The 144179-nt window shown below is 41.8% G+C and overlaps 2 protein-coding genes and 1 pseudogene across 3 annotated transcripts in view; 1 reads left to right on the top strand and 2 right to left on the bottom strand.

Moving 5' to 3' along the window:
* MAOB (monoamine oxidase B) overlaps window positions 1-24252 on the top strand; it is a 104636-nt gene extending 80384 nt beyond the window's left edge. The window contains exons 6-15 of the mRNA XM_082446553.1: window positions 1381-1522; window positions 2753-2902; window positions 3900-4059; window positions 9912-10008; window positions 11041-11094; window positions 13771-13828; window positions 16347-16444; window positions 21480-21591; window positions 22158-22220; window positions 23257-24252. Coding sequence (XP_082302679.1) covers window positions 1381-1522; window positions 2753-2902; window positions 3900-4059; window positions 9912-10008; window positions 11041-11094; window positions 13771-13828; window positions 16347-16444; window positions 21480-21591; window positions 22158-22220; window positions 23257-23409 — 1087 coding nt within the window. The 3' untranslated portion in view covers window positions 23410-24252. The remainder of the gene's footprint in view (window positions 1-1380; window positions 1523-2752; window positions 2903-3899; window positions 4060-9911; window positions 10009-11040; window positions 11095-13770; window positions 13829-16346; window positions 16445-21479; window positions 21592-22157; window positions 22221-23256) is intronic.
* Window positions 24253-46355: 22103 nt separating this feature from the next.
* Window positions 46356-118501, bottom strand: MAOA (monoamine oxidase A). Its single transcript, XM_082446460.1, has 15 exons — window positions 117197-118501; window positions 99865-99959; window positions 90015-90152; window positions 71086-71190; window positions 70304-70395; window positions 63790-63931; window positions 60333-60482; window positions 59740-59899; window positions 58766-58862; window positions 55287-55340; window positions 51062-51119; window positions 49459-49556; window positions 47225-47336; window positions 46957-47019; window positions 46356-46770 (listed from the first exon to the last, which is right to left on the bottom strand). Exons 1-15 carry the CDS (start codon window positions 118443-118445, stop codon window positions 46624-46626), a joined length of 2760 nt encoding a protein of 919 aa, XP_082302586.1. The 5' UTR covers window positions 118446-118501; the 3' UTR covers window positions 46356-46623.
* Window positions 118502-126668: 8167 nt separating this feature from the next.
* LOC309652588 (large ribosomal subunit protein eL14 pseudogene) lies at window positions 126669-127404 on the bottom strand (annotated as a pseudogene). Its single transcript has one exon. The product of its transcript is annotated as a large ribosomal subunit protein eL14 pseudogene (transcript).
* Between the last annotated feature and the right edge of the window lie 16775 nt (window positions 127405-144179).

Below are 144179 nucleotides of genomic sequence, written 5' to 3'. Positions count from 1 at the left end.
AGCAAAAGTTCGTCTATCTATACTCTGTTAATCACTTTTTCCCCTCATCCATTCTTTGAGCTGGTCTTCCATTAGACAGTAAAATAACTGAATAGATAACTGTGACTAATTCTGTACTTGGTACAGCACCTAGCATATCCTTTGAGCATTATGGATCATTTAAAAATAATGTTTAGGGAGTTTCCTGGTGGCCTAGTGGTTAGGATTCCAGGCTTTCACTGCCGTGGCCCGGGTTTAATCCGGTTGGGGAACTGAGATCCCGCAAGCTGTGTGGCATGGCCAAAATAAAGAAAGAAAGAAAAGAAAAGTAATGTTTAATTGACATTTCTCATCAACCATGTATTCATTCAGTCATCTAACAAGTAATTTATTAAGTACTTACTATGTGCCAGTCACTATTTTATTAAAGAGGACACGATGGTGAGCAAGAAAGTTAAGATCCCTGTTTCACTGATTGATATTCTAGTGGGGGAGACAGCAATAAAAAATAATAAACCAATAATTAAGATAATTTAAGACAGTGAAAATAGTTTTAAAGCTACCACACTATGGTAAAATGATAGAGAATGCCAGGGTGCTGGGAATATAGAAGCTGGTGCTCATTTTTATAGACGTATAAGAGTTCATCTTTCTGAGGGGACATTAGAATAAGTAGAGAACGTACAGGATGAGATAGGAAAGGTAAGCATGGGCTGGATCACTTAGGACTTTGGAGGCCATGGTAAAAGATCTGAATCTTATTCTGGTTTTGATAGGATGCCACTGGAAAGTTTTAAGCGAGGGAATGACATGACTTGATTTACACTATAGAAAGAGCACCACGGAGGGGAGGGCAATAAAAAGCTTTTGGCTTCAAGTGTGGTAAATAGATATTCAGTGAGGACAAGTGGAACGAGAGAGACCAGTCTGGAGGAAATAATTCTAATCATCCCGGCAAGAGATGATGCCAATTTGGTGGTAATGAAGGTGGAGTGATGTGGTGAGAGACAACAGGACTTCCTGATGGATTGGATGGTGGGAGAGTGATGGAAAGAGAGAAATTAAGGTTGATTTCTGGAGTGTTGGCCTTAGCAAGTGGGTGAATGGTGATGCCTTTTACTGAGATGGGGATGCCTAGGAGAGTAGCAAGTGATGACAGCATAGCATATGGAATACACGCTGATTCTGAGCTAGGTCTTTTGATTAAGGGGAAAATATGTCTCCTATTCCCCAAATCTCTGATGTCATGTTTTATAATATTAGATTCTAGTGACAATTTTCTGCAACTTGCTAAATTGTGCTCCACTTAGCCAAGTAAGTTTACTGCTTGAATAATTTCCAGAGACTGAAGAAGATGCTCCCCTGCATTTGCCAGCTTTGCTCTTGTTTCTTCCTGAGCAGGTCTTCGAAGCAGCTTGCTACTCTCTTTGTGAACCTGTGTGTCACCGCAGAGACCCATGAGGTCTCCGCTCTCTGGTTCCTGTGGTATGTGAAGCAGTGTGGGGGCAGTGCCAGGATCATGTCAACAACCAATGGAGGGCAGGTACCCATTCATACCCCGACCGTTCAAACAGAAAACCACCACTGCCTAAATGAAAGATTGGCATCATCCTTCAATCATGAAAGGTTGGAGCAGGAGGCAGGCTTGTGGCTTTTAGAGCTTAATCATAGCAGCTCAAAGTGACTTTTGAAAGGGACAGTCTGTTGTTAGGTACCCAGTGTGACAACCCAGTGGCCAATGTCATTTTAAAATTAGGCTTGTCTCCTTTTTTATGTACTTTTGCAACTTTCCATTTGGATATACATCCGATGATTATTTGATAAGTTTGTAAGAGACCAGCTGATGAACATCACTTGAGTACTTCTTGGAAAGCTGAACAAAAAAAGTCAGAAACGTATTTTCAGTTTAAAACACACGCACCACATGGAATTCATTCATTCATTCATTCAGTGCCTATTTCCTGAGCCCCAGCCTTGTATAATGCGCTATGCTGGGCACAGTAGGAAATGGATTAGAGTTCTTAGATAATCTCCTCGACAGTCATTTTCCTTTCCTTCCCTTCCTCTTCCTGCCCCCTCCTCCGCCTCGTCACCCTCTTTCTTCTCCTTCTCCCCCTCCCTTCTCTTTCCCCTTCTCTGTGACCTTCTTCCTAGACCTATTTGAAATAGTCTTTTTAAAAATTAACTGAACTGAAAATTTAGGAGAAGACAGTCAGCGCAACTGTGTGCGCAATCACGCAGAACATTTGGAAGCTTTTGCAGGTGGGTGCAGTGAGGTGAAATGGCCTCAGTGGCCACAGAAACAGCAGGTACCTGACCCAGGGTGAGACAGACAGACTGCAACAGAGAGTAAGCTGGCCTGGGGATGGGTGGGCCAGCAAGATTCTGAGACTGAGTAACAAGGAGACAGGAAACAGGCCTAGGTGTGCTCAGGCAAGTGGTGGCCCAGCAACTCAACCAAAGGATGCAGGTAGGACACAGGGCAGGGGTCTCAGCCAGGCAGGTGGGACATGGGAGTCAGGCTGAGGATGTCCAGCTGAGTTTGGAGCCTGGGAGTCCATCAGAACATAGCCTGGAAGGCTCGAAAACTTGTAATTTTGTTGAAAGCCAGCAATCATTGGTTAGAAAACAATGGTGAAAGACACTACCCGCAACGGCCGCGTGAAATTGTATACCTCACACAGTAAAGATATGTGAGGAAAACTAGCAACTTAGCAATTTATATCCATTCCTATATTTCCTACCCACCTCTTGGGTCCTTTTTTCTTTCCAGGAGAGGAAATTTGTGGGTGGATCTGGTCAAGTGAGTGAGCGGATAATGGACCTCCTTGGGGACCGAGTGAAGCTGGAGAGGCCTGTGATCCACGTTGACCAGACAGGAGAAAACGTCCTTGTGGAGACCCTAAACCACGAGGTGTACGAGGTAACCAAGAGCCTTAAACCAGGGAGAAGAGACCAGAGTCCCATAGATAACCAGAGCTTAAGTAAAGCCAAGAATATTCTAGACTTCGTAGACAATGCCTTTGCCAAAAGCGAAAAAGCTACCTCTATCTGAAAGAAAGGAGAACAGAACCATAATATTTGGGGGTGAGGGGGGAGATTTACAAAACACGTATTATCAACCCTCTGTATTGGGCTCCTACATAATTAGAAAATCAAAGAAAATATTTATTTGATAAATATCAAGTGCCTCGTATGTGCCAGGCATTATTCTAGGAGTTGGGAACATAGCGGTGAACAAAACAGATAAAATTGTCTGCCTTCATGTGGCTTACATTCTAGTAAAGGAGAAAAGTTGTAATCAGGTATATAGTTAAAATATAGACTATGCCAAATAGTAATGAGTACTGTGGAAAAAACCAAGCAGGGAAGGGGGAGAGAGTGTGCCAGAAGGTGAGGTGGGACGATTGGTCATGCAATTTTCAATAAGGTCATCAAAGAAGACCTCACTCAGAAGGTGATGTTTGAGCACAGAACCCAAGGAGATGAGGGATTGAGCCAGGTGGTTCTCTGGGGAATAGTTTTTCAGGTAGACTGAAACAGCCAGTGCAAAGGCCCTGAGGTAAGAGCAAGCCTGGCATGTTAAAGTAACAGCAAGGTAGTCAAAATGGTGGAATTAAGAGGATTGAAGGGAAGAGTAACAGAAGATGAGATCAGAGATGTGACAAGGGTTCCTTTCATGTATGACCTTGAAAGTGACTGTAAGGAACTTAGCTTTGACTCCAAGTGTGATGGGAAGTCATTGGAGGTTTTGAGCTAGGGAGCAACAAGAGCTCATTTTGATTCTAACAAGTTTGATTCTTCTAGTTTCTCTTTTAAGGAGAGATTGAGTGGGGGACGAGGGTAAATGAGGGAGAAACATTAGAAAAAGAGCAAAAACAACCCACCAGCAATGTTTAACCATGCCGTTTTTCTTCCAGGCTAAGTATGTGGTTAGCGCTATTCCTCCTGTTCTGGGCATGAAGATTCATTTCAATCCCCCTCTGCCAATGATGAGAAACCAGCTGATCACTCGTGTGCCTTTGGGTTCAGTCATCAAGTGCATAGTTTATTATAAAGAGCCCTTCTGGAGGAATAAGGGTGAGTACTTTTCTTTGCTTCAAAGGTCCAAGAAACTTGGTGCAAAGTCACGCATTTGCGTGTAACTGTTTTTCTTAGAATTCGGACGTAAAACGTTCATCCAGTTTCTAAGGTCAGTTCCATCGAGTAAAGTACATTGGCACACACTCATGCAATTAAGTTCCCTTAGAATATGATCAACTCTTTTCATAATTCAGTATAAAGTTTACTAATCCTTTCACAAAATCTTGTGAAAATCGGTTATTAACATTTTCTGCTACAGGTTTTTAAAGTATGAGTTTATAGAGCCGTTCACAACGGTGGGGATTCTGAAAATTTCCAGGCAATTTCTCACTAGTGTCAAGATTCTACTATATGAAATTAAATTCATTTATGCATTCATATATATTCCATAAGTGTGTGGCTCTACTGGATAGAACATTACAGGGATGCCCACTAAAGTACTAGATTCTGCAACGATGGAAATGTTCCAGAGCGGCTCTGTCCAGGACAGCAGCCGCTATAGCCACGTGTGTGGGTATCAAACACTTGAAATGTAGCTAGTGAGACTGAGGACCTGAATTTTTCAATTTTATTTCATTTTAATTGCTTTAAAGTCAAATATAAAAAGCCACACATGGCTATTTCATTTTAATAGCTTTACATTCCAATGTAAAAAAGCCACGCATGGCTACTGTATTGGACAGCACAATGCTAGAGTCTTATCACATCGACTCTCATCACAGCTCCTTTTCTTCCAAGAGGACTCCACGTAAGAACTGTCCGTACCTGGGACTGAGGGCAAAGGGAAGGATGGACTGAAATGAGGAGCTAGATTGCAGAAGGGAGAGGAAGGATGTGCTGGAGGCAAAGGGGGAAAAGTTTCATATTCTTACCTTAGGACGGTTCTTCCTGTATCTACCCCTTTCCACCACATTGCAGCCTCCTGATTCTCCCCCTTTGCAGGAAATTCTGTTTAGGACTGTTATTGGATTGGTGCATCAGTTGAACAAGTAATCTATCACAAAGGACGGTGCAGTGACCCACCATGGAGAGCTTGCTGGTGCTAAGCTGCTTCGTCTTGTGGTCCAGGCCACCCGTTTTAGACAGCTGGTTGCTGGCAAGTGGATAAGGTTTAGGCCCGTGGAATGGAGATTTTTTTTTCCTCTTAATGACTCAGAAGGCCTTTATTTATGGAGAGAATCTCTAGCTTTCCATTCCTGTCTGCAGACCTTTATCTTAGGTCTGCAGTGTGCCAGGCAAGTTCATTGTTAGGTACTAGTATCAAAAAGAAAACCCAAGATGCAAACTATTATATATAGAATGAGTAAACAACAAGGTCCTACTGTATAGCACAGGGAACTATATTCAGTATTCCGTGACAGACCATAATGGAAAAGAATATGAAAAAGAATAGATATATATGTATAACTGAATCACTGTGCTGTATGGCAGAAATTAACCCAACATTGTAAATCAACTACACTTCAATAAAATAAATTAAAAAAAAAAAAGAAAACCCAAGTTCTTCATCCTCAGGAAGAGGCTGGGTCTGACTCGGTCCTTATTGGTAATGAGCCTTGAGTTACACTTTAAAAAATGACTGTAGACATGAGAGCCTCTTCAAAGCATTTTCAGTTTCTTTTGAGAAATTGAATGTGTTTCCTCAGCCAACCACTACTGAGCACCTATTGTATGACAAGCGCTGTGCTAGGCATTGGGAATTCAAAGGCATGTTTCCTTGCCCAGAAAATCCAGACTTGGGAGGAAGCCAGTCTTGTAAACTGATAATTGCATTACAATGTATTGAGTTCACTGTTGGTGTTACCTAGCCTATTATAGAAACACAGGGGAGGGCTCCAAGACTCACATCCAATATCATTCCTGTTACATCGATAAGCAATTCAATAATAATACTTTGAAGGATTCTATAAGGGAATGAAATCTGAGGAAGTTAACTCTTGTAAGAAGGTCTTTGCTTTGCGTCAGACTTTCAACGCCATCCCTAAAGGCACTGTGATTAATGAGTAATACAAAAGCACAGGGAAAAAAAAAAAAAAGCACAGGGAATATGAGTTAACCAGATTCAAAGGGGGTGATTTTTGCAGCCCCAAACAGCCTAGCACAGTGACTGGCACATATGAGGCACTCAGCAATCAATCGATCGTTCAAGATTACTGTTTGTTTGTTTTATAAGTGCAGCGTGGTTTGGACTATTAAAGACAAGGTAACTTTTTGCCTTTTGATACAGGTAGCCCTAGCCAGTTCTTGCTGGCTTGTAGAATGATTGTCCCAGGAAATGCTTTCCAGTTTCTTAAGTGTGTAATATCTTTGTGAGTTTACAAGGAGGGGCCCCCTCTTCTTTGCTGGTCTCCCACCAAATCATCCTAAGCTCAGCCTCCCTCACCATCAGCACCCTGCCCTCCCGGGGTCCCTGCAGGGGCGGGGGGTGCATCACAGCCACCTTAGCTTTGCCTCCCATCCCCACTTACCTGGAGAGAGCAGGCTCTTGCCAAAGCCTTATATCTTTCAGTCTAAGGCTTTTGCTCGCTTTTGCTCATCTGCACCATTTCTATTTTCCCTTAAATCTAAATGATTTCACCTGAAGTTTAAAATAACAGAAGCAGTACCTGCTTTAAAAAAAAAATTACAGAAGTGAACTTATTCACGATAAAACTTTCAAAAAATAAAAGTGTATGAAAAATGTCCCTCTCCAATTGCCCCTCCCCTTAGGGAACCACTGTTAAAAATGTAGGTTGTTTATCCTTAGAGATTTATTGTAGGCACAGGTAATATTTTCAATATATTGTACCTATATATTGAAATGTATGTATACTTTAAATGTGTATTAAAGAATATGCATAACATTTATATGCAAATATAATTTTAAATAAATGTTATATACTTTCCCCAAACCATTTTTTTAAAAAAAACATAATACACATTATACTGAAATTTGCTCTTTCCTATTAATGGTATGCCACAGACATTTCTCCACATCAGTGCATTTAAATCTACCTCATTTCAACAGCTGAATAAACAGTATTTCATTGTATGGCTCTATCAAAATGTACCCGATAGGTATGCTGATGATAGGCATTTCGATTGCTTCCAAGGTTTTGCTATTATACGTTATGCTACAATAAACAGCTTCCTTCATATTGCTCTGAAGATTTGAATAGGAGCATTTCCTTTTGATAAATTTGTAAAAGTGCAGTTACGAAGTCAATTGACTTGGGTAGACCAGCTAATAATATTTTTAACTTTCTGCCAATCAGTAGGGGAAAATGTCCCATTTATCTATAATTTGTAAGTTTCATCATTAATAAGGCTTCAGGGCTGTGTGAAATCATTTTGTAGATTATCTATTTATCCTGTGCTTATTAATTTTTTTTCTGTATGTGTTGCAAATATTTTCTCCCAGTGTACCAGTTTTTAAAAATTTTTTTATGATGGTTTCATTCTCCTATGAAATATATCTACATTCGGCTTTTCTGGACCGACAATTCTTTTCCACTGATTTTTGTCACTGGGTTCCAAATATTTTTTATAGCCCTATATATAAAAAATTAAACATCAGCTACCACTGAATATATTTATTCCTAAATTATGTACATGGACCACTGGAAAAAAGTGTATTGTTTTTATTATAAAATATACAAGAGTAGTCATTTTTGAAAACCTGGAATTGAAAAATAAGAATTTCTAATATCTTTCTCCACTATCCAGATGTGCAATCTAGGTGTGCACACCCCACTTTGGAGAACACAGATTTATATTCTCTAATCCTTTGGCAGCACTGTACTATCTTAATCCCCGTGGCTTTATAATATGTTTGATATCTGGTAGGATATTCTCTCTTCATTATTTTTCCTGTAATTTTGTCCTTGGTAAATGTCAGTTATTCTTCCAGATGAATGTGATGGTCTTTTCAGAACTCCTCCTTCCACACTTCACACTCAAAAAGCTTCTCCTGAATTATTTTATTCTGAATAGTCCTCTTTGTTACCTCCCGTAGGTACAATATCTTCTCTTTTCTCCTTGAGAATGTTACTTGCCACTTTGGGGGAAATTTCTTCTACTCTTTGTCTTTTTTTCCTGAGAGTTCCTTTTTGTTTGTTAGTTTGTTTCTGCTTTTGTCTTTGCTTCTTTTGTTAAAGAATTTTGTTCAATGTCTACATGTCCTTGAATGGCCCTTCCTTTTTAAGAGTGAGGCTGAACCAAGCTAACTGGAAGTCCCATGTGCATGGGCAGAGCTCTTGAGCTTTCTACCTACAAATGATAGAACTGCTACTGATGCCACATGGTTTGTTCTGGCATGAACAGGACTCTTCCCTCTGCCCCCTTGTTCCTTCACTTCTGCCCAGTGCACATGCATGGTGCAGAGGCCAACTTTGTGCTCTGAAGGACGTGTCCAAGGAGCCCCTCCACCCAGAAAGCAGGGCCTCTACCCCAGCCAGCCTGGTGTCCTGCATGATCCCTCTGTCCGGTCCAGCAGAACCCCAAGTGACCCGTGTGCCCTTGCTCTTTTCTCTTATCACATCCTGTCCTCTTTCTTGTCTTCTTATAACAAGGTGATTCCTTAACTATTTCTGTTGTATTCTTAAATCTTCTTAAATTCTTTGACAAACTTTAAGCATTTCTCCTCCCCCTATTTCAGTTTTTCTCAATGTTTTCCTTAGCCCCAGTACACCTGAGGGGCATGCAAGTCCCTCTCAATCCAGTGGCTGACTAGGACATTGATTCTCATGGATGCAAAGTGGGGAGAGTCGTGGGGAGAGAGAGAGAGAGAGAAGCAAGTGCAGGTCAAAAAGCCTACAGGTGTGTCTGCTCCCACACAGGTCGGGACAGTGCATACCCTCCAAGTTATTTCTCTGTTCTTTTTTCCAAATTTTGAAACCCACTCATTGGATTTTCTATACAACATTAGTTCCCAGGTCTTCCACCATGATTTTGTCCGAACAACCTCAATTTGCAAGTAAATGATGGGGCAGGAGGAGTGGTACACTGTAGTAGGATCTTATTATAACATTTCAGATTCTGCCCTGACATTTTCACCATTGCTCTGTTGTATTCTTTTGTTGAAATTACATATATTTTGTTCAGGAGGGGAACGAGAGAAGCACTTTTGTGCAGAATGAGCTGAAATTGTTTTCCAAGTTGTTCCGGAGGTCCTGTTTGCAATGAGGGTTTGGGACTCTGTGCGTTTTATTTTATTATTATTTTTTCGATATCCAGCAAAGATATCTTTTTTCTTTTTATTTATTTATTTTTATTGGAGTATAGTTGCTTTACAATGGTGTGTTAGTTTCTGCTGTACAACAAAGTGAATCAGCTATGTGTATACATATATCCCCTCCCTTTTAAGGAGGAGGGTGGAAAAGTGGAGGGATTTTGTGCATTTTAGTCATCTGTGTCCTCTCTGCCCTGTCTCTAGATAATCAAGAACTAGTTAGCATTGAATAAGTGGCTCCTCGTAAAAGGTGAATGTTCAGTCCCTTCTCTTTTACAGCAATAGACTAGCGTTTCTTTAACACATCTTTGGTTTTATCTGATTTCCTGTGAAAGAGGAAAGAGGGGCACACGTATTAACAGCAAGGAAGACAAGATTTCATTAAATGTTGGCCTGGATTAATTCATAATATCACGTTGCTTCTTTGCAGAGAGGGGCTTACCGTTTGAGTTTTTCACCAAATGTTGGCTCCTTAGCCTTCCCTTTGACATCAGCTTGGTTTGACTTTGTATATTTAGGGTATGATATCTTATTTTCAGCCTTTGGGCTTCTCAAGTTGAAAAATGTGTGCTTCATTGTAACTGCTAAGGGTAGCTTGATAGGGTGATGAATGCCTTTTTCCATTTTGCTCTTCTCCAAGATTACTGTGGAAGCATGATTATCGAAGGAGAGGAGGCTCCAGTTGCCTACACGTTGGATGATACCAAACCTGATGGCAGCTATGCCGCCATAATAGGGTAAGGCATGCTTATGGTGGTGTGATGATCTCCCATGTTGACGACGTATTCCTATACTGTTAATAAATATGCCCCAAACTTTGTTCAATAATTTTTTTCCCAACGTCACTCTTCTCCAAATTCAGCAGTAGGAAAAATCTTATTGCTTTTTAAAAAATAATGTCTCCAAACAAATTAATATTTAGAAAGGAATTAGAATACCAATAACATTTGAAAATTTGTTATACTAGTTTTCTGCTTCATGTTTAACACTGGGGGTTGATATATTCTGGTAACCTATCTTTTGTGAAAACATGATAGGAAGATTTGACTTAAGGTGTTTCACTAAGAGGGCTTCTTGTGGAGGCTGTGTAGGCATCCATGGTATTTACATGGGATGCTGAGATTTTCCAGGTGCCACTAGAGAAGATCCAAGACCAGCCCAGTTCTCAGCTTGGCAGGGAAGAGCAGCACAGATGGGGGTGTCACGGGTGGTGGTTACCTGGAGCAGCCAAAATTGAGATGGGTCTTAGGATCTGTATGAGTTTATTTCAGAGAGCCAAGGGTCAAAACAGGGAGATCAAAGCTAGTTGGTAAGTTGAAGGCAATCGTAGGGCTAGAAATGGAGGCGGATTCTAAAAGGCTGGGCACTAGGGAGATACCATCTCGAAGACAGAACCAAAGAGAAAGGGCTGGATGAAAATGGAAAGTCTCAGACACATCTTAGATAGACCTTTGAGACCCAGGGCATATTCCTATTGAACGTCAGCCTTGCAGGGGGAGATGGGTCAGTCATGGTATTATCCCAGGCAAAAATTATGGCCAGTCATCTGTTTTGATCCCTTGAATCCCTAAAACTGGAAGGTGCCTTTTAGTGTCAGGAATGTAACTGGGAAATAGTTAAAACATGGAACATAAAATTATATAGTGTATGATTTGTTTCTTCTGGTTCACTTTTAACTTGTACACTAGGCACATGTGTAGCTATGGAAATGAGGCCAGGATGAAAGCAGCCATTGATTTCCCCTCCTTTTTCTTGTTTGTATGTTTTAGATTTATTCTTGCCCACAAAGCCAGAAAACTGACCCGTCTTACCAAAGAGGAAAGGTAGGGGAAAAAAAGTACCTCTTCTTTCTTCTCTCCCTCTCTCTCTCCCTCCCTCACTCCTCCCTTATTTCCTCTGCCCCTCTCTCCCTTCATGCCCCCCTCTGTACTCCATCTCCCTTTCTTTCCTCCTTCTTTCCTTCTTTCTACCCACTTTCAACTTTGCTTAACTTTTAAACTTAAAGACTGCTTAATACTATGTGTATTCCCAACACAACATGTCTGTTATGTTCATTATGAGGGTCTTGTATAAAGGCACAATGCTGATAACTGAAGAACCAAGCATTCGAAATAATATTTATTGAGTTTATCGTACATAAGATACCATGCAAGGAGCTATGGAGGATACAAAAATGGATATAGCCCAGGAGCTGAAATTTTACTTGGGGAGGAGATAACCAGGTAGACAAATGACCGCATTGCAGGGCAGTCTGCAGTATATCCTGCATGAATGATGCATAACTATTACAGATTATAGGTACAGAAGGACTAGTTTCTCTGGAGGTGGCAATTTCTTTCAGCGATTAGTATTCACCACTACCAATTATTTATTCCCACACCACCACTGATAACATATTTACCAACTAAGAGCCCCTGAATTACGTTATGGCACATTCCTAACCCTCACAACCCTGCACCCTCCCCCCCACCGTTAGCATGCTGCTTTATGACTATCGCCATCACTGTGCTTGGCCAGGGCTATGGAAGTCTGACTGACCCACTCACTAAAAAAATGTCCCCACTAGAATATTAACATCCACGAAGGTAGGAAGTTTTGTCTGGTGGGTTCACTGCTGGATCTCCAGTGCCTAGAACAGTGCCTGGGACAGATCTTTTCCCAATTTGTCTTTTGATCATATTTATGGCTTATCCATTTTATACTATAATAAAAGTTTAACTTTTTATAAAGTTAGGTTGATCAGTTTTTAAAATCATTGCTTCCAAATGGTCTATCATGCATAGAAAAGACTTTCCCATTCCAAGGTTATGTTTTAAATTACCCATTTTCCATTACTTTTCTGGTTTCATCTATTATGTGTAAATCTTTGATCCTTCTGAAATATATTTTGGTGTAAGAAGTCACATAGGAGTCCAACTTTGTTTCTTTCATGGGTAGCCATTTGTCCCAGTGCCATTTTATTGAATAATCTTTTTGTCATGGCTTTAGAATACCCACCTTTATGATTCTAAATTCCCTTATGTATTTGATTCTATTCCTGAATTTAATTTTCTTTACTCTGTCTGACTGTTCCTCTGCTTGTGCCAAACTAGTCCATTTATGTAAAAACAAATTAGAAAGAAACAAAGAAGGAAAAAAATGAGAGAGAGAGAGAGATGGTGGAGGGGGAGAAAGAAGGAAGGAGGGATGGAAGAGAGGGAAGAAGGGCGGGGAAATTAGGCATTTTCATATACTTTTGTTTGTAGAAAGAGCTCCTGGGTTTAAAATAATAATAGGGATTTCCCTGGTGGTGCAGTGGTTAAGAATCCGCCTGCCAAAGCAGGGGGCACGGGTTTGAGCCCTGGTCCGGGAAGATCCCACATGCCGCGGAGCAACTAAGCCCGTGAGCCACAACTACTGAAGCCCGCGCGCCGCAACTACTGAAGCACGCACGCCGCAACTACTGAAGCCCGCGCGCCTAGAGCTCGTGCTCCACAACAAGAGAAGCTACCGCAATGAGAAGCCTGCGCACAGCAACAAAGACCCAATGCAGCCAAAAGTAAATAAGTAATTTTAAAAAAATACACTTAAAAAAAATAAAAAATAAAAAAAAATAATAATACTTTTGAAATCATTAGCCTAACTCTAAATCACCTGTAAGATCCCCTTTAACAATACTATTCTATAAAAATCAGAATGGAAATAAGTCTAATCTCATACCTTAACTGACTAATTATAACTTTTGGCTTACATCCAATTCCCCCATAAGACTAAATTTCTTAAGAGCTACCATTTATTGAGCGTTTATTACGTATGTACCAGTTATTGAGCTGGGAACTTTATATGCTCTATATCAGTGGTTCTCAAACATAATCACCTGGAAGGTTTGTGAAAACACAGTTGCCACCACTGCTGTTTCTGAGTTAGAAGGTCTGGGATGAGGTCTGAGAATTTGCATTTCTAACAAGTTCCCGGGTGATGCAGCCGCTGTTGCTGGTCCTGAGACCACATTGTTTTACCATCATTAGTGAAAAAAATCAGGTGAGTTTGTTGATAAAACTAAAGGTCAGAGAGTTTAAGTAACCTGCTCAAGACCTCATAGCATGGAAGAGGCAGAAGCAGAATTCGAAGCTTTTCCTGCTCCACTTTGCCCATTTCCTCTTAGTGGGATGGGGAGAGAAAGGAAGGTGAGCAAGAATCAAGTCTCAGTCCTCCCAGAATCTCCAGTGCTTAGGAAGTTGACAGCAGGTACACAATGTTTTCTTGAATGAATGAACAAATTGCTGTGTGCCCCCAGTGATGCAGGCAATGCGTCACTTCCTTTTCTTTAAAACCATTTGTGACCTCACAGATTTAAGATATTGGAACTAGAACAAGGTGCCTTGTTTTGAAAAATTGAAATGAAATGTCAAGTGGAAGCAATAGCTCAGAATCTTTTTGAATGATGGGAATCATAGGTACATCTTTGACTTTTTCTGCCTTCTTCATTTTCACTTATTTTTCCCCCTCTCTTCCCATAGGTTGAAGAAACTTTGTGACCTCTATGCAAAAGTTCTGGGCTCACAAGAAGCTTTGCACGTAAGGCTTCCCAACCCTTCCCTAAGGGAGAGAGATCTTGCTTTGTTGTCAGGGGGCTAGCAGGGATGGGCTTGTGCAAGTAGGGCTCTAGAGCTCATGTTTTCCCTGATCTATTCTCAGAGGAGTCTGCACCAGAGTTGGTAAACTTATGAGTTGTCCCAGAGAGTATAGGCCCTGGCTGTGCTAGTGGCAGCTTAGGGACCCTGCAACACTGATGTGTTTTAGGTGGGCTACCCTTGTCCCTGAGTTCAGAGCTCTTCCTGTAGCAGGGAAGACATGCTGATTGGCTCAAGGTGAGCCCTGTCAGCTGAGTTTCCTAGACATCTTGGCAGGTAGCCTGAGGAAGCTGTGATCTTCAAATTCAAAGTAGTTCCCTTCCCCACTGGGTGGTTAAAGGTGGGATGGGATGGGTAGGGAGGCAGTGCGGTAGGGGCATTTGGTGAGAGTCAAAGGGCCCAAAGTGCCCATAACCAGTAGCCATAACGACCTCCTTCATCAATATTTAAAACAATGAACCGACATTCTCATTCCATTCACCAGACTGCTGGGTTTTAATGTTTTGACACGGATTACATCACCTTTTGAAAGCTATTATTAAATCCAGTTATCCGTGCAGCACTTGAAGACAACGGAAAAGGATGTCCAAATGAGCAGTTAAAGCAGGAGAAAAATCTAATACAGGGGCTAAGAATGTTTAACTTGTTAAGCCTCTTAAATCCAAATCTCTGCAGTGCACGCCATGACCTAGTTGAACATGGCTTCATCTTATCCGCCAAACACTTACTTTGCTCAGCTTTGCAGTGGCTTGCTTCCTCCTAGTCAAGTTGTTGTGGCTTTTGAATTTGTCATTTTTGTTCATCCTTTTAAAGCAAGAGTTACTCGTTACAGGTGAAACACATGCTCTTCAAGGTTTGGGGGATTCCTCCTCAGTAAATGAACAAGAATGATGAATTGATTGGTTTGGAGAGAAACATAATAATAATGAAGAATGTGTTTTGTTTCATTTTTTGCTTTCATATACCATTTAACAAGTTTAAATATAAGCATAGCCTCTGGGCACAAGCGTAATATGAGTGAGGTAGCAAGACCCAAAGTATATACACATTAAAAATTAATCCTACCACAGCTGCTAAAATTGACTGGTCTTTCTGTTTAAATATTCGGTTCAAGATATTTCTCCCTGGTAGATACTCGAACTTTTTTGAAGTTACGTTCTGAGACACCCTCAGGCTGAGGCAGTGCAGAATTGAGGATTCTCCGACAACCTGTGAGATGGTTGTCCAGGGAACCCCAGTGGGAGGGGAAAGCAGTTGTGCTCAAGTTCCCAAAAAGTTGATCATTTTTAATATGGGAAAGTCTCTTTTCCTAAGAAGAATGTGGATGATTAATTGCTGGTGATAAAAATGAGTTGGTCCTGGGAATTCCTGGCTGTCCAGTGGTTAGGACTCTGAGCTCTCACTGCTGAGGGACCAATCCCTGGTAGGGGAACTAAGATCCCACAAGCCACAAGGCACGGCCAAAAAAACGAGTTGGTCCTGCTGTTGTTTGCTCTTGGCATAGAGATGGGCACTTGCTTTGGTGTTTGTCCTGGGAGCAAGGAAAGGTGAAAGATGAAATCTGATCGGCTGGCTGGAGACAGCCAGAGAAGGATGCCCGCGAGATGGTTGTTACCCTCAGATGCAGAGAGGGAAGAGGGCCGGGCCTGAGGCATCAGAGCAACTTACACCCCTCAGACAGGGCCTCGTGCTTTGTAGATAGGATTTGTTACAAATGACTATCCGAAGTCCCATGTGTGACTGCAAATTTTTAAAACAAAACATCTTTTCCAAATCTATCTTTATGCTCACATTTTTCTCTTAAGACTTGCCATGTTGATTTATCTTTTCAAAATAATACCTAATGATAACACTTTTGTTTAGTGATTGTAATAAAGAGCTTGAACTTTGCAAAATCTCAGCTAATGTTTTGCCTGTTCATGGCAAAAACATATTTTTCAGACCAATAGTTGCCTGCATCGCCGTCAACAGAAGTGCCTACGTCCCATGAAAACATTAATTCGTCTGTTCTAGCTTCTCTTAACAAAGTTGACTTGCATGAAGAACATGAATCTGGTCATTCTTTTTCCTTAACAGGCATGCTTTTCTACTTTTTTCATCCTCCTTACTCCAGTAAGCATAAATCTCTTTTTAAACTTGTCTTGAAACCATTAGGCACTAAAAACTTCTTAATACGTAAGGCCAATTTAAACATAGAGCTAGACAATTGCAGCTTATGAACAGTACCTGGGACATGAATGAACCAAGTGAGAAAACTTTCTAAGTCAGAATTTCTTAGAAGTCTATTACCAAGGACATTTACCTGCCCAAAGTCCTATCTCTAAAAACATCGGCATAATAAGGCTCTATTTCAGACAATTACTGATTCTCCAATATGAAGTCTACTGGACTGTGTTTGATTGATTTGAGACTAGATTGCTTCCTTTGAGTCTCCTTTGAGTTTTTGTCACTCTGCCTTGCAGCCGGTGCACTATGAAGAGAAGAACTGGTGTGAGGAGCAGTACTCCGGGGGCTGCTACACGACCTACTTCCCCCCTGGGATCATGACTCAATATGGAAGGTAGAGTAAAAGTGGGCTCAGTTCTAACTGAAATTCCCTGAATCTGAGTCCATAACTCTAAGAAGGTTCGTGTAGCTCTTCTCCCCTGTTCCTTGTAAATGCTGAAAAAAAAATCCCCAAATCCCCAATTTCCTTTGGATCTTGTGAATCTCACTAATGAAGTCATTATAATTCTGCATCGTGGTGGTGCCTTGACTCTTAATTCCTCTGAAGGAGCAATCCCAATCAATAGAACCAAAGAAGGTGGCAGCATAAGAACAGGAATTTAGATAGAGGGTTCACTTATATTGTCAGAAGAAGTGTCTTTATAGTGAGTTTAGGGCTCGGTGGAACTTCCTCAATGGGCACTGTATAAGTGCCAACATGGGTACAGCATTATAAAAGCAAATCGTGTTCTAGACTGGGGGTAAAGGGACTTGGGTTCCACCCCCTGATTCTACCAATAACCAACTTTGTCATCCTGGACAGGTCACTTCTCCTCTCTGGACCTCACTTTCCTTAGCAGGTGTATGAGAAAGCACAAGATGGCATACAGTAGACAAGAATCAGTATGTTAATAAGAGCATAAGTTATTTTTAACATCTTCATTGAGATATAATTCACATACCATACAATTCACCCATTCGAAGTGCATAATTCAATGGTTTCTAGCATTTACAGTGTTGTGCAGCCAAGTATGACTCATTGGTGTTTAGTTCATTGTATTTGATGACAACAACAAGGTATGAATTAATAATGTAGTAGTAATTATTATGACCATGAAAGTAATACTAAACGAAGCAATCATTTAATGCCAAGAGCTCAATCTAAACAAAATAGGAAATGTAGAGTAATGAGTAAGGCTGAGTATGCAACAAAAAAAGAGTGTTAGTAAATGTAAATGGCTAATCAATCTGTTTGTGAAAACCAGTCAAAGAAGGATTAAAACCTGCTTGTGAGAGGATACATAATGGCTTTGGTGATCACTTTCCTCATCTTCCTGAAGATGGCAAAATACCATCTATGAGATCATTCAGAGGGTGCCACCTGATTAGCTACTGGTCATTAAGTTAATTTTTGGATATGCTGATTGTAGAATATGTCAATAGTAATTGTTTCAGTCAGCACTTATTGGCCAAGTGCCAACTATTTGCCAAGCACTCTGCTGAAAACTTCAATATATAGGCAGACCTCGAAGATATTGTGAGTTCAGTTCCAGACTACTGCAATAAAGCGAGTCACACAAAATTATTTTCTTTTTGGTTGCCCAGTGCGTATAAAAGTTATGTTTACATTATACTGTAGTCTATTGAGTGTGCAAGAGCATTATGTCTAAAAAAATGTACATATCTTAGTTAAAAAATACTTTGTTGCTAAGAAACGCTAAGCATCATCTGACAAGGCAGGGCTGCCACAAACCTTCAATTCGTGAAAAAAAAAATGCAATATTTGCGAAGCGCAATAAAGCAAAGCACAACAAAACAAAGTTTGCCTGTACCAAGATAAGCCCTCCCTGCTGTAAAGGAGCTGACGGTGTTAGGAGCTAGGGTAGGGATGGGGAGAGGAGAGAATATCAAACATTGACTCAAACATACTATGGTAAGTACTCTAAGAATAGAGGGGCATGAAAATGCCATGGGGACCCAGGGAGGGATGGGCTAGCCTTACCTAGAGAAAGCTGAGAAGACTTCATAATACACATACCACCTGAGAATTGTAGAAGGCAGAGAAAGGCTACTGGGGAATGTATTCTAGGCAGACGGAACCATATGAGCAAACGCTTCCTACAGGAATCTAACAAGTTCTTGGAATGTCTGGGGAAAAGTTACACGGCTGGGCCCTATGGGTGATTTTGAGGATAGAATAGAGAGTAAGAAAGGCAGATAGGATCCTTTGCTTCATAAAACACATTTAGGAATACAAAACTTAACCTCTCAACAGAGAAAGACCATCAGTTTTGTGATGTGATTAGATTTCTGACCACGGGGTAGCTAGTTTCATGCTCAACCCCATAAGGAGTGTCAGGAAAATGCCTTTGGAGCCATGGGGTCAGTGGGGGGCGGGGCGGTGGGGGAAGGGCACTCACCTGCACTAGCCTGACCCTGACCACATGAAAGAAGCAAGATAAACCCCATCATATCAGGCATTTGTGGTGACATGGCAGCACCCTCCTTCATCTTTATTCCTTCTCAGGGCCATGTTTCAGGCTTCATGTGACTAGCTTCAATTTGGAGGATAGAAACTGAGGCAGAGCATATCTTAGTGACGTACCTCTGAATCCAAGCAAGGACAACTGGCCCGTAGGGATTCCCTTGACCTTTCAGGTCCATGACGTTTGGGATACTGCAAGGAATTTTATCTTCATGGCCTAGAAAGTACACAGTAAATGTTCTGCTTCCAAATGGAAGACAGAGGACAGTATTGACAGTACAACTCTAGTAAAAAAATAAACTCACATTTCTTAAGGTTTTTTACTTTAAGAAATGTGTTTATTTCTTAGACAAATATTGGGTTGGATTTTTCTGTAAGATGTTATGAAAACCCGAATGAACTTTTTGGTCAACCCAATACTTTAGTGATTAAGTGGTAAAACACATAAGGAAATATTTTACTCCACCCAGCCACAAGAAGTATACATGGAAATATCCTATAGTGTCAATTCCCTCACCTGCATGAGAAACGGCAGGGATTTTTCTTCCCCAGTTTTGGGGCTTTCTTTTTCCCCAAAGGAAGAAGATTTCCACATGACAAGTGGAGGGAAGATATCTTTGCCTGTTTGAAATAAATTCTTGGTTTTCACATTTTTACATTCCAGTAGTCAGCATGATTAATTCTCTAAGCCTTTATTCTCTCTTCTAATATTTAATTCTAGGATTTGGCCAGACCTCCCAGAGGTTTCCAATTTGGGTTCCGTCTGTTTGAAAACAGTGATTCACGTGGTGGAAGCAGCACTGTTTAATGAACATGGAAAAAGCAAAATTACCTTCTCTTGCTGAGAACCCTTCCTGAATACGCTTAGGCTGTCCAGCCCATGCTGGCTATGAATAATTCCAGATTATGCTATGTATTATTATCGGCATTCTGGTATTCTATAGTATCTTCTATTCTCCTCCCCTTTTTTTGCTTGATGGCAACAATAAGGGTAGGTGAAGGAAAACCCACCAATTCAAGCCAACTCATTTGGTTTTCTGTAAAAGGCCCAGTGGTATACAGTGTTGACTAAGACAGAGCCTGGATGTTAGCTCTGGACATCCGCATCCATTATCTGGAATATAATGGAAACCTGGAATAGGATGAATAATGACATGTTGATGGCGCTTCCCTTATGGTATTTTTGTCAGGGTAACAACAAACGGCCCCTCGTAGAAACTAAGTGCTGTGACACTCTGTCCTTTTGTGTAGCATATGGGCACTCTTTGTTAGCTAGTGATGATGATGATACACTAGGAAAAATATATAGCATAAAGACAGAGACTTTGACATCTGGTCGACCTAGTTCAACTCCTAGCTCTGCAATTTTCTAGCAAGTGGGTCTTGGCAAGTCAGCACACATTTCTCTAAGCCTCAGTTTCCTCATGTGTAAAATGGGATAATAGATAATTGTAGCTATGCCATGGAGTTCTTTAAAAAGATTTAAAAAATAATTCAATAGAGGGAGGATGTATAACCAAGTGGTTAAGACTGTGGGCTCTGGAGTCAGATGACCTGGATTCAAATACCGGCTCTGCTACTTACTAGCTATGACCTAGAGTAAATTACTTTGTCTTTGTTGCTGGTTAGATTCCCCAGCAAAGCAGACTCTGAAGCAAAGATGAGCATATAGGATATGTACTAGGGAGAGCCTAGGCATCAACATCTGTGGAAGGGAGAGGAAGGAAGCAGGAGTGGGCAGAGAGAGAAGTTGGGTTTCTCCCAGTGAAGTTCTAGTGAAGACCTCAGCTGACCCTTCAGGGAGCTCTAGGACTAAGATGGCCCTTCAGAAATGTCCCAAGTTGGGGCGAGGGGTCAGGTTTTTATAGCCCTGTGATGATCAGTCACTGGATGCAATTGCTGCTGGAAGGAGGCATGACCTTGAACCAGGCAATTTTCTTTAGTGGAGGCAATTGCCAAAGAGGGCTGACATCAGAAGGCCATCTTCCTGCAGCACTCCCAGCACCTGGGAATAAGTCCTTCATGTTTTTTTGTTTTTACTGTATGATTCCATTTATATAAAATACTCGAAAATGCAAACTAATCTATAGAGACAGAAAGCAGATCAGTGGTTGACTGGGGAGGGGGGCCTGGAATGGGCCAAGAGCAGGGAGGAACAGCAAGGTCCTTCATTTTTGAAGGGAGGTCTAGGCAGGGCACCACAGTGTCCACCACAGCCTCTGTACCTCCATATTCTCACCTGCAAAATGGGGGTTATAATCGTACTGACCTCATATGGTTGTGGTAAAGATTACTGCACTTAGAAGAGTGTTTGGCGCCCCCCCCAAATGTTAACTGTTATAATTTAATGCAGTGAAACTCTTCACACTGGTAGAGCTAAGTGCTCAAGGAATGGTGGTTTTGGAGTCATAGTCATACTCACAGATTTGTTAAATGTTACTAATAGAAAAGGTTTTAAAAATTATTGGATCATGCCCCTTAGGAGATGGGGAAGCCAGAGCTCAGTGAGAGGAAGTGATTTGCCAAGTTCATTGGTGGAACGACCAGGTGGGAAACTGGGGGCACGTGTCCCCTCGCTCAAAGTTGGTGAACCAGCTATCCATGACCGGGCATATACAGTCCCTCACTTTACATATGTGAAGCAAATACTTATTTTACCTCCATTGATGTCAGTCCCTTTACCTGTAAGCTCTTGGTGCAGGAGTGAACTTTGGCTTTTATTCCATTTTGTCTGTGACAAAGATCATGTAAGAACTGGAGGAACTCATGAACATTATTCCAAAATTGCCAATGGACTTCCTGACATTTAGAGTCTGAGGAAACGGACCAGCCTTGGTCTTTGTGGGAAGGCTCTCCTCTGGCTCTCTGAGACTGACCACTTTTATCTCTTTGCTTTGCTTTCAAGGGTTCTACGCCAGCCCGTGGGCAGGATTTACTTCGCAGGCACGGAGACTGCTACACACTGGAGTGGCTACATGGAGGGGGCTGTGGAGGCCGGGGAGAGAGCAGCCCGAGAGGTAAGGCCTGGGGTCACGGGCTGTGGGGAAGGAAGCAACTCATGGGCCTGACAAACAGGTTAAATATGTCTGAGATCCTGGGAGCCAATTCCCCATGAACCCCCATCTGAAGGACAATGAAACACCTTTTTAACAGTAGTCTCAGGTGAAATGAACACCTTAACCCAAAAGTAACAATGAGTCCAAGGTAAAAAGAGTCCATGGGGCAAAAGATCACCATGGCTATACTTGAGAGATAACCTAGGTCTAATATTATAGAACCAAACATGTTTACACTAGGATTCAGAATTCATTTATATATTTTCCGACAGTTTCTCTGATCTCATCCCTATTAAGGCGTGTTCACGGCTATTAAAATTTATGGTGAGTCTAATGGTTGGACCTTCTTATGCTACAGATGGAAGACCTTTTGGATCTTTTCAAAGGTTCAGTGGACTACACTGGCTTTTGCCCTCGTGTTTTTAATGGATAATCCCAAAAGACATTGTTAGTCCTTTATTTAAAGAGCAGATTAGGAGAAAGATGGTGTCATTTTTGTTATTCACCAAGATGCGCTTTCTTTTCAGATCCTGCATGCCATGGGAAAGATCCCAGAGGATGAAATCTGGCAGCCCGAACCAGAGTCTGTGGTAGGTTATATTTTATATCATGAATTTCAATCTCTTTCCTCTAAAAATAATTACTTGCGAATAGAACACACTTGTATATATTCACAGACCTTCCCCTAAGTGATTCAACCCATGAATGTTTAAAGAGATGCCACGGGTTAGGGCAGAGGTGAGGGATTTAGAAGAACTTTGATAAATTTGCAGCTGCCACATGCCTTGCAGATTATTAGGAAAAAATTAATTATTTTTTGGTCGGATGAGATATTACTCAGAGAGTTCTAGACTTATTAAGAACTCAATGAATGTCTGTTGAATAAATCTCTAACCTGGTGATCGAGGGGAGGAAATGAAAGGAAGATATGTCAGTATCCCCTGTCTGGGGACAAAGGAGTGGAATGAAATGGAGCAGATTTAGGTTAAAAATGCATTTTCAATATACCTATCATTTTGTAATAAAACCCCAGGAAATTTTCCTGCCTGGAAGGAAGTACACACATCATAGAGGACAAGGGTCCAAAGGGTCAAAGTTATTCGTCTGTCAAGTGTAAGGTTAAAAACAGTAGCCTGGCCACTCCAAAGTCATTCTCTTAGTGCTTCTGTCAGAGATGGGATTGAGGACTGAGTGGACCACAGATGCATCCACTCAGCAAATATTTATTGTGCACCTGCTTTGCATCAGCCGCTGGGATAATGGTACAGCAGCGCTTTCAGAGCTCAGCATGTGGTGGGGAGAACAGAAGATAACAAAAAAGCCCACGTGCCATGAAGATGACACGCTGAGAATGTAAAAAGAGGGGGTCATCTTAGTTTGGGGACACTGGAAAGGCTCCCGAAGGAAGTGAGGTAGAAACTGAGACTTGAAGTTAGTGGTCAGAATTAGTTAAGTAAAGGGCCCGGTGGGGAACGGGGAATGAATGTTCTGAGCAAAGGGAATGTGGTGTTTCATGGCCTAGAGGTTGGCAAGTGTGAGTCACGTTCGGAGAACTGGAAGAAATACAGACTTTCTGGAGCAAAGTGCATAAGCCCTGTACTGACACCAAATATTCTCTGAACCCAGGATGTCCCTGCGAAGCCCATTACCACCACCTTCTTGGAGAGACATTTGCCCTCCGTGCCCGGCCTGCTGAGGCTGATTGGATTGACCACCATCTTGTCAGCAACTGCTCTTGGCTACCTGGCCCACAAAAGGGGGCTACTTGTGCGGGTCTAAAGAGAGGGCATCTGTAAGCACACCCTCTTCTGCTTCTATTTGGTGTGTGGGTTTGGGGAAGGAGTTGTAACAAAGTTCCATGAAGACACAAAGAATGTAGAGTGAAGTGGGGAGCATGACGATAAGTCAGACTTCCGACCACAGGAAAACAATATCTCTTTCTCCATTTTGATCCCTGTGTATTGTCTAGTACCTAGCTTAGCACTCTGTCTCACCCATTTCCAAGTTCACTGATCTCAGAATCTTTACAGTAGTTAAACAGGCTTGTTAAAGGTCCTTGCTATCCTACAGTATACATTGCCCAGGCACAAAAAACTAGCTTTTTCCTACCTCTGTGGCTTTGTGCTTGTCCTTCCTCTTACCTGTAAGGTCCACATCTTCCAAGATCTGTGCATTTGTCCTTAGAATCCTGTATTGTTACAGCTGGAAGAACTTAGACACCACCTTGTCCTTACTTGCTATTTTAGAGTTGAGCAAACTGAAGCCAAGAGAGGTGGGACTTCATTGCCCAAGGTCCACAATAAGCCACTGATATTTTGTTGACTAGAACACAGGTCCATTGCTTTATCCCATTTCCCAGGATGAATTTCCCAATCACCCTCTCTACTCCCTGCCATGGTCGCTGATTGTGTCCCCTTGTGTGGGTTTACTCTGTACTAAGTTGTTTTGTGCTGCTCAGTATATTTCCTTAAGTCTTACTGTCTTGGGCCATGTGTCTTCAGCTCATTTTAATTTTTTTGAGGGTAGAAGTCTTGTCTTTTCTTCCTCTTGTATCCTCCCTTGTATCTGGATATGAAGGTTAGTACACATTTGGGTAATTAAAAATAAAGTTGATTGACCAGATGTCTGTTGCCTTTTCTTTTTGGGTAATGACTTTCCAGGGTTTTGACAAATCAAATCAAGATCCAGTATTAGGTATATAATTGTGGCTTAAAAGCATTGAGTCAAAATTTCCTTGAAGCTCAGATGATGCATGCATTTGGATTGTGTGATCCATCATGGGTGGTGTCTATGTGAGCACTTGGTAAATGGTTTATAATGATATCATAAGGATGCTAAAAGACACAGCTCCTTGCTTTCACCCCCTCCGCCCCCGAAAAAAGGCTGTCAAAATAATTGACATATTAATAAGTAAGATGCTTTAACTATGAAGACAATTATAATATTTCAGTTGACCTTTCATATTCCTTATCAGTGCAAAGCTTTTTACTAGGTACACTCATTAATTTAAAACCATATTTCCACAGTCCATTAAATCCTATTTGAACTACTTTTTAAATGAGGTCATCATTTCAAAGTATTCATACCTCTCAACTCCCAAGATCAGTTTTTATCAGGATATATATATATTTTTTAACATCTTTATTGGAGTATAATTGCTTTACATTGTTGTGTTAGTTTCTGCTTTATAACAAAGTGAATCAGCTATACATATACATATATCCCCATATCTCTTCCCTCTTGCATCTCCCTCCCTCCCACCCTCCCTATCCCACCCCTCTAGGTGGTCACAAAGCACCGAGCTGATCTCCCTGTGCTATGTGGCTGCTTCCCACTAGCTATCTATTTTACATTTGGTAGTGTATATATGTCCATGCCACTCTCTCACTTCGTCCCAGCTTACCCTTCCCCCTCCCTCCCTGTGTCCTCAAGTCCATTCTCTACGTCTGCGTCTTTATTCCTGTCCTGCCCCTAGGTTCATCAGAACCTTTTTTTTTTTTTTAGATTCCATATATATGTGTTAGCATATGGTATTTGTTTTTCTCTTTCTGACTTACTTCACTCTGTATGACAGTCTCTAGGTCCATCCACCTCACTACAAATAACTGAGTTTCGTTTCTTTTTTTGGCTGAGTAATATTCCATTGTATATATGTGCCACATCTTCTTTATCAGGATATATTTTAAATCCATAAATGACCATTCTCACATGCTCCTTTAGAAAATGAAGGTTGTTTTTCTTAGCATAAATGAAATTTAAGAAATCTCCCAAGATTAATCAATAATAGTATAGTTTCCAATTTTTACAGTGACATTTAGCCTCGTGAATTTGTAGGAACTTTAGAGACTAAATGAGGAGATTAAAGAACCCACTAAGACTTCTGTAATCATTTTGGTTTGGGGATCTGTCTAGAAATACAATGTATTTGGCCTAGGAGTGTCTTCTTGAGAATGCTCCCCTCGGAAACAGTCCCGCCCACCCTGAGAGTCGTCATACTACTAACTCCAGCACATACATTAAGAAAGAGTCAAATAAGGAATTACCTTCTCCAGGAATCTCCTGGACCACTCATCCTGCAGCTGGGCCAGTGGAGAATGCTCAGTGTTCTCCCAGTGTTACATGCCTAGACCTCTTGTCTTGCACTTACCCTATGATATTGCAATTGCGCCATCTTGTTAAATTACGTGATTTGAGGTGCCAAGTTACATTCGATATTAGTTACCAGGGTAAATCCTGAGATGATAGACAAAAATGGGAAACTTTAAATGAAAGACCTAAAAACCAGTTTCTTGTCTGATGAAACCCCTCACCAGTTTTGAGCGTATGAAAAGAGTGGGGAGGGTTTAAAAAAAATTTTATTTAAATATAGTTGATTTACAATGTTGTGTTAGTTTCAGACGTACAGCAAAGTGATTCAGTTATACATGTGTGTGTATATATATATATATATATTCTTTTTTTACATTCTCTTCCATTATAGGTTACTACAAGATATTGAGTATATGTCAAATCTAAAAAATGATACAAATGAACTATTTTACAAAACAGAAAGAGACTCACAGACGTAGAACACAAACTTATGGTTACTAAAGGGGAAAGGGGGGGAGGGATAAATTAGGAGTTTGGGATTAAAATATACACACTACTATATATAAAGTAGATAACCAATAAGGACTTACTGTATAGCACAGGGAGGGGGTTTTGAAGGGGTAGATTCGTGAAGAAGTCTCTTTAGAGAGACCTGCCATTCTTTGAGTCCAACCCGCCCCAAAAGGGAGGGCCAGGGTTTTACTTTCTCATCCGAAGTCTTAAGGGAGGGGCTTCAAGGAGACCCCTTCGAGAGCTTGAGACACCCCAGAAGAATCTAAAGCCTTGGCTTCTGTTCAAGATGCTTCTGACTTGAGAGTGAAGGAATGCTAAGACTGCCAGAAAACAGAAGCTGAATGGAGATCAAAATTGACTAACCAGACAATCCTATATTACCTACTCTTTTTAAAAACAATGTATCTGGGGCTTCCCTGGTGGCGCAGTGGTTGAGAATCTGCCTGCCAATGCAGGGGACACGGGTTCGAGCCCTGGTCTAGGAAGATCCCACATGCCGCGGAGCAACTGGGCCCGTGAGCCACAACTACTGAGCCTGCGCGTCTGGAGCCTGTGCTCCGCAACAAGAGAGGCCGCGATAGTGAGAGGCCCGCGCGCCGCGATGAAGAGTGGCCCCCACTTGCCGCAACTGGAGGAAGCCCTCGCACAGAAACGAAGACCCAACACAGCCAAAAATAAAAATAATAAATAAATAATAAATTAAAAAAAAAAAAACAATGTATCTGTGCCCTCGTTTGCAGAGAGCTAATTTTCATTTTTCTTCATACTCATTTTCAAAGTTTCAACTGCCTTCTTGACTATATTTTAGTTGAGGTAGCTCTAATAACTGGTTGGGTCTGGTTTTCTCTTGGGTAGGTGATGAGTCTCAAGCAGTGATTCTCAGCTGAGGGTACACATCAGAATTACTGGGGTGCTTTGGAAAGACCCACATGTCTAAGCTTTACATGGAGAGTTTAATTTAGAAGGTTGGGAAGAAGACAAGTGTCTTCATAGATCTCCTCTGTGAAGGTCTTAGCCAAGGGCTAAGAATCACAAGTTCAAAGGTACAATAGGGCTTGGGCATATGGAGCTGAGCTTTCTCAAAGGCCTGCTGCTCTGTCTCCATCCTCTGTTACATCAGTGTGAAAAGAAGATGCTTATAAGATACTTGGAATAAAAGGAAACGGTGGGACTTCCCTGGTGGCGCAGTGGTTAAGACTCCATGCTCCCAATGCAGGGGGCCCAGGTTCAATCCCTGCTCAGAGAACTAGATCCCACATGCATGCTGCAACTAAGAGTTCACATGCCACAACTAAGGAGCCCTCAAGCCACAACCTGGAGCCCGTCTGCCACAACTAAGGAGCCTCCCTGCCGCAACTAAGACCCAGCGCAACCAAATACATAAATAATAAATATTAAAAATAAAAAAGGAAATAGTGTTCCTCTATGAAAGTTAAGCATTAATTCGACATGTTAAAGAGTGAGACATGTTCCCTGGATCATAAGAACTGCCTGACTGGGAATTCCCTGGCGGTCCAGTGGTTAGGACTCCAAGCTTTCACTGCCGAGGACACGGGTTCGATCCCTGGTCGGGGAACTAAGATCCTAAGATCCCACAAGCAGCGCGGCATGGCCAAAAACAAAAAACAAAAACTGCTTGACCAGAGAAAGGCTATCTATCTTGATTGGAAGACATGGTTGTCTTAGGCTGGGTCCTCCCCAAAAAGTAGAACCTCAAACAAGGGCTTTTATGCAGATAGTTCACTTTCGGAAGTGATCTCAGGGAGCAGAAATGGGATTAGGAAGAGTGAAACCGGGCAGGAGGGAAAGCCAATCCAAGGGTGAGTTATTGAACTGGTCACTGCTGTGGGCTACTGGGGCTCAGTGCGGCCAGGGACCCTCTGAGGAGCTATGCAGAATGTACCTTAGAAGAGATCACCCGAGGGAACCAAAGAAGGGTGTATGTATCTCCCACTGGTTTAAGTTTTCCTTGAACTGTTAACTCCCTTCCAGTTTTGTCCATGTATCAGAATGGCCAGTGAAGAAGGTGCTATCAGTAACTTGCACATCTGGTTGCTGCTGCAGCAATGGCTGGAGTGAAAAAATAGGCTGAGAGTATGTGGTGATGCCCAAGAGATGTCCTATATATAGGGCCCAGTATACAACTTAAAAGACAAGTTGAAAGAAGCACAGTATGTTTCTGTTTGTTTGTTTGTTTTGGTTTTGTCCAAGGGAGAGATTCTGAATCTTGGGGGAAAAAAACATCTGTTTATGTGACACTCTTATGGATATTTTAGTTTTAAAAGAATACATCCCAATTTGAGATCTTCAAGGCTGCACGACTGGGGGTCAATCCCATCTACTGATAAGATCCCATGCAAGAAAGAGATCGACGAAACACTGAGTGTTTGCCATGCCTGTGGTCTCCTTTTAAAAAAGTGGTCAGAAGTGGATCTTTGCATACCAGTCACCTGCTTTTGTAATCCTACTACTCTGGCCGCAACCGATTGGACTAGGGTTGATTTCCTGAGTCAAAGACAGAACTCTATGAGTAGCCAGTGGCCCATGAATTGGCCTGGCCCAAAGTCTTTCTGTGGCAGTGGTGAAGATGAAGTGGACACAAGGAGGGGGCAGACTAAGGCACAGGAATGGGGTAATGATGGCCAATCCTGAGGGAGTGACAGTAGAGTGGCCGCTGTGTCACCTGACCTATCGATGCATCTCAACAGCAATGACCGATGTTCCAGGACATCAGAAGACTTGACTGAACCCCAGTGGCCTGTTCTCCCCTACTTCTTCACTTCCTCTAGTTTTTCTCTGGAAACTGAGTGTATTTCACAGAGATGTCTTACCTCTGCCAACATTCACCTCCCTCCTATCTGCTTCCTCTCGAACTTCAACTTCTGCTTGTCCCCTGCGACCTGGTCCTCTGTCACTGTACACCTTTTAGGATCTTGTCTCCTGGACAATCTGTTAGGATCCCTTAACTTCCATCTTAACCTCGGCTCCAAACTAGGACAAGTTCTCATTTCCACAATAAATTACATCTTGTAACCAAAGATAATAGTCTAGAATGCTGTATACTCTAGAAGAATGTACAGGCAACTTGGTGTGATGTGGTGGTGGGTTTGTTGTTTGTTTCCTGTTAGTTTGTCTTTTAAGTGCTGAGGAAGACTCATCTGAGTTGAAAATTCTCCTGGGGAGTGATCTTAATGACATCTCAGCCTGCGGACACTAGAAACCGAGCTCCTGTATTAGAAATAGCTGATCTAATCAGACCCTGCACTTAGCCTGGGCTGCTACTTTCTTTTTTTTTTTTTTTTTTGTAAACTGTAACAGATAGAATTTATTTTTTTTTAATTTATTTCTTTATTTCTTTTTGGGTGTGTTGGGTCTTCGTTTCTGTGCGAGGGCTTTCTCCAGTTGCGGCAAGCAGGGGCCACTCTTCATCGCGGTGCGCGGGCCTCTCACTATTGTGGCCTCTCTTGTTGCGGAGCACAGGCTCCAGACGCGCAGGCTCAGTAATTGTGGCTCACGGACCCAGTTGCTCCGCGGCATGTGGGATCTTCCCAGACCAGGGCTCGAACCAGTGTCCCCTGCATTGGCAGGCGGACTCTCAACCACTGCGCCACCAGGGAAGCCCTGGGCTGCTACTTTCTGATGTGATTGTCCTTGGCACTTCTGCTGAGATCACGCAATGAGTCACTGACAAGTCATACACCACTCCGGCAGAAAGACATTCCAGCCTCTGGCCTCCATCCATGATCACTTTGACCACTTCTTTCACCTTTCTTTACATCTCTAATCCTCCACCATTTCTTCCGTAAGCATTCTGGTTCAGTTTATTCTCCTTGAAAATCCATTTCCCTGCAAGGCAAAACGCTGAGTGGCACTGAGCTTTTGTTCTTGAGTTTGACATATCTGTTTTACCTCTAGGCCATTTCACTGTATTATAGTTTCTTTTCCCTAACCTGCTGTCAAAATCTTTTTAATACCAGAATCTTCCCTGGGTTTTAGAAAATCAAACAGAAAGTCCTGGAGTTATGTGGGAGCAGTGAGAAGGAGACCACCAGCTGTTTCAGAAAAGACTTAGAGCTGGCCTGGGCCCTAAGCCCCTCATTCCCATGGTCGATCCCTCCTTTCTGGTCTCGTGTTGTCCTCTACCTGCCCTTCTCCTCTTCTGCTGTTTGAGCTCCCGTGCTGTCAAACGCTCAGGCCCTTAGTCCACTGGTCAAGTCTGGGTTTGGATAAATATAACTCCTTCTGGAGCTTGAAACTAAGTGATGATGTTGGCCCTTTGGACTATGCGTCCCTATATTTTGGAAGCACTCCAAGGACAGAATTTGTCTTCAAAATCGTGTCCTCTAAAAGTTGCTTGGAGGGAGTTCCCTGGTGGTCTAGTGGTTAGGATTCAGTGCTTTCACTGCCATGGCCCAGGTTCAATCCCTGGTTGGGGAACTGAGATCCTGCAAGCCGTGTGGCGTGGCCAAAATAAAATTAAATAAATAAATGAATACATAAATAAATTAAAAACTGCTTGGAATGTTAAAACCAGGAAATACGTTATGTGTCTTTCAGAAATATAAGAGCCTCCCTGCCAACTCCCTGCATCCTTGAGTTTCCTTTGTTTTAGGTGCCCAATGCCACAGGCGCTACTTAAGCAAAGGACAATGTAGGCGATGAAAGGAGCAGTATAAGGGCAAGGTTCACAGAAGGAGCTCTAGGCATTACTGGTCATTCCCCAATGGCCGTCTCTTTTTGAGCCACAAGTTAGGACAGAAGGTTGGGTATTAGACTTACTCAATATTCATCCTTCCACTTCCTTCCTAATAGAATCTTGATTTTGCTTAGCTATTCACCTACCACTATGCCTCAGGGTAAGTAGGCTGGCCACATCCTCAGTCCTAAAAGATGGGCACTGGTTAGTCTAAGCTGATCGTGGTGGGCCTGTTTCCTTTGTCAATGGTTACCTTAAGCCTGGGTATGTTATGTAATTCTGGCTAAGGGCAAAAAAGAAGTCTTCTTGGGGGGTGTTGGGGGGAGTGGGCTGGAGCTTCTGGAAAAGAGTCCGTCACTCTTAAAAACAGACCCATGAAAGAAAAAGTCCCATCCCATCCTTTCTCTGGACATCATAAGTGTCTGGATGTGACACTTGTAATGGCTGCAGCCATCTAACTTTCAAGCTAAGGATGAGGCCCATACACAGAAAAGGTCAGGGCCAAAAGAGTCACAAAAAAACCGAGTTGTAGCCCTGATGCACCCTGCTTACAGCCTACCCTGTCTCGGGAGTGCTGGTCATATGAGAAATAAATTCAACAAGTTTGCATACAGATTTTCTGGTACTTACAGTCCGAAGCATCCTAAAAGATACACCTGACTTGACAAAAATTAATACCTTCTTCTAAGGCTATCTTTGGATAATAATCATGCTTATTGTTAATTATAATAACAGCTCCTTTCTTTAAACATGTATTATATACAAGACACTGTACATTATCTCATTTTATCATGAAATCACACCCACCTACATTTGACAGATGAGGAGTCTGAGTCTGAGAGATCCTATGAGGCTAAGGTCTCATAATCAGTAAGTAGTGGACGTGGCTTCAAACCTACCTGGGAATTGTTCTTAACCTATGAGTGTTTTCTTCCCTGTCTACACTCCCTGAGCCAGCCTTATAAGATCACTTATCCAGAATACTTAGGACCTGAGCTTTTTTTTTTTTTTTTTTTGCATATACCTTTTTTAAAAAATATCTTTATTGGAGTATAATTGCTTTACAATGGTGTGTCAGTTTCTGCTGTACAACAAAGTGAATCAGCTATACGTATACATATATCCCCATATCTCCTCCCTCTTGCATCTCCCTCCCACTCTCCCTATCCCACCCCTCTAGGTGGTCACAAAGCACCGAGCTGATCTCCCTGTGCTATGTGACTGCTTCCCACTAGCTATCTGTTTTACATTTGGTAGTGTATATATGTCCATGCCACTCTCTCACTTTGTCCCAGCTTACCCTTCCCCCTCCCTGTGTCCTCAAGTCCATTCTCTACATCTGTGTCTTTATTCCTGTCCCGCCCCTAGGTTCTTCAGAACCTTTTTTTTTTTAGATTCCATATATATGTGTTAGAAGACCTGACCTTTTTGATTCACTAGTATTTCCAAAGCTGAGACATTTTTATTTTTGAAAGAGCTTTTTCTTGCTCTCTTACCACGCAATCTAGTCCCAACATCTTCTTGATAATGTTCTTTTGCCTTTTCCATGATGTGGATCAAAGAATGAAAATCATTCAACAATAACTCAGCAAATATATACTGAATACTCTCTCTATTCCAGGTATTTTTCTAGGTGCTGGGAATAGAGTCGTGAACCAAAGTGGGAAAGACTCTTTCCTCATGGAATGTAAAATCTAATAGGTAGACTAAATAAGTAAGTAAGTAAATAAATAAATGTTGTCATATATTCTGTCAGTGGAGAGACGTGTTATCAAGAAAATGTAAGCAAGGTGAGAGGGTGGGCAGAGAGTGATGTGGCAGTGAGGGATGGCTATAGGAAATTTGGTGATCAGCTTAGGCTTCGCTGAGAAAGTGACTTTTAAACGGTGATCTAAATGACGGGAATGAAGCATGGTGCTGTTTGGAAGAAGAGCATTCCAGGCAGGAGAAACAGGAAGCACAAGGCCCAGAAGGGAGAGGGGATGGTTGGAGTAATAAAGGAAGAGAAAAGGGGCCAGGGTGACAGGAGGAACAGTAGCAGAAGACTAGTGGCAGGAAGTGAGGTTGGAGAGTTAGACAGGGGCCAGATCAGGTAGGGAGTCTTAGGCTATACACAGTAAAGGCTTTGGCTTTTATTCTGACTGTGAAGACAATCCACTGGGGGATTTCTAGTAGGGGAGTGGGTCTGACAGATGTTTACTAGAATCACTCTGTCGTGGATACTGTGGTGCACTGCCCACATCCTACCTTCAGGACTGCTGCCGCCCTCATTCTCCCAGCTGCTGGAAGCTGGGAGGCTGACAGCTCATGGCTGTGTCCCTTTCTGTGGGCTGAAGAAAGCCCCCAGGCCCAAAGATATGCCCCTTCCTAGGGGGAGCCCATATCCAATGACTGGCCCATGAGTACAAAGGACCATCCCAGCTTCACAGCTTCCATGGCATCAGCTGACGCCTCTGTTGCAAATGCATCAGAGTTCAACTTCACTTTCTGCCCCGTTTTGCTTCCTTCACTCCCTCCCAGGTGTTGATCCCAAGGGCACCCTCCAATAAACTTCGTGCATGCAAATCTCCATCTCAGTGTTGGCTTCTTGGGGAATCCGGTCTGTGACACACTTTGCAATGTGGAGTAATGTACAGGAAGAGGGGAAGCAGGAAGCTAGTTCAGAGGCCAGGGCAGTTGTCCAAGCCAGAGACTCTGGTGGCTTGGTCTAGTGTAGTAGACTGAAGTTATCTATTAGATATCCGTGGACATCCAAGTGGCAATGTTGGGTAGTCTGTTCACTATATCTGTTACAGTTTAGGGGAGAGGTTGGGTCTGGTGATATAATTTGGGGAGCCATGGGATTGAGTATAGAGAAATGTCTCCTTTCAGCATCTCTGTTATATATTTCTGGAGTTCACACACCTGGTTAAACAATCTGCTGCTATATTTAGGTATTTATTGTCTGCTGCCTCCCAAAGAATTTGAGACAACATCCAGTACATGTAAATATAAAGTTAATAAAACAAAAACAGAAAATCAAAGCTCATGCCAAAAGGAGATGGTAGGTGGGCAGTAAATGGATGAGGAGAATGTGGATGAACAGCTGGACACGGGGAAGGCCAACTGCTACGTAGGTGGGGAATCTGAGGAACTTAGCAGGGACACGTTGACCCAGGCCTGAAATGTAACTATTTCATTTTGTTGCACTGGTGAAATATTACATCAGAAATCCTGTTGGATTGGGGTTTCTCAAAATGCACATTCAACTCACCAAGTGGATTCCTGGTACATCTCACCCTAGTGTGAATAAGCTTCATCAAATTGTAGTCAGCCAGGAATAAAATCTACTCTGAAAATGAATTTCTGGGCAACGTCAGCCCAAGGTGACTGCAGGATGTTGGGAGACCCAATGATTCCTCCTTCCCCATGACTTCCTGGGCTCCTCTTCCTGCCCTTCTCCTCCATGTCAGCTTTTCCTCGTGTGTCTCCTTGGCCTCCTCCTGGAGCCCTTTCAGTTGGTGACCTCCTCCTTTCCCAAGATCCTGCTGATGCCTAGAAAATAAGCCCACGCACCCATGGTCAACTAATCTACAGCAAGGTTGGCAAGAATATACGATGGAGAAAAGACCGTCTCTTCAGTAAGTGTTGCTGGGAAAACTGGACAACTCCATGTAAAAGAATGAAATTAGAACACTCCCTAACACCATACACAAAAATAAACTCAAAATGGATTAAAGACCTAGATGTAAGACCGGATACTATAAAACTCCTAGAGGAAAATGTAGGAAGGACATGCTTTGACATAAATTGCACCAAGATCCTGCTGATGGAGGGAAGAGGGTCCCATGTGCGTCCAGTGCTTCCCAGGGGCCAGCAGGGGGATGCTAAAAGATACTTCATGGCTCGGCCTCAGAAAGATGGGTTCCCAAAAAAAAAAAAAAAAAGAAAGATGGGTTCCCTATTTGAAAGAGTTACATGAAAAAGTGGATGGGTAAGAGAACTAAAATAAAGATAAGTGAGCGGGGGGGGGAAGGCTGCAATGAGTTTGATTGACTTTTTGTCTATCCAGCTGACTGTGACCTGAGAACCTTCCCCTGGGACTTGTACCTGTGGGCAGTACTGTTTCCTCTCCCTTGGGCATCCTTCCCTATTGTCAGCCTGGAGAAATTCTACATTTTGTCTTCAGCCACTCAGCTCCAGAATATCTTTCTTCAGGAAGCCAAGGAGAGGAGAGTCATCTGGGTCCAGTGACGGTTTTCCCCCCAGAGGCAACCCATCAAGGCTCTCAGTGCCAATCACACCAGAACACCTGGCTTGGTAGGGTGACCCAGACAGGTGAGCGGGGCAGAGCGCAGGATCCCAGGTCGGGCAGGCAGGTGATTTAGTCGAGGTTCCATGGAGACTAGTGCAGGTGGATTCAGGGGCCCAGACCTCAGCAGGGGTATGGAAAGTCATGTTCAGCAGGAGGGTGGGGAGGGTAGGAGATGGGCGGTGCCTGGGTTCCAGCTTTATCCCTGCTTCCTAGGGAGACATGGTGAGGCCATGGTAGTTAAGGTGCACAGTGCAGACCACTGGCCTAGGACTGGCTCTCAGGCCCCATATTCTCACGAAGGGTCTGCCTGAGGGGACAAGACAGAGGATCCATGCCCAGTAGCCATCAGCAGTCCCCTGGGAATTCTGTGGGAGGCCCAGCCTCTGCTTCTTGTGTGTGCGGCGGGGGCGGGGGGGGTCCTCCTGCCTGAACTTGAAAGTGTGCCCTGCCCTGGATTAAGATGTGCTGCTGTTATTCTCTGCCAACCTCCCGAGAAACCTAGACTGAGGATGGCTGGACACTTGCATGGCAAGCCCATCTTTTCCCCTGAACGGTCCCTGACCACCAAGACTGTCGTTTCCCTTTGCTTACCCTGGCCATGCCCCTATGTTGCCTCTGCCTCAGGAGATGGAATTGTGCCAGGCACAGGATCCTTCTTTCTGTCTCAGGGGGACTGGCCATGCAGATCCAGTTTTCCTAGACATTGATCCATGAAGGATGTTATCTGCCAAGCGCTTGAAAGCACCCACCTGATGCTAAACAACCCTCATATTGTCCCAGTACTGTCTTCTCTCTTTACCTAACTAGGAATATCTACTTCGGACAGATTCATGTGTGTGCCTGGGTCTGGGGGTGCAGAGGGTGGAAAAGAAGGTTGGCCTGACTTTGAGAAGCCAGGGGCTGCCCTTCCCGGGTGTGCCCTTTGTCAGTCCTAGCCCTTGAAGTGAGCTGAGGTGAGACTGGATTTGTTCCTTTCTGTGCTTGTTAATTTTAATTTGTTAATTTTGTATTTCAGCCAGATCCCCAGCTTCCCCTCAAGACTGGGCATGTCATAAATGATTGAGTGAAATAAATAATGAATAAATGCTTCTCTCTTGGATTCCAATTTAAATCCAGGGAGCCCTGGTGAGATCTGAGGACTGGTCTTGTCAATTATTTCTTCCAGACTAACCTCCGGTTACTAATTGGCTCATTTAAATTCCTTCTTTTGAGGACATGTTACAATGGAAGTAAAATAATTAAAGAGCAGCAAACTTGAATTTGTGGTTGGATACGTTTGAAGCTCTGTCATTACCATTCTGATACTGGGCACCATATGAAATTGTGGTCCAGGGAAACAACAGTCAGTTTTAATTTTTCTCCTGCAAATGATGTTTCATAGTAAAATCTGAATATTAACGGTGATCCTTGATTCTTACTTGCTTATATCTCTATGTGTACCCAAAATACTAGCTTTAAGGCAGTGCTTTCCAAACTTTTGCACATCAAATCACATAGGAAAAAAAAATGACTGTATTTGTATGGCATATTTTGTAAATGGATAAGGTTACTCCATGCCTGGAAGTGAGGAGCTTGAGGGCTCCAGGCTCGCGAGACAACATCCCTGTGCCCAGAGGGCTGATGGCCTCCAGATCTCTGCACACGTATAACCCATTTGGGGTGGGACTTATCATCTGGGGAGACATCAAACATCATTTAAACAAATATGTAATTTAAAATCTTTATGGAGGGAAAGTAAAGATAAGGAATTATGATGGTGAATTAATTGTGAGGAAGGGATTGTCAGGAAAGGCATCTCTGAGGCAGTGATATGTCATTGGTGACCTGAAGGATTTAGCCAAGTGAAGAATGGAGAAAAGAACCTTCCAGAGAGAGGCAACTGAGACAGAAAAGGACTGGCTATGTCTGAGGATTTATAAGCAGAACTAGATGGCTAGAAGGTTCTGAGGGAGAGAGGAAGGATAGGCGAGGACAGGGAAGCAGGCAGGGGATAGAGCAGGCGAGGCCTTGGGAACCGTGATCTGTCACATCCAAAGTGCAACAACAGCTATTGAAGGGATATCGTCTCTGACTGAGGATCAGATTTGCACTTTTAAAGAGATCACTCAGGCTACTGAGTTGTGTGGTTTAAAAAAAGAAAAAGAAAAGAAGGAAACCAGGGCATTTTGATAGAAAACTAACGGGAGACATGATAGTAGAGAAGTACTTCAAGATGTATTTTTAGAAGTAGTAGTAATAAGAGACCACAAACTGCTATTGCATCTTCATTTTTTTTTAATTAATTTTTATTTTATATTGGAGAATAGTTGATTTACAATGTTGTGTTAGTTTCATGTGTACAGCTAAGTGATTCAGTTATACATATACATGTATCCATTCTTTTTCAGATTCTTTTCCCATATAGGTTATTACAGAGTATTGAGTAGGGTTCCCTGTGCTATACAGTAGGTCCTTGTTGGTTATCTACTTTATATATAGTGGTGTGTATATGTTCATCCCAAACTCCTAATTTATTCCTCCCACCCATTCATTTTTGTTTTTGAGGCTATCATTTACTGTTACTAACAGCTTCACCTGCCTTATCCTATTCAATGCTCAGAACAAGTGAAGAGCTCCACGTAACAGGTGAGAAAATCTACACTCAATACCAAGATTCAAACCGAGGCCTAGCTGGCTCCAGAAACCTGAGCTCTTCACACTTATGCTCTCCTACCAAGGATTTAACCAAGAATCTGTTTCCAAAGAAAATTCTTAGGGCCAACAAATCAAAATGTACATGTAAGAATAATAAGTATTCTCAGTTCTGTGTCAAATCTAAGAACTGAAACCAACATACTTTCCTGTCCCTGAGCTAAACAATATGAGAACTAATCAAAAATAACTTGGCTACTTGTCCCAGGAAGTACTTGTTCCTTGTATACAAAACTTTGAACCAACAAAAATAGACTATTTATTGAGATGAACAGCTTGTTCACCAAGACTCACTTCAAGACCCCCGCTTCAGTATGCCTACCAATCCTAAGCTATTATGTCATAGACTCTGCCAATCCAAACCAGTTTTCTGCCTTTCAAGACTGGCCTTAAAAATCACCCACCCCAAACTGAAACTTATAAACCCTATAAACCTATAAACTCTATAAACCTATAAACCCTGCCCTAATTTCTCCACTTTGAGACACTGCTAAGACCCTGTCAATGTGATATTCGCCCTTACAGCAGTGAGTCGAATAAACTTAGCTTTGCTTGATCGACATGTTTCCTGGTGGTCTTTTGGGAGGTCAACGGTTGACAAGTGTCTGGTAGGAAGCTCTGTTACCTAAAGGGAGACCTGAGAAGAAGGTTCTCATAAGAGCACAGTATTCAGTTGTGTGCAGAATCTGAAAGAATTTGGATTAGAGAACAGAAATTTATTTGGATTGGAGAATAGAAATTTCTGTTCTCTAGTTTATTAAAGGTGCAAAATTGGAGTCTAGTTTCGTGCTTATGTAAGACAAATACACTTCTCAGGACCACAGATTCCGATCTTTTTGTATCTAAAAAGCAAAACTGGGAAATGGCTATATTCAGGAGTGTGGTGGGGCAGGGGATGGGGCATTGGTGGGAGCAGAGGACAGCCCATGTGGTTTTAAATCATTCAAAGTTCTACTTAATGCTCCAAATTCAGGTGCCTGAAATAGCAGGAATTTGAGGACAGGCCAATACTGGCATTTAACTCTCCGTTTTCAAGAACATCAAGGCCCACGTGGTAGGCTGAATAATGGCCCTGACAAAGATGTTCACACCCTAACCCCAGAACCTTATGTGGGAAAAGGGATTTTGCAGATGTGGTAAGTTAAGGATAGTAAAATAGGGAGATTATTCTGGGTTATCCAAGTGGGCCCAGTGTAGTCATAAGTGTCCCATAAGAGGGAGGCAGGAGGGTCAAAGTGAAGAGGAGGTGATGCGTTCATGGTAGCAAGAGATTGGGGTGATGTGGCCATGAGCTAAGGAATGCTGGCAACCTCTAGAAGCTGGAAGAGGCAAGGATTGGATTCTCCTCTGGAGTCTCCAGAAGGAACCAGCTTTGTTGACACCTTGATTTTAGCCCTGCAAGACCCATTTCAAACGTTTGACCTCTAGAACTGTAAGATAATACATTTGTGTTGTTTTAAGCCACTAAGTTTGTGGTAATTTGCTACAAGAGCAATGGGAAACTAATGCAGCCCATAAAATTGAATGGCTGACATAGCAAAGGTATTCATGATGATTGTGAGAGAAGCTGATCTGCTCTCACTCCCTTTGGCCCACTTCCCAGTGAACTTGACTTCAGGATGCACATTATGGCCTGCTCTGCACAGTTCAACACCAGCAGATGGGCCCCCATCTGCGTGCATCTCCTGTGTTCCCTGGTTGATGCTTATACATTGACCCACGGGAGCTGGCTGAAGACACTTACAGGGCAAGCAGAACTCCTTTACTCATTTTCTTAATAAAATCGAATTCACTGCTAGACCTATTTGGTGTCTATTTAGTCTGGGGTGCACGGTTTACCAGCTTAGATGTCGGTCTTTTCAGGGTAGAGTGGCTGAGGTGCTTTATGTTTAGCTCCACTGAGATCCCATAAACGGAACCTACAGGACTCTTAGGCATCGTTCAACATGTCAGGCACTATTAACCATATATTTTTTGAATTCATATAGCCCAGAATAATATAGGCTGTTTGGGGGACCTCCAAGTTAATCCAGTACAATATAATGTGTAATCACAATTTTGACTCCCAGTGCTTAAAGCGTAGTTGCAGACGTTTATTGCACCAAACGACTCCAAGTCAAACTTCCTGAAAACCCTCCTTACATTCTGTCTCGCTAGGCTGTCAAGGCAGCTTTTGAAAACCCCTCCTTCTCTCCACCTGCACTCCATAGCCCCAAGTTGATTTTCTGAAAACTTCTCTTCTTCTCCCCACTTCCCTTCTCTTGCTTTTTCCAGATTAGTTCCCTTCCCGATTTAAGGTAAAAGCCATTCCACCTCTCTCAGCTCACACCAATGTTCTTCCTTACCCATTACTGAGATGGACACAACAGAGGCTGAAGAACCAAGCAGTTCTAACAAAAAAATCTTACTGGGAGATTAGGGCAGTGGAAAGGCTGTAGATACTAGACATTAATATCTTTGATCCATGTCGCAACCGGAAAGTAAGAGAACCGCAGGTAGATGTGTTTGGAGGAAATTCTGGAGGTGACGCCTCTTTAGTTTAGCGAAGGATGAAATTGTCTTGAACACTTTAGGTTTTCCGTTGGAAGGAAACAGCAGTGTTTGGCCAGAAGATGGCACTCTTTTAAAACAAATTTAGGCAGCCCTTTAGCACAGGGGGTTGGGAGACAGTGAGTCATAGTTGATAAAGATCTCAGAGTGCAGAGAAGGGCCAGGTAGAAAGGAACAGATGACTGTAGGGGTGAAAAATAGTCAGTGGAGCAAAAGGGATTTAACATTCAGCACTTACTGATGCTTGTTGTGGTTTTCTTTAACATTTAGCCGTGCCATCTGCTGTGGTCTGAATGTTTGTATCCTCCCAAAATTCATGTTGAAATTCTAACCCCGAAGTCGATGGTATTCGGAGCTGGGGCCTTTGGGAGGTGATTAGGTCATGAGGGTGGAACCTTCATGAACGGGATTAGTGCTCTGACAAAGAGGCCCAGCAGAGATCCTTTGCCCCTTCCACCATGTGAGGACACAGCTAGAAGTCTATGAACCAGAAAGCAGGCCCTCCTCAGACGTCGAATCTGCCAGTGCCTTGATCTTGGACTTCCCAGCCTCCAGAACTGTGAGAAATAAATTATTGCTGTTTAAAAGCCACCCAGTTTATGACATTTTTGTTATAGCAGCCCCAACAGACTAAGATACCATTTCATTATTTTTTATTTCCTTTCTCTGCCCTATGTAGTGTTCTTACTGACTTCCTCCACAGTGATGCTTATAGAGGTTTGAGGACAGATCCTCAAAACCTCCCCTGAAATCTCATGTCCTTCTGGAAACTCCCCCTGCATTCAGAGTATCTCAGGCTTTCCTGCCATAGCCACAGTGAATGTGTTGGTGTCTACAGTAGGCTATGTTCTCCACGAGGTAGGCTCTATCTGTCTTGTTCACTGCTGAGTCAGGGAACAGAGCCCTAAGTTCTGATAGAGGAGAAGAAATTCTTACTGTTACCCAACACCTTCCTTTGTTTCCACCCTGGTCCTCCAATGTCTCAGCCAGCTTCTCCTGGCTAAGGGCTATGTCTTGCATTTTTACCACAATCTCGGTGTAAAGCAGACAGTGTGGTTTTAAAAAGTTAATCCATTCAATATTGATGTGCTGCTTACTAGAATGATATCATAGTCAGCAGACATTAAATGCTGACAAAAGAGCTACGATTTCTATCTTATATAGTGAGGGTGCAGTTTTTCTAATAAACTTTGGCACTGCTCTTATCATCATGGCATTGACACAGCAGAGGATAAGAATTGTCTTGGGATGGGCTGCTGGAAGGGTTATTTCTTGAGGGGAATTTCTGGTCTAAGAGGGCTTTTTTCTAACTTTTTTGCCCCTATCTTTTTGCCCTTAACCAGGCCTTTCTTACCCATTCCCAGTAGTTTTACAAAATGGTTGCTGGTCTTTGTACTCATTTTTCAGAAAATCAAAGGCATCCAAAAAGAATTTGTCATTCACATGATGTAAAAACCAAACCTTGCATTTTTTTATTAGAGACCTGAGAACAATTTGGACCTCTGAGTAAAGCCTTCATATGTTTTGCTCGGTTAGGAATCTTGTAAAGGAATTTGAGTATAAACGTTCTTCTGAGGGGCAGATACTTCCCAGGTCAACCACAGTCCCTACTACTCCCTAATGTCTCATGCCTGCTGCTGTTCATTGTTAGCTGCCTGACTCCTGAAGACATTGGATTCTGGACTCCTGCTTATAAATGCACATTCCCCACACCTCCACCTTTAATCTTTCTATTAGTAACCTGTAGAGGGGGCTCCTTCGTTGAGACAGAGTTTGAATCATTTCCAGAGTACATTCCAATTTTTTTTAAATTAATAAATTAATTAATTTATGGCTGTGTTGGGTCTTCGTCTCTGTGCGAGGGCTTTCTCTAGTTGCGGCAAGTGGGGGCCACTCTTCATCACAGTGTGCGGGCCTCTCACTATTGCGGCCTCGCTTGTTGCGGAGCACAGGCTCCAGACGCGCAGGCTCAGTAGTTGTGGCTCACAGGCCTAGCCGCTCCGCGGCATGTGGGATCCTCCCAGACCAGGGCTCGAACCCGTGTCCCCTGCATCGGCAGGCAGACTCTCAACCACTGTGCCACCAGGGAAGCCCCTACCTTCCAATTTTGATTTTTGATTTTTCTTCCACATAAATAGTGCAGAATACAATCTCCTAAAGTACAAAAATAGTGCAGAAATACAATCTTCTAAATGCAACTCTCTTACCTAATAGGGATAGGTTCACAGAGAGAGCTCCATTCTACCTGTAAAATCAAAGCTCAAGTCCACAATATCTTTTACCTGACAAAGGGCAACTCTCTATATTTTTGGAGGGTGTAAAGTGGATACTGTGGGTGCCCCTCTCTGGATTCCCCAGCTGCAGGGATTCCAGGCGGAGCTCAGTTCACAGCTGCAGTTCCTCACCCAAGGTAACACCCCTTCCTAGAGGGTGGCTAATGAAGAGATACAGAGGCCAGACCCCTTTGCCTCAATGGGAGACGATTCTGAAGGGCCTCCCCAGCTCCCCTTTAGGATCTGCTGAGGCCCCAGCTGCAACTGCTTTGTAGGTCAACTCCTGCCCAATCCTGCCTTCCTTACCCCCTTATGTGTATTTCCTGAGAGCCATCCCCAATAAACTTTCTAACCTGACTGCATGTCAGAGTCTGTTTCTAGAAAACCCAACCTAAGACAAGCAGTGAACCGAGATACAGAAAGGCTGAGTGACTTGCCCCTGCCATACTGATAGGCAAACATAGATAGAATTCTGGCAACAAATGCATAAATCACATAATGTTGTCGTGAAAAGAATCCTTGGAAGCTATCAAAGGCAACCCACCCTTTTCCAGACAGGGAGACTGAGGCAGAGAACCAAAGCATTTGTTCAAGGAATCTTAAGCTAATTAGGTGAGAAAGCTCTGATCAAACTCCACATTTTCTGTGGCCCAGTCGGGCAGACAATATTCTAGCATTTAATCAGCTCCCAGGAAACCTTGAAAAAAATACAAGTCAAACTGAACTTTGAGAATTTGGAGTCACTACCAGGCGGCTTTTTAAGCCCATCCTCCATGGACAACATCTCATTGTGACCTCCTGCTATATGAAGCCATTTAACCTTCAAATCATCACCTAAATAGAGGAGCCAGGTCTGAATCAGAGGTGATAGTGCGCTTTATTAACAAACAAAACAGTACCACACAGGCAAAATCGTACTTCAGTGGCAACACATACACACATGTGTACTCCCACGTGTAGCACTGGGGCACGTTTCAGACAGAACATTAGGCGCCAAGTTCACAACCTAAACACAGTTCACAATCCTTCGATATTTTGTCTTCAGGCTAACATAAGTCCTTATTTAACAGCTGTGACAAAAAGGTTAACTTTTCAAATCTCATTCTCAACCTTACTATGGAGTGAGGCTGACTCAGCCTTCAGAACTGTGAAGCAGCTGACTTAACAGGGCCAGGCTCGATCAGCTGCCTAAACTGACTTGAGTATCTCTGGGTGGAAGAGAAGACCTATGGCATCTTGGTGCTGGACCACCTCATGTATGTTGGGAGTTCTCAGCTCCAATTTCATGCCTAGGCACACCTGGGCTGGCATTTATTTTTGATAATCTGTAGCTTAATGGAGTGATCTAATTAGGATGAATTAATTGGTTTGCTAAAAAGTTTGAGAAGAGGGTAAATCACATACTCTGGAGTCCTTCAACATTCGAGACTTAGATATGTTAACAAGCTGATGACTGTTAAAACAATTGCCAGTTAAGTTGAAGTCAGCATTTCCCAAAAGGTGTGTCAGAACCGAGTTAATCAGTAAGCAAACAGAAACAACTGAAATAGATCAGGGATGTGATTTCTCAAAGCAGTCTGGTATAAAATGCAGCAAGTCCTTATGTATTGGAGCATATCCAAGACAATACCATAACTCCCAAGTTAGCTAAAACACTTTTCAATTGCAAGGTAAAGAGTGGCAGAAAAATCCTCCACTTTGCTTTGAGGACGTAATTTTGGATTTACAATAAGGTTAATTATGTAATAAACTTGGGTTGGTTCCTCTGGCAATGTTTAATTCCCAGTCAATAAAAAATAGCCAGCGGATTAGATTGCATTATGGGGAGATAATGGAGATAAAAAGGATATGAAACAAAATACTGAATATGGGAGAAGATAGAAGCAGTAGACTCACCAGCTATAAAACAACTGTGTGACATTTAGTACAGGGGCAAAGACAAGGGTATCACTATTAAAAATGGTATCATTCTACTATAAACGGTATACTCTATTATAAAAGTATAAAATAATCAAGATGCAGAATGATTGACCTGATTAATTTTAAAAAAGGAATTTGAATCTAGCTTATATAATAAATGTGTGGAAGCAGGTCCATCAAAATTTTAATTGATTTAAAAATTTTGGCACATAAAGAATAAGCTTCAGCTAGCTAGAAACTTCATTTAAAATGAAAGGCCTCATTCATCAATGATGCAGGATAAGGTATTACTGGGTATCTACCACCTGGGTAGCTGAGTCCACAGAATCTTCTTAACGGCTTTATTTGATCACATCTGTGTTGATTTTTCTCAGATATTTATATTAAAAAAAAGATACTTTATGGCTGAAACCTTTGGAAGGGGTTTTTAAAAATCTGACAGTCTTTTTTTTTTTTGGCTGCACCTCAGGGCTTGTGGGATCTTAGTTCCCCGACCAGGGATCGAACCCAGGGCCCCCGGCAGTGAAAGCACCGAGTCCTAAGCACGGGACTGCCAGGGAACTCCCCTGACAGTTTTTAAAATGGGAAAGATAAGAGGTGAGCACTGTTCTGAGCCCACATTTCTCCTAAGACAGAGAACTTAGTCTTCATATATAAAATCACTCAATTTCATGTCTTTTATAAATCTTAATAACTAAGGCAAGTGGGGTTATAGTAAGAGCCCTCATTTCCTTTCTGTATTTGATAGTCTCGAGAAATAACAATCACTCTCGGCACCCCCTTGATGCTCTTAGCTGAGTGTCCCATGGAGCCCAAAGCGTTTACTTTGAAAAAATTAGAGTGTTCAAAGCAGGACCGAAAAAAAAAAAGAAAGAAATAACAACCAGAAATTTGTCGTGTATTTCAGTACTTATTTGAGAGAAATTGGCATGATGGTATTTACTCAAAAGTAACCATGTCAAAGATATATTTAAGTTAACAGATCTGCCTAAGTTTACTATGGCTGTAGGAAAAAAGAAAAGATATATGCCACTAGGGGCCTTCAGAAGGCCAGGGTGTACCCGAAAAAAGGAAACTACTGCTTCCCTGGAATTGGCAGAGAATGTTATCGACAACAAGCCAAGTGACGTCTAGCCACCTTCCAGGAGGACGAGAAGGAGCCTATTGCAGTCGGTTTCACGCAGAGCGAATCAGGGAGGCCTCCTGGGGGACACTCTTGCCACTATTTGACTCTGCTCACCTGGGGAGCTACAGACAAGTCACAGCAAGTCAGATTATGCATTCTACCTTGGTAAACACTGTCCTTTTTAAGAAGAAAAAGAGGAAAAATACAAACAAACCAGCACGAAGGCTAGATGTCTAGAAACTTCACAGCACGAAGGCTAGATGTCTAGAAACTTCACAGAAATTAGAAGATTCCTGAGGCAGCCGCCCACAAGATGTTGTCCCCTCACTGGTCTGAGGGCCTGAATCCTACCTCCACTGCTTTCCCTCATCCAAAGTGGGAGCTGCTCACCCCAGGAAGCTGTGAGTCTCTGGGCTTTAGGCCTACGCTTCACCCTTTGCTAAGGACTTCAAAGGACAGTCACAGGCTGGGCCTTAACCTACTCGGCCTCTACAGAGAGAAAGTTAAATGCTTCATTTCTGCGTTCATCAGACGTTTTGTGTTAAAGGGGAGAAAAACAGGACACAGAAACTGTTTCTTATGAGCATGTCAACTTTAACTTCTTGAAATTAAGAAATTGATCACAAGGTTATTTTCTACCAATCAATATGAGCTGGTCTACAGACAAATCACAAGATGGAGTTTGATCTTACGGAAATTAAGGAGGTGATACACTGAGATTAAACTGAGGGGTTAAATCAGTGCACTTAAAGATGATCCGATGACACAGCCTTTCAATTTGTCAACATTTTGCTTTAGATGATGCTGGGAAAGAGTAAGCAGAAAGCATGAAGCTGAAACTTCAGCATCGGGTCAGCAGCCTGAATTTGCACACCGCAAACCACAGGGCAGTTATCGATGTGGAAAATCCGATGATCTTCAGCAGGCCTGTCACGGAAGGCAGGTTCCTCTCCCAGAAGGTGTGGGTGATTTCTACAGCTGGAACATCCTGGATGAATGAACATAGATCTTTAGCAGAAAACTCTTACACGGACAAGGAGGGGCAAAACATATCAGTAAAATCAGTGCGTGGATCTGCCCTGGAGAGTGGCATCTACAATGACATCAGAGGCTAGAAGATGAGAGATTTTTACATGCAATTCCTGGTCTATGGAGACGGAGCTGCCAAACTTACCTCTGATTCAGGTTCTTGGACCCATATGTCATTCTTTGCCACCTTCCCCAAAGCATTCAAGACCTGAAAGAAAGTGGCCATGGTATTATGAAATGAGGTTCTGTAGCTTCGACAGATTCAAGGCCCTGCTGGCCACAGCTGAGCCTCGTGCGTGGAGTGAGGGGCAGGGAAGTGGACATATAGACCATCAGTGGTAAGATCTGGAAAGACCAGATGCCAGCTATGTTGCTGGACTCGGGAGGGAGAGCGACTCGGCTTCCTGTCTTACCTCTCTAGCTGCCCGTTCTCCGGCCTCTACTGCCCCTTCCATGTAACCGCTCCACTGTGTGGCCGTCTCCGTGCCAGCAAAGTAAATCCTGCCCACGGGCTGGCGGATCACCCTTCAAGGGAACAGAGAGGTCACACAGAGTTACCTGCGAAGGTGCTGAGGATCAATGAGCCAATCACTGCCCTCATCTACCCCGCAGAAGACAAGGAGACTCAGATTGTTTCCAAAACTCCCATGCAACTCAGCCAAAGGTGAAAGGTTCCTCCTTGTTTCCTGGGCCTGCACCGAAGGATCTGAGCTTTCAAGCCAGGGAGAATCAGGCTGTCAGTTCATCAATCACTAAAGGTGATGATGACCTTTTTCTAGCCAGCCAGAATTAGAAATATAAGAATGTGCATTAAGACCACACTCAGATCGATGTGCTGCATGTTTCCTGTTTGCAGTCCATTCTGCTACCTACAGTAAGGGGTGAGTTCTTCATGAGATCACATCTGACTGCAGACCCCAGCCATGCAGATACTCCCAGGGTGCCGGGAGAAACCATGGTGGTGAGTGGGAAGACAGGGAGAGAAACTGATTTGTAGCAAAGGAGAGACCCGAAGGATTATATGTCCGAAGTATTATATGTCTATCTCCTTAAAAAACAACCTCTGGGAGTTTGGGGTTAGTAGATGCAAACTATTACATATAGAATGGATGGACGACAAGGTCCTACTGTAGAGCACAGGGAACTACAGTATATTCAATGTCCTGGGATAAACCATAATGGAAAAGAATGTAAAAAAGAATGTGTATAAGTGCATAACTGAGTCACTTTGCTGTACAGCAGAAATTAACACAACATTGTAAATCAATTATACTTCAATTAAAAAAAACCCTTCTGTACAGTTAGTTTCTATGGATTTATCTAGAGACTGCCTGAGGGTAGCAAAATGGGCCTTCTCTTACGAAGAGGTCCTAGTGAAGAGACCCACGGAAAGGTTGGGCTGAATGAGCAACTGTCCCCTCCTACCTTGTCAGCTTTGACTCCTGCCACGTCTGCAGCCACTTTCATGAAATCTCCTAAACCGCTACCTCCACCCCAAAGGCCTTCACCTCAACCCACTGGCACGCCTTTTTCCAACTCAGGAATCCTTAGTTTCACCTATTCCTGATCCTAATCCCATCTTCTAGACTCCAGAAGCACTCCAGTTCATCAATACAGTTATCACTAACAAAGGCTATTCATTCTCAGCTTGAGATTTGACACAAATAGCCAACACTAACTGCCCTTTGGAAAAGGAATTGTAAAAAGCACCCAAGACCTAAGTAGATTTTCCCATGGATCATTTAATCTTTCATCAGATATTGATGACTTTCACTGAAATACTGCACAAGTCTAAAATGATTGATTCTGGCACAAACCTAAAATTGAACTAAAATCATTGCTTATTTAATAATTCAATCAAGAAAAAACAAACAAAAAGCTCATGTAAGGTAAGGGTTAACAAACCCTTCTTCCTCCTCTGTGGACACACGTGACCTTGAGTTAACTTTCTAGTTCTGTTCCTCTAGAAACCTGATGAAGGTATAATGCCATATATGTTGCCAGGCAGCACTGCTTGTGGTAAAAATGGCCCTCTTGCATCCCCACATTGGTAAATTGTATCTGGGATGGGAAAACTGTCATGAATTGTAAATATCTGGGAAGAGTCTATAACTTTGGGCTCTCTTGAGTGTGGTACATCTTGTAACTGGGCATGTCCCTTGCGGGACATGGGGCTTCTAAGCTAAGGTGAACTCTCCCATCTTGCACACATGTCAACTCCCCGTGAGTGAGCATGCTTCCCTGTGAAGAGGAATGTCTGATGCTGCTCTGCCGGCAAGACATGTGTAGCCCATGTCCTTCTATGTAGACTGGTGTCCAGGAGCCTAGAGTAGCTGTGCGAGACTAAATGTTTAGTTGAGCTCAAGAAGGCCCCTTGGAGGACACTGCAGCTTGCAGAATTCTCACACGTAGCGCTGACATCTGAAATCCTCACCAGTGTCCTGCGATTATTTTATGTGCTGTCGGCTACTGTCCTATGTACGGACATACTTCTTTTCCTATGGACATCCAGAAATATACAAACTATGTGGGACATTAGAAATAAGAATGCTGATTCCTATTTTTTTAAATTCCCATTGAGCTTTGCTTGTCTATTTTTACGTTTGGCTCACGCCTTGTATCAAGTGGTATAGGGTCTGGGTAGTACCTTCCGTACTGAGTCATGATCCCAGGGGGGAAGTAGGCAGTGTAGCAGCCCCCGGAGTACTGCTCCTCGCACCAGTTCTTCTCTTCATAGTGCACCGGCTGCAGTCAAATGGGGAGAAAATGTCAAAGGGAAGACAAAGCTGAAATGCCACCAGTCAACAATAAAGGCTCTTATGTGCTTTACTTTAACAAAAAGTTTACATGAAAAAAAAAAGCAGCACTGTTTCTGCTCCTGGGCTCTGCGACCACGTGTGCTAGAATATTTAGTCCCCTTCTCACAGCCACCTCTTCCTGTCTCTCATTTACAGATTCAAGGCGTGTGTATGTCTCCTTGTTAGAATCTGCACTGCTTAGGAATCTTGAGAGATGAATCTTCTCTACGTCAAGAAAGAGGGACTTTAAATGTGGGAAGTTAATAAAATATAAGGAAAGTATTCAAAGATGTTGGATAGCTACAGATGATTAAAATCCATGAGGATGAAGATTTTAAGTGTTCCGTGAGAAATAAAATTATAGTCTGTACCAAAAAAAAAAAAAAAAAAAAAAGCAGCGCTGTTTTTCTAACTTAAGGGGAAACACGACAGTACCAAGTAATGGCCTTTTGTGAGGTACCAACTGACAAAACGTGTATACTCTGACTTTCTCAACCTCTTGCCCAGGAGAGACGTGAAGTATTCCAATATCTGGAAGACAGGGCATCTCCATGCAGATTCTGAAGTCTTTAGGACCCCATCAACAATCAGGTTCTGGAAAGGTCTGCTCCAATCTCCGCATTCTCTAAAAAACAGACTTTACTTCCCCATCTACCAAGGCATTACTGCCGAAAAAAATGGGTGGGAGGGAGAAGGTAGAAGAAAAGCACAGTGTCTAAGAAAAAGGCTTTTTTCAGAACCCCTTCTCTCAGCTGGAAATGTGAATGATGGGAATCCTGCTAAAAAGGGAACAATTAAAGATGAAAAATGTTTCCCAAGGGACATGAGAGAACCTTCTCTGATTTCCCTAACACATTCTGCAAGTTTATTCTTTGAACAGTTCAGATAGCCCCCAGCTATCTGGTAGGGCCTTTAAAAAGAATTTCATTCTCATAATTGCTTTCAATGGTGGATTGAAAGCACTGAAATTTCTAAATGAAGTGTGAATTGAGTCTGCAGATAGAAAAACAAATTAGTATGACTTTGACCTGGGCAGAGAGTCCAGATTCAGTCTATCTTATCAAGTATATACTACTGTGTCTTCACCAACAAATGACGATACAGCTGGGATTTTATTTTGCAGCAGTCATTTGACACTGACAAGAGGACAGGACCTCTGTTCTGGGAACTGATCTCAATCACCCTGGAGATAATACCTGTAGCTCCTGCCTCTCATTACAACTGGCTGCCAGTTATCCAGTGAACATTTAAACAGCCCAGGAAACTGCTGCATCAGAAATTGCATGCACTGACAGCAGCTTTTAATGGTGTTTCGTGATTGCTGAAGTTAAACCTCCAGTAAGCATATTCCTTCTCTTCATAAGATTGTCAGGAAACCAGAATCTGCTTTGCTTTACCACTTAGAGCAAACAGAGCAGAACCTGCTAGGGATTAAAGCTGGGGATTTCTTACTTGTAAAGCTTCTTGGGATCCTAGCACTTTGGCGTACAGCTCACAGATTTTCCTCTTCCTATAAAAAAGAACCAAAAAATGTTAAGGAAGTAATGACTGATGAGTATAGAATAAACACAATGTGTTCCAGGGCTCTTGCCAATGAACTAGATTTATTAAGGGAAAAATTAAAATCAATGGCCTTCTGTATGAACAGTTCCATGAATCTCTGCACTCAGATTAACACTTTTCCTGAATACAGTCATGTGCTTTGAAGATGCAACAGAATTTTTCTTCTCTTTTACATTTTTGCCTCTTTCACTACCTAATACCATATCTATTCAGTTAAAATGGGGAAAATGAGATTAAATTCAGTTTTAGGAATTGATTCTAAGTCACTTTTCTGGAATATGTAAAATTCTAAAATAATCTCTTTTACAAGTCTATAGTAAGTATGATGGTGTCTTTTAACTATCCTATATTTATGTTTTAAAGATCTATGAACATATAAAGCTCATTTAATCTTTTTTTTTTTTTTTTGCAGCACCGCGTGGCACGTGGGATCTTAGTTCCCCAACCAGGGATCGAACCGCACCCCCTGCAGTGGAAGCGCAGAGTCTTAACCACTGGACTGCCAGGGAAGTCCCCATTTAATCTTTTAAACATAACATAAAATATGCGATATCAGGAAAGGCCTACGGTTATTCCAAGCTAATAACCTGTCACTTGACAGAATGGTCTGTGGACACAGTACTGGGTCCAAAGGGCATCTGGGGCGGGGGTTGGGCATGATGCGCTATGTGATGTTACCTCAGTCTTTGGTCACCCGCATAATTCATTATGTAAATGACCAGCACAGAACAAGGCACATCTTATATATTAAAAATCAGTAGCTTAATTTATCTAAGCACTTCTTGAAACAGATACATTTTAAACTCACAACCACTCTTGGTGAAATTAAAAAGTTCTAATTTACTAAAATCACCCATTTTAGAAATGAATGGTTCTATTTCGGGAATTGTTTGAACAGGTTCCCACTGATCCAGTTATATACTTTAGGTGTTTACCTTCTTTAGTCTTTATATAGTTTAAATACTGAAAATGCTCCAACATAATAAGGAGCTACTGTATAGCACAGGGAACTCTACCCAAAAGTCTGTAATGACCTGTATGGGAAAAGAATCTAAAAAAGAGTGGATATACACCTGAAACTAACACAACATTGTAAATCAACTATACCCCAATAAAACTTTTTAAAAAAGTGCTCCAAAATATTTTTTACAGGCTAATAAGCAACTGTAAAAAAATATGGCAAAGGGTTTAATTCAAATCTGTAAGACAAGCATTAGAAGCTAAAGAGACAAACGGCAAAACAATGTTGAGCCGGGAAGAAAGGGGGGAAGGGAAGGTTATAGTTATTAGTAATAAACAGATTTTAAAAGACGCCAATTTCAGAATTCCCTGGCGGTCCAGTGGTTAGGACTCTGCACTTTCACTGCAGGGGGCCCGGGTTTGATCCCTGGTCGAGGAACTAAGATCCCACAAGCCATGCAGCTCAGCCAAAAAAAAAAAAAGACGTCAATTTAATGTTGCCAAGTTACATTAGAAAATATTTTTTAAATGTGTCCCCAATCTCTCTGAATAATGTGGGACAAAATGTAACTTTGTAGATTTATCCAAATGCTCACACACCATTTATACAGCTCCTTCAAGGAGCTGTTCATACTACAGATCAATAATGATAAAGGAAAGGCAGAACTGGAAGAAGTCTCAAGACTACTGTCCACCTGACCGTCTCTCTCTGTCTAACCCAAGCCCCTCATTTCGGACGTGAGGAGGCTGAGGCTCAGTGCACTGAAGAGACTGGCTCAACATCACTCAGCTAATTAATGGCAGGGTCGAGGGTCTACTCTCCTGAGCATCCCTCCTATAGTAAGTGCTCAATAAAAATTTACTGAATCAAAATCCATCCTCAGCCAAGTACGGTACCCTCTTTCCTATGCTATGATAAGGTAGGTGACTGATTCTTACCTACTTCACATGAGTGTTACAAGAAATAATTCTGACATTTTGAGTCAATTAGAAAACAAAAGTATTGACAATCATTCTGAAAAACTTAATAATGCTTAACTTATTTTCAGTACATAAAAAATAATAAAATCTTTGTTACAACAGAGTGAACCTTAAAATCTAATCAACCTACTTCGTAGGCAATTTTTCATTCATGAACAATAAACTAGTAATAATAGAAATATAAGTCATTATTTACTATACTTCACATTATTAAATGAGTCAAGGATTAGTTCATACAAACACATCAGGAAATTATCTTCTCCATCCCTTCCTCTCATTAATATAAACATTTTTTAGAAAAGTTATATAAGGTAAGGATGTTGGAGCAATGCACTGATTGATTAGCTGGACTCTAAAAATAACACAACATACTCTACTATTTTAAAATAATTAATTAATTAATTAATTAATTTTTGGCTGCATTGGGTCTTCGTTGCTGTGCGTGGGCTTTCTCTAGTTGCAGCGAGCAGGGGCTACTCTTCGTTGCAGTGCACGGGCTTCTCATTGCGGTGGCTTCTCTTGTTGTAGAGCACAGGCTCCAGGCGCATGGGCTTCAGTAGTTGCAGCACGCGGGCTCAGTAGTTGTGACTTGTGGGCTCTAGAGCGCAGGCTCAGTAGTTGTGGCGCATGGGCTTAGTTGCTCCGCGGCATGTGGGATCTTCCCAGACCAGGGCTTGAACCCGTGTCCCCTGCATTGGCAGGCAGATTCTTAAACACCGCGACACCAGGGAAGTCCCAACAGAACGTACTTTAAATGATGGCCAGAAGAGGTCACTGTGCAAGTTGAATTTACCCACTGGTTTCTAAATCTGGCTGCTCATCATAATCACTCAAAAGGCTTGTTAAAAAATACAAGTACTCGGGCCCCACCCCTAACCTACCAAATCATAATCTATCAGCCTCAGAAAAATTTTCCAAACATTCTTTGGGAAATGTTGATGCAGTTGGTCCTGAGAACCATTACTTTAGTCAATGACACTCGGAGTTCTAAGGGTTTTTGCCTTATAAAAATTTTGAGAAGTTTAGCCACTATGTGGAATCATAACCAAATGTCTACATCCAGGGTGGTATTTGTTTTACTATTAATAAGGAGGGAAAGCAGGAAATCCAAAAGAAAATGTCAAGCTTAGTGTGACGTAATGAAAAAAAGTACATATTAGATGCTATTTCTGACTTTGTCAGAAGCTAGCTGTGGAGCCTAGAACAAATCATTCCCCATCACTGGACCCCCAAATTCTTCTTCTATTGAGTGAGTAGGTGAACAATAAAATAGTTCCCTTCCTGACATCAAATCTCATGGCTGCTCAAATAAACAAATCCGTGTGCAAATACAGGAACTTCTGCGGCCTTTCCCTGACTTGCAAAGTCATCAAAGTAACTCTCAAAGCAAGGGCCGCTAGTGGATTTGCTGCTTAATTTTTAAATCAAATGCAGAGAGAAGTATACATTTGCATGCGTATTGGCCCTCTTCAAAAGCTAACAAAGGATTTAGGGTTACCCTAAAGAAGGGAAGCCCAGAAATGTCCAGAGGCAGCCCCCCAACAGCCTAATGAGTGTTTCCAGGTAAGAGTTCCAGGTAAGATTTTACTTGAACAAAGGATTCCAGTGTAAAACAAAGCAAAACAAATACAACAAAACAGAAAGAGAGAAAGGGAGAAAAAAAGAAAAAAGCCATTGTCCTAAAATAATTGTTTTCTACTAGGAAGCTCTTGGGAGAAGGGACCATCAGAGCTGTATCCCAGATAATCAAAGGAGCATACTTTTATGTATACAAGTTGGAATAGGTTGGAAGACCTATGTATGGATTTGCTTTTCAGAAAAAGTACCTGTCAGAGAAACTTGGAGAAGGGCTAATGGTCTGGCAAGGTGATTGGGACTTGGCCTCTTAAGCTTTATTCACAGCTAACTTTTTTATGATTTTTCTCCATCCATTTACTGGGAAAGCCTACCTCTCAACCACTGTAAAATGAACACAAAGATGTGAAACTAAATTGATATACACATATGGGCAAGGACTGAGTCAAGGGGGCGTAGCGAAATACAAAAAGGTTGATTTGTTGGGATTTTGAGATGAATGAATTATTGCGTTTTTCATAATGCTGTTATCCTGTTGTTAGTGCAACAAGCACAATATAAAGCTAACCTTTTACACGTTTCAGGTGTAAATTCTTACCTTAGTTCTTTATGGACTTTAGCAAGGCGGTCAGCTTTTCGAGCAAGGATGAAGCTGGAGAGAGAGGTTACATTTGAACGATTAGGCGACAGTGGTTTATCTCAAGAGTTGTCTCTTTAAAGTGTTCTTGCCCCCACCTACTCAGCATTAATAAACTCTCCCACACCCTCCCATTATTTCCCTCTACTAGAGCAAATGCCAGACTGTCTTCGTCTGCCTCTCTGTCCAAAACCCCTGCTAGGCTGTGGGATCCTAAACGACAGGTCACCTCCTACTCAATATTTTACCCCTAAAGTTTAGCACAGTCCTTGGCATACAGTAGGAAATCGACTGTTAGATGAATTAATGTTGCGTTAAATGATTATCCTGGCAATGACTGTTGCTGTCTGCCAAGTACTTGATAAAAGCTGGAAAAACAAATATCAGTAAGTGCTTGTTGGGAATTCCCTGGCGGTCCAGTGGTTAGGACTCTGTGCCTCCACTGCAGGGGGCACGGGTTCGATCCTTGGTCGGGGAGCAATAAGACCCCGTATGCCGCGAGGCGTGGCCCCCCCCAAAAAAGTGCCTGTAGTGGCTGCCATGGTGGGCCACCCAGATCCCTCTTCAGGACCAAATGCTCATTACCCTCAGCTTACAACCAAACCCCTCCCTAGCAATTGCACTCTGTAGCAGAGAACTGCCTGGCGCAAGGTCCCATCCCTTCCCAGAATGACTGGCTCCGGAGTGCGGTGGGTACCAAAGCCCAGCCCTTCGCCTCAGTGCAGACACCTCTGAAGGGCCATCCCCGCTCCAGAGCTTCCCAAGGGATGGCTGTGGCCTCTGTTGGGGCAACACTGGAGCCCAGCCTCTCCCTCTGCGCAATCCCGATTCCTTCCCTTCCCCCCAGGTAGCGCTCCCCATAGCAGTTCCTGAAGAACCTCCTGCACCCAAATCTCCATCTCCGAGTTGGCTTCCTGGAAAATTGGCCTAGCACAGTCCTCAAATTCAGTGACTCAGTAAAACTCAGTTATAATCTCTCTGCTTCCCTTTAATCAAATAGATTCTATTTATTATACTGATATTACTAATTGCATGTATATTTTAAAGAATTGAATTGTGACAAGAAATCCTTAGTTATACTATTATTAGAAAGCTTTCAAAAAATCCAAATGAGCTAAAGGACAATGAAATTATTTCTCCATTTAAAAAAAGTTTTAAAATTGTATTTTTTTGTCCTAGACCGAAAAGACAAGTAGATCAAGACTGAAAATGCGAGGGCTGAAAACAGGTATTTCATCCTCTCCCTCAAGCCCCCCTCCCAATTAAACTGTTCCTCAATTTGATTGGCAATTCGTTTAGAGTTGTTACCGAGATCATTCTGGGAAGCACAGATACAAAGCTGTGGACTGTTTAAGAAATTTGAACCATTGAACTTCTGGGGACATAGTCATGATTTTGGTTGATTTAACTAACACTTTATGTTGTGGCTTGCTGGTAATGATTTTAGTTAAATTTTAGGTTTCTGCAAGAATCAGTCATTTTAGACTTATGCAGTATTTCAATGAAAATCACCAACATCTGATAAAAGATTAAATGATTTATCTGAAAACCCTTTTAGATCTTGGGTGCTTTTTACAGTTTCTTTTCTAAAGGGCAGTTAGGGTTGGCTATATCTGTCAAATCTCAAGTCATGAATGAAATAACCTCTTTGATCTAATTGTAACAATGGACAACTATCATTGACTTTCTTTGGTGTTTTATTGGGGAAATTAAACATCCTGGCTTTGGGCTGGGAACATTTCACAGCTCTAAAGTACAAGGTCCTTTCTAGTTTCCAAAAGGCACTAGTTATCACAAACAGTGCTGGGCAATTATACCACCCCTGTCTTCAAGGCTTTCATTGCCTAGAGCAAAGAGCAGGGTAGAGGCAATATAGCTTCAAGGCAAGAACAGGGTGGAAGCAATTGTCCAGATAAAACAGATCAGAGTATCACTTTCTAGGAACTGCCTAAATAAGCCCATTACCATCTAGAAGGCTTCTGCAATACATGTCCTTGTTAATAAACGTAAAGAAACCCCAGAAGAGCAGATGCCACAATATTTAATACCCAGGGCAAGAAGAACATCAATATTCTTTCATCTACAGTTGGATTGATCTTGACCGACAAGTCTCCTGAAACCTCTACCTCAACCTCCTGCATTTCTTTGGCACATAGAAGGCGATGGCAAACTGCCCAAACAATCTATGTATTTTCTTGCCCAGGGGGGTCAGAGGTGAACAGGGTGCAATGTTCCTATAGTATTTACATTGTGAGCACCTGCCTTTACCAGGGAGGCTGGTGCTATTTCTTATATTTTACAGCCAGAGAAGTGGTTATAAAATGTCTTGTTAGCAGTCCAGTAGCATAGCCTTTTTCTAAGTCCCTAGGGTCATGGGTCTGCTCCTTTTGATTTTGTAATTTCCCTTCAGTGATGCAATGCACATGAGCTCAACTCTCCTCGGGGTGAAGGGGAAAACCACTGGTTTCTAAAAGTCACTGACTGCTATAGAAGCTGTGCTCTTTTATTGCAATGTGGTAGAATAAATAGCCCTTTTGTTCGTATTGCTTTGAGGAGGACTAAAAGACATGGCAACTGGGAGGCAACGGCACTCCTTAGAAATTTCTTTGTGGGAGCTCCGATTCCCTCTCTGGAACCGTAGTCTCCAGAGGGCAGAGCAGCTGTGTGAGGGGATGGTAGGAGAGAAAAAGAGCTCTCCTCTTCCAGACACAGAACCTTGCCCTGGACCATCCCTGGTGAAGTAGCCATGGAGTGACCTACTGGATAAAGTGCCCTACACTCAAGGCCCGGCTCTCCTTTGAACTGCACTTCCTCATTAGTCATCCATCTTATCTCCCAGGGTAACAATTAACATATTTTTCTTCACTTTCTTTTTTTTTTTTTTTTTTTGGCTGTGCCACACAGCTTGTGGGATCTTAGTTCCTCGACCAGGGATCGAATCCGGGCCCTCGGCGGCGAAAGTGCAGAGTCCTAACCACTGGACCACCAGGGAATTCCAACAATTAACATATTGACATTTGCTATGTAGTGATGTCTAGAATGGAGAAAGGAATAAAGCCCAGAAAACATAACTTTGGAAGGTTTTACAGGATAAAACAGTTCTCATTCCAGAATGGTTGTCAACATCCTGTAGGCAAGGTGGTCTACCATCCCGCCTATCTAGCTGCGTTTTTCGCTCTGTCCTCCACATGTAAGTTTACGGGGGAAAGAAACATACGGGCACAAGTTCAAAGTGGTGTTAATTTTAGTAAAGTTTCTCAGTGTTCTTGTGCCACATACTCTATTACTCTAATATTTTCATACATGGAAACATGACATAAATTGTCTGTAGGGTTATTTAGCATTGCTTGAGCTCTGGTCCAAAACAACATGTTCTGCCAGCACACACACCAATACACCAACAGAGTTTGAAAAATGCAGAACACCCAGCTCTAACTTACCCCATGATGGCGGGCAGCGACCCATCTGGCTTGGTGTCATCCAGGGTTATTGAAATGGGAGCTTCCTCATCTTCGATGATCATACAGCCACAGTAATCTTAACCAGAAGAAAATCAATAGGAGATTGAGTAACCTCACCAGAGATTTAAGAGGGATATTTATATATATATAACTCTTTTGCTAAGAGGAAGGCAAATCTTAAACTATTGGTCTTTGCCCCAACTCTAGAAGTTATTTCCTATTAAACACGCACACTGACTATACAAGGATGTTTGGTCGGTCACCCAGACACATTAGAAAATGACCCATCTCAATGACCTTTACATAAAGGTCAGGTATGATCAGTGCATGAGTAAAATGGAGATGGCCCTGGAGTCCTGGAACACATGGGAAAGAGGGGGGTGTGTTAGAGGGAATCACCCCTGTGAAACCATGGAAGAAGTGGCAGGAAGGAATCCTTTCCTTCCTGAGTATGAGCTGAAGGCTTAGCAACAACAGGCACCACATCTGCCCAGACTCTGCCTCATTTTATCCTCACAACACCCCAACAGCAGGTCTCATTGTTACCATTTTACACAGAGGCTGAGGCTGAGAGAGGCGAAGTGTCACTTGAGGCCACACAGCTAGTAAGCAAGTGGAGCCCAGGGATGTGTAACTTCAAAGGAGTGCTCTTTCCATGGTGCTCCTTTGTCTCTGCTCATGAAGAGTAAGTGGCGAGACATATGCCAGGGGTCTGGGCAATGTGGTCCTGCGACCAGAGGGACCTCTTCCTTCCCCCTCACTGCCAGCAAGCGCTCTTGGGGTCATTTTGTGTTGCCCGGGGCTATGAGGAGTGGACAGACTGAGATTTCTGATCCTTTCTCTACCAACTGGAAACACTTATCTTTTTTTCTGTTCAGTGTGTAGTATAAAATGTTCCTAAAAGAGCATGGTCTTCGCTTAATACAATTTAAACATGAATAAGTGCAACCTACCCTTCTTCTTCCAAAAGGCCTCCTTGTAATACATCATGCACTTAATGATAGCCCCCATTGGAAGACGCTGAATTAACTGGTTTCTCTCTGAAGGAAGCTCTGGTCTGAAGTGTATCTTGGCAGTCAAAGTTGGAGGGACGGCACTAATTACGTATCGGCACTAAAACACACAGACACAAAATACCATCTCAAACGTGAGTCGCAATCTTCGCAGGGAGCGTGAAACATCACATTTACCATTTTGAATGACAGTGAGCGGTAACAGTGTACAGTATGAGGCCACTGTGAGGCAACAAAACAGAATAAGGCAGTCAACCAAGGCTGGTAATTTGGGAGACTGAGTCAGAAATACACCAGCATTAATTACGCCACTGCTTGGATTATATTTGGTTAGAAGCTGCAGAAGACAGGAGACCTATTTAATATAAGCTTCTCTTTTTTTTTTTTTTGGCCTTGATGTGCGGCATGTAGGATCTTAGTTCCCCCACCAGGGATCGAACCTGTGCGCCCTGCTGTGCAAGCGGGTAGTCCTAACCAATGGACCACCAGGGAAGTCCCATAATATATGCTCTTTTTTGACGAAACTGGATTACCTCATAAAGTTGATGATTCAACGTCTCTATCATGATGTTGTCACCTGACTGGTCAACATAGGTGACAGGACACCTCAGCTTCACTCTGTCCCCGAGGAGGTGCATTATCCGCTCGCTTACTTGACCAGATCCACCTACAAACTTCCGTTCCTACAGGAGAAGGCAGGCAGGAAAGGAAATGTTATAAAAGCCCAAGGAAGGAAGATCATATTTACCACTGATCAGAAACCTCCAGAAAGTCACAGGCCATACCCCCACCCTCTGCACCCTTAACTATTGGAAGAACTCATTAGGACAGAGGCAGTCTACCAAGATACCTCAATCATCATGCTCTACACAGCGTCTGGTGACGAAAAGCTGTTACCAGCTTATAAAATCACAGAATGGCGGGGGAGGGGTAAATTGGGAGATTGGGATTGACACATACACACTACTATATATAAAATAGATAACTAATAAGGACCTACTGTATAGCACAGGGACCTCTACTCAATACTCTGCAATGGACTATGTGGGAAAAGAACCTAAAAAAGAGTGGACATATGCATATGTATAACTGATTCACTTTGCTGTACACCGGAAACTAACACAACATTGCAAGTCAACTATACCCCAATAAAAATTTAAAATAAAATCACAGAATCAGAAGGAAGGTTCCCCTATACCACTGGCACCTTGACCGAATGCAAATAACAGCAAGTCCGTGGGCTTCAAGGGCCCAGGAGTGCAGTGCATGGAGGGAACCCTGGGACGGGGAGGGTGCTGTGCTTCTCCCAGGGGATGCGGTTTCTTTCTTTCTTTCTTTTTTTGATATTTTTAATAATTTAATAGTGAAAAAGTAAACTATATAAACCACTTATATGGTATAATCTTAATGAGGAAATACATTAAAATGTTAACAGTAGACGGGGTGAGATTATGTGTGAAGCTTTTGTCTTTATTCTTTATGTTCCAAGTATAAACACAAACGATAATGACCTTCTCTTTGCTAAAAACTGTTCAACTCAAGACAACAACCCTTGATTGATCTCCTTCAATAGGCAAGGCCCTGGCATTAGGCTCATTAGAAGACACAAACAATACAGCAGACATGAAGTTGAGTGATTTTGGAACCAAAAAGGCCCACATGTGACCCAGCAGCCGATGGGTAGGGGGGCCTTGGCTTCATAGTCTATATGGGAATCTAAACTTTCAGAAGGTTTCTTTTTTTTTTAAATTTATTTTATTTATTTACTTTTGGCTGCGTTGGGTCTTTGTTGCTGCGAGCGGGTTTTTCTCTAGTTGTGGCGAGCGGGGGCTACTCTTCATTGGGCACGGGCTTCTCATTGCGGTGGCTTCTCTTGTTGCAGAGCACGGGCTCTAGGCGCACGGGCTTCAGTAATTGCGGCATGCAGGCTCAGTAGTTGTGGCTCGTGGGCTCTAGAGCGCAGGCTCAGTAGTTGTGGCGCATGGGCTTAGTTGCTCCGCGGCATGTGGGATCTTCCCGGACCAGGGCTCGAACCCGTGTCCCCTGCGTTGGCAGGCGGATTCTCAACCACTGCGCCACCAGGGAAGTCCCAGGTTTCTTTTTTTTTAATTAATTATTTTTTTCTAGTTTCACTGAGATGGGGATGCGGTTTCTAACTCCCCTCGGTTTCTTAAAGTCCCAGCCCGGGGTTGTCTAGGCAGAACAGGCTCTGGTGCTCACAAGGATCACCTGGTCATCAGCAAATGATGTTCTAAGAATCCAAACCTCAGCTCTTGAGAACTTTTTGCCAAAATGCCTGGAAGTTTCACTGCCGGGGCCGAAGGGTGAAGGCTAAGCATCTGCCTATTCCTCCAGACACTGTGAAATAGTTCCCCTGAGCAGCTCTGTAAGACCACAGGTGCTCTGCCCTACTGCCATCTGCTACACTCACCACGGTCATGCTTCCAGCTTAATCTAAGGTCAGTCCTTAATACAGTGCATTTTGTAAGAAGCAGGGGGAATGTTTTTAGCCTGCTGTAGAAGATTCTTTGAATGGTCAGAAATACATGTAGGTAGACTGAAGAACAGCCCAACATTTGACAATCACCTTCTTCCAGAAAGCCTGTGTCAGCAGCCACAGAATGATTCTTACACTTGAATAACTGGTTGTTGTTCTAATGACACAACCACAGTTCTTTATAAAAATATTCCCACAGCAGTTTAGCCCTAAATTCATGATCCGTCCTTCCTCACAAAACTGGGACCATTTAATTTATAATTTGACTTCTGTTTTCCAAGAGTTACTTTGAATGTTAGTATAGTGGAAAGACCATGAACTATTTCCATTTGTGTTCACTACCCACTCCTTCACGTCTAGTATTTCTTGAACTAAACTATTAAAGGATAAGTCTAAGTTCTTTGTAAAGATACTGGGATAATGGTCTGAGATTCATCATGTGAACTGTGCCCTCCAAAAGGTCATGTGGAGTTTGCCTAGAAGTATCTTGGCTCCTCTGAATGAAGGATATAAATATAAAATACGAGTCACGATATCTCAGAAAGTAAGATATAGGTTAAAAAGAGTAATGTGGGATTTCTGTGTAAAGACACTTAAAAAATGCAACTGCCTTAAGTTTGCTAAAGCTAAGGGTCAAATGGGCAATAACTCTTGGGACCACAAGAACAACTTGGGGACTTCTGGAGATCTCCCAAGGAGAGGAACATTTCACTCAGTTGACAAGGACTCTACACCTCACACTATGAAACAGAACATAAGTTAGAAGTAAACTGATCCTAATTAAACCTTATCCCATCGAGGCATAACATTCCTAGAAAAGAGATATCCGTTTTCTTCCGATAAAGGATAGCCTTGAAACAAAGAATCTCAGAATCTGGAAAATCAGGGAATTAAGATTCTGGTTTCACCACTGGTTTGCTGTGTGTCCAGCCAATGAGTCAAATGAGTTCATTCATCAGTAATGGAAGTAGTATGGAAGCTGGGCAAATGCTAGTGGGCAGCAAAAATTTAGAAGCCAAAATGTAGAATCTACTATTGAAAGAGTGACCAATAAATCACTTCCATTCTATAACATTTAACATAAAATAATAACTCCGAGACACAGAATGGGACAAAAAAGCCTCATGTCTGGAACAGAGATGACTTTAAGTACAATTTTACAAGTACTAGAAATTTTTGTTAATTAGTTGATTTTAGTAATTTAGCTCCTCCTACATAAATAGTCTAATTTTACCTACTTCCAAAAGGAAGAAACTGAATTCCTCAAACCTAATTAATTCAAAATGAAACATTCTTTAGTTGTGAACTTATTTTCAGGAACGAGAAAAGGAAATGAGAAATTTTGTTTTCAGAAAAGTTTTTTGGAGATCGTTTCAAAAATCCATGTTTCAAATTCACTCATGTTTCAAAATATAGAAGCAAGTATTAAGCTACTGCACTCGATGAGGGCAAAATCACAAATGAAGTTTAGTGTGAGAATGGACACTCCATACCTGGCCCCCATTGGTAATGGAGAATATCCGAGTGGTGCCTCCACACTGCTTCACATACCACAAGAACCACAGGGCAGACACCTCGTGGGGTTCAGAGGTCACATTGATATTCACAAAGAGAGATGCAAACTGCCTAGCAGTCCTGGTCACAGAACAAGAGCGGAAGTCAGGAGTAAATAGGTACATGCTTCACAGGACATTATCTTTTTAAAACACAATTTAGCATGGCTAGAAAACAGTTCTATTGCTTTTGAAAAAAAAAAACCTCATGGACTCAATTTCTGAAGGAATGCAGATTTTAACCCTTGGGGAAAATAAACTTTTCCCTTACTTTTAGGAAATTATGGGTTAGTCCAAACATGCTAATCCCAATGCAATCTAAAGGGTTAATATGCTTGTCAGAGTTCATTAAGGATATTGTTTGCATTTATTTGAACAAACTTTCTCTCCTTAACACCCCCCCTGCCCCCACCCTGGTCCAGGCTACCACTGTCCCTACCTAGTCATATGACTACAGCCCCTCATGATCCTTCTCTACATTACAGCCAATTAAGTCTTTTAACAGTCCAAAACTTAAAAAAACAAACAAACAAAAAACCCCACTCTGCTTAAAATCCTTCAATGACATTCACAGCAAAAGGCAAAAGTCTTGAATATGGCCAATATATCTTGCACATCAGCCTGTCAACAACTTCTCCAAACTCTCATTCCATCATTTCCTCATGGCATCTTTATGGTCCAGGTATACTGTCCACTCGTTGCTAAAACATGTCAATCTCCCCATCTCAGGGCCTTCATAAGCTGTTCCCTGTTCCCTATACTGGGGGGGGGGGGAGCATTTCCCACACTATCCAACCTTCACATTTCCCACCATTATTTATGGCTAATAACTGGAAAATACCATGCCTCAACCATTTATCCTTCCATCCATCCCATCCACTATGATTCATTCCTGAAAGAAACCATCCCTCCCCTTCATTATTTTTCCCCATCTACTAAGGCTCGCTACTGGAACATCATCCCCCTCACTAACCATATCTCCTGTCTCCTCCATCCACTATGGCTTATTCCTGAAAGATACCATTCACTACATCATCCATCTTTCCTGTCTTCCCCCATCACTGTGGCTCACTCCTGTGAGATACCAACACCCCACACCATCTATTGGTCCTGTTTTATCCAATTCATTGTGACTCATTTCTGGAACATATATCCTCCCCATACCCACATGTCTGATCTCCACTCATCCACTGTGCTCATTTGTGGAAGATATATCATCCCCCAACACCATCCATCCTTCAGTCCTGTATCCCCCATCAATTGGCTCATTCCTTTAAGATACCATTCACTCTTCCTGTCTCTCTCAATAACTGATACATCATTGGAGGAAAGCATCCCCCTCACCATCTATCCTTCCTGACAGTCCCCCACCATTAATTGCAGGTCATTCCTGGAAGATACCATCTTCCTACATCATCCGTCTTTCCTGTATCCCCCATACACTGTGATTCATTCCTGGAAGATACCATTCTTCACACCCAGCATGCACCAACCTGTCCCCCACCCCCATCCACAGTGGCTCTTTCCTGAAAGATACCATCCCCCACATCACTCATCTATCGTGTGTACAGCCCATCCAGTATGGCTCATCCCTTCCTGATACCTTGCACCCAGAACATTCACCCTACCTGTCTCCCCTTACCATCACTGTGGTTCATGCCTCATGATACCACCCTTTCACACCATCCACTCTTCCTGTAGCATTCCCCCAACAGGCACTGTGGTTCCTTCCTGGAAGATGCCATCACTCCAATGGCTTCCTGTCTCCTCCTAACCACTGTATCTTATCTTGGAAGATACCAGTTCCCTCACTATATTACTCCTGCTATATCCCCCATCATTGTGGCTCATTCCTGGAAGATACCATCTCCTCACACAACCATACCATCTAATCTTCCTGTAGACAACCTCCCCCCACATAACTGGTGCATTCCTGGAAGATGCCACCCTTCCCCCCCAAACACACACCATTCATCATTCTTGTCTCCCCTCATGCACTGTGGTTCATTCCTGGGAGATACCATATCCTCACTCCATCCGCTATTCCTGTCTCTCCCATCAACTGGCTCATTCTTGAAAGATATCATCTCAACATATAATCAACCCTTCTGTTTCCCCCCATTTTATTATGGTTCATTCCTGGACCACACCATCTCCTCACACCATCACTCTTCCAGTCTCCCCCCCACATGCTATGGCTCATTCCAGGCACATACCATCCAAACATCATCCATCTTTCCTGTCTTCCCCATCTACAGTTCCTGGAACATACCATTCCCCTATACCGTGCACCCTTCCTGTATCCCTCCCCCCCAATCCACTATGGCTCATTCCTGGAAATTCCCATCCAACCACACACATCCTATCTCCCCCGCTCACTGTGGTTCATTCCTGAAAGATACCATCCTCCCACACCATGCACTTTTTCCTGTCTACTGCCATCTACTGTGACTCATTCCTGGAAGATGGCATCTCACACCATCCATCATTCCTGTCTTCCCCCATCACTTGTCTCATTCCTGGAAGATATCATGCTCCCACATCATCCACCCTTCCTCTCCCCCCACCTCAGTCATTGTCACTCATTCCTGGATGACACCATCCACTTACAGCATTCACTTTTCCTGTCGTTCCCATTCACAATGGCTCATACCTGGACGATACCATGTTCTCACACCATCCACCTTTTTGCCCCCCCCCCATCAACTATGGCTGACTCCTGGAACATACCATCCTCCCACACCATCCATCTTTTCTGTTTCCCACATCCACAGTCGGACATTCCTGGTAGATACCATCTTCCCACACCATCCATCCTTCCTGTAACCCACCATCCACTATGGTTTAATCCTGGCATATACCATCCCCTCACACCATCTACCCCCTTACTGTCTTCCCCTATCCACTGTGGTTCATTCCTGGAAGATACCATCTTCCCACACCATATATTTTCCCATATAACCACAATCCACTGTGGCTCATTCTTGGAAGACGGAGTCTCTCACACCACGCATCATTCCTATCTCCCCCAACACTTGTCTCAGTTCTAGAAGATACCTTGCCCCCACCTCATCCACCCTTCCTGTTTCCCCCTACAGTCACTGTAGCTCATTCCTGAAAGATACCCTCCCCTCAAACCATCTAGCTTTCCTGTTGGCCCCTGCCCCCCCCCCAAACTCACTCTCCTTCATTGCTAGAAGATACCATGGAAACTTCTAGTCTCTCCCCAAAACTGACTCATTACTGGAAGACAACATCTTCCCACACCATCTACCCTTGCTGTCTGCCCCCATTAATTGCATCTCATTCCAGGAACATAAATCCCCCTATCTCATCCATCCTTACCATCTCCCCCTATGCTCTGTGGCTCATTCCTGGAATATACCATTCCTCCACACCATGCATCCTTCCTCCCCAACCCCCATCCTCTATGTCTCACTCCTAGAACAACCATCCTCCCACACCATCCATCTTTTCTGTCTCCCACATCCACAGTGGCTCATTCTTGATAGATACCATACACTCATCCTGTCCCCACCATCAACTATGGGTTAATCCTGGAACATAATGTAACAGGGAAGAGCTAAATCCGACTCCACCGTTGGACCTGTTTCTTTGACTTTAACCTTTGCTTTTCGTTGCTTTTGTTATTCTAATCATACATAATGGCCTGCCTCAGGGAACCCTGCCCCTCTGCTGTTCAGCTCACAGGGAGACAATCTGACCCCGCCCACCTGTGAATGGCTGCAAGAAAGAAGAAACTAACGCATCCCCTCACAGAGGCTGGTCATTCCAGGAGATGTTTTGCAAGACTGATGGCCCTTTTACTTTACTTCCTCACCGCCTCTCCCTCTCGGATTCTATAAAAGAAACTGGCATCCAGACTCCGAGAAGATGGTTTTTCAGAGACACTAGTCTGTCATCTTCTCGGTCTGCCGGCTTTCTGAATAAAGTCATATTCCTTGCCTCAACATCTCGTCTCCGATTCACTGGCCTGTCGTGTGGCGAGCAAAGAGAGCTTGGACTTGGTATCAATAACATCCCCCACAGGATCCATCCTTCCTGTCTCTCCCCTTGCACTATGGCTCTTTCCTGGAAGATATCATTCCACCAAACCATCCATCTTTCATGTCTCCCTCCATGCACTGTGGCTTATTCCTGGAAGACATCATTCCACCAAACCATCCATCTTTCATGTCTCCCTCCATGCACTGTGGCTTATTCCTGGAAGACACCATCCTCTCACACCACCCACTCCTCCTTTCTCTCCCATCAACTGGCTCATTCCTGGAAGATACCATAACACCACACTGTCCATCCTTTCCCTTTCCCCCATGCACTGTGGTTCATTCCTGGTGACACCATCCCACCAAACAAACCATCCTTACTGTCTCCCTTATGTACTATGGCTTATTTCTGGAAGATACCATCCTGTCACATCATCCACCTTTCTCCATCTATGCCCATCCACTGTGGCTTATTCCAGAAAGATATCATCATTCACATCATCCATCCTTACTTTCTCCACCATCCACTGTTGCTCATTCCTTGATGATACCATCTCCTCACACCATACTCTTCCTGTCTCACCCATCAGCTGACTTTATTCGTGGAAGATATCATCTCCCCACAGCATCCACTCTTCCTGTCTCCTCCATCAACCGACTTATTCTTGGAAGTTACCATCTACACATACCATCCCTCTTTCCTCTCTCCCCCCATCCTCTGTGACTCATTCCTGAAAGATACCATCATCTCACATAATATATCTCTTATATCCTCCACCAACTGGTGCATTCCCCAAAGATACTATCCCCACACCACACACCCTCCCCCCATCTACTGTGGCTTATCCTGGAAGACACCATCCCACCACACCATCTATCCTCCTGTCTCTACCCACGCACTATGGCTCATTCCTGGCACATACCATCTTCCCACACCATCCATCTTTCCTGTTTCCCCTGTCAACAGTGGCTCACTCTCAGAAGAAACCATTCTGCCACACCATCCACTGTTCCTGTCCCCTGCATACAATATGGTTTATTCCTGAATGTACCAACCCCACACACTATCCACCCTTCCTGTCCCCCTCCATGGTTAATGGCTCACTCCTGGAAGATATCATCCTACTGCACTATACATCCTTTCTGTCTCCCCTCATGCACTATAGCTCATTCCTGGAAGATACAATCCGACCCGTCCACCCTCCTATCTCCCCATCCACTGTTGCTCATTCCTGAAGATACCATCACCTCACACCATCCACTCTTCCTTTCTTTCCCATCAACTGGCTCATTCTTGGAAGATACCATCTGCACACACCACCCATCTTTCCTGTCTCCTTCCATCCACCGTGGCTCATTCCTGAAAGATACCATCCCCTCACAACATCCATTTTCTTGTTTCCCTCATCTACTAGATCATTCCTGGAATATACCACCTCCACACACCATCCACTCTTCCTAACTCCCCCATCCACTGTTACTCATCCTGCAAGAGAACACTTCCCCACACTAAACACCCTTCCTGTCTTCCCCCATCCACTATGGCACCTTCCATGAAGATTCTTAATTCCCACAGCATCCACCCTTCCTGTCTCCCCCCCATCTATTATGGCTCATTCATGGAAGATACCATCCTCTCACACCATCTACCTTTCCTGTTTTCCACATCCATTAGGGCGCATTCCTGGAAGATTCCTTGCCCCGACACCATCCATCCTTCCCTGTCCCTTCCCATCCTCTGTGGCTCATTCTTAGTTGATGTACTAACTCCTTGGTTTCTGTTTAAAGATTGCTTCAACAAGGAATCTGTCCTTTGCCATCAGACAGGTCAGGTTCCCAGTTTCAGTCTCTCCTAGAATTATGTAATATGTGTATAATGACAGTCTCTCCTGATAAAAATATATCAACTCCGTGAGGTTAGGGGCCATGCCTAACAAGTTCACCACCATTCCTCAGTGCTTCATACTGTGCCTTCACATAGCAGCCCCAAAATGCTGGCTGAATGATCTGTAAGTAACTCAGCTAATAACACAGATTCTCAGGGAAAACATATAGTTTATATTTTTCATTAATATAGACTAGCTTCCCTCCAGTTCTTCTATATTTATATGAAATTACTTTAATATCTTTCCAAATTGCTTCTGTAGCTGACCTCTATATTATCTGAAAACACAATTACTTCTTTTATTGCAAAGCACACAACTGTTTCATTAAAAAAAAGTTCAGCTTCCTTCACCTACTTTTCTTCTTACGTTTTAGATTCATTTTATGTTCAATCCTGCTCTGACTGTCTAAAGGGCCCCCAAAGTTGCTACTGATGGAAAGGTCATTAAGTTTCCTCTTAACTTTTTTCCTATAACTTATGAAGAAAAACACTGCAGTTCAAGATAGGATAGGAACGATCTGAAGGGAAGATAAAAGAAAATGTTTTAAATAGTCAAGGTTACTTTGTCCAGCAGATTTTTTCGATGAGATCTTTCATGGTCATCTTATCCCATTCCTCTGCATGTGGTGCCTCCCACGGTGCATCAGCTGGAATCTGCAGAGAAAGAAGGGCCCACATTTAGGTCTGATGGTTACTGCCCACTGCCCTGCCAAGAGGCCCTCAGGAGAACCTCTGAAAACTGGTTTCTCTGTCTATGTTGGACTGTGTGATTGGCATAGAATTCTATGTATAGATAGTGGTGGGTTTGGGATGGATAGCTCTTTGGATTCTATGCCTTAATGCTATTGCCAAAATAATAATAATAATACATAAATACATGTATAAATTAATATGTAATTATGATGGTCAACATCATAATTATTATTGAAAGCTAACACCCATTTTAAAACTTTGGGGAAACGAATCTTTCTCTCCTTTACTATCTCAAGTGGCATGACATATGGATAAGATCACTATAAGTAGGACTCCTGGCAAAAATATGTCACATAAATTCTCAGTGGCATAGGTTGAAAACACAGGCACACACATTAGTATCAGAGACATGTGGGTTCGAATCCTGTCCCTTGTTGTGTGGTCTTGGGGAAATTATGTAACCCCTTGGCACTGATTTTCTTCATTTGTAAAGTAGAAATACTACCAGCTTGGCAGAGTTGTTGGGTACACTGGAAATGATATGCATCAACGTCCAGAGCAATGTTCCCTGCACTGTGGAAGGATGGATACTAAACATTTGCTATTGATATTTCAGTAACAAGTCATGTGCAAGCTGCACACACACTTTACCTCCTTTCCCATGTTATCCATTGTCCGCCACAGATTGTTGTAATCCAGATAGGCAATGGGATTCCACACTGGAGGGAAGGCACCCCGAAATGGATAAGTTCTCCCCTGTAACATTTAAAAGCAAAGGATAATACCTTAAATTAGGATGACATTCAAAAAATCCCAAACCAACCAGCCTAAGAGCCATTTTCAAGGAAACAGGATCCTCTACTGTGTCAGAAACATCACCTTTGATGGACAGTAAATATATTTGACCTATACAGGCCCCAAATTTCAAATAGATTAGCAAGATTTCCCTGGTGTTATATTACCCGTTTTTAATTTACAGGAAATAATAGCCTTGAACTTGTTTCTACTTACATAGAATAAACAAACAAACAAACAAATAAATAAAGGTAGCTCATATTGATGCCACAATATCCTCAGCTCCTGAGTTCCTATCTAATCTCTTTGAAAGGATGTTCCCACTCAGATGAGAGCAGGATGATCACATGGAGGACTGTCTTTGGACCACATACAGGACTGGAATAACGAAGTGGAATATCTCAAACTATGTCTTAAGGTTCACACAGGCTAAATAAAGACTGACTAGACTATGGACCATGCCCAAAGTCAAGAATCAAAATATTAGAAATGTGGAATAATGGGCATTTGCCATTTGGGGTTGTCCAGCATCTGTTCCCCTTTACTAGTAAGCGCTTTGGTTTCTTCTTGGGAAACTGCATCTTCTCCTCTGTGAATAGATGTGTAGAAAGGACAGTCCTGGGTACCATTTCCCATTACAGAAGGCAATGGGTTAGATTCTTTCTCCCGCCTCGGCCAGGCTGTGAGTCTGTGGTATGAGTTTGGCCAATCACACACTCTCAGAGGACTCTGACCCTGCAATGGGTCACCCAAGGACAGAAGAAAGTTGACTCTGGGTTCTCCTTCCCCATGGCAGCATGCTGAGCAGATGCTTCCTGCTATAAAGACCATGGTTGTGGTTCCTGCCCCTAAATTGCTAGAGTTTCCTTGGTCTCTGCCCATTCTTAAGTGTGGCCCTTTAGCCTCCCATTGATTTTGTGGGCCCTCTGATATCCTTTCAGTAAATCCTCTCTTGTGAGCCTGAGTTGGTTTCTATTGCTTGGTACCAAAACCTCCAACACAAAGACAGCTAATTATTAGCCGCCATTTACTTCATTTCAGTTGTGTGACAGGCACTGTGCTACTGTGAGGGGAGGGCGAATCCTTAGGAAAACAGAGCATGTCTAGATAGTTTCTGAGACTTTATTTCCTTTTTTTTTTTTTTTTTGGTCGCACCGCACAGCTTGCAGGATCTTAGCTCTCCGACCAGGGATTGAACCTGTGCCCTCTGCAATGGAAGCACAGAGTCCTAACCACTGGACCGCTAGGGAATTCCCTTTATTTCCTAATTTAATTCCTTTTTCTTTAAAACATCTTGTAAACCTTCATAAGGTGAAAACATTGTCTATTAATACAATTTTGCACAAGATTTTGATTGTATCAAATAGAAACATATTCAATATTTGTAGAAAGCCTACTGTGTGCACTGAACAATATTAAGAGCTGGATTTTTTACAAAGGGCTAAAGCAAAACTCCTGACCATCAAGGCAGAGACATGAGACATCAGAGCATTTGCATTCATGTGTGCACACTCATACACACACACTCCAACTGAGTAAGAATATATGGCAGATATTAAGTGACAAAGAAGTAATTTTCCCTTCCACAGTAGCAAATTCAAATAACCTTGGCAGATTATGTGACCTGATTTCTTATCTGAAAATGCTATGCTGCAGTGCTCCAATATAACTTTTTAAGACTCCAAATCCTTTATCATCATCACTACCACCATCACCGCCATTATTACTAACATTTATTGAGATCTTTTTCCATGCCTGGTACTGGCCTAAGCTCTTCATGTGCGTTATCTCATGTAATGCTCACCCCAACTCTCTGGAGGCAAGAACTATTAATATTCCCATTTTATAAATGAGGAAACTAAAGCCCAGGGATGTTAGCTAGAAAACAGTGGGACAGAAATTTCCTGCTCCCAAAACCCTTGTTTATAAACCTTGAGATTTCCAGCTTCCTATATGGTTGATGGAATGTTGAGATGTCCTAGAGACATCTTAAACTTCCTGTTTAAAAGAAAGAGAACTTTGAAATGTGAAACTTATAAATCTTCCACACATCTTTTATGTTTCTAAGGAATAAACAAGGAAACTAAGAAGCTCTGGGGTAACAGGGTCAACTTTGGAAAATGCAGAAGCATGTTCTGAGAGAAACAGGCAGACACAAAAATAACTATGGAGAGGAGAGAGACTGGGTTAAGTAATAGATCACGGGCAGCTTTCAGAACAGTTGGTTCTTGTTATAATTCTTCCCTTAATTGAAATCGGGAAAAATCTATATGTTCCTTATGTTCAAGTAATAGTCTCATACCAAACTGATCTTCGCTTTGAAAAAAATTGTTTTAAAAAAACCTTCAAAAAAAAAAAACCTTCAATATGCTTAATCATCTGGGGACATTAAGTACTATAAATAAAATTCAACAAAATGTGTCCCACATTCCCAATGAACTTCTTCACAGGATGATACCAACCAGAATATGATTTCACACAAGGTCCTAAAGACCCCATGATCTGAGCTTTGATAAACAAAGGGAGGTGGCAGGAGAGGTGAAGAGTTCAGGGAAAGAGAAGGGTCTAGCCTGGCAATCATTTTTAGAAATGGGAGCCATGGAATATTTTAAAAGAAGATCATAAAGGCCCACCATGACATTAATTTTTATCCTGTTGACAGAGGCACCAAGTTGATAGAAGGATTTCATGAGTGTTTCACTCTTAGCAGTTTTTGGCTTTTCTCTTTTTTTGGGGGGGGGCTACTTTGGGTCTTTGTTGCTGCGTGCGGGCTTTCTCTAGTTGTGGCGAGCGGGGGCTACTCTTCATTGAGGTGCACGGGCTTCTCACTGCGGTGGCTTCTCTTGTTGCAGAGCACGGGCTCTAGGCGCATGGGCTCAGTAGTTGTGGCTCGCAGGCTCTAGAGCGCAGGCTCAGTAGTTGTGGAGCACGGGCTTAGTTGCTCCGCGGCATGTGGGATCTTCCCGGACCAGGGCTCAAGCCCGTGTCCCCTGCATTGGCAGGCGGATTCTTAACCACCGTGCCACCAGGGAAGCCCTGGCTTCTCTACTCTTATTCCACAGAAAAATCTAATTTGCTAAAGAAATGCATGTATGTGGGAACAGGCACGTACCTCTTCCTTTCTCACAAGACCCTGGAAGGCTTATTTCCTCCATGGCCTGCGTCTAAACTAAACAACTCAAGACTACTTTTTGCATGTGTAAATCTCTAAAGTAGGGCAATGGGAGGGCCTGGAGACGGCTCTTGGTTGGGTGAGAACTGCTTGCGAACAGACCTTCTCAGTATCTTAAATGTGATTCTATAGTTTCCCCACAAAAGTGTCAGCTGTTTCGCAATCCTAAACCACTTCTCAGCAAGAAATGCCTTTAAGACCTAAGAGTGTGAGGCAGGATCTCCTGGAATACTTCTACATGGCTACTGCTCTTGAAAAATTAAAATTAAAAAAAATCTTGGGTAAAAGTCAAGTTCCATTTTGTGCCTATACTATGAAACCTTCCTACCCTTACTAAGTGGCCTTTAATCTCTAAAATGTCTCTGACACAGCAGAAGTTGATGTCGAGTAGAATACAGTGTCCCTGGAATTGTGCCCCAAATACTTAAGTTCCTTTGAGAAACCACACCTTCAATCTACCAGTGTTCATAATAAAGGGAGACTATTGCCAGGAGAGGACAGTTTTTTTTTTAATTTAATTTTTTTTATTTCTTGGATGCTCGCCCAATTAGGGCGGGGGAAGGCGTTCTTAACACACTGATGGTAGTGAGCAAGCTATTTTATGTTATTAACATTTTATTAAGAAATATGCCATATATAATAAAAATAGATAGCTTAAAGAGGAATAATAGAAATGAACAACCATGTGCACACCATCCAATTTGAGAAGCGTGATATCACCAGTTTAGAAGTACACCATGTGCTTCTCCCCATCACGTCCAGCTCCCTCTGCCCAAGACAGAGCCACGGTAGTGAATTTTATGTTTACCACTCCTTTTCTTTTCTTCCATCTGCCCTGTATACATACGTAGATGATACACTGTTTTGTTTTGCCTATTTTTGAGCTTTATATAAACGGACTAAGACACACACGAATGTCCATTGTGGAGCACTGAAAATGAATAAACTGTGAACAACACCAATCAACATGGATGTATTGATATCTTTAAAATATGTTGGTGCGGGAATTCCCTGGCAGTCCAGTGGTTAGGACTCGGCGCTGTCACTGCCGGGGCCCCAGGTTCAATCCCTGGCTGGGGACTAAGATCCCACAAGCCATGCAGCGTGGCAAAAAAAAAAAATGTTGGTGAAAGAAGCAAGTCAAAGAATACATGTAGTATGAGTCCATTTATATAAAGCTCAAAAATAAAGAGGACAATTTGTGGCTTCCACATCATTCTTTATTGTTGGTCCTATAAGATAAGCCAGCAAGTAGCATTTACCGATTGGCATGTTGGAGAATTTCAGCTCTCTGTACTTTTATAGCTTAGTTAAACAAAAGGAAATGAGTGTTGGGACTTCCCTGGTGGCGCAGTGGTTAAGAATCCACCTGCCAATGCAGGGAACATGGGGTCGAGCCCTAGTCCGGGAAGATGCCACATGCCGCGGAGCAACGAAGCCCACGAGCCACAACTACTGAGCCTGCGCTCTAGAGCCCGCGAGCCACAACTACTGAGCCCGTGAGCCACAACTACTGAAGCCCGTGCGCCTAGAGCCCGTGCTCCGCAACAAGAGAAGCCACCGCAATGAGAAGCCCGAGCACCGCAACGAAGAGTAGCCCCCGCTCGCCGCAACTAGAGAAAGCCTATGCACAGCAACGAAGACCCAACGCAGCCAAAAATAAATAAATAAATAAATAAATTTATTTAAAAAAAAAAAGGAAATGAGTGGTATTAAAGAATATCATAGGCCAGGGAGGAAAGCTGCCAAATATTTTTCTTTAATCATCTTGAAAATAAACAGATATGTTCTGCATTGATTTAGGAACATGTCTGCCCAACCCATATGAATTCCTTGGCACCATTCTAGTCCCACTGTTTTGTGACAGGCCTGTAAGAGAAATCTTTTGGTGGTTTATTTTCTATAGTTAATAACAATGCTTTAAATAAAGAAATCATCTAAAAAGAGACCCATTAAATAAGATCGTGTTTTATCAGTAGTTAAAAAAATCATCTTCTTCCTCTTTCCATATGCAGGTAGACAAACTCTTTTCAAACATTATACATAGTGCTACTTTACCCAGAAAAAGCCATCATAATCGACACGGAAACATCTATCCTATCTTTTCTTCTTTTTTTTTTGGCCATGTCACGAGGCTTGTGGGATCTTAGTTCCCCAGGGACCAGGGATTGAACCTGGGCCCTCCGCAGTGAGAGTGCCAGAGTCCTAACCACTGGACTGCCAGGGAATTCCCATATCCTATCTTAATGTATTGGTTCTCCCAAGTGGCCATCTGGTTCCTCTGTTCTTCTTTGCAAGACCCTTTCTTCTCTCATCTACTGACTCCCCCGGGGTCTGATCCTCAGCCTCCCTTGGCCCACCCATTTCCCTGGGGAACTCATCCATCGTCTGGATTTATTATTATTATATTTGCACAGTCTCATGGTTTGCATTTTTCATGCCTCTGCTCCCTCTACCTCTCACACAACTTCAAGGGCTAGCAGCACATTCCTAAGTTCATGACCTGATTTTCATCTTATGCTCAGTCCCCTCTCTTAGGACTTGTACAGCTAAAACAACGGGCACTTGAGTTGTGCAATCTCATCCCTGGAAGAAGAGAACCATTACACTCAGGTATAAATAATGCCATAACATCAAGAATAAAAGGTTTCAAATGCATTGTTATGCCTTCTTTCCCAAGGGACTCTAGGTATATACAGACATTACAAACAAACCATTTAATATGGAAATAATATGAGTTCTTCTGGATGCTCTTGGGTAAGTAAAGATAACTGAGAGGGCATTGAAAAAAATATTTTTCCTCTTTCACAAATGCCATTAACTCAGGAGAACTAGGCAGTTAGAAAAAAGATGAAAATATTACACTGTGAGGATGAGCGGCTGTTTTTCTTTAACAGCTTTATTAAGATATCATTCACATACTCTATAATCCATCCATTTGAAGTGTACAATGCAGTGCTTTTTAGTATATTCACAGAGTTGTGAAACCATCACCACAGCTAATTTTAGAACATTTTCATCACCCCAAGAAGGAACCCTTACTCGTTAAAAGTCACTCTCCATTCTCTCCTACCCCATTTCGAAGAACTGCCAAACTATTTTGCAAAGCAGCTGCCACCCTTTTACATTCCCACCAGCAATGCATGAAGGTTCCAATCTCTCCATATCCTTGTCGACACTTGTTATTGTCTGTCTTTCTGATTCCAGTCATCCTGGTGGATGCAAAGTGGTATCTCATTGTGGTTTGGACTTGCATTTCCCTGATGACTAATGATAGCCAAAAGTCAAATCTGGCTTGGTGAGTGGAAGGTCATATTGTTGAGCCCATACATTGTCTCCGTCCTTGATGCCATGGCCACTTTGTATGTGGGCCCACTGAGCAAGTGATAGTGGAAAGAGATGGTGTGATGGCTTTGTACTGTGTCAACTTGTTCAGGCTGAACTGGATTTCCCAGAGTTTTCTTTCCTATATATTTCTGGTTAGGGTCACAAGAGAGATTCTTATGGGAAATTTAGAGAGTAAAAGTGAAGCAGCCACTCATTTTGTAGTTCACACACATTATTGCTGATTTTCATGGCATGAGATAGCGTCTGGGCCTGCAACTACTCCACCCTTCTGGGATCCTCCTTCAGCTTCTACAACTCCTAGGCCTGGTATATGTATTTAGCTCTATGATGAAGGGTCCTGTCTTCTGCAAGACACCCACAGTGTCAAGATCAGAGGCAACAAAGACTGATCTGGACTCCAGCTCACGCTTGTGGGTTCCAGCTTGTTCTTGCTTTCCTCCATCATACATCTATCTTCCCTTCCTGACTGCCTGCCCTTCAAGCTCCAGCATCAGATGCAAAGACAAGAGCCTTACAAAGACTCCCACAATTAGGTAAGGCCAAATCCCTATAATAAATCCTTTAATAGTTTTGCTTATCTCACTGAACTTTGACTGATTATCCTAAGGATGGATCATCTTGCACCTGATTACTAAAGCTTACTCTGCAGCAGATGCCCAATGGTCAGCATTCAACATGGGACACAAGGGCAACCCCAGCCAGTGAGGGACATGGATAAATTATCTCAGCTTCTCTGTTCTTCATGGGGCAATTCTTTGGCACATTCCACACAGTTCCTCAGGGAGAACTAGGGGGAATCGAGCCTCAGTTGCCCACAGCTGTAACAACTCATTAACCCTTTATTGGCATTTATTCCCTTCCCTCCTATAACACTGTCTTCAGGCGCTATATCTGGAGGTTGGTAAAGTGCTATATTGAGAGCCCTTGGATATTCTGAGTGATATACACTCCTATAGAGAGTCTGGGGGGAAATGTGTCTTATACCGAAGTCTACGTAAGTTGATATTGGTGTTTGATGTGTCTAGTATTTGAGTGGAATAGCTGAGACATTAGAGGATAGGTGGACAGACCCTTTTGAGAACTTTTTCTTAGGGGACCTAGAGTTTTTAGGGAAAGGTACTCTTCACTGTTACCAGATTTGATCTAGAAAGATCAGTATCACTATCTCTAGTGAGAATGAAGGGGCTTTGGTCCCGGTAGAGTAGTGGTTCTCAACCAGGAGTGATTTTGCTCCCCAGGTTATATTTGGCAATGCCTGGAGAAAGTTTGGGTTGTCACAACTGGATGGGGGATGCTGCTAGATATCCTACAATGCACAGGACGGCCCCATTACGACAAAGAATTATCCAGTTCCAAAAGTCAATAGTGCCCTGGTTGAGAAACGCTGCTGTAGAGTAACATATAAATGTGAGTGAGTATCACTAACTTTTCTGGAATCCAACCCTTTCCATTTGCAAGATTCCTGGATTTGTAGCAGAAGTTGCCTCGGAATAACTCAGGGTGCAGGGTATAGGGATCCTGCCGTCAGGCCTACTAAATTAGGGGTGTGTGGCCAGGCAACCTCTGTTTTTAACAAATCCCAGGTAATCCTAATGTTCACTAAAGCTTGGGTCTTATCACATTATAGTGTTTGTATAAAATTCCTCTTATTCATTTAGCTATGCATGTTGTCAAATTATTTGAATGAAGAAAAGTAAAAATAAAAATACCTACACCATTTCTTTTTAATCCTTATCTTTATTAAACTTCAAAAAAGACTAAAGGAAATGGGGACTTCCCTGATGGTCCAGTGGTTAAGACACCGCACTCCCAATGCAGGGGGCCTGGGTTCAGTCCTACGGACATGCAGAACTACGGCCTGCGTGCTGCAACCAACGGAGCCCACATGCCGCAACTAAAGGAGCCCACATGCTGCAACTAAGACACAGCGCAGCCAAATAAATAAATAAATATTTTTTAAAAACTTAAAAAAAAAAGACTAAAGGAAATGATGATTTCTGTTATGGTTGTCCATTTTCTTCATTAATATTTATTTCCTCTTAAATCTTTTTCTTAAAAAATCATTTAGTTACTTTACTCTTCTTCCTTACATTTTTGATTTTACTATGCCTGGATTCCATGTCTGATTTCTCTTGCTTTTTACTGCTCCAAGGTAAAATCTTGTGATCATAATAAGTGAGATGCATCACAGGGTGGTACATTTCGACAGCTTTTGATAAATTTAGCAAGTTCACTATGTCTTTGAAGATATTCAGAGGTCCACATTATATATGTATTAAGTTTTTAATATATATGTAGGTGTACAGTAGGCATACCTTTGTTTTATTATGCTTCACTTTATTGCACTTCACAGATGCTGTGTGTTTTTTTTTTTTTACAAATTGAAGGTTTATGGCAATCCTGTGTTGTCAGATGATGGTTAGCACTTTTTAGCAAAAAAATATTTTTAAATTAAAGTACGTACTTTTTTTATACATAATGTTCTTGCACACTTAATAGACTACAGTATAGTGTAAACATAACTCTTATATGCACTGGGAAACAAATTTGTGTGGCTCACGTTATTGTGATATTCACTTTATTGCAGTGGTCTAGAACTGAACCCGCAATATCTCTGAGGTATGCCTGTGTGTGTGTGTGTGTGTGTGTGTGTGTGTGTGTGTGTGTGTGTGTGTGTGTATAATTTGTTTAAACCCAGCTGGTACCTGGCAGAGGCAGAGTTCATGTCTCCATGCTTTTGGTTCAGGCTCCCCCGGCCCCTACCTCTGTGCCTCAGTCTCCATGTTAGAAAGATTGGACCTGCAGTGCCACTGAGCTGGATACTCCATCGAGAGCCTATTAGGATGTGCTTCTAGGCCTGGAGGTTGTAGGCATGAGTGAATATTGATCTGAGGGAGACATGGTCCCAAAGATCTCACCTTGCTGCCTACGTCGGAAACCACTTCAGCTTCCTCTGATGCACTAGAGCACTTTGTTCATTGCTCATGGCACTTTGCCGTTTTCTACAATGTATTAAACGGAATTAAGTACATGTCTTGCCTTCTGGACTAGTCTCAACACACCTGAGAAGGACTACGCCTCATTTCCTACACTGCCTTGTAAATACCAAGGTTCTAAGAAATGCTTATTAAATGAAGGAATAAGAAGAAGAGTGGAATTCTTGCTTTTTTATAGCCCATCTCATATCACATCTAGTTCCCCCAGGCCCCAGAAAGGGTCCACTCTCTTTCTACACAAATGACCCCCTCTTTTCCCGCCTCAGACAAGACCTTCGAATGAATGCCAATTTTGCACTTATTTTTCCTTATCAATTCACAGGCATACCTTTTCTAAAATAGCCATAATCAATATTACCATCAAATTTACTAGAATGCACTATGTGTAAGGTGTGAAGGGAAGAGAAAGATGGGAGACTCACTTTCTTAGGGAACCTAAATCCCTAAAACCATTTTCTATGTTTGCATTTCTCACTCTGATCTTTCTGGGTGCTATATGAAAATGAGTTCCATGGTCATAAATCTGGGGAATCCTGGTTTATAGTTAAACAGCTTTTTCTTTAAATTGCTGGTCCTCATAAGACTCCTAATTTGCTAATGGACATCTTGGCTCTCAAAGATAGGGTTAGAATATGGAGCACTTGCAAAATTTATCTGACCAACAAACCTCCTCTTTTGCAAAGCACTTTTGGGATTAATATTGCTTGGAAAATATTCCCTTAGGCATGCTTTCTTCATATTCTGGCTAGCACTGGTAGGGGCCTGAGAGAACACAGGAAAACATGGGCTAGAAAGAAGACCTACAATAACCAGAATATTTTCCAAATGCTACAAATGGGAGTAAATTCTCACACATACCTCTCCTGCACAAAAGGGTACATCATCCCACAATACTGAGTCAAATAGCAGAAATCAAATGAAGTTGTTAGGGGAACCACTGACCGAAACCGCCCGCCCTGGCCAGGCACCATAGTAACCACTTGCATGAGTTATCTTACAGCAGGAGGTCCTGGTAAGGAATGCAGAACTAACAAGCTACCACCAACTAGAAGAATTCAGGGAAGGTCAAAAGGAGAGAGGAAATGCCAGTCCGCATGGCCTACCATCTTCCCAGAATCCTTCTCGCTGGAATCCATCTTGGCTGAGCGATGCACACGCCACCAGGAAGGACCCTGAGTCAGAATGAGTGGCCAGAGATAACCCGAAAACTAACCCCATTACCATAAAACCCCAGACTGCGAGCCACGTGGCAGAGCAGTTCTCCTGGGTTCCCTTACCCTGCTGCTCTCCTCCCAGGCGCCCCTTCCCAATAAAGTGTCTTGTTTTGTCAGCACGTGTGTCTCCTTGGACAATTCATTTCCGAGTGTTAGACAAGAGCTCACTCTCTGGCCCTGGAAGGGGTCCCCCTTCCTGCAACAAAATCACTTGTACATCTAGCTAAAACTGCAAGTGCTTTGTGCTGAGTCTCAGGTCTGGGCTCTGCCCCTTGGAACAGGGCAGTACAGAGGAAAAGTACATCAGAGCAGGTGGAGAGGGTCCAGGGCAAAGCAGAACTTCTTGCCAGAGAGGCTGTTAACTGAGAGCATCCACTTTGTGTATCCCAGTGACCGGGCAGATGCAGCCCTGCCCCTCTACTGGATGGAGTTACCTCAGTGATGGCTCACGCGATCATGATGGTAGAGATGTGATAAGGGCTTGCACTGGGAGGGAGGGTGGACCATAAGATTCTTAGCACAATCTTCCCAACATTTGGACATCAGAAAAGTATTTTTTAATACGCTACAGATTGGGGGAAAGTCACAGATACTCAGGACTTCTTGGGTGGGTGCCCAAATAATTATGTAGATTAGCGAGTGACTGCACCCATGTCTGTGTCTCAGGGTTTCCTTTTATCACCTGCTGCTGGTCAGGAAGTACGAGCCAGTAGTGATTTCCTCCCATGTGTCTAAAGCCTGATGTTTTTTTCAGAGACATTTATCTGTTGGATATGGCTGTGAAACTAGGCCACTGGGTACTTTGGCAAACACACAAAATTAAATCTCAGCCTGAGGTTCACTGTGTATCGTTTGAGTCTGACAAATTACATGAGAGCTATGGGAATGAAAGCAAATGGACTAATAGTTCGGTAATTATTTTCTTTGTGTGAAAAACCTGATATGAGCAAAGTCTTTTAAATGAAAAGGACCCAGTTCAACAGCTTTTGGGATCAAAGTGTTGATTACATTTAACTATAATTAACACTCAAATTTTCTGTGATTCCACCTAGAATTTTCTTCTTCTAGTTGCACTAAACCCAAGCACAAGGCAAAAAATAAAATGAAGTGCTATGAAAACAATACTGGGCTGTTCAGATATAAAGTATCAACATTATTTCCATTATTTGTCTCTTTTCAGTTCCAAGTTCTGTGTCTGCTAAGGTTAATTATCAACTAGGCTTTCACATCTGCCTGTCGTCTGTCTGTCTCTCTTTTCTCACTCACTTCTGTAGGGCCTTGAACCAAATACTTGCACTCTTACAACTTTCTCCTATCTCTAAAGTAAGAATAACTGTCACTTACTAAAACTCTGAGATCCACTAGGTTTTCAAAAGGTATTCGTTCATTGAGTTTGATACACAAGTGAAAAAGCTTGGAGTCCACACCTGAGACAGAAGGCTATATAGTAGCATCGATCTTGTTAAGTGGCAGGACAGGGCAATGACAGGAAAGGCTTTCTGGCAGGGTCAGTGGGACAAGAGAACTTCCCTTCTTCAGGAGGCCCAGAATGGACAAGATCTGGGATTTGAAACTGAGCAGGACCCTGTGGGGGTCCTCCCTGTAACAAATCCTTTCCACGGCCCCATTTCTAGTTCGTAGGGAATAGGCTTCATTCAGCCTCCTAGACCTTCCCTAAGTTCCAAAGGGCAGATTCAAACAATTGCTAATGAGGGAAGGAAGGGGGATGCAGAAACAAAGGAGGAGCAGTCAAGAAACAATAGTGCATACTGAGCCTGTGCTCTAGAGCCCGCGAGCCACAACTACTGAGCCTGTGTGCCACAACTACTGAAGCCTGTGCACCTAGAGCCCGTGCTCCGCAACAAGAGAAGCCACCGCAATGAGAAGACTGCGCACCACAACGAAGAGTAGCCCCCGCATGCTGAAACTAGAGAAAGCCCGCATGCAGCAACAAAGACCCAACGCAGCCAAAAATAAAATAAATGAATAAATAAATTATATATATGTTAAAAAAAAAAGAAACAATAGTGCAGCGATGAAAGCAGGGTCCTGGTTCCTGCTCAAGGAATATACATAACAACATCTTTGAGTGCTTCTGCAGGAACTAAGGTCCCCACCCAGGTGGAGGATGGTAGTTTCAGGCTGAGCACGAGATTCCTGGAGCATCGCCCTGTTACCTCACCACCCACCAATCAGGAGAAAGTCACACACCCTGCAGCCCTCACTCTAAATTTTGCCTATAAAAGCTTCTACCCGAAAACCATTGGGGAGTTCGGGATTTTTGAGCACAAGCCACCATTCTCCTTGTTTGGCCCTGCCATCAACCTTTCTCTGCCCCAAACTCCGACGTTTCAGTTTGTTTGGCCTCACCGTGCATTGGGCCCTGGAACTTGTGTTTGGTAACAGATTCATAGGACATTAGGGGGTTTTTAAAGGTTTCAACTATTAGAAGGCTACTCTGCAAAAGTTTATGATTAAGCCTTTTGGTTGGGGTATTTGGGTGTGTGCTCTGAGGTGGGAGTAGGGGCTACAGAGGGAGGAAGTAGAAAGCAAGGACGGGGGAGGCTGGGGGAGATATGAACCTCAAACTGGCAACTACATTCTAACCTGAAAGGTCAGAACCTCTAGGAGTTGCGTAATCACAGAGACTAGAGCAGTTTCTCTTGAGGAAGCTGCTTTTATGTTTCATTCTATTCACAAGGTTCTTTTAGCCATTAACCAAAATGCCAGGGCCCCACTTGAGGAGGTGATCGAAAAGTTCCACAGCCTCAGTGAGAGAAATGCTTTGTGTCTGACCTAATCCCCTTTCTATGCTGCCAGTGAAGGCCAGTCCAAGGCAGGAGGGTGACTTTAGACTACTTCTCAATGAATGGCTAGAAAATGCCTTCTGTAGTGAATTACTTCCTATTAAAAATGAATGAAAGGAAGATGAAAAGCATTCTGTGGATGGTAGCACAACAATATGAATGTACTTAATGTCGCTGAATTGTCCACTAAGTATGGTTAAGATGGTAACTTTTATGTCTATTTTATCACAATTAAAAAAAAAAACAAATGAAAGGGGAAAATCGAATCATTAACCTGACTTTGCTATATATAGGGCTGTCACTTCAACTGAGTAGAAACTTCATTCTCTAGAAACTAAATCTGAGATTTACTCCTGAAAGTTTATAGGAAAAAGAAAGGAGCCTTTGAGAGAAAATGGCTAATGCTGACCTAGCTTTCTAAACAGTACAAGGCTTTAAGAGTAATTTCTGTCATTAAGCTTTCCTATGATCCACAGGAAGTAAATGAAGTCTTTTAAAAATGGAGAGGAAAAAAAGAATGGAAGTTACTAGCAACTGTTTTTTACAAGCTATGTCTATATATCTTTATACTGAATACTTGATAGATTAGAGTGAAAATATGTAAACATTTTGAGTCTCTCTGCTTTTAAAATCCTAGGTATAATTATAGTTTAGAGGAAAAAAATCCCTTTTTTATTACTTCATTTCTATGATCAACAAAGAATTTTTTATCATGAACACAGGCCCATTACCACTTGGCTGTCCTTACCTAATTGTCTTTCTTCATCTTCTACTCTGACTTATACAAATTACTTTAAATCCTCTTTTTTCTTTTTTAAACCAGGCAGAGTATAATGGCATAAAATAAAATACTCTTATCTAGATCATACTTTGATTATTAAGTTTACGTAAGTCACTTATGAAAAAGAATATACAGCCAACAATTTCAAGCCATGCCCCAGACCTCTAGCCTTAGTATTTTAACACAATAATAGAATCTGTCTTCTTCAGCCTGCTGGGCCTAACTGGGCTGGCCTCGGGGTTTCTCAGGAGTCAAGCGCTCACTGAAGGCCAGAGGGGGACCAGATCTATGGCTCAGGATACAAGAGAAGAGGCCACTCTGGTGAACAGTACCACATATGACTCCTAGGCACACCCACTCCCCTCCAACCGCTGGAGTCCACAGGAGCCCTTACAGCCAAAGTGGCATCTTAGGACTCCAAAGCCTGTTGGGGGTAAGGTGATTTTTGTCATATCTTGGAGCAGTTTATTAAAGAGGTTCACAAGTTAACTCTGCTCACAGAATAAGGAACAATGTGATGTAACTCACAGAACCTGGGCTCAAGAGATGGAAAGCCTCACGTTGGCTCCTAATCTCTCTGAGACTCAGTTTTCTCATTTGTAAGATGGGAGAAATAATGCTTATTACCTCAAAGGATCATTGGGAAGCTCAAATGAGGTAACACAGGTATAGGCACATTACAGATGGAAGGCAACACCAATGCATAGAGCCAGGAGGGATGAATTTAGGTGATTAAAAGAAAGACATGACAATCAACATCCCTACAAGAGCCTAACACCTTTGGCTTCTTGAGCTTCCTACTGAGACGGGTTGAAAGTGAAAGTATAATTTTCTTTGACAAAAGAAAAGAGTTCTATGAGTTGGTATGGAAAGGTGTTAAAAGCAGCTTAAAAATATATTGTCCCCAATCCAAAGGAAACACCCGATTAGAAGCAAGAGGTCAAAGACGCAGTTATATCTGGCAAGCATTAAGACAAACTGATAAAAAATACATCCTCTGCTTTCAATACAGCCTACTGGCTAAAACAAAGTTCACCTCTTAGCAACAACAAAAAAAATTACTTAGTATTCCAGAACACACACGTTCTGAAAAGCCTGTGGTTTCAGTCGTTGGCATAGAAACATGGAGTAAATGGCTGTGGGAAGAACAGAACCAATACTCGGAAAAATTGCTTGCTAAGCTGTTACTATCAGGAAAGCCTATGTTGTTTTAAATAAATCTTTATCACACCGTTCTCTAAAAACAAATGTGTGGTCTATATTTATAGTCTTGATTTTTATTTAGAGAGGATGTGAAAAGCAGGGAGAAAGTGAGAATGCATGAAAATGTCAATATCTCCTTTAAAGTAGTTCCTGCAAAATGCCTTGCTCCATCTCTGGCAGTGTTCTCCCTCTTGACACCCTACCTGCATTATTATGATCTGGAGGAACCCATGGAAAGAAAAAAAAAAAAAAAGAGGAATCAAGTATTTCTTTCTTCTTCTCCAAGACCTGGCACTGCTATATTTAACAGTCTCCACAACTCAATGAAACTAACTCATAAAACGATCGTAATGATGGTGCATCTTCTTTACTAATACAAGTAATCAATCAATCGATCCAAGAGGCATTCAAGTCCACCTGCTTCCTTTACACCTTCCAAAAGAAAAGAATCCATAGAGAACATTTTAAACATATCTAGCTGACACCACTTCAAAGCCACCTTTTAGGTTAAAGATATGATTAATTTATATTAATTTCACAAATCAGATGTAGTCTCCGAAATAAAGCTGTATTGAATTCACAACATTCATAAAACCTGCTCACCGTAGGAACCAGTCAAGAACCCTATTACATGAGAATCAGGATCTACTAAACCAGAATTAGAATAGAGATTCTATTCACAAGATCCATGAAGGATAAAGGCAGAAATGTTAGCGAATATTATTTCTTTACTTATCTCCTCCCTTGAGATGGCAAGCTCCATGTGAGCAGAAACTTGGATCATGTATCCACCACTGTATTTCCAGCCTACAACAATATCTGGTACAGAGTTGATTGTCCAGTAACGACTTACTGAAACAGTGAATGAATTTAGCATAACCATATGAACCTTCTAAAAATGGAGCAGATAGTCTCTGGGGGAAGGGACAGGTTGGAAACCACCACCTAACATCTGTCCCCAGTGCTTCTGAGGCTCAGGCTTGGAACTCCACATAGTCATGTCAAAACTTGCACTGTAAACACAATCTAGCAAAGGTCAAGAATAGTTCTCTGGTGAACACTAAAAATCATCCTAGAGTAGGTTGAAACTGGATGCACTACAGTCTGCTGACAGAAGAAACAATGGAGGCATTCTTTAAGGCTGCACATCAGGAAAATTTAAGAGCTGAAGCAATCTGGATCATAAAGAATATGGCTTGGTGTAACTAGACAGTGGCAATCTTCCAGTGATTCACCCACTTCATTTCAGTGTTATTTACAGAAAAGAATACACTGTATTAGATTACAGAAGCTGGGGTTGTCACGAGAGCTGATGCAGAAAGTGTCACAAAGACAATTTGCATTATTAACCCAATCTACTATCATGTCGGGGGGGGGGGGGGAAGTCCATTTTTTCCCTAGAAGCGAACAGAACAGTGAGAGTTGAGGTATTCTTAAATAAGTGGAATTATTTTTTGCTATACAGTTTATTATCAGTCTTACCTGGAATAGTTAGATGAATATCTTTCTGCTTTTTCCCTAATCTGGCCTCCTCACTTTCTAGTTTCCTGGTCATTATAAAAACATCCACTACCCTGAGTATTTCTCATTGCAGAAATGATATGATTTATTAGAAACACTAGCAGCAAGGCACTTATTCAGATAAAATAAATTAACCTCTACTGATGCACTAGTTTTTTACCTTAACTTTGCTATCTACCTTGGGTGAAAATATGTGTTCCTTGGCAGGGTAAAGTATGTGAGAGGACGGTTTAATGGTAAGTATTTATTTATTTGCTGTGCTGCGCGGCTTGCGGGATCTTAATTCTGCAACCAGGGATCCAACCTGGGCCACAGCAGTGAAACCACCAAGTCCTAACCACTGGACCGCCAGGGAATTCCCTAATAGTATTTCTATTCTCCATCTTCTTATTAGATGAGATCGTCTTAAATGAAAAGAACAGTGTTTAGCATCTTAAATACGTGCTTATTTGTAAGTAAATCCTAAAATTCATGAAGAGCATGTGCTCAGGGGGTAGGCAGACCACTATTAGTTTTATACCTTTGTTCAAGTCACTTTACCTCACTGAACCTCAGTTTTCTCCTCTGTAAAGTAGAGCATAAGTTTGCTCAGATTCCAGGATAATCATCAGACTCATATGCTTCCCAGTTGGACTAGACAGTGAATTTATACGACTGTTTAATTAGCAGTTGAGTGCAAAGGATTTGGTTTCTCTCCCTACATTAAATATGATAATACAGGTAAAAGTGCTCCATAAAGGTTAGTTGCTATTACTCTTACCTTTGTTATCACTTACTAGTCCGGGTAAACAACATGCCGTGCAGAGATGACAAAGTGGGGAAGCAAAGGAGTTTTTCCTTTTTGATCATGGCCTATTGAAGCCAGCATTCATAAACACTTTGTATAATTCTTTCGTAGTTTCTTCATTTCTCCCTTGACCTCTGAACCTCATTATTCTAAAGGCTACTGGTTTGTTTTTTCATGTGTCTCACTGCCAGACTCTCCCAAGCATCCCAATCCAACCCAGACCAGCTATCAGAGTTTCCCAAGATTCCTGGCCTCCCTGATTGCACATCGGTGTGCATATACTTCAAGTATCCTTCATTCCCTGCTCTGAAAGGCCCTGAAGATGCCAGACCCACATGATTGCTGGGGTGGAGTGGAGGCTTAAATGTGTCTGTTGAGAAGTGATGTGGTTACTGGTGTGGGAATCCTGGCATTAGAATGAGTAAATAACCCCAGTTCCAGGAAATGGGCTACAATGTCAGATCGGAAACTTGATTTCTCAAGGCACATTTCCAGACTCCAGCTGCTCCACGTTCGGCTTCAGTAAGAAAGAATAACACGGGCAACAGCTGCTGTTTCTTGAGTGGATATCAGAACTTAGAGTTTAAACAATCTCTTGTTTAAATAGTAGGAAACTGCACAACTGAGCTAGACTTCCCAAGAGTCATGGCTAGGTGCAGAGAAAATTACCAAAGTGTGCAAAGAAATGGATGCAAAGGATGAGGATGAATGACCCATTCAAAGTCTTAAGAAGTGGCCTCAAACTGCTGTGTTCCTTGGGGCCTTAGAACTGCCTCATAGGTGCCTCAGGGACTGCCTGGGCTCTGTGTGTGTGTGTGTGTGTGTGTGTGTGTCTATTTCTGGTGCCTCCCCCAGTACTCTGCCTTTCTTTTCTTCTTGTTTTTAAAAACAAAACCAAATGCTTTCCCAAATAAAATGCTCCCCTATTGGTCAGTTGAGTAAAACATCAGGCTTACCTTGACATATTGAACAAGACGCTCATTTACGTTCACTTTGTAAGTTTCTAAACCCAGTTCCTTAGATAACCGTAAGATCCTGTTCTGCGTTGGTCCCACATAAGCCCCGCCAACGTCTACGTAATCAACATGTTGGTTCTGTAGAAACAGAAAAAGTGTCCAGAAGACTTTAGTTAGAACTCTAAAACAAATGTTTCTATGTCTTATAAAAAATAACCCTGTTAAAAAAAAAAAAAACCCTGTTTATTTTTTACAATTTAAATGTGCCTTACATCTCTCTTATGAAGTGCCACTGAAAATAGCAAATCTTTCTCCTCTACTCCAACCCTATAGTACACTCATCATTAAGCAATCCCATTTGTCGAGTTATTGGTGAGGCTGATTCAGCAATAACACGCATAAAGAATAAAGAACACTGTAGTACACCCTGCCGATCTAGATTCTTTTCAAAGCATTTAGCTTTATTATCTATGCTTTTCTTTGGGGTTGTTGCTGGAGGGGTCACCCAGAGTTTTATTAGGCCTAATTCTCTGATTTCCAGCAGATGAAATCTTCAATCAGCCCACACTGGTGGGCTCCTGATCCTATTTTAAAACACTTGGCAGGGAAGAATGCATCATAGGAAAAGAGTACCAAAAGGTATGAAAAGATTCATATACCTAAAAAATATTTTATAAATATGCAAACCTTCCTCCATAAACCGAAATTTACTTTCCTCTTCTTAAATGCACTTTTCCATTTTCCCCAGCTTTTTTAGTAACACATTTCCCCATGATTTAATCAATAAATTGTAAAAAAAATTAATAAATAAAATAAAATAAAATTGTGCATTGATGAGTAATAATTCCTCCATGTGTTTGTAATAACTTCTTATGGGTCTGTTTCTATTTTGTTGTTTATACCAGTTCTAATTCGCGTTGCCGTTTCTCCTTGTTTGCCTGATTATTTTTTATTGCATCCCACTGATTGAATTTGAGAAAATATAGAAATTATCTGAATCCTGGGAGGATTATATCTTTCTCAGAGAGGATTTATGTCTCCTTCTGCCCAGCACCTGGGGACGCTAACAATACTAGATAACTTTATTGCATTTTGTGTGCCTGAGACAATTTGAAGGCAGGTTGAAATGCAACGTGACCTAGTCCCTTTGCTGTTCACCCTTAGCGCTAGGATGCAGTCCAACCCGAAGCACAAGGAGTTTACCAACACATCCCTCCATATACACACACTTTGGTGGGCTCTGGACCTGACCTCCAGTTGCCCTAGCTTTGTAAGACTTTTGAAAAGTACTTCTCAGTCCCTCACTTGCTTCTTCAGTGGTCAGCAAACTCCCACCTCTCCACCCCCAGGGGAAAAAGCAGGTCAGTGTTTTCTGGATGTTGGTCTAGTGATTCTTCACTATCTTGTTAGCTCTCTGATGCTTTGAAGGTGTGTGTTTGTGTGTGTGTGTGTGTGTGTGTGTGTGCCTGTGTACACAGTGCAATTTGTCTAGTCTCCTTATATGTAGTGGGAGGGTTGGGATAATTTACCTAATCTGTTATTTCCAAAAAATCGATTGTCTAGAATTATGCAACCTTGCCCTTCCTGGGGTAATATAACCTGATATTATCTTTCCATTACAAGATATGCTTTGCTAACATTTTGTTTAGAATTTTTATATCTGTGTTTATAAGTGAGACTGAGATTGCCCCATGATTCTCCTTCCTTCTCCAGCCCTTGTCTGTTTTCTTGTATTACAGTACTGTTAATCTCATGAGTTAGAAATCATACTTTCTTCTATTCTCTAGAAAGCATTCATATATAAATAGAATAATCTCTTCTTTGAACATTAGGTAGAACACACCTGTAGAGCTATCTAGGCTTAGTGTTTTCATTGTGGGAAAATTTTAAATTACAGATTCAATTTATTTTGCGGTTAAAGCACTACTCACATTTTCTATTTCTTAAATCAGTGTTATTTTTTATAAATTATATTTTCTCATCGTATATACATTGCATATGTTTCAAAACTATTGCTTTAAAGTTCATGACCTCTTCTTTTCATTTATTTATTGTTTATTGTATCAGTAGTTATATCTTCATTTTCATCCCTTTTATTGTTTAGAGATGTCTCTTTTTCCTTTTCCTTGAAAAATCTTATCAGACACTTGTCTAGTTTTAATAGGACTCTTCAAAGAATCAACCTTTGTTTCATTGATCATCTTCATTGAGTATTTTCTATACCATTGATTTATGCTCTTTTTTCCTCTTTTTTGGATTTTTTATACTCTTAATTTTCTAATTCCTTGCATGCTTAGCTTATTCATATTGAGCCTTTTGTTCTTTTCTAATAGAAAAATTTAGGCTATGAATCTTCCTCTAATATGGTTTTTAGCTACACCCACAACTTTATTTTAGTATTTCCATTATTGTGCGGTTTTAAGTATTTTCAAATTTCCATTACAATTTCTGTCTAGATCTATGTTTCTAAAAGTTTTGTCATGTTTTAATTTCTACAACTGGAATTTTTTTAGTTATCTTTCTGTCATAACTGCATTGTGGTCAAAGAATATGGATTATATGATATCAATCCTTGAGGCTTACTTTAAGACCTAGCACATGGTTGATTTTCAAAGATTTTCCATTTCTGCATGAAAAGAACATAGTCTTCTGTTAAGTAATATGCATGTTTTATACATGTCCATTAGAAAAAGATTAATTGTGCTCAGCCTTTGTTTGCTTCATTTATTATTAACTTAGAAAAGTATGTTAAAACCCCCCTACACTATTGGGCATTTAGCTTTGATTCCTGTCAATTTTTGCTTTATATTTTGAGGCTACATTATTCAGTATATACAAGTTCAGAATTGTTCGGTCTTCTGGGTCTTTTATCACTATGTATTGAAACTTAATTCAATGAAACATTTTTTTGTTTAAACCTTATTTTGTCTGATATTAATATAGTTAAAATAGCTTAGATTAGTATTTGTATACTATTTCTTTTTCCATCTTTCAGTTAGAGCTCTCTTTATTCTGACATTTCCCCCCTTTTAACTGAGAAGTTTAGCCCATTTATATTATTATTTCTTTTAAAATGTCTTAACTTTACTTATTTTATTATGGCTTTCCATTTGTCCCACTTTAACAGTTTCCTGCCTGATTTCTTTTCTTCTTTTGGGTTAAGGGTTTTCTTCCTTTTGTTTTAAGTTTTTCTTTTACTTGTTTGGAAGTTATACTGTCAGGCCTATTTTTTTTCTAGCTATATTAACATGCATACTTAATATATTCTAAAGCTTATCAATATATTATCTTTCTACTGAAAAATACAAAACCTTCATGCATCAACTGTAAACCATAAAAGTACCTTGCTTCAGGTTTATTTGTCTCCCAACAAATTTGACAATATTTTGTTTTATTCTGTTGATGTTGCTGAATTTTATTTAAATATTTACCAGTATCTTTGCTCATTGTCTCCTCTTAAATTTCAGACCTTTTATTTGTTATCATTTTCCTTCTTCTTAAAACACAGCCTTTATAATTTCCTCTAATCTGGGTCCTAAGCTCTCTATTTTTGTCAGTCTGATAAAAAGATAGTTCTAGCAAGCAACAAATTCTGGTTATTTTCTCTTTCTCTCTCTCTCAGAACAGTGAAGATATTGTTTACCTTCTGGCATCTATTTTTGCTGTTGAAGGGTCACTCATAAGTCTAATTATTGATTTTTTTCAGAGTATGCATAATTTGTCTTTCTCTTTTCTAAAAAAAATTACTTTTAGACTTAAAATAATTTTTTTAGATCTCTTTTCTTTGGTATACTGCAGCTTCTGTGTCCGGGTGAGAATTTCTTTTCCTTTTTCATGCTGTGGACCTGTTAGGTTTCCTGGTATCTTCCAACAATGCTGGAAAATCTTCAGCCATTATTTTTTCATACCATCATTACACTATCTTTCATGTCTTAGCTGCTCCTGCCATTGCCCCACATAACGTATTTTCCAATCTTTATCTCTGAACTGCATTATAGATAATTCCTTCTGACCTAGTTCACTCATTCACTTCAGCTGTGTCTAATACACTGTTTAATCTGTCCGAGTGTTTTCATTTTAATCAGTACATTTTCATTTCTAGAAATTATTTTTAAACTACTTGATCATTTTTTTTCAAGTTTCTTTTCCCTGTTGCTAATTTTAAGCATGTCTTTTCTTTAAAACATGCTACAGTAATTTTTTATTCTGTGTATACTTCAACTATTGCAAAATCTTTCTGGATCATTTTTTCTATTTATTTTCCTCCAGTGCCTTGTTTCCTTGTATGCTGTCACTTTTGACTATGAGTTGCTGATTTTCCTTAGAACTTTTTCTGTGTAAGTTATTTGAGGCCTGGGTGGAAACGATTTGAGTCTATTTCTGCCAGCCACCTTGGCACTTTAAATATTCTGTCCAAGGTTTTTCATACCATATAGGTAGTGTAAATTTAGATTGAAGCCATGGATGAAGGCAAGCTTTATTTTTCTCCCTTTTAGAATGGTAAGGTTTATTTCTCTTTCACTTTCATGTACAGAGTATAGAACACGGGATTCCAGTTTGGAGTATTTCCTATTAAATTCCCTACCTTCAACAGGTTCTGGATTTTATTTCCTGTTCCTTGCATGCCATACAGCCATCACAGTGGAATTGCAGAGTCTTCAGGGTTCAGTAGACATTCAAGGTGAAAGTCAAATTTTGAGCTCATTTAATCCCTAGGCTTCATGTTTTTACTTTGCTTTGGGGATTCATTAGTTCATTCAACAACTATATCTTGAGTGCCTACAAGGTGCCAGGTACTGTTCAAGAAACTTCTGTTACATGAGTGAACAAAATAAAAATCCCTGCTCTCAAGGGGCTTTCATTTAGTAGGAAGAGACAGAAAATGAACCACAAACATAATAAATATCTTAGAAGTTGATAACAACAGTGAAAAAGAAAAAAAAAACAACTAGAGAAGGACAAGGCAGATTGAAACTGCAGAGGAAAGAAGGAAAGATTTCAGCTTCAAATACAAGGGACATGTAGGCCTCTGAGAAAAGGTGATATTTGCGTAAAAGGCTTGAAGGAGGTGTGGGAGTTATCCATGTGCATATTTGGGACAAGAGCATTCCTGGCAGAAGGAAGAGCCACTGCAAAGATTCTAAGGGAGAAATCTGCCTGGTGTGTTCAAAAAACACAGGCCAATGTGTCTGGAACAGAGTGAGCAAGGAAAAGAGAACTGGAGATGAGAGTAGAGAAGTTGCAGGGCGGGGGTGGGGGAGAAGGGGGCAGATCATGGTACGTGTCACAAGACATTGAAAGGACACTGGCTTTTACTCTGAGTGAGAAGGGCAGCCTTTAGAAGGTTTTGAGCACAGAAATGCCAAGATCTGACTTAGGTTTGAAAGGCTCATTCTGGCTGTCACACTTAGATTATAAGGGGCAAGGGTAAAAAGCAGGGAAATTACTTAACAGGCTATTGCAATAATCTGCCCTAGAGGTCATGGTGGCTCCCACAGGTGGGCACCACGGAAGCGGAGGGAAGGGTTGAATTCTGGGTATATTTTGAAGGCAGAGCCAAAAGAATTTCCTGACAGAATGAATGTGGGGTCTCACAGTGTTGAACATGACTCCCAGTTTTTTTGGGAGTTGCCATCCTCCTTTATGGGGAAGGCTGCTGGAATAGTGTTCTTTTTTTAAAAAAAATCAGTTTATTGGTTTTGTTTGTTTCTTTTTTTAAATATAAATTTATTTATTTATTTGTTTGTTTAGTTTTGGCTGTGTTGGGTCTTCGTTGCTGCACGCGGGCTTTCTCTAGTTGTGGAGAGCGGGGGCTACTCTTCGTTGTGGTGCACAGGCTTCTCATTGCGGTGGCTTCTCTTGTGGCAGAACACGGGCTCTAGGCACGCAGGCTCAGTAGTTGTGGCTCGCAAGCTCTAGAGCGCAGGCTCAGTAGTTGTGGCACACAGGCATAGCTGCTCTGCGTGGCATGTGGGATCTTCCCGGGCCAGGGCTCGAACCCATGTTCCCTACATTGGCAGGCAGATTCTTAACCACTGCGCCACCAGGGAAGCTCCTGTTTCTTTTGTTTTATTTTGCTATTGAGTTGTATGAGTTCCTTATAATTTGTTATTAACCCCTTATCAGATAGATGGTTTCCAAATATTATCTACCATACTGGTTGGCTGCCTTTCATTTTGTTCATGGTTTCTTGTGCTGGGGATAAGCTTTTAATTTTTATTTTATTTATTTATTTATTTATTTATTTAGGCCATGCCACACGACATGCGGGATCTTAGTTCCCCGACCAGGGATCGAACCCGTGCCCCCTGCAGTGGAAGTGCAGAGTCTTAACCACTGGACCACCAGGGAAGTCCCTAGAATAGTGTTCTTGATGAAGAAGAAAAGAAATTCAGTTTGGATGTGTGAAGTCTCAGATGTCTGTTCAACATCCAGGAGATCTTCAAACTTCCAACTTCAGGGCAGCACAGTATATTTTATTCAGCATTTTATTTTAAGAGGGAGAGTCAATCAGGCTTCCACTCTGCCATGATACCAGAAGTGATGTGTTCCTTTGACTTCTTTCATCTGTCCCTCATATAATCCTAACTTTCCCTTTTACTAACTATTGGTGTTGTGCTCCAAACCTTCTCTAGCCTCCAACATCCTTTTCAAGACAGGAAGCACAAAACTGAAGTCAGTATTCCAATAAAATTTAACAAAGACAGTAATAGAATTCTTGGGAGTTTCCAAAAAAGATGTCTTTAGAACACAGACACTATTTAAAGTAAATAATCCTAAGTGAAGTAGCAAAAAGCGTGAGGCATTTTACAGAATGCTTCTTTACAAAGTCGAAACATTTGAAAGGAGGTGCCCCAGATTCAGCATGAAGATACTGGAACTGTAATACCATATTCTGCTATGTTGCCCCTCAGACTTTAGGATCTTGCGTTTGATCTCATTATTCAGCCTTTGAAGAGGCCACAAACACGCAACTATATTAGGAAACAAATACACCAACCCTGTGGTAGGCCCTGCAGGCATTTCAACTTAATTAATTTGGTCCTGAAGAATTATGGGGGAATCACACTAGGAAAAATTGGGAAGTTCTGAACAAATAGAAGATCTATCTGAACAGTTGCCAAGTGACAATATCAAATTTGACATTTCGATACTTAAAGATCCAGAGTAATTTTTATGGCATCTCCTCCCCAAATCCTAATTGATTATGCTAGTAGAAGCAACTGTAACAATATTAAATTCAGTTTCTGATTAAATACCATTTCTGTCCCTGCTTTGTAAAGCACCCCCCGCTTTTTCCCTTCTATTTATTTGAAATCTTATAGATGTCAAGTCCTACTTTCTAAGCATTTCAGAGTTCCTCTCTCACATACCTAAAGGGAATTTTAATATGATGCCTAATACGCAATAGTTCCTGTATGGTTCTGACATATATAAATGATGTAGCATGAAAAAGCAGCCTGGGACAATAGCATAGATGGGGATAAGCATGTTGGAATTCTCATTTCCCTTGTACAAAGAGACTTGTTCTTAACTGAAAAATCCGCAACACGACAGATGCTCCTATTTAATAACCAAAAGGTTTTAGAGATAAGAAAAGTAGGGCAAAGGGACAACTTAATACCTATCTCCAACATAAAGGAATGTTTTTCAGAAAATGACAGGAGAATCGTATCTAACAAGCTGGTAGAGGCAGAATATGCAATCTTTCTTTTGCACTACAACGCATTGCCTTCCATTAGAACTTGAAGTTGGGGGGAGCTTCAAGTACATTTAGATTATATCTCACTGCCCAGATGAGAAAAGTGACATGTAAAGTGCTAAGAGTACTTACCCAAGGTATGACAGCGTGTCGGGCCAGTACAGGGGCCAGAATCCCAGTCTCCTCACTCCCAGACCAATAGCCTCCCAGAGGACTACATCTGAGGAGGTACTCAAATTCTCCAAATGCAATTAATCTGGATTCACATTAATTTAAAGCAAGCGAGCATCCACCAAAGAGCAGCACTTCTGTAGCATCCCCTACGGATCTTATCAAAATGCAGAGTCAGATCCAGCAGGTCTGGGGCAGGGCCTGAGATTTTGCATTTCTATCAAGTTCCAGGGTGATTCCGAGGCTGCTGGCCCACAGGTTACTTTGAGTAGCAAGGCTGTAGGGTACTCTTAGAGCTGAGTAAGGTAAAAATAGGCTTATGATACATCCCTGTACATCTAAAAAGGCAGAAAGTGAATGACAGAAGGGGAGCTTGGCTTGGTGTGACTGAAACGGCTGGTACAATATCCTAGTTCAGATGTTGGTTGGCTATTTCATATCCATTTATATTCCCCCTTTCCCATGCCTGCTTCTATTACGCAGCCTGGAAATGTTAAAGACTTGCTTTCCCAGGCTCCCTAGCAGCTCAGGGTAGCTGTGTGTCCCAAACCTAGCCAATGAGACTAAAGCAAATGTCTGCTGGGGTCTTCTGGTAAAAGAAAGGCTTTGTTGCAGATAAGACTGGGGCCGCCTCTTCACGCTCTTTCCTGCCGTGAATGAGGACTTGATGCTGACAGATGCTGCAGCCATCTGGTTACCATTAGGCAATAAGCCAACAGGAAAAGAATGGCTGAGCAGAAAGACAGAAAGAGCCTAAAGATTCGATGACAAAGCTGAACCCCTGCACCAGCCTGGACTACCTACCACCAGACTTCTTCTTATGTAAAATAACTGAATGTTTGTATTGCTTAACCCATTGTTATTATCACTGCATAAGCCATTCTGTTATAAATCTGACACGTCTTCTAATTAGATAGATGCTTCCTCTCCTTCCAGTCACTTCAACAGTCTGGTTTTGTCCTTACTGCCAATCCCCAGCCTTTAACGCTCTGTTTCTGTGCTCTGCAAGGGGCTCATTAGTGACCTTCTAAATGCCAAACACAAGGGCCCCTACTCAGCCTTCATCCTGTGTCAAATGCCCCTGGCATCTGATTCCATTTATCATCCCTTCTCTTTCCTCTGCTGATTTTCATGGCACTGTCCTAATCTGGTCTTCCTCCCCAGGCTCCACTGCTTCTCTCTGGCTCCTCTGCCTCTGCACTCCCTTTAAATCTGCATGTTCCCCAAACTTCCATCTTTGTCCGTATTTCCTTTCTACCTTACATCCTTCCCTGTGTACTTTCATCAGTTCCAGATTTCAACATCCTGCAACCATTTCTTCAAATAGTTGTAAACACCAGTTAGCATGCATTTGTCCAAAATGGTGATGTAAGCCCAAGTATAAAAAGGCAATGATGTAGCAAGAACTGGGCTTCCTTCTCATGTCTAGCTGACCCCACTGGAGCAGCACACCTCTTAGGGAACAAGGACTAAGGAAAAAGCTACACAGAAATATGCTACATTTGCCTCTGCTTACTGTGGTCACACTTCTTTTAAGTTGTGTATTCTTGGATAAATAAATAAGGAACCTATACTGTGTGTGTATGTCTCTGTGTGTGTATGTGTGTGTGTGTGTGTGTGTGTGTGTGTGTGTGGTGAATGTACAGTCACTTCAAGTCCAGACAAACCGTAACCTCACCTGAGACGCTATCTACTCTATTTAGGTCTCTAGTATGGAAATGATGACGCTGTATTGAAGTTATTTGTTCACGTTTGTTTTCTTCACTAGAATGTAAGCTACTGAAGGTCAGAAGCTGTCACTCTTTGGTGGGTGCTTGTTGAAAAGAACAGATACTTATTTAATGCAGTAGTTTAGGGTTATGGAGGACCAACGGCTTAACTGCAGAAACTCTTGAGATTTCCTCCAGCTCTGTGACTTCCAGTGACCCCATCTCTAGTTTGTGTGAGATTTTATATGTAAGTATTAAAATCATTTACCCTCACTGTGTATGTTCTTCCTCCAACTCTGTCCCGGGCTTCTAAAACCAAAACATTAACTTCATGTTCTGCTAAGAGTTTGGCGGCAGATAATCCTAAAAGGAAAAAAAGGAAAACAAAGTCAAGGAACATATTAACACCTACATGTGAAACATTCAACATTTAAACAGGTCTACATATAATATAAATGCAGGTATCAGACACAATTCATTGACTGTGCTATCTAATAAATTCTGAGCACATTGTGATGAACTGAGCCACCAATTTTATAATCTAGCATATATTACATTATCTATCATAAGTTAATTTTATTATCTATCATAAGGTTGGTTGAAAAAATGTAATAATTTAAAAAATATATTTTGGGGGTTTTGGTGATAATCATATGTAAGGGAATTTGTTGAACCCCTAAATCAACCCTTATCACACCACTCTTCTAGAAATCCTGATTATATAAACAGAAGTATGTTTTCCTGGAAATTCCCCCTGGCTTACACCAGCCCCCAGTATCTCTGTGCTTTTCTCAATTTAAAACCCCCCTATAATGACCTCCTATCATTTATACCTGGATTACATGCTTGCTAGATCATGTTTTCCCCACTAGATTAAAAGTTACCAAAGGCAGGAACCATGTTTCATACTTTATTTATTGGCTCAAAGCTGAGTACAGGCTTTCACTCATAAACAAAAACCTTCATAAAAGATAGATTTTTAAACCCAGTATAGTAAGGGAATCCCCTGGCAGTCCAGTGTTTAGGACTTTGTTCTTTCACTGCCGTGGCCCTGGTTCAATCCCTGGTCAGGGAACTAAGATCCCGCAAGCCACACGGTACAGCCAAAAAAAAAAAGCAAAAAACAAACAAAAAAAAGTATAGTAATACCAGAAAAGTAGAGGAAAATGTTGTGGATTAACATTATATCAAGGGTGCATGCTATCAACATGACTTATCACTGATGTTAATCTTGTTCACCTGGCTGAGGTAATGTTGGCCAGGTTTCTCCACTGTAAAGTTATTCTTTGTTTCCCCTTCCATGCTATACTCTTTGGAAGGAAGTCTATGTACAGCCTGCACTTAAGAAGTAGGGAGGTATGTCCTACTTCCTTGAGGGTGGAGTATTGACATAAATGATTTGAAATTCACCTGCACAGGAGATTTGCCTCTTCTCTCCCATTTATTTATTTACTTAACCACTGACTTATATCCCTATGGAGTCATACATAGTTGTTTTATACTTTGGGTTATAGTTCAATACTATGTTATTTATTTTGTTGCTCAAATTGTTTCAGCTTTGGTCACTGGGAAGCTCTTGTGTCCCTTTGACGTGCCTTCATCATTTTGTGTGTATGCGTGTGCTTGAGCACTTCCTTACTTTCTGGCATTAAGAGATGTTCCAGGCTCATTTTGTCTTTCTCTGCCCAGCCCTACAATCAGCTATTTCTTCACTGAGCCTTGGTTCCTTTTATTGGAGAACAGTATTAGAAATCAAGATCTGGGCTCTAGGTGTGCCCATCACTGCTGGGCTATCATTGCTTCTGGGACTGCTCAGCTCACAGAGTAAGGAAATAAATGTCTGTATACACATTTTTAAATCTATCAATACATTTTTGCACTTCAAATGCTATCTTATACCTAGTTATCTTTATCCTCCTATTACAAAAAATACGAAGCAGACTACACAGATAAACATACTTCAAGGAGAAAAAAAATGTTAGAATATTAGGGTGAAAGAGAAATAAGAATGACACCAGGGATAAGATTAGTAAAGTGATACAAATGATACCTAAATATGTATACCAGTGGTTGAGGAGAGGAACTATTCTTAGTGATTTTAAAACTCAGTAACTTGACAGTTCTAATGGTATATATCCTAAAGACAAAAAAGAGCTGCAAACATTTTTTTCAGTAATCATTTTGTGGGTGCTAGGATTAGAACTATTATTTTGAGGCCATTATGTATGTAATGCAGAATAAAGCAAATGAGTAATCAGGCTGCTGTCACTGAGATCCAGGGTTTTGGGCCTGGAGATCAGGAAATTTAGATGAAAGAACAATGAAATTAAGTGCAAATTTAGGGCAGGAAATGTACAAGATGGGTCTGGAACCTCAAGTCACCAGAAAGCAAGGAGGCTAACAGAGACCACGAGGAGTGTGACAAAAAGCCTCAGAAACCTACCTAGGTGAACTCCCACTGGCAGAGATGGAACAATTTGAGTATCAAGTAAAAATAACAGGGACTTCCCTGGTGGCACAGTGGTTAAGAATCCGCCTACCAATGCAGGGGACTCGGGTTTGAGCCCTGGTCCGGGAAGATCCCACATGCCGCGCTAAGCAACTAAGCCTGTGTGCCACAACTCCTGAGCCTGCACTTTAGAGCCCACGAGCCACAACTACTGAGCCCACGTGCCACAGCTACTGAAGCCCGTGTGCCTAGAGTCCGTGCTCCGCAGCAAGAGAAGCCACCGCAATGAGGATCCCGTGCACCGCAACAAAGAGTAGCCCCCACTGGCTGCAACTAGAGAAAGCCCGCGCGCAGCAAGGAAGACCAAACGCAGCCAAAAATAAATAAATAAATAAATAAAAAATAACAAAGGCAATGGCTTAAATCCACTCATAATAATACTAAACAAACAAACAAAACCTCTCATTGGTCACCTTTGGAGAATGCTAAGGAACCAACTTATCATTAAAAAAACAAAAAAGAATTTGGCATTCATCCTACCCTCCTTATTTGCACCAAACCTCGAAGCAACCAAATAGCTAACAAAGGGAGGTTTCGCTGTATAAAAGTATGCTAGCTAATAAGTGAAGACAGGAATAATTAGAACATCAGCATTTTGCAACCCCTAATGAATTAATAGATCTGGTGCAATGATTGTCAACAGCTGCTAACATGACAAAAAAAAAAAAGAGAGATAACCAGATGTTACCTGCCTCTTAATGGAAGCACATACCACCATGTATGAAGTAGTTAGAAAGAAGGAAGGAAGGAAGGAAGGGAGGAAGGGTGGGGAGAAAGGGAAGGAGCAAACAAACTAAATTCTAATGTGATCCAGCCTCTAGATCTGATACTTAGGGGCCAGAAAAACATGTTAAATAATACCACTGGGATGCAATCAACAAAATCTAGATTATAGGAAATTATACAGGAGTACCCTGGGTTTTTCGTTTGTTTGTTTTTTTAAAACAACTTGCCTCCTCCTGCTCTCTCTCCCCTTTATCCTTCACCAGCTTTTCCTACAATAAACCTCTTACATGGCTAGTTATGTCTTGATGTCTGCTCTCAGAGGAGCCAGACTGACAACAGTATTTTGTTCATACACAGAATGGTATGAAATATACATAGCCAGACTCAAGGATGAGTTTGGGTCTGTAAGATCTAAAATGCAGGGAGGCTAAACCATAATATCCAGCACTGCTGTCTGCTAATGTTTGTATGCATTTTTGACTCCTTCAAGTACAGTGTACCCTTACATTGCTGACATCCACCCAAGATTTAGGTGTGCAACGAATGTTTGGAATCTGCTTACAGAGAAAGGCATCCCGTGACACTTTAAATAAATGCAAACTAATGTCTGCAAACCTTGGTGCAATGTGTTTTCTGGGACACAGCCAAAGGTTTATTCTGCTGACCATGATAGAAAAAAAGGATGAAGGTGTGATGAAAAACATGTTTATGCATAAATCTTTGTTGTTATGTCTGACTATTTCTGTAGGATTAAGTCTTAGAATGGAGATTACTAGGTCAAAAGATATGAATAATTTTTAGGCTCAAAGCACCACTCGATATTTAAAAGCAGAGAAACTCAAGATGCAAAAAGTTGAATTTCTTCCCAGTTCTCCTTAGTCAGTCTAACCATAAACCAGTTAGATAGAGAAAAACACCCTTGGGTTTGCTAGAATTACTCGAGTAGCTCCTCTTCTAAAGAGAAGCAGAGGTGGCTCTGAATTCCAGCAGCAGTGGGACCTGCAGCTGTCCAGCCCCCGGAGGCAGCCTGGCAGTTGGTTTAGCACTTTACATCCTACAGATCAATTTCAGGTGCCTTTCCTGTTGCCTCTCACAACCATTCTTCAGAATAGATTTCATTACCCCATATTCCAGATAAGGATACCAAGTGCCTGATATGCCCACAACAAAGTCTCCTGAAAAGTGAACATTTTTACTTCTTACACCCTCGCTTATAAGGCTGCAGCCTTAATAAAATTGAATCTACTGTGTAATTCTAAACAAGTTTGGTGAGTGGGGTTCAGTGCCAATAGTAAATCAACACTACTCCAGAGGCTAAAGGAGGGGAGGGAAGCAGAGCTAGCTGAGCCAGGACAAATGAGCACACCGGTGACAAAGGTCATTTCGCACTTTGGCATTTAAGGATATAAACAAAATTAAAAAGGTGGATGGACCTAGAGTCTGTCATACAGAGTGAAGTAAGTCAGAAAGAGAAAAACAAATACTGTATGCTAACACGTATATATGGAATCTAAAAAAAAAAAAAGGTTCTGAAGAACCTAGGGGCAGGACAGGAATAAAGACGCAGACGTAGAGAATGGACTTGAGGACACGGGGAGGGGGAAGGGTAAGCTGGGACAAAGTGAGAGAGTGGCATGGACATATACACACTACCAAATGTAAAATAGATAGCTAGTGGGAAGCAGCCGCATAGCACAGGGAGATCAGCTCGGTGCTTTGTGACCACCTAGAGGGGTGGGATAGGGAGGGTGGGAGGGAGACGCAAGAGTGAGGGGATATGGGGATATATGTATATGTATAACTGATTCACTTTGTTATACAGCAGAAACTAACACACCATTGTAAAGCAATTATACTCCAGTAAAGATGTTGAAAAAAAAATTCCCAAAATAACAAACAAAAAAAAAAGCTGAAAAAAAAATGGTTGTCTCTGCATTACAGGAAAATGATTGGCCCTATCTTGGCAAGGAAAGTTTAAGCTCTTAGTTTGAGAAATAAGGAACATGTTTAAAACATTTAAAAGGGATTCCAGAAAAATGGTTTCCAAAAGGTCTTGGAATTTGAAGGGGGAAGATTTAAGTCATTTAGAAAAATATTTTTTCTAAGATGCTGAATAAATTGGGGGGGGGCTAATGTTTCAGTTTGCATGTTTATTGTGAAGAAGACTGATAAGGAACTTCCATGATAACTTAAAGCTAGAAAATACAGAATATGGAAATATAATCAAGATGCCATTAGAAAAAGTTATTTTTGAATAATAACTAATAACTAATTTTGAATAAATAACTCAGTAAGTCATAAATAAGCACAGGCAAACACTTGCAGTCCAGAAAGGCTTTTTCTAATATATCGACTGTGGCTGTCTGTTGATTCGAAAGGAAAAAAAAAAACTAAGATAATGTCTGCTTACATCTTGAAGCAGGCATCTTGAATTATATTCCTCAATTCTTTTTTGTTATTATTCTGTGTATCACTATGCATTCTACCCTCCCCTCACTACAAAATTCAGTAATCACTTATAGAAAAAAAATCGTATGTCAACTCCACAGATTAGTTTAAGGGCTTTTGACATAAATTTCAAAATAAATAAATAAAAGCCTGTCTTTTTTTTTTTTTTTTTTGGTAAATGGGATAAAATTGTTAGAAAAGGAAAGGTTTTCAAGTCTGAAGGTAAGTCACCAAATACAATGTAGCTACTAAAAAACAGATTTTATAATCAAATATTTTTTTACTTTCAAATCAAATATTTGTTATGAAAAGAGAAAATCTCATATTAAACCTATTTCATCTTGTTCCAAAGAAATATAGATTAGCCAAAGCTGAGAGCATTGTGCATTATAGCTCTTCCTGTCATTCATTTTCTATCATTTAATGGCCACATAGAATCTAGGACAATAGATGAAGCCTGCTTCCCACCCACCTCTCTTGGCACCCCTCCCCACCTCCAAGACAGGGAAAGGGTTTAGCACAGGGGCACGCTGGTAAGTGGTTAACAACCATCCCTGGCCTCAGGGGATCGAGCGGACTCCTCATTTGCAGCATTTGGCTGATTCAAAATCACCAGTGTGATTACTACCAATGTGATATCATTGACCGCGAAACTGGGAAGAGAAGTGTTCAGTCAGGATCAGTCCTTTCATGACAGTAGAAGCTGGCTCCAACACACACTGTCAGACCTATAGACTCCTGGCCTCAGGTCAGAGAGGGGAAGGGTAAACAAGTCTGGGAGAGAGTCTATTAGATCAGCAAGTGTATGAGATTCATTGGTGTCCTAGACTCTCAAGTGTCCTAGTGTCTAGCCTGTGAATCTCCCATGGGTGTGTTTGAAGGAAGAGGTCTAGGCGGGCACTGGCAAAATATCCCTGCACCTGCACCAAGAGCTCTTCCTCTCCCAAATCATGGCAAACTGAGCCCATTAGGAGGAAAAGAGCCCCGAACTCCCAAATGTCCTGTGGTTTTCTGTGACAGTAGAGAGCCTGGAGAAGCTAAATGCACAGAGTTTGTTAAGGCCCTATTATGTATATAAGGATCTGATCACTTTCAAAATGCAAAAACCTGAAAAAGGGAAAATAGCAGATTATGGCACAAGAGAAACTTTAATCACTTTGCAATTAAGTATTTTAAATAGGGATGATGAGTTTAAAACAATATGGGCTTCCCTGGTGGCGCAGTGGTTAAGAATCCACCTGCCAGTGCAGGGGACACGGGTTCAAGCCCTGATCCGGGAAGATCCCACATGCCGCGGAGCAACTAATCCCGTGCGCCGCAACTACTGAGCCTGCACTCGAGATCCTGCGAGCCACAACTACTGAAGCCCGCGCCTAGAGCCTGTGCTCTGCAACAAGAGAAGCCACCAGAATGAGAAGCCCGCGCACCGCAACAAAGAGTAGCCCCGGCTCTCTGCAACTAGAGAAAGCCCACACCCAGCAACGAAGACCCAATGCAGCCAAAAATAAATAAATTAAATAAATAAATTTATTTTAAAAAACCAACAATATAATTCCTCTTCTGGTTTCTCTTCAACCATTTGGGTTTTAGAGAAACCAACATAAAATAGGTTAATGGATTTATTAGAGAGGTTTAAAAAAAAAAAAAAAACCAAGTCTGCTAAAAGCACACCTCATATGAGAGTTCAGGCAATCGTTAATCCTGATTATTAGATCAGGAGAGCCTGGGTGAGATGATGTATCCAGCCAGCAGTGCTGTTGCCATGGCAACCTCAAACCAAGCTCCAGCTTCTTAAAGCCACTGCCCATGGAAACTGTGTTTCCACAGATTCTGCAGTGCTTCCAATGTCCTGAGACGGTTACAACCCCACAGAAATGGGATAGGAAATGATTTAAGCCACACAGCGCACCTGGAGAAGGAATTAATATCAGCAACGAAGGCTTTGACGAAATGGTGCTTTGCTTCCTGGGCTATAAATCTGTACCCCTGCCTTCTCTACCTCACCAAGGGCTCTTTCCTTTACCTTACTTCTTCAAGTACATTCACATTATGAAAAAAGAGAAATTTGTCCACTTGACTCGTGCTACCCTTTCCAGTTCAATTATTGATTTTCCTTCTACAACAAATGATTAGAACAAACCTTGAAATGTAGCATATTCCTCATGAAAAATGTCCAGTGACCCCACTTTCAATACAGACAAGTGATATAATCATCTGTCACAAGCTGCTGTATTTTTCTTCTTAGCACAGATCACCACCTGGCACTCTATATACATCTGCTGCTTCCAACCACTGCAATCTTAGCCACTCTTGTCCAAACCATTGTGGCCTTTTGCCCTTGTCCAAGGCAACATGACCGCTTGCCCAGAGATCTGCCTCTTAACTAGTGTGTTATATGTGTTAGACACCTTTGCATCCTTAGAATAGAGCCTACCGTGCTGCAGGTGCTCAAACACTCATTGCAATGAACAGAGGAACCACATACCAAGAAAAGAAAACCATGCTCACCTGGATGAGGGCAACGGGGAAGTTTCTAATGCGACTTAGATTATATTTATCTCAAGCAACTAAGAAAGACTGACAAGGACAGGGTGCCTGGTCACTTAAACCTTTATGCCCAAGTAAATTCGCAGATTCTTAATACTACTAGTACATTTTCTGGTCTTTGAACCAGTATTACGCTTTTTTAGCAAAAGAGAATGGAGAATATCAATGTGCACACAAACTTGTCCCCGATACATACATACATACAATACAGCCATTCTTATTATCTATCATCTATCTATCTACCTACCTATATCTATACCCATCTGTATTTTGTGCTTCCTTTCAGAGAAATAATTACCTGCTTTTGAAAATGCCAAATCTTCTGATCCCTTTGATAAGCTAAAAAGACAGAACTGTCTCAAATGATAAATAGATAAAAGCTAACAATTAACTTCAATTTGCCCTGAATTCAACAGACTCGTTGTCTAGACAGTCCTAATTTATTTGATTATTGTTCAGCATTCATCTTCACTTTAGATAAATGGATCTCACACAACTTAGGGAATGCAATTACTCCTTAATTCATTATTTGCCCCATTCTTTCACTGAAACTGAAAATACACCAAGGGCACTCCACACTGCTATCCTCAAATGCTGCACACTAGGATGCACTGTGGTTAGGAAGCAATTTCCAAAATGTTTTATGGAATACTAGTCCTCAAGATGCTCTGGGGAAAAGTATCAATGTTCATGGAAGTTGGGACATATGCTGTTTCCCCTTCTGGGACGTTTATGGTGCACACTGGCATATTAAAGGCTCTGATAAGTCCTGCAGTGAAGAGATTTGTTTAACTTAGCATTTCTCCACCTTTTGCCTTAAAAAAAATTACATCTCAAAAAATACACTTTGGGAAAGCTTGTTTCAGCTCTTAAAATACTGTCAAATATTTACAGTAATAAACTCACCTGGGCAGGGTCCCAAGTGAACAATGCCTAGAGCACAAGCTAAGTGTTGAAGCAAAGCTTTAGTGTAGCTATGGCTTATGTTCTGCTGGCTCTCCTAGTTCTTCCTGTTTATTTCTTAAAGTGGTATTTTTCTTCAACTTTGACGTTCATCACCACCTATGAATGTGTATACTGTACATCACATATTAAATATTTTAAGTTAATTTTCTATTATTCAGTGAAGTGATCTCTGACCAACAGAATTCTTACATAACTGCACATTTGGACTATTGGACTGAATACTCCGAGGAAAATAAAAAGTACAGTCAAACAACGGTTCATACTAAAGTTTTAGAAGCAATGTTCCCAAAGAAGGGAAAAAGCAAAACCCATAAATTTTGCTCAAATCACATAATGAGTGCTTGATCAATATTTATTGAATGAATAAATAAATGAATGAATGAAGAATACATGCAGACATGCAAGAAAAAAGTCTTTCACTTAAGCCACAGCTCACAGCTAACTCATTTAATCTGAAAAAAAAAAAGTCACCAGAAAGGTCATCCTTGCTACATTTCAGAATTTATCCAAAATCCACAGCACTTCTGTGGAATCCACTTCTGTGGATTCAAGCATTATTTCCTCCATGAAACCCTTTCCTGTCTGTCATTTCCTTCTCCCTTTTTGTGCCACCACTGAAGCCCTGAACCAACCTCAAACACCAAGGGCACTTCAGGCTCATGGTTGTAACCCCTGCTACATAGAGGGGTCCTATGCCTCACACGGTCACTGGAGAGACAAATTAAGAGAACTTAACTCCTCCATTTGGGTCTGAATTTTGTCAGATGCCTTCAATGACCAATGACCTTTATAAAGTAATTACAAATGCATATTAAATTGAAATGTGTATTTAATATTGATGGCTTCAATTCAATACGTAAAATCTGTAAACACCAATCTTAGAAAACTATTTAAAACTCACATCGACCACCACAGCCTTCCGTTTTCTTCACCAATATTGTCTCCCCAAATTCTTTCTTTTCAAAACATGGCAGGTTCACTGTTATATTTATCATGGTCTTAAGGTAGGAAACGCAGGTGCCTTATTTTTCAGCCTAGATGTCTTGACTGTTTTTATTATTGTCTATTTACATATTTATTACTGGTAACTGTCTAATGACCTAATAAATCCTTTGAATTCTTATTTTTCACCACTTCTGTGAGTCTCAGTATCAGCCCTAAATCTTTATATTATAGGAACAGTGACAATTAAGAGATTTCCATAATATCAGATGTTGGCCTGGTGCAGGGAAAAAAAAGTCTATGCATAAAAATATGCTTTGATTTTTGGTGAAAAGGTCCAATAGCTTTCAACAGATATTCAAAGGGACATTTGCTCCAAAAGGTTAAGAACCACTGATCTAAACTATTCAAATAATTGCTATACATTGTCCTAAAAACACCAGGAATGGACTTTTCAAAAAGGAAATAAATCCTTCATATAAAAGTCATCCATCCTAATAGGGTGCCTAATATTTTTAAATTTAAATGTTCATGAAGCAGGGGCATTTCCTGGTGGTCCAGTGGTTAGGACTCTGTGCTTCCACTGCAGGGTCACAGGTTCTATCCCTGGTCGGGGAACTAAGGTTCTGCAAGCCGGGCGGCCAAAAAAAAAAAAAAAAATGTTCATGAAGCAGTAACATGCGATGTAATATAGTCTAAAATATGAATTACTGTGAAACAACAGCCACTAGTTTTTAGAGCATCAAGCCTCAAAGTAAAACAATAATAAAAGTTTACTGCAGTTCTATGAATGAGCCTATAAAGCAAGCCTAAGTGAGGCGGGGTATATTCCAAGGTCAAGTTCTGCCACTAAGAATTTTGTGGCATTTGGTAATTCATTTGACCCTCCTGAGCCTCCGTTTTGGTTCCTTTGAGCTATTATAAGCTGCAATTCTGTGACCCTTGAACATGGTGAATATGTAATTAACTCAACTTTCAAAGCTTATCACCTGGTTTTTATGTTCTTATTGACAGTCTTACCTAATAAATCAACTGAATATTGCTGTAAAGTGGGATTTCTTTCCTTTGGCCTGGCAACAACTAGAAAAGGGCTTTTAAACTAAGGCTCAGAGGAGCCATGGAAAAGGTGTGAATGAGCACCTGTAAGGCAGACCCAGATCCTGATTTAAGTTAGTGTATGATGTCAGTATGATGGATGACGAAAACCATTTCCAGAATACAACATGGAAGGAAAAAGTGTTGGGGAGAGGGTCCAAAAGAGAAAGCTGAAGAGATAGACCTTTAGGAAGCCAACTATACTGAAAAAGATACTGGACGATATATCATACATAACTTAATCCCACCTCTAATTTTACAGATGACAGAACTGTGGTTCAAAGATTTGAAGCTGCCTTAATTCATAAGACTAGATGACAACATAATAAAGAACAGATTATCCAAAGGAAAACACAAATTGCTGGTAAACTGTAAAACATTTTTCAAATAAAAGGAGAAAGCAGTCCTAACAATCAACTTGTCTCAAACACTTACAACATTTAAAAATGTAACTGACTTCTTTTGATTTATTTTGTGCAGTTCTAATCACTCAAATTTAAGATGAAAAGTAACTGTCATTATGAAATCTATCTCATACATGCAAATGTAGTCTTCAAACCAGTGCTCATTGGATGTCTACACTCTTGCAAACCCCTGTATGTGACATGAAACTACAGTATCACCTCAGTCTTTTTGGGTATACCTGCATCCAAATACTGGCAAGATTTATCATATATAAAATATGTGTATGTCACACCTGTACAAAGATCGTATGACCCAATATTTGCCAATAACAGACTTCCACATTTCCTTTTCTTAATTATTGGTCTCTATGATCCAATTATACTATAGTTATACTATACTTATATAATTATACTATACTTAGATCTATTGGGTTTTGTTTTGTTTTCCTATTTTGGCTGCACCACGTGGCCTGCGGGATCTTAGTTCCCTGACCAGGGATAGAACCCATGCCCCCTGCAGTGGAAGCACGGAGTCTTAACCACTGGACTGCCAGAGAAGTCCCTAGATCTATTGTTAAATATATTTTTCACATTAGCTGAGTATTATGTATAGATTCATATCAATTAGTATTGGCCAAATGCTAAAACTGCCCATTAAATGTCAGATAAACCCCAAAGCTCATTCAACTATGAAGACATCAAAGAATCAGAACCCAAATAAATGTAATTCTTGTATTCTTTCTTCAACATTAAAAGTTAATAAAGTAAAAGAATCCTCGCTTATTTTTGAGAAAACAAAATTAGGGCCAAGAAGTGTTCTGAAAGACAGAAAATTCATGCTTAGCTGGCAGTGAACCTCAGAGTACCTAAATAACCAAGGCACTGAAACTAAGTGGCATATTTTTTAATGTAAGCTTTCCTTAATCACTACAAAACTGTACAGTATGTGTTGCCAAGTTCTGAGTTAAAATGCCTAAAACACTCCTAGCAGAAATGGTTCTTCAGGGTGATGTATTTCAGCAAAAAGGGAAACTGTGGTATGTTGTGGACTCACTGGCAGGATTCAGAACATTAGTCAATCTTCTTGCGAAATGGCTTTTCTGTCTCTGATGATGAGAAAGATTCCATCCCAGCTGCTCTTACACAGCACAGTGTTCTGGGCGGCTATGCTCTCAGTTCTTTTATTGGAGCTCAGCTCGTGGACACAAATATAGGGAGGTTCTATTGCTTAGTCACTATTTGGAAAAAGCTCTCTCTCCAAGACACTTGGAATTTAATTTCAAAAAAACGTGGAAAAATTCTAATCACCCAGGACTATCCAGTGTTATGATGAAAGTGTTTTCACTGTGCCCTGGCTAACTGTGGGGCAGATGTGGCACACTGGGGTAATCTCAGTAACTACCAGGATCACATCGCTAGAGGCACAGTAGGCAACTGTCTTCCTCCGGTAGAACTCTTGTCATGGGTTTAAATTAAACACTACTCATGTATGGCTTAGGGCCTCCTGACTCCGTATCTGTGCTCCTCCATACTCTCTTGTTTGGTGTGTCTTTTTTCCACCCTCTTATCTCTACCTGTTAAAATCATACTTATCTCTCAAGGTCCTGGCATTTTCTTCAGATTCATAATATTAATATTTCTCTCATTCTATGCATGTCAATTATTTTCTCACTTGATTACTTCTTGCAAGAGGATGGGGCACCTTGTGGGCAAGGACACTTCTTACTCCTCATTATATACCTCTTGCCCCGTGATCTAGCTACTGACTGGCATACGGTAGAGGTTTCCAAAATGCTTGAACGAGTCCAGGCCCCAGGGCCACCCCTACTCACAATGAGCTGCTTTGAGGGGTACAGAATCCCCTTTCCCTAGATGTGTTCAAAGCTACAGCCAGATAATTACTAAGGAGATGCCGTCGAGAGGATTAAAATCTTACGTGATTGGACTAGACTGTCTTTTAAAAACTCCTTTGGCCCAAAGACTCTGAAGTATGCACTGTCTCCCGGAGGTGGGCGTTTTCCCCCCCTCTTTTCCTTTTATCCTCTCTCCCTAAAGAGAGCTAATTCAGAAATTCTCAGTTAGGAGCAGATTTTAAAATCTTATACCACTGGGTTTCTGTCACTTGTTGTATCTGTATCAGCTTATGAGTAAGAAGTAGCATGTAAAGTCAGTGACTCAACTGCCATATTTAAAATAACATCAAGAAATAGGACATAAAATAAGTTCAAATGGTCAGATATAGATTACAAGCTCCACAAGAGGAGAGAAAAATCAAGAGAACCAGAACGATCAAGGAAAAGAGCGTTAACTGGGTATTGAAGAATGGATAGGATGTAAATGTTCAGAGAGAAGCACTTCCGTGTTAGGAAAAAAACAAAAACAGGGAAGGAATGGAGGGACAAAATAAACATGGTGTAGCACTGAAGACAAGAGAGCAGTGTGACTAAAGCTATGTTAGGGATGGTGGGAAATGCTACTGGTCCAACAAGGTGGGACTAGATATGTGGAGGGGTGGGTGGAGCTTGAGAGGCTGGCAATAGACTACTGAACATCCTGAGCAGAACAAGGTGATGAAAGAAGTGTTTAAAAAAAATCAAGTCTGGGATGGACATGAAGGGAGAGCCCAAAGTGTGGCCACTGGGAAGATGGTCATAACCTGGTGAGTTGAAGGGGTTAAGGGTCTGTCTGGGGGATGGGGGAGACACAAGAGAGGAAACAGCCCAAAGGAGGAGTTAGAAGGATCTGTTGACTGGATGTAGAAGATAAAACAGAAGGATGTGTCAAAAATGATGGAAAGGATGGTGGTACCAAGAACAGAGTCAAGGAAGTGAGGAAGAGAAGCTAGGTTGGAGGGCAAGGAGGCTTTTGAACATGTTGAATATGAAGTAAGAATAAGACAGTCAAGTGTGAAATACCCAAGAGCAGATAAGCTATGGGACAGGAGTTGGGAGAAAGTAAAGGATTCAAACTAGAGATTTAAGAGCTTCCTATAGATAAAGGGAAAGGTGAGGCCCTAGAACGAAAAAGAGAGGGAGAGAGTGCATAAGAGCCCCAAAGTGATGAATAGCTGAACCTCGAGGCCATTTCAAAAGTAGAAGGTCGCAAGAATATGGGCACAATGAAAGGAACAGAAAAGGAGCAATCAGTGTGGGATAAAAATTGAGGCTCCAATAGTGTCACAGAAGGCATGAAAGAAGTTCCAAAAAGAACTTGGTGATAGATGATGGATGATAGATAAGGGCCAGAGCATGTTGAAGACACCATTATACTACTTACAAATGAGTGCAGGGTGGGGGCTTCCCTTCTCAATTACTAATAGAGTACATAAAATTACTTAATTGGTGAGTGGGAGGAAAAACGGATTTCGTGGCTGTAAGACATGCTGTTCCATGATTTTTAATGACAAAAGGGAGATACATTAAGATGCTGCTATTCTTTGTGCAGAGATAGTTATAAAAAAATGAAAGATAATTCTGTTCGTATGGACGGCTTTTGAGGAATTGAGGATTTGTACGCTTCTGGGAGCTATTTTGTTATATAATAGGAATAACACTGCAGATGCAAAGTACTGGTCATATATTATAAGCATGTGGGTAACATATTAAAATGTGCCAGTTCTGACAGAAGAAATATCCAAAAGCATTTAAAACTGGTATGGGGACTATTAAGTAATTCATGGGATACCGCTAAGCACACACAAACATGAGGTGTTTCTGAGCTCGAGAACCCTTGGGAAGTAATGCCTCTCACCTGCTTGTGAAACACCCAGTCTGTGTGCAGGGTTTATCCTAAGCCAGACTTGCATCTACTTTCATTTTAGTTGTGAACCATCTGGCAAGACACCACAGCCAGGGAGCAACGTTTCTGGTCAGTTTGGGTGTTAAAATCCAATCTGACTGATAAGAGATGATATTAAAGGAATCCCAGTGCCTTTTCCACTGTCACTGATGAAGTGGAAGTTGGGTTCTGGAATAGGAGTGTGAACTACCGTGCAAGAAATGCTCTCTTCTTCCCCCAAGGGGAAATGAACAAATTAATAATTAATAGTGACCGTGGAAAGATCCAGGTTTTGAGGAGCCTGAAGCTTATATAATTTGGGTGCCCTCTTCAAGAAAAAAAAGAAAAGAATGCAAAAAGACAAATACAAGATTCAGTATGAAACTGGTTATTTATTTAGAATGAGAACCAGAAGGGACCTGCAGTTGTAAGGCCATATAGCATAAGCATCATCAGCTACATGGTAAATCCAATTCTGCTCACGACCAACTACTTGGAGGAAAGTGTGGAAAGGGAGAAAGAGCCAGTCATCAGGCAGAGAAAAAGTAACAGACAAAATGCTCCTTAAGGAATACTGGAACACAGAACAAGAAAAAGACAAGAATAAAATCCCAGAAAGAACCCTGAATTGTGAAATATGAATGGTATAGAGATGGGAATAGAGACAGAACTCCTAATCAATTTACACAACACATTATCGTCATGTTTATTTTCCAGTGATGAACAATCACATTGCTTCTAGGAGGCTCGCATACAAGAACTAGGCTTTTAGAAACACCAGTCCACTTCATTGCAGGCAGTCAACAAGTGTTTGTTGAATGAATAAATAAGCTAATAAATGAATGAAGGGAAACAAGAGAAATACTTCTTTTTCGTACTCTCCACCAGGATCTGCTTTCCTGATGCCCCCACATACATGCATGTTTTTGTTGGCACTGGCTGGAGTTGTCAAAGCAACAGCTCATGCCAATCTCTTCTCTGGTGATTAAGACCGTTATCCGAAACAGGCCAAGTCAAAAGCTATCTTCACCCAAAAGAGTCTCCTCAAAAGGATTATACATAAAAATGGCTACTTTGGGGCACTCTACTTACTCCCTCCCACCTTATTTTTCCCTCTTTCTAAATTAGATCCTGCAGGTATATTTCAGAAATGATTAACATTCTCCCAGGTTGTGGACAGACTAGTGTGGGACTCTAGCTAGAGCTGAAACACAATTCCTAAATTTCAGACATTTTACCAATTATGACAATATAAGTGACAAATTTAATATATCAATCATGATGAGGTTTCCAGGAAGATCTGGGAAAGCCTTATGCATCACTCAGCTGGTCAGCTACAAACCCAAGCCAGGACCAGAGGAACCCAGGCTTGCCAGCTGGCTCATCACAGGGCAAGATTCAGGCAGTGGGGAAAGACACAAACAGGACATTCCCTTATCTGCCCTCAGCCCCTGCTTCACAGAGAGATTCCCTTTGGATAATAAATGCCCTACACTTTCTGCAAGTTCTAAAAAAAACGGCTGGAGTAGGTTAAAACTAAGAGCTCACCCCTCTCCCCCCGCCCCCACGTTTGTTTTTTTTTTAAAAAACCTTTTCCTAAAGGATTCTTCCTTCTTCCTCTCCAGTTACCAAATTTTCTAAGGAAAAGCGCTTTGAGAAGAGCAGGACGGGAATAACACTCAATACTACCAAAATCCGTAGACTGATGTTCTGTTTAGGGCAAAGGGCGTGAAATCAGTAAGGCAAAGCAGCTACCTCAGGAATTAGGAGTGAGGGTCTTAAATGGGAGAAAATCATTGCCACTTCCCCGGTTAGGTGATTTGACATCTGCAGAGTTACCTCCGTTTCTAGGTTTTGTAAAATAGGGACGAATAAAGTACCCACCTTACAGGACAGCTGAGGATTGAGAAAATCCACGTAAACTGCTAAATATAACTGCACGGCAAGAGCTAATTAAATGTTAGTATTTCATAGTAGTAGTAAAATTATTGTGCCTGCCTCCCCCAGTTCACACCACCAGCAAACCCGGCTCAACCCCACCCCCTCCTCGCAGGATCCGGGGCCCGGCCACCGTTGCACTCTCGCATTCACAAGGGAGACCCCCACCAAACGCCACCTTGCGGCTGCAAGTCCCTCACCCCAGGCCGGCCAGGGTCCCTCAGGCTAGCGCTACGATCCACACTGACCTGAGATGCCGCCTCCTATCACGACTACGTCGAACATGTGTCCCGCTCTATTCGCCTTCTCCTGACTCTCCATGCTCTGGTCGAGGCTCTCCCGGGTCGTGGGTAGAGGAGTGGGGCTGGCCAAGGGCGGAGCGGACTTTTCTACCGACTCTAGGGGGGAGCCCGAGGGCGGAGCCGATTCCTCCACCGATACCCGGGCGGAGCCGGGCGCTGAGGGCGGAGCGGACCCTGGTACTGGTACTCCCGGGGAACCCGGGGGCGGAGCCGATTTTTCCACCGATGTTCGGGGGTAACCTAGCTCTGAGAGCTGGGTGGACTCTTGTGTCGACACTCGGGAGGAGTCCGAAAGCGGGATAGATCCTCGTACCGACCTCTCGGGGGTGCTGAGAACCGAGGTCGGGGCAGACCCTTGTACCGATTCTCTGGAAGAGTCCAAGAGCGGGGCAGATCTTGGTGCAGAGAGCCGCGGGGAGTCGGGCATGGAGACCTGGCTGGACTCTTGTACTGACAGTTGGGGGGAGCTACTGGGTGTAGGAGGTCCTTGTACCGAACCCCAGGGGAAGCCGGATACTGAGGGCGGGGTGAACCCAAGTAGTGACACTTGGGGAGTGTTACTGGATTGTGGAGGTGCCCGTATTTTGAGGAAGCTGGGCATCGAGGGCGAGATGGATTCTTGTACCGACCCTCGGAGGGAGTTCTTGGTTGTAGAAGTTCCTGGTATTGATACCCGGGTGGAGTCGGGTACTGAGGGTGGGGCGGACTGACGTCGGGACAATCGGGGGGATACTGAGGGCGGGACAGATCCTTGTATAGATGCCCGGGGGTTGCTGGTGTCCGAGTTAGAGGCTGGGACGGCTCCGTCCGAGGTGGTCGAGCGGGTTGCAGGCATAGGGATCCGGTCGGTCTGGAGGCGGGCGCCAAAGCCCCAGAGGCCAACCTTGGTGTCTGTGTCAGTTCTTGGGCCAGGAGCGTGGCTGAGTTGGGAGGGCGCGCTGTGTCTCCGGGAGCACCCCGCGTCCGCTGCGGACGCGTTCGACAGGGGGTTGGAAAACTGACGGGAGACGGTCTGCCACTCTGAATGGATGCTCCACATGGGCGTAGAGGACGAGGCCGCGCACAAGGCGGAGGCCGGGTTCGAGATCGGCGCAGCGGGGTCCTCGACTCTGGGAGCGCGCTGTGCCTCGCGCCCGCTCCCGCCGCCGCCACCGCCGCCGCAGCTGAAGGAGGCCGCTGAGTTGTGTGCGCTCATTGTTCTGGAGCGCGCGCGGGGGGCGGGCCTGGGGGGCGATGTTCTGCCCTCCTCCGCCCCTCCCTCACGGGCGCGCGTCTCTCCCGCCCAAGCTGGCCCGGATCCTCACCCTCGGAGACCCGCCCCGAAAGCCGGGCCCACTGCGGGGTGGGAAGACGAGGCGCTGAAGCGGCCTGGCTCCGCTTTCCCCGCCTGTACGCGGCGCGCGCACGCGGGGAACCCTCCCGCCAGGTGTGGCCTGGCGACGCCACCGAAATAGGGGGTGTGGCCTGGCGAGAGTGTGGGCGTGGCCACATGGGGGTTTCAACCTGGTGCTTTTATTCTTACGCTTTAACTAAAAGGGGAGGACTGAGCGGGGGTAGGTGGGTGAGCTTAGGGAAGCGGGTACTGAAGGAAGCGGACCTAGAAGAAGTGGTCGCAGGGCCTCCCCCCCCAACCTGGTTTGGCTCTTTTGTGACGTCACAAGGAGCCTGTGAGGTCTGCGCAGTCTCACTCCCTCCCTCGGGAGGGGGTTGGGGTGGGAACTGCCCCCAGGGGGAGACTTTGCAGTTATTGGTTCTCTATGGGGTTTTTCAAGCTGAAGTTCTTAACCAAAATCGAAGCAAGTAGGCGAGAAAATTAAGAACTCAGCTATCACAGATTAAGTGGGACCCGCAGTTTGAAAGCGAAGGTCAATGGATGACCTAGGTGCAGAACCAAATAAACACGTGTTTCCCCATCCTACTGAAAAGAGGACTATTTAGTGCGTATATTTTATTGTGCAGTCAGCCTCTTGTCTTGCTAGTTTTATCCCTTCCTTAAATTTCCACCTTATCCTCCTAGGGCTGAATTTGTCATCACTAGAGCCCTCAAAAAGATGTAATTTTGACATGAATTCAGAGTAAGTGTTGAGAACTCTAGGAAGTTAACTAGTATCCATTCCCACTTAGAAACATTTCTCTTGCTCATCTGCCCACCTCCCCCCTCCATTTGTATCAAATAGTATCTTGTTGAAGAAACTGTAAAGAAATACAGATTTAGTTTTTTCTTTATCCAATTTTAATAGCTTTTACTTTCTAGCAAAGGAGTTGAGACTTATGACTAAATTGTCTTAGACTTTGAAGCAAAGAAAGAGGAAATAAAGAATTCAGCCCTTTCTAATGTGATTCTGTCCAACTTTTTCATTAGTCCCATTGCTTTATTTTCATTCAAATATTTGATTTCATACTACGTGCTAGGCACAGGGCAAGGTACTTGGGATAAACATGTGACACAAGACAGCTGGAGACCTTCAGTGACATACAGCCTACTAGAGGAGCTGTAGAGGAAATAAACCACTTGCTTGGTGTGTCAATTCAAACTCTGATAAATATTATTTTGGAAAGGTCCATAGTGATAAAGTGTTCGGGCGTCTAGACCATTCTGGAAGTTAACTTTGGGAGGGGGGTATGTAAAAATGTCCTAGAAAGAGAGAACAATGTGGATGGAGGCCCTGTGGTAGAAAGAAACATAGTTCATTGGAGCAGCTGAAAGGCAACCCATGGAGCTATGGCAAGGGGACAAGCGTGGGAGGCAAAGCTGCTGAGATCAGCTGGGCCAAAGAGAGATCCTCAGTCTGTATTCTAAAGCAGTAGGAGTTCAGCTAGAGATAAAAATGTGGGAATCTTATTAAATAAATAATGGATGGAATAGATGGGCAGAAATGTGAGTATTTTCTCTCTTCATTTTACTTGTTTGTATTGTATATTTTATCTTTTGTAATAAAAACAGTACAAGTTACTTTAAGATAGATATATAAATAATTGTGACATATCCTACAAGTATTATTTCCTCCCTTTGAGACCTTGGGCAAATTACTTAACTTCTCTGTGCCTATCTCCTCAACCGTAGAATCTCTTAAGTTGTTGTATCAGTCAAGGTTCCAGCAGAAAATGGCACACCTCATTTGAAGAGAATAGCACAAAGGAAGTATTTTAAAAGATGTGGGAAGGGAATTCCCTTGCAGTCCAGTGGTTAGGACTCCAAGATTTCACTGCCGAGGGCCCGGGTTCAATCCCTGGTTGGGGAACTAAGATCCCACAAGTGGAACAGTGTGGCCAAAAAATAAATAAATAAAAATAAAAAGATGTGGGAAGATGGAGAGAAACCACAAGGAATCGTGCAGTACCCGCAGGCTGGTGACAGCAAGAAGGGGAGAGAGCAGTAATCAGAACCTGGTGGCAGAGGTGTTTAGAAAGGGCTACCTGACACTAGCTGTGGCCTTTAGTTCAGAAAGGCAGTCAGTCCACAGGAAACCCAGAGAGAGGGAACCAGGACATATAACACCCAACCTCCCTCTCCTCCCTCCCTCCAACAATCTCCTGCTAGTCCTCTCCATTGACCCAAGCCAATCAGAAGCTAGAAGGCAAGGAAGCCTGTTGATGCAGTCCAGACAGGTCAGCCTTCAGGGAACATAACAGGTTAGAGAAAAGTGGGTACACCTGGAAGGGCCAAGAGAATCTCTGTAGTGAGGTTTCAATGAGCAAATGAATATAAAATACTTGGATAGTTACTCAATACTTACCCACATTTTAATTTCTAAAAACTACACTATATTCATGTCACGGACTGTTATTTACTTAACCATTATCCTCTTACATTAAGCATTTAGTACTTTCCATTTTTTATATAATACATAACATGGGGTTGAACATTTTTGTGCATAAAATATTGTACATATTTCTTAGAATTTCCTTGAGATAGAATCCTAAAAGTACAATTACGGGTAAGAGAGTGGTGGCATCTTTAAAGCTCTTTGATTGAAATTACCAAATTTCTTGCCCAAGAGATTGTCCAGATTTATACCTCATCAGCAATGTCGAAGAATGGCTGTCTTCTTACCACCTCAACTCCAACATTAAGCGAGTTAACTTTTTAACCTCTAACTTGAAAGCTGAAAGTCAACATGGTATTGCTATTCTAATCAGTGTTTCTTTGGTTATTAATAAAACACTTTCTTCACATATTTAATAGCCATTTCAATTTCTTCTGTAGTAGATGATCAATTCCTGTCTTTCTGTAGTTGATTTCTGTAAGTGCTTTATATAATAACGTATTAACCACTTGCTTGGTATTTTCACTGCAGCTAGCTTTTACAACTTATATTTTAGTATTGTTTATGGCATTTTACATATGCAAAAATTTTAAATGTATGTGAGTCTATCTATTCTTTAGTGACTTCTTCCGTTGCTTTTAAACAAATTTTATTTATTTATTTTTATTTATTTATTTATTTTTGGCTACACCACTGGCTTGCAGGATCTCAGTTCCCCAACCCGGAATTGAACCCCGGCCATGACAGGGAAAGTGCCGAATGCTAACCACTAGACCACCAGGGAACTCCCTTCCGTTGCTTTTAAACTTAGAGAGCTGAAGGGATAAAATCTATGTTTTCTTTGGTTTGATATTTTAAAACTGAATTATTTAATCCTAATCTATTGGTGTGTATTATGTTATGTGCTGTAAGGTGAGGTTCTAAATAACACCCCTTCCCCCCCCCCAAACACACAAATAGTTAATCAATCATAACAAAACTATCTGTTGAAGAATCCTTGCATTCTCCACTGATTTGTTTTACCTCATATAACACATATACTGAGATCTGGTTTTGAACTCTTTCTTTTGTTATATTGACCTGCTTATTTTGCCACATTGCCATCAATGCCACATTGATTTACTTATTGTTGCTTTATAGTAGGTTTTACCAGAAAGAAGGATTAATCCCTTCCCAATGCTCTTCCTTACAAATTATTTACTATATTCTTATATATTCTTTCTATTAATATATTCTTATATATTTAAATGAATTTTAGAATCGTTTCATCAATTAAAAACTCTTTTGGTGGGACTTCCCTGGTGGTACAGGGGTTTGTTTTTTTTTAATTTTATTTATTTATTTATTTATTTGTGGCTGTGTTGGGTCTTCGTTTCTGTTCGAGGGCTTTCTCTAGTTGCGGCAAGTGGGGGCCACTCTTCATCGCGGTGTGCAGGCCTCTCACTATCGTGGCCTCTCTTGTTGCAGAGCACAGGCTCCAGACGCGCAGGCTCAGCAATTGTGGCTCACGGGCCTAGTTGCTCCGTGGCATGTGGGATGTGGGATCTTCTCAGACCAGGGCTCGAACCCATGTCTCCTGCATTGGCAGGCAGATTCTCATGCACTGCGCCACCAGGGAAGCCCTTATCAGGCAATTTCTGATTGACTAGTTTAAGATTCCATTTCTAGGAGAGCTGAAATTGTAATTAAGTCTCAGTATGATGACGTGGGGCTTAGCATAAGTGATCCCATTTGGGACTTGTTGTATTGTTTTTAACAAAATGAAAGATCACTGTGATTATCTTTGTGGAAGAGACAGTTAGTTATCCCCCAATATCCGTTTTCCATTTCTTCCTTAGAAATAGAATCCACAGTTTTTGTTGCCCAGAATAAAGACTATAATTTCCCAGCCTCCCTTGTAGCTAAGCATGACTAAGTTCTGGCAAATAGATATAATTGGAAATATCATGTGAAACTCCCAGGACGTTTTCTTAAAGGGAGGGATTGTTCCCTCATCTTTCCTTCCTGTTACCTGGAATATAGACATGAAGGCTGGAATTCACATTGTTATCTGGGACCATGAGATAAAAGGAGGCTGGCAGAGTAGTAAGATGTAAAGAGTATGTACATTTCTAGACTTTTTTAAAATATAAATTTACTTTATTTTTGGCTGCATTGGGTCTTCGTTGCTGCACGTGAGCTTTCTCTAGTTGCGGCGAGTGGGGGCTACTCTTCATTGCAGTGCACGGGCTTCTCATGGCAGTGGCTTCTCTTGTTGCAGAGCATGGGCTCTAGGCGTGTGGGCTTCAGTAGATGTGGCACACGGGCTCAGTAGTTGTGGCTTGTGGGCTCTAGAGCACAGGCTCAGTAGTTGTGGTGCAAGGGCTTAGTTGCTCCACAGCATGTAGGATCTTCCTGGACCAGGGCTTGAACCTGTGTCCCCTGCATTGGCAGGAGGATTCTTAACCACTGCGCCACCAGGGAAGTCCCTTCCAGACTTCTTTACATGAGAGATACACTTCTTTTTGTTTAAGCCATTATTATTTAGAGTTTTCAGTCACAAGCAGCTGAGTTTAATCCTTCTGATATAGTTCTTTAAATGAATGCGGAACAGTAAATATGTGTCTACTGTTGCCCCGCTCAAAAAGGATACTCCCAACTGTTTCTGTTTAGGTCCACCTTACCAGGAGCAAAGATTCTCCTTTCTTGCCTCCCATCCCCACCTTTTGATCAAGGATGGGGTGGAAAAGGAAACTTATAAACGTCCAATATTGTTGAAAGTTGTTTGTCTGGAGGTTATCAGTTGGAAGGCGAGGGGGAGGGGGATCCCTTTTACTTAGCACTCTGGTTATTGTGGCAGAAAATTCATTCCTCCCATTCTTCAGTCCTTCTTCCATTTGAGCCTCTACTTTGCCATCTCTTTCCACTTTGCCTAAACTCTGTCTCATCTAATCTCTGGGAGAAGAAAAGCTGGCACACACATTTCTGAGACTCTTCATTGACACAAAAGTTAGAAGTTTCTCTGAATATTGTTTTAAAAATATTTTATTTATTTATTTATTTTTGGCTGCATCGGGTCTTAGTTGCATCACTCGGGATCTTCTTTCGGCAGGCGGGCTCTTCGTTGGGGCATGCGGGCTCCAGAACGCATGGGCTCTGTAGTTTGTGGCACATGGGCTTAGTTGCCCCAAGGTATGTGGGATCTTAGTTCCCCAACCAGGGATCAAACCCATGTCCCCTGCATTGGAAGGCGGATTCTTAACCACTGGACAACCAGGGAAGTTCCGAATAGTTTTAGTGTATCTTTTTTTTGTTTTGTTTTGTTTTTTGTTTTGTTTATTTATTTGGCTGTGTCGGGTCTTAGTTGCGGCACAAGGGATCTTGGTTGAGGCATCTTTCATTGCAGCACACGAACTTCTCTCTAGTTGTGGCACGTGGATTTTTCTCTCTCTAGTTGTGGTGCGCGGGCTCCAGAGCATATGGGCTCTGTAGTTTGTGGCACACGGTCTCTCTTGTTGAGGCACGTGGGCTTAGTCGCCCCGCGGCATGTGGGATTTTAGTTCCCCTACCAGGAATCGAACCCGTGTCCCCTGCATTGGTAGGCGGATTCTGTACCACTGGACCACCAGGGAAGTCCCTTAATGTATCTTTATTTCATCTACAGTGTAGACTGGAGGAGTGAAATTGGCCCTGAGTGTATCAGTGAGAGCAGAGGGGGCAGGGAAAATCATAGAACACAATCAGAATAATACTTTGAGATATAGCCCCACTGTGGGAAGGAACCACACTGATTATCATGGTAATAACCAGAGACGGTATCACTGAGATAGGACATATGTGGACCGAATGAAATTCTCAGAAGAGTGTACCACATACAAGAAGAAATAGAAACGTTTGTGGTTGAGTTTCTTAATAAGTGACAGGTGACTTAAGTTCAGAGTGGGGCATTGAATGTAGAGCCATGAGATAGGAACTAACTATGTCATCTCAGCTGGTCAAGGGCTGAAGTTAAGTTTCTATACTCAGACCACAAGAGCTGCTGGCCCCTTTAAAGAGGTTCTTGTGTGCAGTGACAGAGGATCAGGGAAAGGTAAGTCTTTCCAAGCACATCAACATCAGTTCTTTCCCAGACTTCTGGTCAGCAATGATATTGAATCAAGCCCTTTGGATAATTTTTTTAATGCCGTCTCTGGCTGTCTGCATCAATAGCCCCTAGAGGGGCCGTGTCTGACATTTATAAACGTGTTTACTCTTCCCTTCACCTAAATAGACGAAGAGTCAGAGAACCCTCTGAATCACGTGGCTCTAGGCAATTTGAAGTCCACGCTCTTTAAATCATTCCTTTAACTTTCAATATTTCAAGACAGAATTTGAACAAGATGATTAAAACAACAACAACAACAACAAACAAACAGGCAGTGCTCTTCTTTGAGCGGATGAACAATTAAGCTCAAATCAGCCTCACTTAAGAGATGCAGCTCCAGGCATTTCCACTGACTGGGACCAGGAAGGCAATGTAAAATGGTAAGGTAAACAAACAATTATCTCTACAATTTGATCAATATGGAAGTGGAACGACAGGCAAACAAGACGTTCCTTAGAAGCATCATCTTAAGAGGGACTTGAATTATAAACCATATAACTGCTTTCAATTTCCTCAACTTGTTCTTTTGTATAAATACTGTTCAAAAAAGCTGAGGCCGTGTGCTGGTTAGTCTCCATTTCTCCCTTCTCCACTGTGATTTTCCACCCTTCTCTGTCCTGCTCTGATTCCCATGGAATACATGGCCTGGGCACCCTTGCATTTTAGCTTCTGGTTGGGTTGGGCCATAGGAGTGGGAGTTGCCAAGAGAGTGAAGGGCAGGAGAGAAAGTTCAAGGTGTTTATTCCATCAACATCAACATCTCTGCCCACCCCGCCCCCCCCCCCCCCCCGCAAGTTGTGTGAGGTCATGGCCATGGTTGCCTCCCTCTAACTTCTTCTGTCCTGCCATCTTTTTTTTTTAATGTATTTGTTTTCCTAGTTTATTTTTATAAGAAAATTTACTAAACTCAAGCATCAAAAGCAGCTGGGATTTTACTTATTTATTATTTTTTTAAAGGTACACTTTATTTTATTTATTTATTTTTTTTACTTTTTATTTATTTATTTTTAATTTTTATTTATTTATATTTATTTTTGGCTGTGTTGGGTCTTCGTTTCTGTGCAAGGGCTTTCTCCAGTTGCGGCAAGCGGGGGCCACTCTTCATCGCGGTGTGCGGGCCTCTCACTGTCGTGGCCTCTCTTGTTGCGGAGCACAAGCTCCAGACGCACAGGCTCAGTAATTGTGGCTCACGGGCCTAGTTGCTCCGCAGCATGTGGGATCTTCCCAGCCAGGGCTCGAACCCGTGTCCCCTGCATTGGCAGGCAGATTCTCAACCGCTGCGCCACCAGGGAAGCCCGGATTTTACTTATTTATGGGAAATATATTTGTACAAGGGAAAAAAATTAACCCAGTCGTCTAATTATTATGATTTCCCATGAGAACATTACTTATGACTTTGTGTGATGACTTTGAGTCTGGGCAGAGTGGGACTAAGGAACTGATTCTCCAATGACAACATTAACAACCCTACCATCAATCTGCCTCATAATCCTGGCCCCAGTAACAGACTTTAATCCATACATTAAACAGATTTGCCAGCATGTCAAAAAGAACCTCTATTCTGTTTATAACAGTGTCTTACGCTCTCATGCTTTCTTGCCAGATGCCTTTAGAGCAGGTGCTTTCTGGGCTGGAGCTTTCTGACCCTTCTGAGCCTTTGGAGGAGGTGCTGCCTTCTGGCCTGCAGCTTTCTGGGCAGGAACCTTCTGGGCTGGAGCCTTCTTACCCGTAGCGGTCATCTTTTTTGCTGGAACCTTCGCAGCAGCTGCCGTAGCTGCCCCCTTAGCAGCAAGTGCTTTCTTGGGAGAAGCCTTCAGGAGAGCTGCCTTTTGAAGTTTCTTAACTTGAAGCTTGATTAGTCTGTTCCTCGTTTTCCTTGCCTTCATGACTTTATAACGATCAAAATCTGTCATCTTGGCTTTCTTTTCTCTGGCTTCAATCTTCTTGGCCCACCTTGTGGCTGCGCACTTTGCATTGATATCTGCCTTCTCCCGGGCTTCTCGGACATACTTCTGGCGGGCACCGTGTGGGAACTTGAGGATGAAGTCAGTGAGCTGCATGCATTTGAAAGGCATAGCCTGTCTCCTTACTTGAGTGCAAGGTCCATCCACCAAAGCCCTGTTCTGATCAATAACATCTACAATCGCAACCAGCCTCCCGGCATGAGGCCCAAAGGAGACGTAGGCCACCCAGCCAACCTCCACGAAGCGCCTGAACACCATATTGGCGGCGTTCGGCGAAAAGCTGTCCTGCCATCTTTCACAGCTTCAGCTCTCAGCTGGGATCCCTTAACACTGTTTCTTCCCCATGCCCATTCAGGCCAAGTAATGGCTCTCCATCATTGCTAGTCCCTGCGTGCTTTAGCATTCCTTGTTGGTTCCCTTAATCCAGCTCATACTTTTGTAAATGCTCCCTTCTTAAAAAGTCTATTCAAAAATCCCATCTGAATTTGTCATGTGTTTCTGATCAGGATCCTGATAAATGGTCAACTGCATCAGTGACTCTCTGATAAGCGAGACTTTGGAGCTATGTTTACTTCTGTGTTCTGTTTGTGAACGAGTGCCTTAAAATATTTCAAAAATGAGGTTGTAATCCCAGTGTATATGCATGGTGAGTATACCATTCTAAATTTGCTGAGCTGGAAAGGAATGTTTAAAAAGAGAAGGTGTGACCTGATATCTGTTATCAGTCACCACGATCCTATGTGTGGAGGTGAAAGTTCTTTAGAACAGTTTGGATTGGTAAGTATGAGCATGAGTCAGCCTCATTATTTTCAATTGCTTCATGTTCCAAATTAAAAAAAAAACTGGAGTTAACAGCTCTTGCTACAAGTACAGAGCACCTGTGTCCACGGAAATCCTTTCAGTTTACATCTGTGATACATTAAGATAAATTTTTTTTAAAAATTTAATTTTAATTTTAAATTTTTAAAAAATTAGAAAAATTTCCTGAGGTAACTAAAATCTGAAATGGTGATTATTATAATAATTTATTTAGTTAATTTATTTATTTTTGGCTGCGTTGGGTCTTTGTTGCTGTGCGCGGGCTTTCTCTAGTTTCAGCGAGCGGGGGCTACTCTGTTGCTGTGCGCGGGCTTCTCATTGCGGTGGCTTCTCTTGTTGCGGAGCACGGGCTCTAGAGCGCAGGCTCAGTAGTTGTGCTGCGCAGGCTCAGTAGTTGTGCTGCACGGGCTTAGTTGCTCCGTGGCATGTGGGATCCTCCCAGACCAGGGATTGAACCCGTGTCCCCTGCATTGGCAGGTGGATTCTTAACCACTACGCCACCAGGGAAGCCCCTCAGTCATTATTTTTTGAATGATCAGAACAGATGTTTGGCTTCTGCTGAGTCTAGGAGGGAGTAAATTCCATGGATAATGCTCCCAGGAACACTGTCCCTGGGGACAGAGAAATCCATTCTCTATTACTTTTCCTGTTCCCATCAAAGGGTAACAGAATATGCCACACCAAAATGTCACTTTGGCATAAAGATTATTTTGATCTGGAGGCAAATGGGAATCAACAGAAGCAAAATGAAGCCTTCCAGAGCTTTCCCTATCTAAATAAAAGCAGACACTTCTGAGAAATGAGGACTGCCATAAATCCCCTCTCCCAGGAGAGTTTTATGGCCATGAAGAAGATGGAAAGTCAGCACCAAAATGGAACCCCCACAAATAACCCTTACCTTCCATTAGTTTCTGCCCTGTATTTACCTTCCAACAGCTTGCTAACCTGGGAAGCCTAAAACCCTGTTTCTTTGTCTTGTCAAATCTCTGCAAATTTATTGTTCTGTTCTTAAGGGACTATATAAGCCCAAGTTTTAACCACTCCTCGAGTTTCTCATTGCTGAGTGCTCCCATGTGCATGCATGATGCACATGTTAATAAATTCTGCTTGGTTTTTCTTATTCATCTGTCTTAGTCTATTTTATAGGGCCTCATCTGGAGAACCCAAGATGGGTAGAGGAAAAAGAGTCTTTTCTTTCCCTACACCATTTTGGAAACCTCACTTGCCTGCAATCGAGGAGCAAAGGACAAAACTAACACGTTTGATAGGTCAAAGTCATGGTTTGCTTATAAATACCTGATGCTCCAGCAGAAACAGCAAGCAGCCCTTTGAACACTTAGACTAAAATTTTTTTCTGCCCTATTATCTTTGGGCTACATGGAGTTACCACTGCAGGCAAGTTTCCAGTTGTTCCAACAGGACTACTTCCACCTTGAACTCTTATCAACAACTTAGATTGTGTATTCATTTCTATTTGCATTGTTCAGCTTCCCAAGGGGACTGCATACTTCCATATGACAGGAGCTGTCTGAGTTTCATGCCAGTAATTATACTTACATAGGTTGGCACATGCTCACCATCGTCACTGAAGTTATTTCTGAATGATAGTCCACACAAGCCATTAGCAATCATCCTTGACTTATATACGTATCACTATTGAAACGTTAACACTTCAATTTTTAAAATACTGGTATTTGGTGAATTCCAAGCAAGATCAGTAGTCTAGTTAATCATATTGCCAATGTCAATTTCCTGTTTGGCCCTCCACTCACCTGCCCCACTCTCCACCTCCTACACATACATTCTATGTTACCAGCAAGAGCAGCAAAATGTTTCATAATGTCACCCCTTTATTTGTGCTGCAACCTGGGCTCCATTCTCCCTCTGTATAAATTTCTGCCTGGATGATCTCATTTGTTCTTTTAGGCTGAATTAATCATTATCTCCTTATGAAGCTGTATCTATCAATAAATGTTGTAGAGTCCCATTTGCTTCAAGGGTCTGCCTTTCTAGGCAATCCAGTTTCCTTTCTTTTCCCCTACCCCCAAATAATCAAACTTAGGGTTTTTCTTCCCTTCCTCTCATTTCTTTTTGTATTGTTTGTCTTTCTCATCATCTTCTTGCCTGTTTCACGCTTGCCACTGTCCATGTCAGAACTTTTAGGTGTGAACCTATTCTTTCTGTTTTGTCATTATAAACAAGATCCAAAGCTCATTCTCGTCATGTTATCTCAAAGTCATTTTCCAAAAGGATCCAGAGAATATTTAGGGTGAAACAACAGTTCCAAAGCAGCCTCAGAGGGAAGATATATTCAGTAGGATTAATCCCTTGCTTCGAGGAAGAAGACAGATCCAATATTCCTAACTTGTTTAGGATATCTGCTTCCTTGGCTGGCACATTCAATCAGGGATAGCAGACCCCCAGGCTTCTGGCCTTTCTTTGCTATCACTCTCTCTCTTTCTTTCTCTCTCTCTACTTGGCTCTTACCCAAGTGAAATGTAAAATCTTTCAATTGGGTTTAAGTTTTAAATACTAATGGATGCTTGGGGAAATTGGCCATGGGTGGAGTTTTATGAAAAGAAGAGGTTCTGCAGGATGATATGTGTCCTCACATTCACTTCCTAGCCACCTTTCCTTGCCTACAGAATAGGCTGCAATTTGTTAGGTGAGTGCCTGCTGTGTGTTCTAGGGGCCTTTTAATTTTTTACATCCCTCTCCCTTGGATGGAGGAAGTTTAGATTATATTGGAGCCAGGATTTTATTTGCTCAGTATTCTACTTTGCTCTCCCCAAACCTCTGAGGGAGAGATTGTTATGGTTGATATTTTAATAGAATATCTCTATCTCTCCCAGGGGTATTATTACATAGCTGATGACCCAGTGACTAGAAAGTCACTAAGTAACTGTCCCTTCCAGAAGATTCTTCCAGCTCTGCTGCTGGTCCTAATGTAGCTTTCCAAGCAATTCTTTAAAAGACAGGATGTATAAATTTTATATCCCTTTTTAAAGAAATTCAGTCATCATATCTTATTGTTTTTTTACAACCTTTGTTCTACTGAATATTATTCCTTTTTGTTATTTATTTATTTATTTATTTATATTTGTTTTTGGCTGCACTGTGCTGCTTGCAGGATCTGGGGCCACGTCAGTGAAAGCACCAAGTCCTAACCACTGGACCACCAGGGAACTCCCAATTTTTAAGGGCTTTATTGAGGTATTATTGACATACAACAAACTGCACAGATTTAAAGAGTATAATTTCATACGTTTTCACATATGTATACACACCTGAAACCATCACCACACTTAAGAAAATGAACATATCCATCAGCCCCCAAAGTTTCCTTGAGCCACTTTGCCATCCTTCTCTCCTGCCCCTGCCAACTCCTAATTCCTAGGCAGCCATCCATCTGCCTTCTGTCACTGTAGATTAGTTTGCATTTTCTAGAATGTTGGATACACGGACTCAAAATAGAATGTATTCTTTTTTATCTGGCTTCATTCAGCATATTATTTTGAAATCCATCCATGTTATTATGTGTATCAACAGTTCATTCTTTATTGCTGATAGGGGGTATCTGTAGATATTGGACAATTGTAGATGTACCACAATTTCCTTATCCACTCACCTCCTGATGGACATTTGGGTTGATTCTAGTTTTTGGTTATTATAGATGGAGCTGCTATGAACATTCATGTGCAAGACTTTGTATAGTTTTATACTTTCATTTCTCTTGGATAAAACCTTCAGGTGGAATGGCTGTATTGTACAGTGGGAATATGTTCAACTTTTTAAGAAACTGTCAAACAGTTTTCCGAGTGGTTGTACTATTTTACATCCCTACCAGCAATGTACAAGAGTTCCAGTTCCTCCACATCTTTGCTATATTCTGTTGAATACTGAGTGTTGTCCTGACAAAATGGACTTGCTCTAATTATACCTAAGGAGAAAGTCGGGTTTTTTTTTTTTTTTTTTTTGGCTGTGCTGCGCACCTTGTGGGATCCCACCTCCCCGACCAGGGACTGAACCCAGACCCTCCTTGGCAATGAAAGTGCAGAGTCCTAACCACTGGACCACTAGGGAATTCCCTTTGTTTTCGTTTTTGGTATAGGAGTGCATGTAAATCTGTGGTTGAGACAAATAATCATACTGTTATAACAAATGTTATCTGCTCTTAAAATCCAGGTTCCTATTACCTTCTTATAGAAAATCATATCCCACTGAGAAGAAATAAGACAATAAAATTCAAGTATTAAAAAATAAGAAAACCATTGACTTCATATTTCATAGCCAAGGTATTTTAACACATATTAGGAATAATTTTTGCTAATTTATCTGGCAGGAGGATAGATGATACATTTCTCATCACATTTTTTGGGTTTGAAATGTAAAATTAAACAGTCAGATTGTTTGATGATGAACGCTTTTTTTTTGATAATACATAAGTGATTTGCCAAGTACTGCTCTGGTAAAGGAATAGACTTATATGTATTAAACTCATCCAGGGCCGTGATGCTAAGGAATTAAGTCACAGACCAAGCTATCTGATGAGCATTTCCTCCCTCAAGAATTATTGTTTGAAAAATGCAGACAAATGCAATAGAAGTTTGTCTGTGTTTCTAGTCCCTCACTGTAGATTTTGCTCTGGAATGTTTGTACAAAACATAAAAGCCATTACTATCACTTCTGGCTGTACACCACTCAAATAACACAGGGACTAACTAGTTAATGATGAAGCAACTCTTCCTGCCAGAGCTAACACCAGCAGGATGCAGTCTTGCTGCTAGAAAGTCCTTGGGCTCTACTGTTGATGGCTTTATGGGTTGAGTCACCTTGAGGCAAATTCCCTTTGGTAGTTCAGTAAATAAAATCTTTTCACTGCATTTGCTAGAGCAAATACAGTTAGGGCAATGATCCAGGGTTTTGGACTATTTAAAAACCCTAAAATTCTTGAAGTCATCCCACAGTGGTACAGTGTTTTAACCTTCTATTGTATTGTGTTCCAGTCGAAGTTTCAGTGAACCGTTCTGTCTGATTGTTAGAGATGACAGATGTGAATGACGCCATGTCCAAGACAACAGGGATCACCTTAAAATTAAGTAAAACTGAGATACACAATATCTTTTCAGTATCTTAAGTTGTTGAGAAAAAAATATTTTAAATGAGGGATATAATTGTTCAAAAGCGGTATCAGGTGGAAGAGAAATTTTCCACTCAAGAGCAGAGAGGAAATACAGAATGCATGTATCTTTTTAAATTTCACTTAGCATTAAGTTATGGGCATTTTCTGAATTTTCATGAACTCTTTGTAATCATTTATGATTGCGTAACAGCCCATCAGATGTATATATAGACTTAATGTCTCACATTTGTTTTCATGTTTTTGCAAATTGAATTAATGTTGTGATGAAAAAAATATGTAGAACAAAGCTTTTTCCATATTTGGAAATATTTCTTGAGGATAGAGTCCAAGAAATGGAATTACTTTAACAAAGGATATTAATCTCTTAGTTTTACTATCAAACGTTAAAGTACTTCCCAAAAAGATTGTGCCAATTTGCACCCCACTGGCAGTAAGAACTTGTTGCATTGAAACCTCACCAGGGTTCGGCGTTTTATAATTTTTTAATATATGCTAATTTAATAGAGAAAATATTGCTTTGTTTTAATTGCATTTTAAATTACTACAGATTGTTCTTAATACTTGCTTCTGAGTTATCTACTCATACCATTAAACATTTATATCTTTTGAAGTATCCATGCTTTTATTTATTGATATATATGAGCTTCTTAGACATTAAAAATATCAACCCTTGGTCTATCCATGCACAATTTACCACAAACGAAAAATCAGCACTTCTGCCTGGGTCTCCAGTTCTAAAATAGCCGTAGGTTGAAACATCCCTAAAACTAAAACTAAGTCTAAGCTAAATCTTTTTTTTTAATTGCAGTTTTGTTACCAACCCTCCAGAGTTGGTCCCCAACAAGGGTCCTTCTGCCTGGCGTCCTCGGAGCCAATGGAAGGAGACAGAGTTCAGTTCAGAAGCAAAAGGAAGCTTTTCTTCTTGAACAAAGACGGGCAGGAGGTGCTCGCACATGCGCTCCGCTACTGGCCAAGCTGTGGGCGAGGCTGCTTTGTCGAGATCTGTATAGCGGGAGCGGGGTGGAGTTCTCGCGAGGCGGCGCCTGCGTGTTGCTCACAGCCCAGACCGCAGGGCGGGGCGCAGCATCTCTGCGCACGACCCGCCGCCACCATCTTGAATCCCCGTGTCGGTGTTGCTGTTTCGCACGAGGAGCTCCGGTCTTAAGTGCTGGGTGCAAGGACTCTGCACGCGGCACCGTCTGAGCAAGCGGAACTAGACAAAGCACAAAGGAAAAGAAAAAGGTTAGACTTTATTACCCAGATTCTATTTGTATTTCCCCGGCATTGTTAATGGGCTTTGTCGGTGACGGTTTCACGTTGACCTCCTTTCATAGTGTCTCAGTTTACCGCTGCCAAAACAATATTCCAAGGAAGATATTTTCCGCTGCGTTCGTATTTTAGCTGTTTGCACTCATGGTCTTTCTGTTTCCCAAACTTATAATACCTTCTGTATTTTGTAACAGTTTGTTTGAACCCTGTTCCCAGAAAACTGACTGAGTCAGAGCTTAGTGTATAGCTTATTGTATAGGAAGTAAATTCAGAATCATTCTCAGGTGATCACAATCTGCGGGGAAGTGAAGGAAGCGGGACCAGGTGGGGGTATACTGTGCTGCAGACACAGCAGAGGTCTCAGCTGATTTCCCAGGGCGCTCTAAAGCTGGGATGGCCCTTCAGAGTTGTTATCCTGCCCTGAGATAATGGGACTAGGTTTTCCACCCCAACCTTAACTGGTCATTGGATGAAGTTTGCTCCTAGAGAGGGAGTGTGACCTTGTGGCAGTTGGCTGTTTTTTTTTCGCTTTTGGCAATTCCTGGCCACGGGGATAATGAATGTCTCAGTCCTCAAGGTGGAACTTGGGCTGATGGATCACAGCATCTGCTACAGGATTGAAAACACTGGCAAGACTTGCAGTTCTCTGGGTCGACTGACTTCTTCTCTGACGTATCTGGTCTTCTATAGACCTGAAAAGTTGAGTTTGGCTTTGTTAAACCTAATCTGGTCTCAAGTCCAATGAATTCTGGGTCTTATCTAGTGCTTTATCTTAGAACTTTGGATCAAGTTCATGCTCTTCCTGGGACATAGAACTGCCATTTCTGTGTGGCTATGTGGGTTTTATCTGAATTACACATACCTTATTGGCCCAAGGAGAGGCCTGCACCAAGCTCTCCAGATCTGATAGGATTCTGGGAAAACTGGACTTCCTGAGACCATTATATACCAAAGTGGGTCTCACTTCTTCCTTTTCCTCTAATGTCCCACATTCTCATTCAATCTGGACTTGATAGTCCTTGATTGGTTCATAAATCAATCAGTCTTGAACTTAGATGTTGACAGAGTGGTTACCCAGGCATTGGCTTGAATGCTTAAATCAGCTTTGAGGTGAAATTTGTAGGCCCCAAAAGAGAATATTCATTTTGCAGGGTCATTTCTCTTTAAATATATATTACTATCTACAACTAGGGAACAGATGTGCAGAGGCCCCTAGAAATAAAAGATGGCTGTGCCCAGAACCTAGCTATATCTATGGTAAGGCACGGTGAATGCCTAATGAAGAATCATAGTTTCATTGCTCAAAAAAATGCCATTGCCACTCAAAGCAGGTGAGGAGGAGTCAAGGGAGGTGTTAAGGGGAGTCTTGAAGATTGGCAGCACTCAGAGCATTTTCTTATCAGACCCTTCTCCCTGAGATGGCCCAACCCCTTTGGCTCTGCCTCTTCTCTTCTAGATTACCATGTACTCATACAAAGAGTAGTGAGAAGCATAATTTACTGCTCCTGGAGTCAGAGGAACTTGACTCTAGGCTTTCTGCATGTGCGACTATAAAGAAATCAGGTAACTACCCTGAGCCTCAGTGTTCTCCTCTGTAAAATGGGGGCAATAGTCCTGGCCTGGTTCTTGCGGTTGTTCTAATAGCATTAATGTATTAATACTTTATTTCTTGAGCATCATCGAAGTACAAGGTGTTCCACTTAAGTCAATTTTTTCAGATAATAGACCCAACTCGGTGGCATAATATTAACTATTTTTAGCGGAAATCTTTTAAAAACTATGTTATACACTTGAAGTTTTGGAAAGTAGTTCACAATAAACATAACTTAATCTTTTTGATCACTTAGGCCACCATTATGAACATCAGTTGTACCTTGATGTCATATGGTCCATATAAGCTGTTTTTCCTCAATTTTAACTTTTTTTTTGAAATATAGTATACATCCAGAAAAGTGCACAAACTGAACACAACTGGGTAATTAGCACTCAAATAAAGAAACAGAACCTGCACCCCTCCAAGAGAAAGCATCATCCTGACTTCTAGTAGCATAGATTAGTTTTGCCTTAAACACTATCTCACTGTAATTATATTTATTTAACAAGGAGAATTTATCATCTCTTATATGCTCTCACAAATTTTATCTTATGTGTAATTCAGTATACTTTCATTCTGCCTTGTTTATTGGTTAGTTTTTGAGCAATTCATTTATTCAAGGTACGTTTTTGAATATTTGCTATATGCCAGGCACTGTTCTAGGAATTGGGGACAAGACACACATAGTCCCTGCCCTCATGGAATTTACATTCTAGTGGGAAATACAAACAGCAAAAGTAAACACATAAAATTACTACAGATTGTCTTTAGTGTTATGATGGGAATCATTAAAGTGCTATGATAGGTGGTAAAGTGAAACACTTTTAGTGAAATTATCAAGGAAGGTCTTTTTCAGGAGTGACGCTGAGGTTGAGTAAGAGCCAGTCGTGCAAAAGCCAGGGGAAGCATGCTCTAGGCAGAGGAACAGCAAGTTCAAAGCCCCCAAGTTGAAAAAGAATTTAGCATATTCTAGGAACTAAGATGGGGCCTATGTCCCTGTCCCTGTGTGGAGGAGGTGGTTTGTTTTTTTTTAAGGTTTTGATAACTTCTTTTTTTTGGAGGAGGTGTTTTGAATGAGGGAAGTGTGGAAAGGTGGTCAGGAAAACATGTAAGGTCTTTCAGGGCGTGGTGACAATTTTGGATTTTATTTTCTGAGCAGTTGGAAACCATTAGAAGGTTTTACATAGGCGAATATAATGATCTGATCTACGTTCTAGCTGCTGGATATCAGGAGGAGACAAGTTAGAAGGTGTTAAAGACTAGACAGAAGGCTCAAAATGGAGTCGCTTATGCTAAGCCCCACATTACCAAACTGAAATGTAATTTAATTACAGTTTCGGCTCTCCCAGTAATAGAATCTTAAACCAGCCAATCAGGAATCTCCTGATCAGCACTAGTTAGGTAATCTGACTGATAAACCCCTGCCATCCCCTAAAGGAAAGTAATCTTGCAATAGTCAATCTGCTTTTTTGCTTAGTCCAACTTCCTGGTTTATGCTTCCTTCTGTCTATAAAATCTCTTACCTTGTATGACTCCTCAGAGCTCCTTTCTATCATGCTGGGTTGGATGCTGCCCAATTCATGAATTGCTGAATAAAGCCAATAAGATTTTAAAAATTTAGTTAAAGTTTTATTCTTTAATAGAGGCTACTGCAGTAGTCTAGCTGAAAGATGCTAGTGGTTTGGATCAAGATTGAGGCAGTGGAGATGGAAGTACCAGTCAAATTCCAGATCTGTTTTGGAAATAGAATTGACACGGCTTCCCAGTGAGTTGGATATGGGGTGTGTGTGTGTCTGTGTGTGTGTGTGTGTGTGTGTGTGTGTGTGCATGCGCGGAGGGTAGGTGAAGGAAAGGAAGGAGTTCATGTTGACTCCTGGGTTTCTCCTCCAAGCAACTAGATGAGTGGTGGAATGGCGGGGTCACTATTTACTGAGGGGGGAAGCTTGTTCTTTTTCACTGATTCGTAAAATTAAGACAATGTTTTTTTCATCAAAATATTCTCATAAAACCTATTATAGTACTAGGTGAATGTTTGTTAAATGAATTGAATATCCTTTAAGATCAACTGTTACTTTTATAATGGTCAATGTACTTGCCCCTAATAAGTTCACATCTTTTAATTTCTTATTTTTAATCTTATGCGGCCTGGAAACCCGATCATAAAATCCTCTCAACTTTCTGCAGTTACATCTACAAACCTTTCTCAGCATTCGCACCAGTCTTTTCCTCATTCCTTCCAGTTGCAGTAGAAACTGTGCTCTGAATTCTCTCTCCTTATTATTCTCATTATTTCTGGCCATTGTCATTCCTTCTCTTCCTCTTCATCTCCATCTTCCTCCTCCACTTTTATTTTTAACCCTTTCTTTTCTACACTCTCTTTCCTATCAAAATGTAAATCTGCAAATATCTCCCATTCAAAAGACAAAGGAAAAAAAGCTCTCTCTTTTTAAAAATTGAAGTATAGTTGATTTACAATACTGTGTTAGTTTCACAGACATAAGAAAACAACTTATGGTTACCAAAGGGGAGAGAGCGGGGAAAGACAGGAAAGTTTCTTTTTGTCTCATCTGCTTCACCTATTGCTTATTCAATCCATTCTCATTTTCTTGCCCACTCACTGTCCAAGCTCTCTCAACTCCCTTGCACAGCCAAACTTCTAGAATGAATTGTCTATACTTGCTGTTTCTCCTAATTCAGCTCCCACTCTAGCAATCTGTATTCCGTCTCTACCACTCTGCTCAAACTGGTTTTGCCAAGTTTATCAGTAAGTGTTTTGTCACTAATCTAATTAACATTCCCCAGTTGTCATTTTATTTGGCACTCAACATTCCCTCTCTCCCTGAGGCACTCTTTTCCCTTTCCTTCTGGAGCAGTACACTCTTGGATTTCTATTTACTTTTCTGGTAGCTCTCTCTCCGACTCTTTTTCTTCTACCTCTTTCTGGATGTTTTTGTCTTTCATTATATTGCCCTAGGCATCCTCTCTTCCATTCCATGTCCTCTGACTGGGTGAGCTCATTTACCCCTGGGGCTTCCTTTACCAGCCATACGGTGGAGACTCCCAAGTCAGAGGTCTCTTGTGAGCTCCAGACAAGATTCATCCAACTGCAACCAAAATATCATAACTTGTGTGTAGGCACCATAAGCTCACTCAACAGGCCTAGAATAAAATTCTTCATTTCCCCTGCCATCACTACTCTCCCTCCTCTATTATCTTAATGAATGACATCATCTTTTACCTGGCTGGAAAGTCAGCCTTCCCTGATTGCCTTCAGTAGTTTAGGTCTCCCTGCCACGTGTTCCCCTAATTCTCCTCCAATAATGACACTACATTTTAAAATTTGTTTTATAATACTACATATATTATTAGAATCATTTGTTGCATTATCTATACCCCCCCCCATACAATGCAAGATTCATGAGGGCAGGAACTGTTTCTATTTTGTTGTCATAATCCCAACAACTAGCATAAGGAGCTGACCTATAGTAGGTGTTCAATATTTGTTTAATGAATGAATGAAATATGTTAGAATGGTGAATTAACTCAGAATGATAGTTTGGGGCTGTCTAGTATGAATAAGTTACATGGGATTTAGTGCATGAACTTTCTTTTAGGTGATTAAAGGGAAGGTGAAGAAAAGGCATAGATGTTTCCTGTGTATTGTTAGACATTTCTTCAGCACTCTTCCTCTGATACTCATTAAAAAAAAATGTTCCAGGCCTGAAGTCAAGTAAATGCTATCCTGGTTTAAACCATCACTGCCTACCAAAGTAGTTAAGCATTAAACAGACAACCTAAATTTCGTGGAAAAATATGCTGTTCTTTTAATAAGCAACTCTGCTAATTGTTCTAGCCAGTTCTTCCATTTTCAAAACCTAGTCTCGTAATCAAAAGTGAATTTGACAGTCCTCCTGTGTTTAGAGAGTTTTAAGTTATTAAAGTCAGTTTTTATTACGATATTTTCCTATAGTTGTTTACATGTATTTTTATTTGCTTCTGTCTCTTAGTGTGAAGTAATAGAAAAAATATATATTGGCCTCTGCCCCCAGTTCCTGGCACAGAGCTCGTAAAACCCTTGTAATTTCCTAAGTGATAAGAGTACTAGGAGCATCTTTTGTTCTAATGAAGCAATGCTTGGTGGGCTCCTGGATGGGGGCTGGTCACCAGAAAGACCAAGCTATGACTAGGAGCTTGGAATGTTCAGGCTCATCCCCCATCTTCCAGGAAGGGGAGGTGGGCTGGAAATTGAGTTAATGATGAATCTTGCCTAAATGATGAAGCCTCCATAAAAATTCCAGTGGTATGGGGCTCAGGGAGCTTCTAGGTTGATGAACACATGGAGGTGCCGGGAGAGGTCCTGGAAGCTCTGTGCCCTTTCCTACATACCTTGCCCTATGCATCTCTTCTATCTGGATGCTCATCTGTACCCTTTATCTTACCCTTTTTATAATAAACTGGTAAGTAGTGTTTCCCTGAGTTCTGTGTCATTCTAGCAGATGATCCAACCCAAGGAGGGGGTTGTGGGAACTCAGTTTATAGCCGGTTGGTCAGAAGTATAGGTGATAACCTGGGACTTGTAATTGGCATCTGAAGTTGGGGTGGGGCAGTCTTGTGGGACTGAACTCTGACCTTGTAGGATCTGATGCTAACTCTAGGTAGATAGTGTCAAAATTAAATTGGACTGAATTATAGGACACCCAGCTAGTGTCTCAGAGAATTGCTTGGTGGGGGAAACCCCCCCCCATTTGGTGGCTAGAAGTGAAGTGTTCTGTGTGAGTAATAAAGAAGAGACACACAAGACAAGTGAGTTTTTCCTACTCACTTAGCAAGTCATAGAGTTGAAGTGAGAAAATAAATACTAAAAAAATCAATACTAAGTGAGCATTGCATAATACTGGTGGACTATCACATGAGGAGCGTTGTAATCTAAGACTACTAATTCCTTTAGAGCTCAGCAATGTAGGCTTCATTTCATCTTCTTCATTTTCTGTATTTTTAAAATCCTTAAACATGTATGAAAGATTCATTGCAATATGAAATCTCTGTTTAAAAGCTACACAAGCAGCTCTTATGTAACACATTTTTTTCATACAGAAATCCTTGCACCATTATCTAAATACCACAGCTGTCACTGGTTTCATGGAATATATTTCCTAAATATAGAACAATTATTAATTACACGATGGGTGCACATACTGTGCAAATGTCTGGAAGAGAAAAATGAGACCGACATACATATTTGACATTATAAATATATCGCAACTTGGCATATCGACATAGTCCCTTAAAAACATAGAGCAAGAAAATCTCAGGTTTAAGACTAATCCTGAAGTTACATAACCTTGGCCTTTCTCAGTGATTTATAACTTATAGTAAGGCAGTTCTGCATACACACATGCATAACACAACGTTAATAATTGCACATTTCATCTAGGGTTAGGTATCTTGGTATATCAGGATATGAGTTATTCACTTATGAAAACTTCCCAGGAAAGCCTAATCACTGACAAACAAATCCATCTTTTGTTTTCCTTTGACTTCAGGATTCTCAGATTTGCCAAATTCTGGAGTTACTCCTAGACCCATGGAAACCTGTCTTTCTCTTCTAAGAACGTCTTGTTCACTGCCAAGTTTACTCCATGGTACTGTTAGTCAGGGAGAGAGACTAGAACAAAGTTTACACCATTTATTATACTCCAAAACTGTAATGCTTTCCACCTAACCTGAACATAATTGAATTAGGATATGTCTGTAATAAGTGCTTATGCTTTACTTACAACAGATCTGAATACACATCAACTAATTTTAGATTAATGATCACCTACCAGTAGTATATTAGTTATGCAATGCTGCATTACCAATCACCCCAAAAGTTAGCACCTGAAAGCAACAAACATTTATTACCTCCCAGTTTCTGTGGGTCAGGAATCTGGGTGCTCCTTAGCTGGGTCTTCTGGCTTAGGGTCTCTCACGAGACTGCAATCAAGGCCTTGGCTGGGGCCACAGTCATCTCAAGGCTCAGCTGGAGGAGGACCCACTTCCCACCTCATTCATGTGGTTGTTGGCAGGATTCAGTTCCTTGTGGGCTGTTTGGACTGGGGGCCTCAGTTCCTCCCTGGCTGTTGGCTGGAGGCCATTCTCAGTTTCCTGTCACGCGAGCCTCTCCTTAGGGCAGCTCACAACATGACAGCTGGCTTCATCAGGGCAAGCAAGCAAGAAAAGCCAGAGAGAAAGTGAGCAAGGCAGAAGTCACAATCTTTTTGCTCTAATTTCTGGGAGATTTCCTCATCTATATTTTCCAAACCATCTATTCAATTTTTAAATTTTTGCTATCTTGTTTTTGAGTTCTAATAACTTCTTTTGATTGTTTTCTTTTTTTTTTAAACATCTTTATTGGAGTATAATTGCTTTAAAATGGTGTGCTAGTTTCTGCTTTATAACAAAGTGAATCAGTTCTACATATGTCCCCATATCTCTTCCCTCTTGCGTCTCCCTCCCCCCCACCCTCCCTATCCCACTCCTCTAGGTGGTCACAAAGCACCGAGCTGATCTCCCTGTGCTATGTGGCTGCTTCCCACTAGCTATCTGTTTTACATTTGGTAGTGTATATATGTCCATGCTACTCTCTCACTTCATCCCAGCTTACCCTTCCCCCGCCCCATGTCCTCAAGTCCATTCTCTAGTAGGTCTGCGTCTTTATTCCCGTCTTGCCCCTAGGTTCTTCATGACCATTTTTTTTTAGATTCCATATATATGTGTTAGCATACAGTATTTGTTTTTCTCTTTCTGACTTACTTCACTCTGTAGGACAGACTCTAGGTCCATCCACCTCACTACAAAAAACTCAATTTCGTTTCCTTTTATGGCTGAGTAATATTCCATTGTATATATCTGCCACATCTTCTTTATCCATTCATCTGTTGATGGACACTTAGGTTGCTTCCATGTCCTGGCTATTGTAAATAGAGCTGAAATGAACATTTTGGTACATGACTCTTTTTGAATTATGGTTTTCTCAGGGTATATGCCCAGTAGTGGGATTGCTGGGTCATATGGTAGTTCTATTTATAGTTTTTTAAGGAACCTCCATACTGTTCTCCATAGTGGCTGTATCAATTTACATTCCCACCAACAGTGCAAGAGGGTTCTCTTTTCTCCACACCCTCTCCAGCATTTATTGTTTGTAGATTTTTTGATGATGGCCATTCTGACTGGTGTGAGATGATATCTCATTGTAGTTTTGATTTGCATTTCTCTAATGATTAATGATGTTGAGCATTCTTTCATGTGTCTGTAGGCAATCTGTATATCTTCTTTGGAGAAATGTCTATGTAGGTCTTCTGCCCATTTTTGGGTTGGGTTGTTTGTTTTTTTGATATTGAGCTGCATGAGCTGCTTGTATATTTTGGAGATGAATCCTTTGTCAGTTGCTTCATTTGCAAATATTTTCTCCCATTCTGAGGGTTGTCTTTTCATCTTGTTTATGGTTTCCTTTGCTGTGCAAAAGCTTTTAAGTTTCATTAGGTCCCATTTGTTTATTTTTGTTTTTATTTCCCTTTCTCTAGGAGGTGGGTCAAAAAGGATCTTGCTGTGATTTATGTCATAGAGTGTTCTGCCTATGTTTTCCTCTAAGAGTTCGGTGGTGTCCGGCCTTACATTTAGGTCTTTAATCCATTTTGAGTTTATTTTTGTGTTTGTTGTTAGGGAGTGTTATAATTTCATTCTTTTACATGTAGCTGTCCAGATTTCCCAGCACCACTTACTGAAGAGGCTGTCTTTTCTCCATTGTATATTCTTTCCTCCTTTATCAAAGATAAGGTGACCATATGTGCGTGGGTTTATCTCTGGGCTTTCTATCCTGTTCCATTGATCTATATTTCTGTTTCTGTGCCAGTACCATACTGTTACTGTCTTGATTACTGTAGCTTTGTAGTATCGTCTGAAGTCAGGGAGCCTGATTCCTCCAGCTCCGTTTTTCTGTCTCAAGATTGCTTTGGCTATTCGGGGTCTTTTGTGTTTCCATACAAATTGTGAAATTTTTTGTTCTAGTTCTGTGAAAAATGCCAGTGGTAGTTTGATAGGGATTGCATTGAGTCTGTAGATTGCTTTGGGTAGTAGAGTCATTTTCACAATGTTGATTCTTCCAATCCAAGAACATGGTATGTCTCTCCATCTATTTGTATCAACTTTAATTTCTTTCATCAGTGTCTTATAATTTTCTGTATACAGGTCTTTTGTCTCCTTAGGTAG

This window comes from Balaenoptera physalus, assembly GCF_965194825.1.
Source record: "Balaenoptera physalus genome assembly, chromosome: X".
NCBI classification, from domain to species: Eukaryota; Metazoa; Chordata; class Mammalia; order Artiodactyla; family Balaenopteridae; genus Balaenoptera; species Balaenoptera physalus.
This window is presented reverse-complemented; position numbering and strand designations above follow the sequence as displayed.

What these genes read in the sequence shown, in the direction of transcription:
- MAOA (XM_082446460.1), bottom strand. Translation starts at nt 118,445, where the DNA reads ATGAGCGCACACAACTCAGCGGCCTCCTTCAGCTGCGGCGGCGGTGGC. An exon ending in GATAGGAGGCGGCATCTCAG is followed by an intron (nt 99,960 to 117,196) that starts GTCAGTGTGGAT and finishes TTTTCCTTTTAG; the next exon opens with GATTATCTGCCGCCAAACTC. An exon ending in GAAGAACATACACAGTGAGG is followed by an intron (nt 90,153 to 99,864) that starts GTAAATGATTTT and finishes CTGTTTCTACAG; the next exon opens with AACCAACATGTTGATTACGT.